The sequence below is a fragment of the Prionailurus viverrinus genome, chromosome A3 (assembly GCF_022837055.1).
Source record: "Prionailurus viverrinus isolate Anna chromosome A3, UM_Priviv_1.0, whole genome shotgun sequence".
Taxonomy (NCBI): domain Eukaryota; kingdom Metazoa; phylum Chordata; class Mammalia; order Carnivora; family Felidae; genus Prionailurus; species Prionailurus viverrinus.
In genome coordinates this window covers 86,900,386-87,011,011 of record NC_062563.1, presented here as the reverse complement: position 1 = coordinate 87,011,011, position 110,626 = coordinate 86,900,386, and the positions used below count along the sequence as shown (strand labels likewise).

Here is a 110,626-nt window from a genome sequence, read left to right as displayed (position 1 = left end):
TGCTCGGTGTCCAAACCCACACCTAACGCAGGCCTGCAGCCCCACCCACCCTCTTGGACACTTCTCTGGGCCATAGAAACCACAAAGGTTATTGTGTCTGTGGCTTCAATCTGTCCAACAATAGGTGTGTTGTTTCTGGTCCAGAAACCAGTACTGTGCTTACCTTCTAGAGCAGTGGCTCTCAAATTTTAGCGGAAGGTCGTATTAAAACAGAGACTGGACCCCACCTCCAGAGACTGTGATTCAGTGGGTTTATGGCGTGGGCTGCTAATTTGCATTTCCAATGTGTTCCCATCTGTTGTTGCCCACCCCCCCCCACCCCCCCCCCCGGTCTACATCTTGAGAACCGTTGTCCTGGAGAAAGTGAAATACTCAAGTTCTGGAAGAGTAGTTAATAGGCTTTTGCACTTGGCTCTGGAAGCTAGTCAAATACTCATGTTTATAAAGCAAAGGGCAGCGCTGCAGGAGGTGAGTCCTGTGGGGACTGGTCCAAGATGAGTGGGTCTATAAGCCCAGCCTAACAGAAGGATAAGAGAACCAACCAGAGCTCCAAGGGAGAAGAGCAGGCATCTCGCTGAAGGTGACAACTCTTTCGAGGGGATGCTCCGGGGAGTCTTTTTACGCAGTCATCGAGCTGGGACTCGAGGGTGAGCAGGATTCTACTAATGGCAATGGGCAGGTTTACGGTTGGAGAGCAGCATTGCGGTGCACGCATCCTTCGGCAGAAGCTCCCATCAAGAAGAAAAAGCCAAGCGCTGCTGCGCGCATGTGTGCTGAGTCGTGCCTTACCTAGGGCGCCTGCGCAAGCGTCTCCGGGGCTTCTCCCAGCCCTGGTCCAGGCTTACTGTGTAGGTGGGCAATGGTTGCCGGGAGCCGGGAGCAAGGTTCCCGCCCCACCCGCAGCAGCACCGCCCGCCGCCGGCAGGGTACGCTCTCCACGGAGCCTGTCCCGCTCCTGGCCGGCCTGCGCCTGCGCGGGGCTTCCGCCAGTCGGCGAAGCGGTGAGAGCTGCTCCACTTGCTGCGCACTGGGACTAAGATGGCAGCGGCGGCCCGGCTGCGTTGGGGAGCTGCGGCTGCAGCCGCAAGGCTGTGTAGGCGGTAGGTGACGAGCCAGGAGCTCCGCACAGGCGTGCCGCCGGGCTTAGTTAACCAGCAGAGTGGCCGCTGCCCCCGCAGCGGGGTGGGCAGAAGTGCCCCTGACCGAGCTTTCGGGTGCGCCCCGTCGCTTCAGTTGGGGGTCTCGCCCCGAGGTGGGCGCCTATCGGTGAGGCGGCGCTGCGCCCTCAATTCGGGCGGGATCTGCGGCGCCCGGTCCCAGGCGCTGAGATCCGGCGCCTGAATCCCTGCGGTGGGGAGGCCCGCAGAGACTGGCTGCAGAGACCCCACGGAGGAGATATTTTAAAAATCAGTGTGGTCCCCTCCAGCCTTTCCATCATGTGCAGTCCCTCTGCTTTTTAAACACAAATCAAAATATCTACAGAATGGGAGAAAATACCTCAATTCCTCATTTTCTCAGCAGGCCCAGAAAAGGGGACGTGACCTGTATGAGGTCATATAGCTTCTAAGTGATGGAACTCTGATGAGAATCTAGACCCCTGGATTTCCCCCCTATCACCTAGAGCCACTCTGTTGCCTTGTTTTTTCCCCTTTTGTGCAACCCGCCTTTGAGTTTGGCCTCCCAGTGACATCTGTCAACGTTGGTTAGACGAAAAGGGTTGATAACTTAAGTAGGTGTCCTGATTTTGCCACTGGAACAAAAGGACAAAAGGGCCTACAGGGTTTCACCCAGTGGATGTTAGGGATTTTAGTGCTAACGATGTCCTTGAAATTTAAAAGCATTAAGTTTGCTGAAAGATTTGTTAGTCACCTACTATCCCCTTGTGCTGTTTTGGTAGATGTCTTACTGGAAGAATTTAACTTACCTTTACTATTTTTTTTTAAGTTTATTTATTTAGAGAGAGAGAGATTGAGAGAGTGAATATATGAGCAGGGGAGGGACAGAGAGAGGGAGAGAGAATCCCAGGCAGGCTTCATGCTGCCAGTGCAGAGGCTGGCACTGGGCTCCATCTCCTGAACCTTGAGATCATGACCTGAGCCCAAATCAAGAGTAGTTGGTGGCTCAACCGACTGAGCCACCGAGGCCCCCCCTCTCCTTTACTATTTGTCACTTTAAACCCATCTGTGTCACAGTATCCATCCATTCTGTTGCCTTTTCTGTGGGCCTAAGGGATAAGAATACCGGTCTTCAGTGTGTATTCCCATATTCCAGCATAGTCAAGATTTAGGTAGTGAGCTATGGATAAAAATGTTTTCACCCCAAGCCTTAAACCTCATTCAGTAATTAATTGAGCACCTATCACGTAATAATAGTGGTAGCCAACATTTACTGAACTCTAACTACAAGGCTAGGCACTGATGTATGCACTTTACATGGATTATCTGGATCCTTTTATGGCTCAGTCTTTGAGGTAGCTGTGAATATTTCATTTTAGAAATGAAGAACTGAGGCCATCCATCATGCTTGCTGCTGAGGGGCACAGAAATGGAGACACCCCTTCCCTTAATGAGTTTGCAGATAAAAATAATCAGAAAAAATACTTTTAAGTGATCATGTATATATTTAAAATTCTTTAGCAACTGCTGTGAAATGAAAACTGTGAAGAAAGCAATAGTATTCTTTAAAAAAATTTTTTTTTAATGTTTATTCATTTCTGAGAGACAGAGTACAAGTGGGGGAGGGGCAGAGACAGAGGGAGACACAGAATCTGAAGCAGGCTCCAGGCTCTGAGCTGTCAGCACAGAGCCTGATGTGGGGCTTGAACCCACAGATTGCAAGATCATGACCTGAGCCCAAGTCGGATGCTTAACCAACTGAGCCACCCAGGCATCCTGATAGCAATAGTATTCTAAAGTAAACTGGATTTTAAAGTAACTTGCATCAGATTTCTAAAAATTTTTACTGAAGTTTTTTTTTTTTCCTTTTTTGGTAATATTTGTTTTCCCTTCTCCCTTCATTTTTAATTTGTTAAAACCATGAAAAAATAACCAATTGGTACTTCTGTATCACAGAGAAATAACCAAAGTTACAAACACTGGCTTAAGAGGTTTCCAGTCTAAAAGCATATATATAGGGGAGCCTGGGTGGCTCAGTGTGTTAAGCGTCCGACTCTTGATTTTGGCTCAGGTCATGATCTCACAGTTTGTGGGATCGAGCCCCACATCGGGCTCCATGATGAAAGTTGGAGCCTGCTTTGGATTCTCTCCCTCTCTCTCTCTCTCTCTTTCAAAATAAATAGATAAACTTAAAAAAAAATAAAAGCATATATGGATTATTACCTTCTTTAGCGGTTTGGAGAATAGTACACTTTGTTAGACTTTTTGAAGTATTGAGATACCTTTCAGAACAGGTAGTATTGGTTCTCTCCAGGAAAGCATGATGGTAGAGACAGAAAAGGGAGGGAGACTTCAAAGTATTTACTTTTGTTCCCTTTGAATTTTGAACCGTGTGACTCTATCACCTAGTTTTTTTAAAGTTTGAAAAGAAGGAAAAAAGCAATTGGTAGTTCTTTGCATCCTTCATGCATAGCTAAGAGTCTGGGAATCCAGGTTATAAATCACAAATGTAGTTGCATTTCTGTTTCTTACATTGGATATTGCACAATCCTGTGTACACTCAGTTATCAAGACTATAAATTTCCATTTGAGCTCATGTTTTTAAATTGTTTGCAGATATTGCTTGCCTAAAGAAGGGGAAATAATGTGGATGGAGAATGAAAATTCAGCTTTGTTGTTATTTTCATTTTTTATATATATATGTGTGTGTGTATAAGAAGTAGAAACTGAGCTTAAAAGATTATCTCTTGAAATGTCATTTTTGTTTGTTTTTAAATGTAGATTCTGTCCTATGATGAATCTGTATACCATGACAAAACAGCCTCTGCATCAGTTTGTACAAAGACCACTTTTCCCACTGCCTGCAACCTTATGTAACACAGGTAAAATTTCATCTCTTTAAAACAAATTATGTTTCAGAAACTAATGAAACTATGCTCAAAATTTTGTGGATCATAAAAGACGAGAGTTTGTAAATTTCCTATTCAGATGCACAAAAGAACATGGCGTTTTTTTGTATCATAACTTCATGCTTGACTGTTACAGGTATGCTTGGCATTAGATTTCAAGAATCCTGAGCACAGTGTCCAATAGATCTATGAAATCTCGGTATCTTGTGTAACACATCTTCTGGAACATTGTTCAGGAAATGATTTCTGAAATGAAAATATAAAAAGAAGTTACAAATGGGTTTGTTTAAAAAACTTGTATGTATTTTAAGCTCCTACCCTTCTTATTTTGACAAGAATGCATCTAAAATCAGTAAATTTCTAGCTTTCATCGAGGCTTCAGGAAATAGTACTTTCGATGTAATTTTTCTTTTTTTGCATCCAAATCAATTAACTATGGCTTTCTTGATAATTTTGTTGATGTTACATGCTTTTTTTTTTATTTTATTTTTGTTAATATTGGAAATAATGAAGACAGAATTTGAAAATTATTGAACTGTGACCAGTGTCATGTGGTTAGGGAACCTTGGGAGCTGTCTCTGTGTGTCTGTGTAAATCTGTGCCTTTGTGTACTTATGGAGCTATAAGAGTTTGGATTTAGCTCTTGGGCCCTCTCCCATTTCTATCACTGCCTTGAACACCTTGTGGCTGTACTCTGGCAGGTGGCTGACTCTGGCTAACCATATGATATAGATCTGGGTAGATAAGAGACCTTACGTCCCCTGTATATTGGGGCAAGAAGAGGAGAACCTTGCATGTCTCCTTGAATCACAGAATGAAAATATAGGCATAAATAGTAACTCAGCATGTTAAGCTACTTTAATTGGACTTTTAAATTTTGTAGGGTGGAATTATGTGGTCCTCATGCTTTTCAAATTGGAAACCCACTGATCATAGTCTTTGATACTAACTTTAAGCACCATACATCTATAGTTTTGGAAGAGCTTCTGCCTACCTATTACCTATTAGACCAAGCATAATAGGAAAATTATTTTAGATCAGTCTATTTTGTTGGAACCCTTATGACACATTCAGGGGTATCTTTCTGGATGATGGACCTGGGTGTCATTTCTGAAATACCAAATTAAATCCAGTTTAGACTATAATTGGAATGATTTTGTTAATACCTAGTCAAATTCCTATTTTGAAATAGCTTTGCTCATTGTCAAGAGAGAAAGCTTATGTTGTGTTATCATATATTTTCTACTTCAAAAAGTGTATGTAGATTATGCTGTCTTAAATTTTTTTTTACATTTATACTTTTTTAAAGTTTTTATGTTTTTAGTAATCTCTACACCCAACATGGGGGTTGAATGACCCTCAGATCAAGAGTGGCATGCTCTTCTGACTGAGCCAGCCAGGCGCCCCATGTTTACAGTTATTACCTTCAAGTATTTCTAAAAACCTTTCTTACTGCATGTATAGTTGTACACAAATGGACTGAGTAGAAAAATGCCATGGGGTGCCTGGGTGGCTCAGTTGGTTGAGCATTCAACTCTTGATTTCAGCTCAGATCATGATCCCAGGGTCGTGGGATCGAGCCCCACGTCGGACTCTGAGCTGAGTGTAGAGCCTGCTTGATTCTCTATCTCTCTCTTTTCTTCTGCCCCTCTCCCCCACTTGTGTACTCTTTCTTTCTCTCTCTCAAATAAAAGCTTTTAAAAGAAAGAAAGAAAGATGCCAGATTCAATTCTTTAAATATTGTGGTACAGTGTTTAATGTGTGCAGAGATTTTGGTTACCAATAAATTATTAAGAAAGGCCTTACCAAATGATTGGTCATAACCAAGGTTAAAAGAAGCTTGTTGTCTTTATATTTATAGAAATTGGTGATAGTCCTTTCTTTCTTTATTTTTTAATGTCTGTTTACTTTTGAGAGAGAGACAGAGCATGAGTGGGGGAGAGGCAGAGAGCAAGACACACACACAGAATCTGAAGCAGGTTCCAGGCTGTCAGCACAGAGTCCGACGTGGGGTTCGAACTCATAAACTGCAAGATCATGACCTGGACCGAAGACCGATGCTTCACCGACTGAGCCACCCAGGCGCCCCGGCAGTCCTTTCTTTAATGTTCCATCTGAAAAATTGTTCCCAAGTCACACAGATTTTCAGAGGAATTTATTGGTTGGATGTATAAGTATTTTATATCAAGTATTTGGACTTTGGGGCACCTGGGTAGTTCATTTGGTGGAGCGTCTGACTCTTGATTTCAGTTTGGTCATGATCCCAGGGTCATAGAATTGAGCCCTGAGTCAGGCTCCTTGCTGAGCGTGGAGCCTGCTTGAGAGTCTCTCTCCCTCTCTCTTTATCTCTCTTTCTCTCCCCCTCTCCCTCCACTCCTCTCACCTGCATTCACTCACTCTTTCTCTGAAATAAAAAAAAAAAAGAAAGAAAAAAGTATTTGGACCATGAGGTTATCATTTTATTTTATTTTTGTTGTTTTTAATTTAAACATTTATTTTAAATTTATTTTTAAATTTTTATTATTTTTAATTTATTTTTACTTATTTTTTTATTTGAGAGAGAGCACGAGCAGAGGAGGGGTGGGGGGTAGAGAGAGAGAGAAAGAGAGAGTGGGGCTGGACCCCACAACCTGGGACCAAGACCTGAGACGAAATCAAGAGTTGGATGCTCAACCGACTCAGTCACCCAAGGTGCTCCTGAGATTATCATTTAAAATTTTTCTCTTTTTTTAGGATTTGCCCGGTTACCAAGTCATCAAGTGATATCTTTACAGGACAGTGACTTAAAATGTATGGGAGTTTTAGTTTCAGTTTCTCCTTCACCAAGGAAATGACACAATGTTAGTTAGGTGGCTGCTTGGCTGCGGGGCAAAAACCACTCTCAGCTGTCAAATTAGAATCTTCTCTTATAATGAGTAAAAAAAGCACTTCCATACCAATCATATATTTTGCCAAATTTCATTTCTTTCTAATTTACTTTTTATTTTATTTTTTATTTTAGCACGTGAGTGGAGGAGGAGGCAGAGGGAGAGAGAGAGAATCTTAAGCAGGCTCCACACTCAGCTCAGAGCCCTACCAGGGGCTCATTCTCACCACTGTGAGATCGTGCCCTGAGCTGAAATCAGGAGTCAGACACTTAACCGACTGAGTCACCCAGGCACCCCTCTCTTTCTCATTTAAATTTTTTTTTTTTTCAACGTTTTTTATTTATTTATTTTGGGACAGAGAGAGACAGAGCATGAACGGGGGAGGGGCAGAGAGAGAGGGAGACACAGAATCGGAAACAGGCTCCAGGCTCCGAGCCATCAGCCCAGAGCCCGACGCGGGGCTCGAACTCACGGAGCGCGAGATCGTGACCTGGCTGAAGTCGGACGCTTAACCGACTGCGCCACCCAGGCGCCCCGTCTCTTTCTCATTTAAAATAAAACCGGGAGTGCCTGGGTGGCTCAGTTGGTTAAGCGTCCAACTTCCGCTCAGGTCATGATCCCACAGTTCATGGGTTCAAGCCCCACATCGGGCTCTGTGCTGACAATGTGGATGGAGCCTGCTTGGGGTCCTTTCTGTTTCTCCCTGATTCAAGCTTTCTCTCTCTCTCAAAATAAGTAAATAAACTTAAAAAAAAATTAAAACTGTTGCTTTTTGATATTTTACTGCTTTTCCTTAGACGTATGATACGAGGATTATGACAGGATAGGAAGACTGATCTTAAATGTATTTTCCTCTGAATGCTTGACACTAAGTGTGGAGTGGCAGTATGTATAGTGGTCAAGCAAGTCCATGGTAGGAGATTGGTGGGGCTTGAATCCTGTCTCTGTCTCTTGATTAGCTGAGTGACTTTGAGCTTTAGTTTCCTTATTTATAAAATAGGATAAAAACGGTGTTTCCTTGAGAGAATGGAAGGATTAAATTATGTAATTCACAGAGAGTGCTTAGCATCGTGGCCCAGCACATGATAACTATTAAATAAATTAATCTATTTCAGTACTGCTCTAAGATGAGAATTGTTTTGGTTGGAAGGTTTATTTTCATAATAAATAATCAGGACCTGTTTAGTAGTTTTAAGACTATTAAAACCCCAGTACTATCTTTTGTCCTACAAGCTATTATCATAATAGCAAGGTAGGAGAGTGAAGGTTCTGTTCATTTTTTACTCCTTTAATGAATTCATTCTTAATTCCTTCTTGGCCCTAGAAGAAGCAAAGAAGAACCTGTAAAGATAAGTTAAAAATATCCCAGAAAGTAATTCACGTAGATTTCCACTTTCATGATAATTTATAATGTCACTGACTATACCATTGGGCAAATTACTTAACTGTAAGTTTCAGTTTCTTCATTTGTAATATGGGAATACAGTAAAACCTTGGATTGTGAGTAACTTGTTCGGTGAGTGTTCTGCAAGGCAAGCAAACATTTCTAACAAATTTTAACTTGATAAACGATCGATGTCTTGCAATATGAGTAGTACATGACACCAGACGTCACATGATCACAACTGAGCCAGTAGTTCTCTCTCTCTCTCTCACTGCGGGATTGTGAGTGATCATCTCCCATGCTCAGTCTCAGGCCGTGGTGTTTGGCAGAAATCAGTGATTTTTCAGAACGTTGGGAGGGGCCCACAGCTGGCACTAGTGTATTTTTTGTCGCTTCAAAGCACCTGGGGACAGTCCTTTGCTTTTCCATACAAGAGTAAGCTTAGGAATGCTTCGCTTCATTCTAGGTCAGGCTGCCTGCAGATATAGACCTTTCCTCAGCTGCTTTATTGCCAGTTACATTAAATACAGTATATGACAAAATTTATTAATACTGTACTGTAGTCAACATCTGTGTGAGCATATACATTGGCCCCCAGGCAGAAAAAGATTCCATTCAGCCAGTAGACAGCTCAATGATTCTGTTAGTGATAGTGAAAGTCATTCTATACAATAACCTTCCTCCCTCACACCAGCCACGAAGGTTTTCAAAGGTAAGTGCAGGTTAATTTGTTTATTTTTTCCTTATATTTTGTGTTTTCTGTATTATTTTGTATTATATTACAGTATTATAATCATTTTTATATGAATATTTTTTTGGTTGTGGAACGAATCATCTGAGTTTCCATTATTTCTTATGGGGAAATTTGCTTTGATGTACAAGCATGCTTCCAGAATGAATTATGCTTGCAAACCAAGGTTTTACTGTAATAGGGGTTCTTCATAGTATTATTAAAGGCTTAAATATATATAAAACACTCAGCTCTGTCTCTGGCATGTAGTAAGTACATACACAATAAATATTAGTTACTATTATAAATTTGTCTTTAAAAGAATGGTAACCTGTAACTTCTGGGTTGGCTCAGTCAGTTGAGCATCTGACTTTTGATTTCAGCTCAGGTCATGATCTCATGGTTTCTGGAGTTGAGCTCCACATTGGGTCCACAGTCCAGCTAGAGATTCCTCTCCCTCTCTCTCTGCCCTTCCCCACCTTATGCACACACATGCACATGCGTGTGCTCTCTCTCAAAATAAATATGTAAACATTTTTTAAAGAAATAAAAGAATGGAGGGGTGCCTGGGTGGCTCAGTTGGTTGAGCGTCCGACTTCGGCTCAGGTCACGATCTCACAGCTCATGGGTTCGAGCCCCACATCGGGCTCTGTGCTGACAGCTCGGAGCCTGGAGCTTGCTTCAGATTCTGCGCCTCCCTCTCTCCCTGCCCCAACCCACTCTCATTCTGTCTCTCTCAAAAATAAATAAACATTAAAAAAAATAATAATAAAATAAAAGAATGGAAGCACTTTGGAAAGAAAAGAATTAACATTTTATTGTCTTTAATATCATGGTGATGATGATTTATGATTACGATAGCCATTAGTACTAAGTCAACAAATAAAATACATTTAAGACTCTGGAATGATGATATGCCTTCCTCGTTAAAAGTAGGATACTGCTGGGATGCCTGGGTGGCTCAGTTGGTTAAGTGGCCAACTTCGGCTCAGGTCATGATCTCACTGTTTGTGGGTTCAAGCCCTGCGTTGGGTTGTGTGCTGACAGTTCAGAGCTTGGAGCCTGCTTCAGATTCTGTGTCTCTCTCTCTGCCTCTCCCCTGCTCGTGCGCTCTCTCTCTCTCTCTCTCTCTCTCTCTCTCTCTCTCTCTGTGTCTCTCAAAAAATGAATAAGCATTAAAAAAAATTTTTTTTAAAGTAGGATATTGGTAGAAAGTGTTGAGTAACAAAACTAAATAATCAGTATTAATATAAAATTCAGTGCAATTATCCTATATTGATAAAGTTCATTGTTGTCTTTAAAAATTATTTTGGCTTCTTGGGCAATAAAGCCTTATTTTCTTTGCTTTAAAAAAATTTTTTTTTAATGTTTATTTTTGAGAGAGAAAGACAGGGTACAGGTGGGGGAGGGGGCAGAGAGAAAGGGAGACACAGAATCTGAAGCAGGTTCTAGATTCTGAGCTGTCAGTGCAGAGCCTGACGCAGGGCTGGAACCCATGAACCGTGAGATCATGACCTGAGCCAAAGCCAGACGCTTAACCAATTGAGCCACTGAGGGGCCCCAAATAATCAGTATAAATATAAAATTCAATGCATTTATCCTGTATTGATAAAGTTCATTGTTGTCTTTAAAAATTATTTCATCAGCTTGGACAATAAAGCTTTCTTTTCTTTTTTTTACTTCTTTTGATTCTTTGAAAATGAGCACTTCATAGTCCATAAACTTAACTACCGTTTTTTTCTGGAATAACATTCTTTCTTCTTTTTTCTCTTTTAGTGAGATACATGTTTATTCAAACACAAGATACCCCAAATCCCAACAGTTTAAAATTTATTCCAGGAAAACCAGTTCTTGAGACAAGGACCATGGATTTTCCCACACCAGCTGCAGCATTTCGCTCCCCTCTGGCTAGGTATATTGCTATTTCTTATTTGCTTTTACCAAGAAACATAACTGACTTTGGGGGTGAAGCAGCCTCATTTAGTAATTGCATTTTTATGTGTACTGCACTGTTTTCAACGTAAAGAATGCTTTATTTTCTTTTCAGGTAAGAGATAAAGGAAAATAATAGTTGATATTAGGGAACCCTTGAAAAGTGATGTATTTGAGAGATCTATATCATGGCTAAATAAGAATTTGTATTTTTACTTAAAAAATTTATTAAAATGATAATATAAATTTCCATTCCGAATATTTAAAACTGTTTATAAAAAAACAGTGAAAACTTGTTCATTTTTTTCCCTAAGGATAGCTTAATTTTTAGATATTTCAAAATGAAATAGTTTCTAAAATATTCCATTCAGAACTGTAAATAATAATAGTTATCAGGTTTGCCATGATTTTTTAAAGACCAGTCATTGGGAGACCATTTTAAAATTCACTAGAGGGGCGCCTGGGTGGCTCATTTGGTTAAGTGGCTGACTTCGGCTCAGGTCATGATTTCACGGTTTGTGAGTTTGAGTCCATCAAGCTGTCTGCTGTCAGCACAGAGCTCACCTCAGATCCTCTGTCCCCTCTCTCTCTCTGGCCTCCCCCACAGTCTGTCTGTCTGTCTGTCTCTCTCTCAAAATAAAAAAATAAGCATTAAAAAAAATAAAATTCACTAGATTAAGACAAGTTAAATGTATGTCAGATGAAGGACAAACAATAAAATTATTAGAATGAACCTCTTTTTAATAATAGCTAGAGACATTATAATAAGAAATATTATAGTCCTGAGGTGCCTGGGTGGCTCAGTCAGTTAAGCATCTGATTGATTTCAGCTCAGGTCATGATCTCACGATTCCTGGGATCAAGCCCTGTGTCAGGCTCTGCACTGATAGCACAGAGACTGCTTGGGATTCTCTCTCTCCCTCTCTCTGTCTGCTCCTCTCCCAATTGTGTACGTGCACTCTCTCTCTTTCTCTCTCTCTCTCTAAATAAATAAACCTAAAAAAATATTAGAGTCCACATCAATTAAAATTTTTGGTAATGTAAGTCTGATACTGATTGCCAGGGATATTTGGAAAGTAAAGCTTAGATTAACTACTTCTGTACACACAGCTGTTTTATATGTCTTATTTATGGGAACCAGAAATATGCTTATCTCAGGTGTTTTTTTTTTAATTTCTCATTAATAAAAATGCACATTTCATTTGACCTACAGATGCCACTTATTACAATATATCTTAGAACATTTGTTTTTCATACTTTTTGATGCAGGTGACACTAAGAAACATTTTATATTACAACCCAGTACATATATACACATGTATTTAGATAGATTCTAAATACATGTTACTACATTTTTCAATGGGACACAGGTATTCAATGGGACAATTTTCATCCTGACAGTGTGTAATACATTCTTATTTCTTTTCTTGTTCTCTTTATTCTATTCTGTTGTATTAAAGTCCCGTTCAATACCTAATTGATTTCACAAGTTACTAGCGGGGTTGAAAACCACTTTAGACAACATCCACATATGTACACAAGGTGATACAAGGATGTTCCTTTCCTTACAGCCTTGTTGGTAATGGTAACCTGTTGGAAACAACCTAAATATTCATCAATAGGAAGAGTTCAGTAAACTTTGTTCATGCATAGTCTGCAGATAATTAAAAAAGATGAGGAGAACCCTCATTTACTATCACAGACTGGCCTCTAAGACACACAGTTAAGTGAAGAAGGCATGTTGCAGAACAGTGAGTACAGGGCACCTGGGTGGCTCAGTTGGTTAAGTGTCCTACTTCGGCTCAGGTCATGATCTCACAGTTTGTGAGTTCAAGCCCTGCATCGGGCTCTGTGCTGATGCTCAGAGCCTGGAGCCTGCTTCAGATTCTGTTTCTTCCTCTCCCTTTTCCTCCACTCACACTGTCTCTCTCTCTCAAAAATAAATAAACATTAAAAAAAAAAAACAGTGAGTACAATATGATTATTATGTATATAAAGCTAAAAAACACAAAACAAAAATATAGTAACATAAAGGTCTAGAAGAATGTACCCCCAACTGGTAACAGTGAACTTGGGGGAGGGGTTGGTCAAGAGTCATTTTCACTTTATATAAATAGTTTGAAATGTTTGCATCAAGAATGAATTCATGTATTTTTGTATTTAGGAAGAATATAAAAGTAAGAAGACTCTGTTCACTTACAGATAAGTTGGAGATTATTTCTGTCAGATGTTCAGTTGGCAAAAGCCCTTTTCAAATTAGTAGCTCATTTCCTGGATTCACAGAATTTATTATCTTCAGTCAAGCAAAACTAATCTCGTTTTTGTTGTTTTAACAGAGAATGTTTTTGCTGTAGGCTAGAATGTAAGCTTCCTGAAAAACCGAGACCAGTTTGTCTTGCTCATCATTGTATCTCTGGTGTTTAGCACAGTGTCAGATATTTAGCAAGTTTCCAAATATTTGTTGAATGAGTAACTGAATGAATGAGTAAATGATAGTGTATCTTACTTCAGAGAGGCATCTGAATTGTTTCTCACTATCCTTATGGACACGACAACGAAATGTAAGTCGAGTGTAAATCTGTCTCTAGAGACATGTAAGAGGATCCTTAGTATCTGTAGTATTTCTGTGGTTGCCATGTTTATTCAATAATTCTCTTTGTCAGCAGCATTAATAATGATAAAATTTTCAATTTTCAGGTGGGAGGAATTGTTTGTATGTTACATGGCAAAATTCAGAGGAATTTTTAAGAAGTTTCACTAGGCTAAAATGATAGGGTAAAGCAAGTAAGGTAAAATCTAACAGGAACAAATGTTAAGCCTTGTTATTTAAATTTTTTAAATGAATAGCACAATTACAGGATGGAAGAATCTGACCTTTCAGTTATTTCTGTTGGATATGATGCAGTACTCAAAAAAGTCAAACATTAACAGAGTCCTAGGGTCCAGCTCAAGAGAGGTAACAGTCTTTGTGCTCTGAATAAGTCAGACTACGTTTGGGATATGTGTTCAGTTCTGGGTGTCATATCTTGGACATTGTAGGAGTTGGAATTGTCCTAAGGAAAGTAACCCAAATGGCAAAGCATGTTTAGTCTATTTGAAACACCTTTCCAGCTTTTTCTTTCTTTAGGGACAGAACCTATGAACTCTTGCCTACAGCAGTTCCCCTGACTGACATGGCCCAAAGATTGGGTTGATTTTTCGCACCGTCCTTTCATTTGAAAAAAAAAAGCTTTGCTAACAGTGCAGATGTACAGAGCCAATCAGAGGACCTACTTATAGGTCTGTGCTTGGGTTTATTGGATCATACTATGCAACCAAATATCTTGTAACTTCTTATAAATTTAATGTTGAATGGTTGTGTAGAGGACCTGGGTGACATCATTTCAGACAAATCCCTAAATAATTTAAAAATAGTAATTCCAGGGAGCGCCCGGATGGCTCAGTCGGTCAAGTGTCCAACTCTTGATTTTGGCTCAGTCATAATCTCACAGTTCGAGAGCTCTACCCCTGCATCGGGTTCTGTGCTGACAGCGGGAACCTACTTGGGATTCTCTGTCTCCCTCTCTCTCTGCCTTTCCCTCCTGTGTGCATATGTGCTTGCTTGTTCTCTCTCTTGAAAATAAATAAACGTCAAAAAAAAAAAATAGTAATTCCAGTAACACTCTTTCAATGATAGACAAAGAAAAGGTAAACTGTAACCTTTTTTGAAGTATATCAGCTTTTATTCCTAAAAGGGGATAAGGGAAAAAGGAAATCGCTCTGGAGTGTATACTAGGTATGTATGGTACATATATCAGTGATGCGGGAAGGAAGGTGCATTTCAAAATCCCGTAGGGGCTTTTCAAATTATAATCCTCCCTTCCTCCTATCTTAGAGGATTTTAAAAATTAGTTTTATTGAGGTATAATTTATATGAAATGAAATTCACCAATTTTAAGTGTACAGTCCAGAGTTTTGTTAAATATATATAATTGTATAACTACCACTAAAATAAAAACATAGGGACATTTTTTTTTTAATTTTTTTTTCAACGTTTATTTATTTTTGGGACAGAGAGAGACAGAGCATGAACGGGGGAGGGGCAGAGAGAGAGGGAGACACAGAATCAGAAACAGGCTCCAGGCTCTGAGCCATCAGCCCAGAGCCTGACGCGGGGCTCGAACTCCCAGACCGCGAGATCGTGACCCGGCTGAAGTCGGACGCTTAACCGACTGCGCCACCCAGGCGCCCCGGGACATTTTTATCACTGCAGAAATCCCTCATTTCTATTTGCACTAATTCTTCTTGTTTCATTTTCATACCCTGGTAACTATTTTGTTTCATGGCAATGCATTGCAGCTTTGCTGAGATATAATTGATGTAAAACATTGTGTAAATTTAAGGTATACAGTGTGCTGACTTGATATACATGTGTATTGCAGAATGCTTACCGCAATAAAGTTAGTTCACACATCTGTCACCCTGGTAACTGTTGATCTTCTTTCTGCCACCAGTTTTACCTTTTCTAGAGTTTCATATAAATGGCACCATATAGTCTTTTGTGTTTGACTTCTTCCCTTCCTTCCTTCCTTCCTTCCTTCCTTCCTTCCCCATTTATTTTATTTACATATCTTTTTAAGTTTATTTATTTATTTTGAGAGACAAAGAGTACAAGTGGGGACAGAGTGGAGAAAGGGAGGGGGAGAGAGAGAGAGGGAGAGAGAATCTCAACCAGGTTCCATACCATTAGCGTGGAGCCCGATGTTGGGCTCAAACTCACGAACCATGAGACCATGAGCCAATGTCAGATGCTTAACCAGTTGAGCCACCCAGGCAGCCCTGGCTTCTTTTCATTTAGCATAATGCTTTTGAGAGTCCTCTTTGTTTTTGCATGTGCCAGTAGTCTATTCTTTTTTATTGCTGGGTAGTACTGCATTGTACAGGTACACACAGTCTGTTTAGTTATTCACTAATTGATGGATGTGTCCAGATATTTTTTTGGCTTTTATAAATAAAGCTGTTATAAAGGTCCATGTACACATCTTTGTGGAACATGTTTTCATTTCTCTTAGGTAAATACCTAAGAGTAATTGCTAGATCAGAGGGTAAGAGGATGAAACAAGATTAGCCATGAATTGATAATTGTTGGTTGTGAATTGTTCATGCTGGTGATGGGTATGTAAATGCTTTTACTTTTCTCTCCACCTTTATGTTTAAACTTTTCTATAATAAAGCATTTTATTATCTCTTATTTTTTATTATTCACAGGCAGTTATTTAGGATTGAAGGAGTAAAAAGTGTCTTTTTTGGACCAGATTTCATCACTGTTACAAAGGTAAACATAGGATTATATAAAATAAGATGTGAAGTTCTTTTAGTTTTTTCCGAGTCCAACATTCCTTTCCGAATTTCCTTTCTTAATGTATTTTATGCATATCGGTACCAAAAATCTCAAGTTAAATTTACTTCTCGCATTTCTCAAGTTAATTATTAAGTAGAATTTTCAAGTTGAAATTATCCAAATCCCTTGTTTTTCAAAAGAGAAAAACTTTAGCTTCAGATGGTTAAATGCAGCATCCAGGATTATATATCTACCCTACAGCAGGACCAGGACTCAACCTGGGCAGAACTAGAATTTAGGCTCCAATTATTATTTTTTTACTAATCCTTTTTTATTTCATAATTGAAATTTTATTGGTGGCTTTGATATTTTTACTAGTTCTTAATTTAAAATGAGAGAGTAAAAAGAAACAAATAATCAAACTATATGTTTCTATATTTGACCAACAGCATGAATATGTCTCCATTCAAAATGGGCTCTTTTCATCATGGCATCTCCCACATTATACATCCTGCTGTAATACGAGCAGTGCACTGTGTAGTTCTGTAGCACTTGGTTAACCTCTAAGTGTCAAAAACAATATGTAAATATGCTACCCAATCCAACAGCTGAAGTGGTATCTGCTAGAAGAGGTGGTTTCATTTTTAAGTCTACTAGATTAGTGAGAAATGAATTGTTTAAATTTGAACTATGTATACTTTTAGATCTGTTCGTTGATATGTATACACTGAACTTAATCACTTTTCAGTATCTTGTCAAAATCGAAAGTTTCCATTTAACTCTTCTTAAGCAATTTGAAAGGATTGCTCTGAGTTCTTGATGCACGGATCGGACTGATAACAGTGGACCGGTTTAGTGACATGGTACAAATAGTCCAGCATTCTCTTGTAGCTCTTTATGTGTGGAGGAGAATTAGGGTTTTCCTCCGTGGTGGCAATCCCAATTTCCATAGTTCTTGCAGATATCCTGATTGTAAAATGTTTTCCCCTGTTGTTGAAAGTGTTAGTGGCCCTACATTCTCAGAAAGTCCTTTCTTGACCATATTAGTTGAAGTGGCCATCTGTCCAGGAGCTCATTACCCTGTTTATTGTCTTCGTTGTACTTGTCACTTAGTCACTTTCTTTCTCGGTTAATTTTATTACCTGTCTTTCCTGTACTGGAATGTAAACTCCTTAAAGAAAGAGATTGTCCATCTTGTTAAATTCACCTGGAACAATGCCTGGCACATAGTATGCACTTTGAGAAATTTCTGTAGAACGAAACAATGATGTAAGATTTCGTAGATTAAATTTTCAGGTTTCTGTCAAAAGGATTGTGGTGTGTAAATCTGTGTTGACTGATCCCATGTCTTTACCAGTTTAGAGACATCTGGCCTATCTTTACTATTCTTTAATTTGCTTTCTTTGGTATTTTTTAAGGGTCGGGGGAGGACCAGCTTTTGTTTAATATTTCCAACGTGTCTGGTATGGCATTTACATAGCAGAAGTGCTTTATATATATTATCTAATTTAATTCTTACAACTAGGTATTCTTGTCTTCATTTTATAAATGGCAAATTATGTATTTATTTTAACAAGTTTTTTTTAGTCCTATTATATACAGGCCATGGCATATAGAAATTTTTTTAGATGAAAACATGTGATTATGTCTTTCAGAGTTGTTTTTTTTCTTTGATTTGATTTTGGTAAGTCATCTTTTATTTCCTTTTTTGTTTATAATTTAGTTACTCTTTTTGGAATTTCTCTGGCTCCACTATTTTTCCTTAAGTGAAATGATATAACTAATAAATAATCTAAGTTAGGGCATATATTGATATTTAATAGGTAGAGTAGTACATTTGTTTTCTTTCAGTTACCTTCCTCATTATAGACTATCTCATCTACTTGATAACTTTGGCTATTGCCCATTTCCCTGTATTTAAAGTGAATCATTCATTCCTTTAAAAAAATTTTTTTTTAATGCTTATTAAAAAATGCTTATTAGGGAGACACGGAATCCGAAGCAGGTTCCAGGCTCTGAGCTGTCAGCACAGAGCCTGACATGGGGTCAAACCCGTGAACCGTGAGATCATGACCTGAGCTGAAGTTGGATGCTTAACTGACTAAGCCACCCAGGCGCCCCTGAATCATTCATTTCTTTAGCAGAGTAAAGTTAGTTTTCTATTCTTCCATCCTTTGAAATAACTTTGATACTTTCAGTATTTTTTTTTTTTTTAAGTAAGCTCTATGCCCAACATGGGGCTTGAACTCATGACCCCAGGATCAAGAATCACATATTCTACTAACTGAGCCAGCTAGGTGCCTCTTATTTTTTTCTAAATAAATAAACTGCTTTTTTTTTCCCCCATGTAGACAACTTCAGAATAGTTTTTTTTTATTATCAATATTTCCCTATTCAGTAGAGCCTATTATTTATTTTTATTTGAAATTTTTTTTAAATGTTTATTTATTTTTGGGAGAGAGTGAGAAAGAGAAAGGGAGCATGTGTAAGCAGAGGAGGGGCAGAGAGAAAGGGGGACAGAGGATCTGAAGCAGGCTCTGTGCTGATAGCAGACAGCCTGATGTGGGGCTTGAACTCATGAACTGCGAGATTGTGACCTGAGCTGAGGTGGACGCTTATCTGACTGAGACACCTAGTTGCCCCTAGAGCCCACTATTTGATGAAGATTTTGAGGTAGCCCTCTGATCCATCTTCCAAATAATTTATTAAAATGTTACCTAGAACTATTTCCCATTCCCAATCACTAAGGCAACTCACTAGTTTTGTTCTATATCCACAGCAGTGTGCATTTATCTTGTCTTCTGTGTACTGTCTCTAAGTTGGTTCTTCGTCCATGACAAAAATTGCCCCTTTTATGCATGTAGACTCATTTTTAATAGTATTTAAGGATAGGCACTAGCTGATAATCTCCTGAGAATCTAAATGGATTGCATCTAATACTTTTTCCTCCTAAAGAGCTCCCCTTTAAAAAACTAAAATAAAACATGCTCTCTTTCTCTTTTCAGATGTTTGTACTATTTAGGTATTTAATAATCCCATCCTTTTTTTTTTTTTAAGTTTATTCATTTTTGAGAGAGAGAGAGAGAGAAAGAAAGAATGCAGGTGCAAATGGAGTAGGGACAGAGAGAGAGGAGAAAGAGAATCCCAACCAGGCTCCATGCTGTCAGAGCAGAGCCCAGCATAGGGCTCGGGGCTCCATCTCATGAACCATGAGATCATGACCTGAACCCAAATCAAGAGTTGGACACTTAACTGAGTCACCCAGGTGCCCCATAATCCTTTTTTTTTAGATGTTTATTTATTTTTGAGAGAGAAAGAGTGCAAGTCGGAGAGGGGCAGAGAGAGGAGACATAATCCGAAACAGGCTCCAGGCTCTGAGCTGTCAGCACCGAGCCTGTTGTGGGGCTTGAACTCATGAACTGTGAGATCATGACGTGAGCCGAAGTCGGACACTCAACCGACTGAGCCACCCAAGTGCCCCAATCCTGCCTTTTTTTAATGGAATCAAGTAGTTGACCTGACAGGTCACATAATTAAGTATTCTTTCTTAAGGATGCCAGGCTTGTTGGAGGTCCACAAGCCCTCTAGCACAACAGCCATAGATAAGACACCATATTATATGTTTTGCTTCTACAGTTGTGTCATTGGATTTCTTCTACTCTTGAGTAAGATAGTAAGTTGAATTCTTTGAATACTTGGGGGTTATCTTGTATATTTGGTCAAGTAACTGTATCCTATTTTCTTTAAAAGAATGGAAATCTCTTTATCATTCTCTCTAAACACAGAATTCATGCAGTATTTTAACTCTCTTCACCACATGAAAAAATATCTTTTATCCCCTATACAAGACATGGTATATCCAGCGCACTTAACACAAGTTTGATGAATGAATGAATAAATGCGTGAGGAATGTTCTAAGATTATATCTTCTAAAAGTCATTATAAACCAGATCTATTAAGAACTGGAATTAACATGTGTTCTCCAGAAATAAGTGCTATTACATAGTATAGGATATATATAGGAAACGATTCTTAAAAGATTCAGGGTGTTATTCTGTATTAGTCTTTGCTTTTGATTAGAAATACAGCATTTTCCTTTAAATATTTACAGGAAAGTGAAGAGTTAGACTGGAATTTACTGAAACCAGATATTTATGCAACAATCATGGATTTCTTTGCTTCTGGCTTACCCTTAGTTACTGAGGAAACATCTTCAGGAGAAGCAGGTAATATGTTGGATAATTAATATTTATTTTCATTTTCTAAAAAAAGTTTCTACTTTCCTCACATTTGTCTTGATTTCAAAAGTCATGAGAATACTAGGACGCCTGGGTGGCTTAGTTGGTTAAACGTCTGACTTCAGCTTGGGTCATGATCTCTGATGGTTCATGAGTTTGAGCCCCACATCGGGCTCTGTGCTGACAGCTCAGAGCCTGGAGCCTGCTTTGGATTCTGTGTTTCTGTCTCTCTGCCTCTCGCTTGCTCACACTCTGTCTCTCTCTTTCTCTCAAAAATAAATAAACATTAAAAAAAAGTAGTCACGAGAATACAGATTTTTATCATTGTACCATATTTAACTCTGGAACCAATACCAGATGGAACAGAACTTCACATATACTAGTTTCATCCATTATTTTTGAAAACTTGTGTATAAATTGATTATCTAAAACTAAATTTTTCAATTATAAAAATTTTCAAACATACAGAAAATAATACAATGTATATCAATTTTCTCTCTTTTCAGATTTCATAGATGTTAGTTTTTTGTCACAATTGCTATATACCCATTTTTAAGTAAAACATTAAAGACAGAACCAAAATTCCACAACCCGCATCCCTTCCCCTTTCTACTTCCAGAGATTTGTGTAAACTTGGTTTGTTTTTTAAACTTTTACACACATAAAAGTCTCTGCAGGGAATATATAGTATTGGTTTTTGTTCTTAAACTTTAAATAATGTATATTATATGCAATTAGCCTTTTTTCACTGAGCATATTTTGAAATACATCCATTTTGAAAAAATGTAGTTCTAGTTTATTTAAGTACTAGATAGTATTCTATTATATGAATAAACTACACTTAATTTGTTCCTTATGGTCAAGTGAATTATTTATGCTAATTTCTATTACAAACATTGCTGCAGTGGGCAACCTTGTAACAAGTCTGTGCATATGTGAAAAGTTTTGTTATGGGGCGCCTGGGTGGCGCAGTCGGTTAAGCGTCCGACTTCAGCCAGGTCACCATCTCGCGGTCCATGAGTTCGAGCCCCGCGTCGGGCTCTGGGCTGATGGCTCAGAGCCTGGAGCCTGTTTCTGATTCTGTGTCTCCCTCTCTCTCTGCCCCTCCCCTGTTCATGCTCTGTCTCTCTCTGTCCCAAAAATAAATAAACGTTGAAAAAAAAAATTGAAAAAAAAAAAAAAAAGAAAAGTTTTGTTATAATATATTCCTCAAACCAGAATTGCTGTATTATAAATTATTTTAATTTATATGCTAATTAGCAGTATATAAGAATTTAAACTCACATCTTTATCATCACTTAGTGTCTTTTTTTTTTTTTAAATCAGTATGTTAAGTGTAAATGATATCCTGTTTTAGTTGCAGTTTCTTGATCAGCACTGAGCCTGAAGGTTTTCATATGTTTACTGGCCGTTATTTTTCTTGTCAGTAAATTTCCTGTTCATAATCTTTTCCCATTGTTTAAAAATTAAGTTGTCTCTTTTGTGTTGATTTTAGCAGGTTTTTGAAAAATATTCTGGGTGTTTGTCCTTTGTTAGGTATATTCATTGCAAATAATCTCCCTAACTGTTCCTCACCTACTCACTGTGTTTAGGAATTTTGTCATTTAGAAATTTTTCTTTTTCCTTTTTTTTTGAAAGACAGAACATTTCATGAATTTGCATGTGATCTTTGCTCAGAGTCCATGTTAATCTTCTCTGTTTCATTCCAGTGTTAGTATTTGTGCTGTTGAAGCAAGCACAGAAGTTTTTCTTTTTAATATAGTCACATATATTCATCTTTTTCTTTGTGGTTTGTGCTTTTTGTACCTTTTGAATAAGTTAATTTTGTGGAAAGCACTTGGAAGAGTAAGTGCACATGGAGCTTAATAAGTAATAGCTGTGGTTATTGCAATTTGTTGATGAAATTTTTCCTTTCTCTAGTATCACAAAGATACTGTCATGTGTGTGTTTACATACATATATATGTACACACACAAATATTTGTATAGCCACTTTTAGATGAACACTTCCACTTCTAGATATATACCCGAAATGAATCTTATAAATGTACATAAAACAGTACGTGAAGCATGTTCATTGAAATATTTAAAAAATATATCAGCAATTAAAAGGAATGAACTAGATTGGGAGATACAATGTGAAAAGATATAAAAGAGAATACTAATTGAAAAAGGAAAATCAAAAGATATGCTTATTTACAGGTTCTTACATATGTACCATTTATGCAAACTTCAAATAATGCATGAAACAGCTATAGGTGTTCTTGGTGGATATGTATGTAAAATTGATAGAGTGTTTGTAGAGCCACTTGATCACAGCTCCCCAAATTGAAAAATACACAAGTGTTGACTCAAATATCCCACCACTAGGAATTTATCTCATAGAAACATTTGCAAAAGTACACTGATCATTCTTTACACCGGAGTGTATGCTACAGATTGTTAGAAATAGTAGCAAACTGGAAACAACTGAAATAACCAAGAAATTAGCTAAATGAAAAGAAATCTATACAATTACTGTGTAGCTATTTTAAAAATTGAGATATATCGGGGTGCCTGGGTGGCTCAGCCGGTTAAGTGTCTGACTTCACCTCAGATCATGATCTCACAGTCCATGAGTTCAAGCCCCTCGTCAGGCTCTGTGCCAACAGCTCAGAGCCTGGAGCCTGCTTTGGATCCTGTGTTTCCCTCTCTGTATGCCCCTCCCCCACTCGCACTCTGTCTCTCTAAAAATAACATAAAAATAAATTTTAAATTTAAGGCTTATGTATATATGCTGATATGGAACTGTAGGCTATATTAGATAGAAAAAAGGTATAGAATGGTATGTGTAGTGGGATCTCATCTGTAAATTTGTACATGTAAATTTAATGTAATGTACTAGAAAGATACACACTAAACTATGGTAGTGGTTGTTTATGGAAGTGACAGTGGGGAATGGAATTTAGGTTTTGACAAAAGAGAATTTTAACTTTATTATATTTCATTTCTTTTACTAAAAAAAGATTTAAGGGGCACCTGGGTGGCCTAGTCAGTTAAGTATGTGACTCTTGATTTCGGCTCAGGTCTTGATCTCATGGTTCATGAGTTTGAGCCCTCATAGGGCTCTGCGCTGACAGCAGAGCCTGCTTCGGATTCTCTCTTCCTTTCTCTCTCTACCCTTTCTCTACTTGGTCGCTCTCTCTCTCAAAAATAAATAAATAAACTTAAAAAGCAAAGAACATAAAAAAAAGAGATTTAAAGTTGGGGCTCACTTGGTTAAGCGTCCAACTCTTGATCTCTGCTCAGGTCATGATCTCATGGTTCATGAGATTGAGCTCCAAGTCAGGCTCTGTGCTGACAGCCTGCTTGGGATTCTCTCTCTTCCCCTCTCTCTGCCCGTTTCCCATGTGTGCAGGTGTGTGCATACACTGTTTCTCTCAAGATAAGTAAATAAACTTTAAAAAAAGATGCAAAGTTAATATAATTTAATATTGATAATTATTACTTACATTGGTGTCAGAATTCCAGTGTATATTGTAGTATAATTTGAATTATCTGTATTTTTAGTTTTCCTAAAGGTAAATTTCTCAGAAAAATTTTATTTATTTATTATTTTCAAAAAATTGTTTTTTAACCCTTAAAAAGGCATTGGCTAAGATTGGTATATAACCTTATGAAGTAAAAGAAAAACAAAAATGACCCAAAATGAAAAAACTGATTTTTTTTTATTCAATTTGTAGCACATTTTGAAATTTCCACAAAGCTTACATCTATATTTAGTGTCATTGTCATCTTAAAAACCACTGAATTTGGGGCGCCTGGGTGGCGCAGTCGGTTAAGCGTCCGACTTCAGCCAGGTCACGATCTTGCGGTCCGTGAGTTCGAGCCCCGCGTCGGGCTCTGGGCTGATGGCTCAGAGCCTGGAGCCTGTTTCTGATTCTGTGTCTCCCTCTCTCTCTGCCCCTCCCCCGTTCATGCTCTGTCTCTCTCTGTCCCAAAAATAAATAAACGTTGAAAAAAAAAAAAAGAAAACCACTGAATTTAAAAATTAAAAATGTAACTTAACTAATGAAGTAGGTGTGCTTTTGTGTCTCAAAGTTTCCATCAGAATCCAGGCAGTCTTTTTTTCTGTGCCGTTTTTCAATCCTTGAAGATGATGAAAGTTTACAAATGTATTAACTAAAAAAAATTCAAACCCTAAACATCATTAGTAGGTCAAGTTATATCAGTTACTCACCTGTATTGCCATGTGTCAAGTTGACCAGTGCTCCTTAATTTTTCTTCAGAGAATCAAATGAATGATCTTTTCATCTCCCCAACCATCATTTCCATTTTTCTTGTATCACCACACCAAGTTACATGTTCTGTGCTTTTATTTTTTAATGAGACATTAAGTTAAAATCATCCTGTTTTGATACTTGTATTTGCATGGATATAAAATTTCTACTGTTAATATATTTTATTTGTAATCATTTCTAGGATCTGAAGAAGATGATGAAGTTGTGGCAATGATTAAGGAACTGTTAGATACCAGAATACGGTATGTGCTCATCTTTCTGCCTGAAATCAAATATACTGCAGAGGCAATGTTCATAATAGCAGTTTACTTTTAGTTGTCCATGAGGGAAAAAAAACAAAACTCTAATAAGTACAAGTAAATGTAAACCACAATCAATAACCCTGGCAGTTGAATTTAAAGTCTGTACATTGTATCTGTTCACTCAAAATGTTAAAACAGTCTGTCTAAACATAACAAAGGACTTTATTGTTCACAGTCACCATCTAGGTTTGATTTGTTGTAATACCAAATTTCTTAAAATGAAAAAATGAGTTAAACAGTGTTCGGGAAGATTGTGAAAAGGGAAGTACTTTTTTCAAGCTGTTGCCCATAAAGAGTAAATTTCAATGAGTGGAGAACCGCAGGCTTACCCTTTTGCTTGTAGCAGAGCAGTGGTCCCGGTGAGAACTCCCAGAAAAGCTAGATAAAATGCAATAACTTTTTTTTCGTTTGAAAACAGTAGAGAGCTGCCGAAGCACACAAGATCCTAGAGAGAAGGGAAGCTCATTAAGGCTTCCCGTGGGACATTTTGCTGATTTTTGGTGTGAGGCTAGAGCATGAGAAGCTGGGCAGAGGGCAACTATATGGCCATTTCTACTACATCTGAATGTATGTGCATTCCTGACCCAGCAATTCCATGCTCAGGTATATGCCCAGCAATCATATATATGTATAGCAAAACACATCTGCAACAATCTGTAAAAGCCAAAACCTGATTTAGCCCAGAAGTCCGTCAGCAATAGCAGGGATAAATTCTGGCATTTTCACTTAATGGAATACTATGTGATGATGTGGAAGAATCTCATAAAGAGTAAAATAAGCCAAATACAAAAAAGTAAATACTGTGTGTTTTTTAAATAGAATTTATATTCCTAAATTATAAAGTTAAAAAACAGGCAGAATTAAACAATGGTGATAACAATTAGGAAATGGTTACCTTTGGTTGCGAAGACATACAAAGGGGACTTCTGGGGTGCTAAAATTGTGTCTTGGCCTGGGACAAATGTGTGTTCACACTGTGAAAATTCATTTAATTGGTCATACATGGTTTATGCATTTTTCTGCATTAATGTTATATTTTGATACTTAGTTTACCTGGAAAAAAAAAGCCAGCTTGTGTCATGTCAGTCTGCTTCTGTTCATTCAAAAGAAATGAATGAGTATATCTTAAGTAATCCCTGTAATTATTAGGAAATTTGAGATCTTAAATGCCTGAAAAGATTATTAACAAGCAAGATTAAAATATAATAAGTGGAAAATGTTTGAATGAATTTTGGCATTTTATCCAAAAGTAAAAAGAGAGTTACCAATGAGACTAACTACAGTTCTCATTCTATTGTATAGGTAGCTCTAACTTTGTGAATGTTACCAGTATACCATCTAAGCCCTGAGTTGTTTTAAATTTTTTTGATGGATACATCAGTTCTCTTACATACATCACAAATATTCCGTGACCGCAGGCCAACTGTGCAGGAAGATGGAGGAGATGTTATCTATAAAGGCTTTGAAGATGGCATTGTACAGCTCAAACTCCAAGGTTCTTGTACCAGCTGCCCCAGTTCAATGATTACTCTGAAAAATGGAATTCAGAACATGCTGCAGTTTTATATTCCAGAAGTAGAGGGTGTAGAACAGGTATGCCAATATTATATGACAGTTGAGATTCAATGCCTGCCATTTCCTCTTTGAAGGCCTTATCGGTCCTCTTGGAATTAAGCTCTGCTTTGGTCCAAAGCCTCTTTCAGTGTGTCTGTTTCAGAGTTATGTTTATGGGTAAGTTCCTTGAGAGACTTGTAATTGTATCCAGGTCTTTGTATTCCTCTGCAACACTTAGCCCTGGGTGTTATGCACGTTGTATACATTGTTTGTATTAAATAAGTATTTGGAAATATTTTTCCACATTTAGGAATGTTCTGCCTAAAATAGGAAGTGATTGACAAATTTCTCTGAATTGAGTATTGCTGAGATTGATTATAAAATATCAGTTCCTTGGATGTAATTTTTACTCAACCCAAAAGAAAAACTATAAGAGAATTATTTTTCCATGATAGTGTCGGATCAGAACCAGATTCTTCTAGATTTAAAGAAACAAAAAACTGGGGCACCTGGCTGGCCCAGTTGGTTAAGTGTCCAACTTCAGCTCATCATGATCTCACAGTTCGTGAGTTTGAGCCCCACATCGGGCTCTCTGCTGTCAGCACAGAGCCCACTTCAGATCCTGTCTACCCCCTTCTCTCTGCCCCTCCTGTGTGCATGCGCTCGCTCTCCCTCTCTCAAAAATAAACATTAAAAGAAAAAAAAGAAAGAGAAAAACTTATTTTTGTTCCATTATCTTCTCTGTGCCTTACGTGCCTTTTTAAAGAATTGGATTATTTGACACTTTGGTGGATTGACAAAGGAACATTTTTGTTCACTTGTCCAGGATGGGGTAATGAATTGGTAGTTAGATTACAAACTTGAATTGGTGTTTAATTATAGTAGGTGTGTTGAAGACAAAAAAATGTTCCTTAGGTTTATATAACTCTTTTCTTCTTCAAAGGAGTTGGTCTTTATTTTCTGAGTAATATGTTAATCCATGAAAAGATGTTAATCTTTTCATTTTTTAAATCAGGTGTTTGTTAGTATTCTTCTGATATTTTAACTTCATAGAAATAAATGTCTTCATATTTTTCTAAGGTTTAAAATGAATTTTTATCTGAGTAAGACCAAAGTAATTGATTGCTAGTATGATCTTTTATTTCTTTACTTTTTTAGAGATTCATTTTTCTAATATATCTTTTTATAATAACAGTTTGGTGTGGCTGCCCAGAATATATTTAAGTAAATAGAATACTGTTGGGAAGAACAAACGAACACACAAACATACAGTCCATTACATTAGTCTTGTGGCTAGGAAATCCCATTTAGTTAATCACGATAGTCAGTGTCCAGCTCAGACTCTGCTACTGAAAGATTTTTGGGGGGACAAGCAAAAGAGACCACTACTTAATTAATTTGTTAATATTAAATTTGCTTTTGTCTTGTTACGATTCCAGGTTATAAGACAAACCTTTTGCTTTGGGGACTATTGATAGATTTGTTGTTAATGGATTGACATGTGTTATTATAGAGTAGAGTATTTCAGGTAAGCAAGTAAGAGTAAAAATCGGGAAAATAGCAATTTCTAATCCTTTTCTTAATTCTTAAATTCTCTTTGTTTTGTTTGTTTGTTTTTGTTTTTTGTTTTAGGTTATGGATGATGAATCTGATGAAAAAGAAGCAAACTCACCTTGAAATAATTAGAGTTTTCTTTGGGCCCAGCAGTTGGACTTCTTGATAATATATACCAAGCTTTTATTATTAATCTGCTAAGGAACTTGAGGATTAATAAAATATGCCCTTTTTTCAGAGACTGATGTATAAATATTGCATGTTTGCTTTACCTCATATGAGTTATTTATAACATCCTGAATCATCTTCTGTACACGTGGATTTTATCCAGGGATATTTTAATGTTTGTTCTTCATTTCTCATGGCTCCTTCTTTGCATAATGTGTGAAGTAGTTCATTTTCCCCCATTTAATTCATTTACTTTTTTTTATACAGAAGTAAATAAGGAGAATGCTTTTAAAAATATTCTAAAATGGGTTAGCTTTTTGTGTAATGCTTGAAACTATCTTTACTGAATTAAAAAAAAATGGTATTTGGCTAGTAGCTCCCAATGTACATAGGACATGACTTCTCACTAAAAGACCAAAACAAACAAACAAACATAATGCTGAAAACTGATAACCCAGTTCTAGAATATACACAGAATTTCCATTGACATAAGGCTGAATTGAGGAAAAACTGCCTTATGTTCAGCCTTTATTTTATAAAGCACAGTCTGTGGAAAAAAAGGTGAGAAACTGCTTTGGTCCTTCTTCCACTGGCTTCTCCTGACTCCTGACTGTGCCATGCAAGAAATTTAGACAGTTATCTTTTTACCATAGAGGTAGCCAAAGTAGTAAATTACCCTTCTCTCTCGTTTTTTGTAACAATTCAAGAGACAATAGTTCACAGACATTATCAGGATAGGAAAAAGGGAAATAACAGTGGTACCTTATATTTCTGGAATTCTGGTCTCCAAAAGTAGGATAGGAAGCTAGGGATGGAAACAGGAAGAACTCCAGCGTTTGTGAATGCTGGAATAAGGGTTGTATTTTTGTCCTTTGGTTCGTAGAACCAGACAGTGGGGTTGGAGAATTTGTTCCCTGAGCTAGTATAAATGAATTTAGGTCAGACTCTGGTGATTGCTTTGTAGACTAGACACGTTAACATGCCCTTTAGAAGCTACAGGAAATGGAGACTGTGGAGAAGATGCAGCTAATGATGAGTCTTGGGTATGGCCATGAAATAGGTGGCAGAGGTGGGGGGTGGTGAGTTAGATTATTGGAGGAGAAGAAATCATGGAACTGAGAGGCCAAGATACTGGGAAGATTTTCTGCAAAAGGGAGCAGCCATGGGGAACAAGGAGGAAAAGTGGGGGGAAGAATATTCTAGGCATACAGAGCAGTGTAAACAGAATCTGGCAGCTGTGAAATGTTTTTGGGAACTGCAAGAAGCTAAGTATGGCCTGAGTGCTTACCTGGAAATGGTACAGAAGCAGGCAGTGTGTGGAGAGTGCTGCCTGGTTGCCTACGGGCATATACCCCTGCTTCTTACTGAGAGAGACCCTCCCAATTATCATTAAATTGTGATGTGACCAGGGAAGGTAGGTCCCACCTCAGGGGATAAATTATAAGTAATCTAAACCAGCCATTTTAACTCCTTTTCTCTTTGCCAGTCATTAGTCTAGGTGTGGACATATGACACAGCTCTCACCAAGGAGCTGGAAGAGGGTCTAATGGCGTGTTTAAAAAAATTTTTTTAATGTTTATTTATTTTTTAGAGAGAGAGAGAGAGTGTCAGAATGTGAGTGGGGGAGGGGAAGAGAGAGAGGGAGACACAGAATCTGAAGCAGGCTCCAGGCTCCCAGCTGTCAGCACAGAGCCTGATGTGGGGCTCGAAAGCACAAACCGTGAGATCATGACCTGAGCTGAAGTCGGATGCTTCACCGACTGAGCCACCCAGGCGCCCCTAATGGCATGTTTTTAAAAGATTTTCTTCCCCGATTAAAGAGATAGTTAATTTACGTAAAGAAGACTGTTTCCCCATCAATTACTTCCTTTCCTGCTTGATATACTGTAGAATGAAGACTCGATATCTGAAGCTTTGACAGTCAACTTGGAATCATGAAAAGCCGGTCCACTGAGAATGGCAAAGAGGAGGGAAAAGAGGCCTGGATCCTTGAGGACATTATTGACCTTTGAGCTAGCCTGGGAACCACCCATTTTCAGAGTATCCTGTGAGATAAGAAGTTTCTTGTTATTAACAGCTACTGTTGTTAGGTATTCTGTCACTTGAGGCTGACTGCCTTCTAACAAAGAACCTTGGTAAAACATGGAGGACTTTGTACATAATTTTACTGCTTTATTTTTTGGCAGATAGTGCCAAATACCAACCTTAAAACAAATTGGGGCACGTGGGTGGTTCAGTCGGCTAAGTGTCTAACTTCGGCTGAGGTCACGATACCGGGGTTCTTGGGTTTGAGCCCCGCATCGGAGCCTAGAGCCTGCTTCAGATTCTGTGTCTCCTTCTTTCTCTGCCCCTCCCCCACTTGTGCACACATGCACATACTCCCCCCTCTCAAAAATAAACATTAAAAAAGAAAATAAATTATTTTTAAATTGAGCCACATTTTTAATCAAAGATTAATGTAGAAGGTATGGTTTAATCAGGTAAAAGCTTTTATTTTGGATGTTTAAGTTACACTTAATATTCTCCTAAATAGTCCCAAAGAAAGGAAGTAATAATCACCATTAGTTGTATTTGGTGAACACAAAAATTAATCCCCCCAAATGTAGAAAATCTTGCAATAATTATTGAAAACACTTTACAAATATGGAACATTTCAATAGGTATTTGAAACTAAGATCATTGGCTAAGAGTCAGCCAAGCACTTGGAGAATTTTTCGCTAATGAAAATTAGGATGGGGCCCCTATCCAGAATGACAAGGAACAAAATATTTAAAAATAGCAAACTTTCATTGGCATTCACTATGTGACAAACACTATTCTAAGCACCTTACATTTATGAAATCATTTAATCCTATGAGATCGGTAACTATAATTGTCCCCATGAGGCACAGGGAGAAGTACATTTTTCATTGCCATACAACTTCAGTGGAAAAAGCCAGGAACATGAACCCTGGCATTCTGGCTGCAGAGCCTATGTGCATTGCTGCTATACTATTTTGCCTTAAGGGGATTGGACCCACATACCCCTCCTGAGTATTCCTACCTGAGAGAGGAGAGAGCATTCCTTGTCTTCATAGCCGCTGCTTTTTAGTGGGCCAAGTCTTTTCTATCTTTTATTTGCTCCTGACCCTGAGCGGGCCAAAGTGGTGGTATGTGCGTGTATGTCCTTTTTGTCTTGTTTTTTGGTTTTTGTTTTCCTTTTCCCAGCAATATGAAGCTAGCTGCTCTTCAGTCCAGTGGGAATTTACATCCCTTTGGGAAAAACCAGCTTTATACTTACATTTCCCCACATCAGAGTTATCTGTGGAACTCCACAGGGTGCTTGCAGGCTCTGCACAAGTGCCTTTGTGTCCCCTGAAAGAAACTAGAAAATATATATATATTTTTTTCTGTCACCTTACGTTTTTAGTGCTCTTTCAGCTCTAGGCACCTCCCTGAATGGTCTGCTTCCATTCCAGCTCTGATCACTTCCTACAGAACAGAAATAGTACGTAAGACTAGTTAATCTCATAGTTCCCCATTTGTGGACAATTTTTTGGCAGTAGAAGGAGTTTCCTTCTAGCAGAGCTAGAAAGCTCTGCCCTAGGTTCCGCCTACCAGCAAAATTTGGAGGCACCCCAGAGAGGAATAGAGGGGAGTATACTAGTTCTAGTTGGAGTCCGCATCTTTTATTCCTAAACCTGAGGTTTCCTAGCAGAGCAGTCAAGGCTGTGTTCATCTGCTATAGTGGGCATCTTTTGTTTGTGTCTTCCAGGTGTCCCTTCTTCATTTTCTTAGCAACACCTTCCCCTTTCCTTTAAGGAAAAGGAGTCTATGCGGTGCTGATAGGACTGTCTGATCACAGCGTCCTACCCTCTGCCACAGGAGTGAGTGGGGTAGAGGAGTCTGTACTGGACTGATTAGAATCCTTGCCTAGAATATGAAAAGGGAGGATGGAGGAATAGCCTCTCTCCCCTTGGGCTGTAAGCTGTTAACATGTGATTCCAGAGTTGTTTGCGGGTCATTTCCCTGTACATAAGGTCAGGGAGAGAATCAAAGAGAGTTCTGACAACACTGTTTTTGTCTCTGGATATAGGTGTGCCTGAAGCTGTATCCCTGTCCTTTCCAATGACATTAGCCAATAAATCCCCTCTTCACCTACCTGGAGGGGATTTCTGTTATTTGTCATTGAGAGGTATCCTTTAGAAATTAAAAGTACATATATTCAGCCTTGAGGAAATCAGTAAGATCAACTTTAAGTCGATGTATTAGGGTTTTCCGGAGAAACAAAACAAATTGTATGTATGAAGGTATGTATCTCTATCCATCTATCTATCTATCTATCTATCTATCTATCTATCTATCTATCTTTATTTCAAGGAATTGGCTCATGTAATTATGGAGGCTGGCAAGTCTGAAATTTTCAAGGTGGGCTGTCAGGCTGGAGACCAGGGAAGAGCCAGTGTTGTAGTTCAAGTTCAAAGGCTATCTGCTGGCTAATTCCTTCTTATCCAAGGGAGGTCAGTCTTTTGTTCTATTCAACTGATTGGATGAGGCGCACCTACATTATAAAGAGCAATCTGCTTTACTCAAAGTCTACTGATTTAAAGCTTTTTTTGTTTTTGTTTTTGTTTATTTTGAGAGAAAGTGTGAGAAAATGTGCCTGAGTGGGGGAGGGGCAGAGAGAGAGAGGGAGAGAGAGAATCCTAGCATACTCTGCACTGTTGGCATGGAGCCTGATGAAGGGCTTGAACCCATAAACTGCAAGATCATGACCTGAGCTGAAATCAAGAACCAGACGCCCAACCGACTGAGCCACCCAGATGCCCCCAAGGTCCACTGATGTAAATATTAATCTCATCCAAAAGCACCCTCACATAAACATCCAGAATAGTGTTTGACCAAATATCTGGGCATTGTGGCTCAGCCAAGTTGATACATAAAATTAACCATTACAATGGATAAAGTTTGCTTTCATTACCAACTTATTTCTGATTCCTTCTTCCATATCTTAGCCCCCTCTCTCCACACTATCATACTCAATTCCACATGCCCTTATGTTGTCCCTTTCTTGCCCAGTGTCATGAACCAAGGTGATCTGTCCACATCTGACCTCTTACTGATTTCAGAATCAACTTCACCCTCATCAAAACTCTCATTTCCTTAGTGACCTTTTCATACCTGATATCCAAATGAAAACTAATTCTATAGGTAGTGTCACTGTAAAGTGTTACTAGATGATAATGACATAATGTATATCTCCTGGGGAAAGGGGAGGTGCTCTGCATTAAATATAGAAGTACAGATAGTTTAAGCAAGGTGATAGGTAAGGAGCAGAGGTAATTCTGGATGAGGGAACTTTTTGGTGCCCTTAAGACCCCATTTTGTGACTATCTAGTTCTCTATAGTCATTCCCTAACTATTTAACATCTGGTTTCCTTTTTCTCTCTCTCTTTTTTTTTTTTTTTGGTAGTTTTATGGTTTTATATGACATGCACATAAGCTGTCTGTTCCTTTTCTTCTCTGCGCAGCCTGGCATTGGGATTGGTGATCCTGATGGCCAGCTGGGCTGCTCTTTCCACAATGCTTTGTGGTTCTTGGAGGAGACATTGTGAAATCCCTGCACAGTGAGATTTGTTGCACATCAGCAGCACTTCAAGCTCCTTGACGTTGACCAGGAACTTCCGGAGGCAGCATGTGCTTTGTCTTCTTGTTGCTCCCGGAACCAATGTTGGGCATCAAGATCTGGCCCTTGAGTCTTCTGCGCACTCTATTGTCAGTGCCTCTGGGTTTCCGCTAGTTGTGCTTAATTTTGATATATCAGTCTAACTGGTGCTGAATGAACTTCTTGGTCCTCTTTTTAACAATTTGGGCTTCACCAGAGGTCTGAGGATGGCCATGATGCTGAGTAGGAGATGGTTGCCACTTCCACAGGAAGTGCTAAGGAAAAGAAGAGCTGGTCTCCTTTATAATGCTTCCTTTCAAAAAGGAGCAAATGCAAAGATGGAGGAGAATCATAGGCCTTTTTTAGGGAACTTCGGTAGACCTGGACCATAAGACACTTGACTAGAGGGGTGGGAAACGATGCTGATCAAACTGGCAGGAATGAAGTCCTGAGTGACTATGTGTGTGTACGTAGGGGTCTGGACTTAATCTTGCAGGTGGAGGATACCCACAGAACTTGAAGCATGGAGAAACAGAATCAGATTTGTGTTTTTGAAAGGTCACTTTGGTGTGAAGGTATGTATGATGAATTGGGATGATGGTGGAACTAAAGGGGTTCACTTAAGAGGTCTTTCTGAGGCCTTGACTGCTGCTTTTTGTTCTTGTGTACATTTCTTCCATCTCATAGGTGTTAGTGATTTCACCTGTTTCTTTTTCCTTGGATACCACCATCTTCTCTGAACACTGGGGTACATTTCTCCACTAAAAATCAGGACATTTGTGTCCCTGTTCCCCACATTCTTGTCTTGCACAGGACTTTCTTTTTATTTTATTTATTTATTTATTTTTTTATTTAAAAAAATTTTTTTTAACGTTTATTTATTTTTGAGACAGAGAGAGACAGAGCATGAACGGGGGAGGGACAGAGAGAGAGGGAGACACAGAATCGGAAGCAGGCTCCAGGCTCTGAACCATCAGCCCAGAGCCCGACGCGGGTCTCGAACTCATGGATCGCGAGATCGTGACCTGAGCTGAAGTCGGCTGCTTAACCGACTGCGCCACCCAGGCGCCCCCAGGCCTTTCTTTTTAAATTGAGATATAACAGACATATTAGTTTCAAGTATACAACAGAATGATTTGATATGTGTATATATTGCAAAACATTGCCACAGTAAGTATTCTTAACACCCGTCACCAAACACAGTTATAATTTTTTTCCTATGAGGCAAGCTTTTTAAAAATTTTTTTAATGTTTATTTTTGAGAGCAATCAAGAGAGAGAGAGAAAGAGAGAGACAAAGCGTGAGCAGGGGAGGGGCAGAGAGAGATGGAAACACAGAATCTGAAGCAGCTCCAGGCTCTGAGCTGTCAGCACAGAGCCCAACGCTGGGCTTGAACTACAAACCTTGAGGTCATGACCTGAGATGAAGTTGGACGCTTAACTGACTGAGCCACCCAGGTGTCCCCCTGTGATGTAGACTTTTAAGATCTACTGTCTTAGCAACTCTCAAATATACAATACAGTATTATTCAGTATAGTTGTCATCCTGTACATTATAACTGGAAGTTTGTATCTAGGACTTTTAAATTTTAATAATTTATTGCTGTTCATTATTGGAATTCAGATAAGGGAAACAAAATCCACAAACATGGGGGCATTTAAAAATCTTATAAAGTATTTTATTATTTAAAAAACAATTGTTTTAATGTTTATTTTTGAGAGACCAAGACAGAGATTGAGCATGGGAGGAACAGAGAGAGGAGACACATTCTGAAGCAGGCTCCAGGCTCTGAGCTGTCAGCACAGAGCCTGACATGGGGCTCGAAACCACAAACTGTGAGATCATGACCTGAGCCAAAGTCAGATGCTTAACTCCCTGAGACACCCAGGCACCCCTTATAAGGCTATTTTAATTATGGTTTTCCATTTCTTTAGAAATGGCAGCTGGAAGCCATGATGGCCTTCTGCTCATCAGGCTGTAGTGCATGGAGGAGACCAAGAGCCATCAGGTTTAACAGGACAAATCTGTGAACAGGGAAACGGACTTACATAAAGAGATGATGCATGACACCCTCCTTACCATTCCTGTTTTTTTTTTTTTAAAGTACAGTTTAGAATTTTTGATGAGGAGAGAGAATCAATATCTTCAGATGTTTGAATTAGACCCAGATGTTCCCTTTCCTTCACAGATCATTTATTTTCTTCTCCAGCCCCTAGTCCCAAAGGTCCAGCTAAGGCAAAGCTCTATAGAGATGGGGGTCAGACAAACAGAGTTCTTTCACATTAGTGTCTTGAATGGAGGGAGCATAGTTATAAAGGGCTCTTTGTTGCATTGGGTTAGGAAAATATTGGCTTTCAAAGTTTCTCTCAACCTCCTTCTTGCCATACAGCCTGATGGGCAGAAGGCCATCAAGGCTTCCAGTTGCCTTTTATAAAGAAATGGAGAACCAACAGTATTATTAACTATAGTCACCAAGGAGTCAAAGTATGATTCCAGTGTCTGAACAACACCTTTCTGCACTGCTACCAAACCTGCTGATGCCACAAAGAAAGTGCTGGCAGTACCACCACAGTTCTCATGTTCAAACTAGGATACTATTGAACCTCTTGCTTTTCTCGTTTGTTACCTTGACTCCTTGGTAATATCACTGTGGTCTTACTAGAAACTCTTGGATGAAGGTTCTGAGGCTAAGATGTACATTTGCAGTGTTTTACCTCTTGAAGTAAGAAATGTGTTGTCTGTTAACAAGCAGCTGTTTTTTTAAACTTTGGGGTCATTTAAGGACCTGTTTAAGGGCCTGAAATGTTAAAGGGTTCTTAGGTGATAAATACTTTGATTAGTGAAATGTTACATTTTTCAGCCTCTCCTTGAGGCAACTAATAAAAAGGCATTTTTTTCCCTCTAAGAAAATCTGAAAAGTCCTTTGTTCACTTGATCATATAACCAACCATAGGAAGTCAATTCTGCTAAGAAATATGGCTTTTTTTTTCACTCATTGAAAAACATGTTTTTAAAGATTTTTTTAATTCTTTTTTTAAATTTATTTTTTTAAATTAAAGTTAGTTAGCATAAAGTGCAACAATGATTTCAGGAGTAGATTCCTTAATGCCTTTTACTCATTTACCCCTCCCCCTCCCCCAACCCCTCCAGTAACCCTGTTTGTTCTTGATATTTAAGAGTCTCTTATGTTTTGTCCCACTCCCTGTTTTTATATTATTTATGTTTCCCTTCCCTTATGTTCATCTGTTTTGTATCTTAAAGTCCTCATATGAGTGAAGTCATATGATATTTGTCTTTCTCTGACTAATTTCACTTAACATAATACCCTCTAGTTCCATCCACGTAGTTGCAAATGGCAGGATTTCATCCTTTTTGATTGCCGAGTAATACTCCATTGTAGATATATACCACATCTTCTTTATCCATTCATCCATCGATGGACATTTGGGCTCTTTCCATACTTTGAAAGCACTATTGTTGATAGTGCTGCTGTAAACATGGGGGTGCATGTGCCCCTTCAAAACATCACACCTGCATCCCTTGGATAAATACCTAGTAGTGCAATGGCTGGGTTGTAGGGTAGTTCTATTTTTAATTTTTTGAGGAAACTCCATACTGTTTTCCAGAGTGGCTGCACCAGTTTGCATTCCACCAGCAGTGCAAAAGAGATCTTCTTTCTCCACATCCTCACCAACATCTGTTGTTGCCTGAGTTGTTAATGTTAGTCATTCTGACAGGTGTGAGGTGTGTGGTTTTGATTTGTATTTCCCTGATGGTGAGTGATGTTGAGCATTTTTTCATGTGTCTATTAGCCATCTGGTTGTCTTCTTTGGAGAAGTGTCTATTCATGTCTTTTGCCCATTTTTTCACTGGATTATTTGTTTTTTGGGTATTGAGTTTGATAAGCTCTTTATAGATTTTGGGTACTAACCCTCTATCCGATATGTCATTTGCAAATATCTTCTCCCATTCTGTCAGCTGCCTTTTAGTTTTTCTGTTTCCTTTGCTGTGCGGAAGCTTTTTATTTTGATGAGGTCCCAGTAGTTCATTTTTGCTTTTGTTTCCCTTGCCTCTGGAGATGTGTTGAGTAAGAAGTTGCTATAGCCAAGGTCAAAGAGGTTTTTGCCTGCTTTCTCCTTGAGGATTTTGATGGCTTCTTGTCTTACATTTAGGTCTTTCATCCATTTTGAGTTTATTTTTGTGTAAGGTGTAGAAAGTGATCCAGATTCATTTTTCTGCGTGTCACTGTCCAGTTTTCCCAGCACTACTTGCTGAAGAGACTGTCTTTATTCCCTTGTATATTCTTTCCTGCTTTGTTAAAGATTAGTTGGCCATAAGTTTGTGTGTCCATTTCTGGGTTCTCTATTCTGTTCCATTGATCTGAGTGTCTGTTTTTGTGCCATACCATACTGTCTTGATGATTACAGCTTTGTAATACAGCTTGAAGTCCGAAAGATTTTATTTTTTTTAAGTAATCTCTTCTCCCAACATGGGACTCAAACCCACAGCCCCAACGTCAAGAGTCTCATGCTCCACAGACTGAGCCAGCCAGGAGCCCCCAAAACATTTTTGATCTATTATTTTGTGCTAGGGTTTATACTAGGTGTTGGATATGCAAAAGCTTGGTCTAGCCTCAAGAAAATTAGCCCAGTAGGGAAATACACAAGAAATAAAATGTCAGTAGTATATTGATTTTAAGGGAGCAGGTCAGAGAATGAGAGAGGTTAATACACGTCCTTAAATGTGTCTGAGGAGACAAGATAGATTTTCCCCAAGAAGTAGTAGCATTTAAGTAGAGATGGGGTGGGGATTCCACAAAGAGAAACCGATGTGTACAAAATATTTGAGAATGCTGGCCCAGTTGGGAAACTGAGTAGCATTGTTGGAATGTAAAGTGCTGGGAGGTGGGGTAGAAAGACAGGAAATGTGAGGTAAGGCCAGCTATCTGGGGTCACAAGTCCATGCCGTGTTCTGTATGCCAGTCAAGTTTTTATTTGATTCCAATCTAGAGCCATTAATAGTTATGATAACCATCTACATTTGACTAAAGATACCATTTAAATCTTCCTAGAGCAAATGCTTGAGTAATATATTCTCAAAAACATCATCTCTCTCTGATTAAGTCTGTCTTGGCAGGACCGGTGCATTAATTCACAGAATTAATCGTCAGTGAGTCAAATGTAAGGCTGTCAAATCTAAGCAATTACTAGTCTTCTCAGGTGGGCCATCAGAAGTCTGGGCCATCAGAGTTTCATAAGTCCAGGAGCAGTGTTGTATCGTTTTGCCTTACATTTCCCCACCCTACCCCCTCTGCAAAAAAACTGGGGGTTAGGGAGGCAATGGATGGGGGTGAGGATAGGGTGAGGAGGGCGTTTAGAGGCCAAGCATATTACATAGAGCTTAAGTAGGTAACTGAATTGCCTGTCACCCGAAAGACTGGCCGAACCTGAATGGCGCTTTGCATCAAGAATTTTGATACCTTTCCTCCCTACTTCGCTCAATTTTCTTTGCAATTTTTCTGCAGCCTTATGTTCCTTTTCCATCCTGACTTGTTTATTTGTCCCTCAGGATCCCTTTTTTCAGGCCTCCCGCTTTCTTCCTCCTTTTTCCGCCGCTTCGTGGGGTGCCGGAGCCTGGGGCCTTGGGCTGCATTGGGCGCGCGCTCCAAGGCTATTTGCTTTGCTAACAATTCCATCCTGTTTCCTTAACGCCCGTCTTTCCCTGCCAGCCACCGAGTTTCTGCCTCCCCCACAGCGTGGTTCCTCCAGCTGCTCGCCTGGGGGCCAGGCGGCTCTAGGAACTCCGAGCGGATGCGGCCGCTGGCTGGTGCCACGTCTTCGCCGCCAGCAGGCCAGCGCCTGCGTGGGCTCGGGGGCGGGGCGGGGCGGCGCGGGGAGGCGGGAGCTGCGCGTGAGCGGCGCGGACGCGGCCCAATGGGATTCGCGGGAGGAGGCGGCGGCGGCGCGGTGCGCGCCGAGGGGCGGGGCCCGTCGGCAGTTGCTGGCGAGCCCGGGAGGCCGAGAAGGCTGTCGTTGCCTCGGCCGTCGCATCCCCGAGGGAGTCGTGTTCGCGTGCCCCCGACCCCCAAGCTCGCCGATCGCCCCCGAGGCTCCCGTGTACGCTCCTGACCTCGCCAGCCGCTCGCCGCTCGCCTGCGGACCGTGCCTTCTGCATCATGTGCGGTAAGGGGGCTGCGGGCGGGGGGCGTGTTGCGGGGCGGTGCTGGGGTGCGGTGCGGGCGCAGCCGAGGCCGGAGGCGCTGGCGGGAGCCGGAGTGGGGAGGGTGTGAAGTCTGGGTGCTGGGTGCGGAGGCCGGCCTGTGCGAGCGGGGGTGGGGGTGGTGGACCTAGTAGGGCACCTGAGAGGAGGGCGGGCCCTAGAGGGGATCTGGGGGGCCAAAGGGGCCGGTTTTGCGCGGAGAAGCGAAACAGAAGGTAGATAAATGTCTTGGAAAAGGAGAGAGGGCAGAGGGAACTGAAGTGTGGAGGGGTTTGCCTTCAAAAGAGTCCATCAGGTGAGTGAGGCAACCTGTGGAACATCAGGTGAGATCTCTCGAACTTATCTTGCATTCTTCTAGGATTTATCTTTTAAATACATTTATTTTTAGTTGCTTTCTTTCGGGCAGGCCCAGTAGAAGACAGAACTATATATAGCTAGAGCTACGACAATGGCATTATAATACACAGTCTTACTTCCTGCTACCCCCTGTCTGAACAGAAACCATTGCTAATCAATAAGTTGGTGAATGGGCTTAGACCTAATCCTCTAGTGGAAGAGACCTGAAAGTGACCGTAACATGCTTTATCACGTGCATTTGCACCCATTTAAAACACTTACCTATGAACAGTGTTGGTGCACATTTAATAAATGTTTCATCAAGAGCAGTTAAAACATAGGTCCTTTTATGCTATGTTTTGAGACTTAGTAGTTTTAATGTTACCTAAAACTGGTAGTAAAGGGAACTGTCACAATTATATCTGAAATGATTGATAAGCACTAAAATAGGTATTAACTTGGCCATTGTCAGTAAAAATAATTGTATTCTTACCTCTTTCATTGAAATTTACAACTAACCTTATCCCTGGAAGAAGGAGTGCTTTTTTAAGAAGGGAAGTAGGATTGTAATAGAATTGAAGCTATCTGGGAAACTTATTCTTTATAGCCTTTTGGAAGAATACCCTAGAGGAGGTAGCTTGTACTCATTAGTTTATATTTTTCCTGTATTTAACTTTATACTAATTGCAGCTTCTGAAAATAAGGAGCAGGTTTGGGGTAGATTTAAAAAAACCCTCAAAAACAGAAACATCTATAAATAGCTTCTGAAATTATTGGATTGGAGCCGACTTTACAATCATGTATACTTTTGTTATGTCTGATTAGTAGAGTGGCTTTGAAAAACACATTAGTTTGTAGTTGTGAAGTAGTGAATTTGCAAAACTGGTTAATCCCCAAGATGACTTTTCCTGAATGATGAGGTGTGAGCCTAGTTAAGTACCAGGCTTTCTGCTTGCAGGTCATCTTGTTCCAGGAAAAAAGGGAGTCCATAAAAGAAAAAGTCAGATTTGCTTTAGAAAGGTTCAGATAAGGGTGAGGCTGTGGGGGTGGAGACTAGATAAGTAAGAGTTTTCACACAGCCAACATCCCCATTCCATAGAGTTTTACTGCTGAGGAAACCGATGGGTTGTAAAGAAGTAGTATTTGGGGGGATGGGTGGGAGGGGAAAGTGGGTGATTGGCATTGAGGAGGGCACCTGTTGGGATGCCCCAATTGGTTTATTGTATGGAAACAAATTTGACAAATTTCATATTAAAACAAACAAAAGTATTATTTGAAGCATTTCTAAGGTCCTGCTTGTAACCCAGAACAGAGTTTTGCATGATTCTAGGAACGAGGTTCAAAATGTATTTCCTTTTTAATGTAAATTCTAAACTGAACTGTTAAGACATGGTCTTTATTTTCTTCCTGCATCTCAATCATCGAAATAAAATTTCTAGATGGAAGAAGTGAGTGGGAATGAAATTAGATGGGAAAATTTAGAAGTTTCTTTTTTCCATTTTATTTTAATTCCAGTACAGTTAATATATAGTATTATATTAGTTCCAGCTGTACGATATAGTGATTCAACAATTCCATACATCACCCAGTGCTCATCACAGACGGGTACCCTCCTTAATCTCCAGTACCTATTTTACCCATCCCCCCACTCATAGTTTTACCTTCTGATTACCTGCTGCCTAGTTTTCCCAAAAGATTATTTTGTTTCAACACTGTAAAATGTTGACACAGAAGAATGAAGATTTTGTGATACGCTTTTTCCAATCAGATGTACTGATAAGACTGTCATAATGTTTACCAGCTTGTGTTGGGATGTTAATAGTGTTGCTCAGGAAAAAAAAGATTCTATGGTCAAGTAAATTAGGTAAGCAATAGATTAAACAGTGTTGAACTGGCTGTTTTTATTGGAGAGTTTCTTGGAAACTTTAGTGGGCTAATAAGTGTTGTGAATCTCCTAGAGAATAGTGTGCCTATTTTCCAAATTTATTTTATCTTCTTATTCTTGGTTCTTGGAATACATTTTGTCCTTTTTTATTTGTACTACCTTTTGTTTTTGTGAGAGATGGAAAGTCACTTAAGCTACCCCTAACTTTTAGCAGATTTGCTGTTGTTTTTTATAAATGTAGGGTAATACTGTTCTTTTTTTTTCTTTTTTAAAAAAAGTTTTTGGGGCGCCTGGGTGGCGCAGTCGGTTAAGCGTCCGACTTCAGCCAGGTCACGATCTCGCGGTCCGTGAGTTCGAGCCCCGCGTCGGGCTCTGGGCTAATGGCTCAGAGCCTGGAGCCTGTTTCTGATTCTGTGTCTCCCTCTCTCTCTACCCCTCCCCTGTTCATGCTCTGTCTCTCTCTGTCCCAAAAATAAATAAAACGTTGGAAAAAAAAAGTTTTTAATACATTTTTTAAAATGTTTATTTATTTTGAGAACAAGAGTGAAGGGGAGGGGCAGAGAGAGACTCCCAAGCAGGCTCCATGCTGTCAGTGCAGAGCCCAGCGTGGGCTCAATCTTACCTTTCATGAGATCATGACCCGAGCTGAAATCAAGAGTCTGATGCTTAACTGACTGAACCACCCAGGTGCCTGATTTTTTTATTAATAAAAACTGCATTTCTTTCTTTCTTTTTTTTAATGTTTATTTTTTGAGGGAGAGAGAGATAGAATGTGAGCAGAGGAGGGGCAGAGAGAGGGAGAGACACAGAATCCGAAGCAGGCTCCAGGCTCTGAGCTGTCAGCACAGAGCCCGATGTGGGTCTTGAACGCACGAACCATGAGATCATGACCTGAGCTGAAGATGGAAGCTCAACCAATTGAGCCACCCAGGCGCCCCTCAAAACTGCATTTCTTAATTTAGTTTTCTGACTCTCTTTGTTCCTTTAGCGCTTTCAAAACAGTATTCTCCTCAGTAAGGAAAGCATGCTTGATCTAGTCACTGACACAGCACACATGGAATCACCACAGTCTCCGCTGACATGTTTTTTTCATTTTAGACAATCTCTAAGAACTATAGGTCTCACAGCACAGACTCCTCAAAGTTGGCCTTGGCACACACCACATGTGGATTTTGGGGCTTTTCCAACCTCCTTGGTATAAAGGTAAACAGTTATATTACCAGGGGTTTGGGATAGCCTAGCATTGTTAGAGGCTGTGTTATAGAATAGCCTGTAGTTTTGTGTCAAAGGCAGGACCATTCTGAATACCTCTAGACATTGTCCCTGGAAGAGCAGGAATACCCCTCTGATCCAGTGGTGTATATAAATGGAATTTTGTAAATGAGGCCCTATTTAGATGCAGTAAGGGAGCTTATAATTTAAATCCTTGGGGCGCCTGGCTGGCTCAGTTGGTAGAGCATATAACTTTTGATCTCAGGGTTATGAGTTCGAGGCCCACATTGGGTATAGAGGTTACCTAAAAAATACCTTAGAAAGAAATAAAAGTATCCTCCTTAAAAAGATTTTTGTAATTGGGGTGCTTGCGTGGCTCAGTTGGTTAAGCGTCTGACTCTTTGTATTGGCTCAGCTCATGATCTCACAGTTCATGAGATTGGGCTCTGCACTGACAGCGAGGAGCCTGCTTGGGATTCTTTTTCCCCTTTATGTGCGTACATGCTCTCTTGCTCTCCCCCCCCCCCCCGCCATAAACATTAAAAAAAAGATTTTTGCATTTATACTAAAAGCTTTGGAGTTATTGAGGGATGCTGAGACTGGCCGCTAGGGTAAATCATAGAACCAGTACTATTAATATATTCTTAGAAATTATACTGGATATAAAGTAGTTGTGAAAGAAAATGATTAATTGCTTAGTATTTCCTCAGTTGTGTTCTCTGGGAGGGAGAAGTTAATAGGTGCTGGTTATGAGCAATAGAAGGTGGGAGAGTTTTATAATACAAGTGTGGGAAATTCGGCTTTTGGAGAGTCACAATTAGCAAGATTAAAGTTTCTAGAAAGTTCTAGAAATAAACCTGTTAACTTGAACCCAGTATTTCTTAAACCTTTAATTATGGAACATTTCTTTCACTTTGTCCCTATTTAGCATCCTGCAAAATGGTGTTCTCTTTCTGTGGTTTGGGGATTTTTGACTGTACGTTTCAAGTACCTAGAAAGCATTAGAAGATATTTAAAGTGATGGCTTTATACTTGGTGCTTTTCCCTTCAGAGAGATGACTAAAATAAGGGAATTGCCTTCAAGGAATTGCTGTTGGATTGGAAGAAACAGTGAATACACCAGTGCAATACAAGGAATGCAACAGGTGTGGATGATACCAGGCATTTTTTGTTCATCATTCATTACCATGTTATAGACTACGAGTGGAATGAATAGAAATTCAGAGACTAGTTAGGCCAAGAATGTTTCAGGTAATGGGGCAGTACTCTTTTTTTTTTTTTTTTTTTAAGTAATCTCTGTATCCAATGTGGGGCTCCAATTTACAATCCTCAAATCAAGAGTCACATGCCCTATCGACTGAGGCAGCCAGGCACCACAGGAGCAGTACTCTTATGTTGAGGAATAGTGCCAGCTGGTAGACTGTGAGAGATCTCATTGATGGCATTTACCCAACAGTGAATGGAGTCAGAAATAGGTTGAGAACTGTTGCCATGGGGTTTGAAAGAAGAAATAAAAATTCTAGTAAAAAGGGCCAAAAACCATATTTAGAGGCTGAAGAGTTCCAAAGTAGTGTATTGACTTGGACAGAGTCTGCAAAACAAGAAGAATGTCATTCATGTTTGATATTACAGAGAGAAATTGTATTTGGCTCTAAAGAAATTATTAGAAAACTTGCATGTATGAAGGCAGAGGGATCTGAGTTTGTATTGAGGAGGAGGGAGTATTGTGGAACTGAGGCCCCCTGATAGAGTTGAAGAGTTGATTTCTAGAGCAGTGGTTCTTGACCTGTAAACTGTGAAGTTATTACAGGGTGTTCACTGCTTAATTCATACTTTAAGCCTTTTCTATAAAATTGTACAAAAGATGTTCTACATCATTGGATAATAAAAATTCAACCCACTATTATGTAGGGTCCTCAAAATATTTTGATGTTAATAAAAAGTTCTGTATGTAGAAAGTTGAGGAATCGCTTATCAAGAGTTATAACAGGTAGGAGAAACTGGCTTTCAGGGAGTAGTATGTGAAATGTTTCTCTATTTTGAGCTCATATAGAGGAATAAGGCACCTTGGAGTGGGTTTGCCATGAGGGGGGACCTGTGCCTGGGAAAGTGAAGATGTTGCAGCCGTGTCTGATGAGCTCTTGCTGGTCCTTGAAAACCCAGGGGAGGGTGTGGATCTCTCTCTAACCAAACTGTATCCATATCCCTAGTAAGTCGATAAGGTGAACAGCTTCTAGCGTGTCAGAACAATGTAGGAAAGATAAGAGAGTATATACTGTTAAGATGAAGATGAAAGCTTCAATTCTGTAGGTGAGGATCTACTAAAAATTGAGGAAGAAAGCGGGAAGAGAAATGGGGATAGGAGAATAGTCTAGATTCTAAGCTTTAGGATAATATCTGGAGAAGTTTGAAAGTTGGACCAGCAGTGAATTAACAGGGTTGGCCAGCAGTTGGGAGGGCCCCTACAGAAGTGGGCCTGAAATGGATGGACCTGAAGTGGATGAACTCTGCTGTAGGCCTGCTCGGGGACTCCGGAGTTAGAACACAGTGGGCCCAGAGGGGCTGGTTGTCAGGATGATGAAAAATTGTGGTCTGATGGGATTGGTTAGACAGAAGCGGGAGGGATGGAATGTTGGACGGTTTGCGGGCAGGAAGTGCGTGCTTTTTTTCCAGAAAGATGATGCCATAGGTAGGCTGTGAGGGAGTGTGTAATTAGAGATGTCAGGGTTTAAACAGTGCTTTGAGTTCCAGAGTGTTAAATGTGTAAGAGAGAAGTGTTACACAGAGCTCCTTCCAGCGGCAGCGTGTATTTACAACAAAGCTGGGGACACTTGAACCAGCATTTTTGTAAATAGGGAAAAGATTTTAAACACTTAAAAAGCACTACTAATTGAAATTCCTCATTTTGTCACTCTATATGTTACAATTTTTTCTTGGTGTTTTCAGGATTGTAGAAAATGTTATCGCAAATATTTCCTCTTTTAAAGGACTCTTACCTGTAGAGTGTGCCTCTGTGATTATAGTGCTGAATATGTTTTATGACAAGCACCAAGTTGATGTGTATGTTTAATTGCAGCATTATTTGTAACTGAAGAATCAGAAAAACCTCAACCAGGAGGGAAATGATTAGGTAAAATAAATCTATTAGGGAGTAGTGTGCAGCCATTAAATAGAATAGGGTAGATGGGTATATACTGACATAAGGGGCGCCTGGGTGGCGCAGTCGGTTAAGCGTCCGACTTCAGCCAGGTCACGATCTCGCGGTCCGTGGGTTCGAGCCCCGCGTCAGGCTCTGGGCTGATGGCTCGGAGCCTGGAGCCTGTTTCTGATTCTGTGTCTCCCTCTCTCTCTGCCCCTCCCCCGTTCATGCTCTGTCTCTCTCTGTCCCAAAAATAAATAAAAAAACGTTGAAAAAAAAAAACATTAAAAAAAAAAAAAGATAGCCAACATCCTAAGTAAAAGAAACAGTATATATAGAGTCGTCACATTTATGTGTTAAAGAAGTGCCCTTTAAAGCTATGTACATCTAGTTTTATATATGTATAGCTAAAGGACTGTACATACACAGAGGTTCATAGCTGAAGGTTTCAGACAGTTTGTATGGGATTAACAGTGGATAGCTCCCTTGTATGGATATACACAATTTATCCTGTAGCATTTGTGTACTTTGAATCTTTAATGATGATTATGAATGGATTATAACTTTCAAAATGAAAGTTAAGTGGCATCGCAGATGGATTTTGATACAGAAAGTATAAAATTTAGAGAATGAATTTGAACACTTATCACTGGTAAATTATACTGTCTGAAGTCTCAAAATATTGAAGGTGTCAAGGGAAAAAACATGTAAAAGTACTCTCATTTATAAGAACATAAATTCAGCCAGCCATAGGAACTTCAATAATTTAATTAGTCAACTAAGTTGCATTCAGTTTTCATTTCAGTACCGTTTAACAGCCTTTCAACCAAGTGTGTCTGTGACCCAGGTTGCATCTGAATATTTTGTTAAGCAGGGTGCTCATTAGTACTTTTATGTCATTGACTTTAAGTTGCAATTTTCCAAGAATGATCCCTGTAGGTGCAAGCATCCACTTCATTTAGGGGGATATTTATTTCAAGAATATTCCATTAATAAATAAGAAAACTTATACTTGGGAAGCACATGGTGATAATAGGAGAGGAAAATCTGTGCTCCATAAAACTAGTGTGTGTGGTATTGAAGCAGTTACCAAAGAGTAGTGGAGAGCTGATTTTTAGGCTTTTAGTAGTTAATCTAAAGTAGAACTGTTTGTGGGAGGTTTGAGAAGACAAATCAAAGACCTGAAATGGGGCTCATTCTAGTGATTTCTATGCAAATAAGCACCATTTTGAGTTATGAATGCCTCCCTTGCGAACGTGTCCTGTATGCCTGATTGACTGGTTATTTGCCATTATATTTTCCCAGCTACCCCATGAGTACACATAACCCACCAATGCCAGCAGGTGCACTTGTCTTGGGCCAGGAGTCCTGGCGAGGGGCTGGTCTGTAAAATTGACAGGTTCAGTCTCTTTTGTCTCTCATTTCTCTAAGCACGGATGACTTAGATTAATCCCCTCCCCTCTGTGTTTTCTTTTTCCAGCTCTGTTACTTTGATCTTAGAAAACTTTTCTACATACGTTGTCCTTTTCTTCCTTTCAATTCCTGCCTGGTTATGTATGGAGAAATGTTGCTCTGACTTCTTCCTCTATGCCTCGTCTTCTTTTCTTTGTTCCAAAAGTGAGCCCCAAAATGACAGTGATAATTACCGATAATAGTAGTGCTTCCTCTCAAGGAAAAAGCAGGTTTTGAATTGGAACACGATATGTAGTATTTTATTGAATTTAAGATGCCACTGATTGGGAAGTGCTCCATTATTATATAGATCACGAAGAAAGAGAATAGGAATGTCTTAAAATCAGTGCTGTCAATATCTAAAGCCCTGAAAAGTATTCTGAAGATGCTCTCAGAATATGATAGGCTAGATGATCTGATTGTCTTTACTAGTGACAATCTTAACATCACTAATAAGGGACCTACGGACAGTATAAAATACGTACATTGTGAGTAATTCTTGCCCTCAAATTTTAACCTAACTCAATCAAGTCTTTAGATCTGTCTCCCAATCTACAGGAACTACAAGGAGTAGAGGAATTGGTTAGATTCTTTCTAGCTTAAGCAATTAGACACAGCCAGAAGGTGAGACATTCAACAAGAAAATTGGCCTCAGCTTGCCAGTAAGTTGGTGTCTGGGGGGAAGACAGGGCAGTAGGGGAGACCATTCTGGATTCAGAGAGACTTTCGAGACAGAACAATCAAATATGAGATGTGGTTGGCATTCCTCATGCTGCTGTTTTTAAAATGTGGACTTCTGGTGCGCCTGGGTGGCTCAGTCGGTTGAGTGTCGGACTTTGACTCGGGACATGATCTCACGGGTTCATGCGTTCGAGCACCGCATCAGGCTCTGTGCTGATAGCTCAGAGCCTGGAGCCTGCTTCAGATTCTGTCTCCCTCTCTCTCTGCCCCTCCCCCACTCATGCTCTGTCTCTCAGAAAAGAATAAATGGGGGCCCCTGGGTGGCCAGTTGGATAAGTGGTTGACTTTTGGTTTTGGCTCAGGTCATGACCTCATGGTTTGTGAGTTCAGGCCCCGAGTTGGGCTCTGCGCTCACGGTGCAAAACCTGCTTCAGATCCTCTGTCTCCCTCTTTCTGGCCCTGTCCTGCTCATGTGCTTGCTCTCTCTCTCTCTCTGTCTCTCTCAAATAAACATTAAAATTTTTTTTAAAAAGTGAATAAACATATTAAAATTAAAAAACAAATTTTAATGTGTATTTATTTTTAAGAGTGAGAGAGACAGCATGAGCAGGGGAAGGGCAGAGAGGGAGGGAGACACAGAATCCGAAGCAGGCTCCAAGCTCCGAGCTGTCAGCACAGAGCCCGACGCAGGGCTCAAACTCATGAGATGATGACCTGAGCCGGAGTCGGATGCCTAACTGACTGAGCCACCCAGATGCCCCTAAAGAATTGTTTTTAATGTAGACTTCCTTTACCTATGTTCTACTGCTTGTTTTCTTTTCTGGTTCAGTTCGCATTGTACTAGTCCTTTTTATTCTAATTTTGTTTTTTCCAAATAAGTACTCCTTTTTTTGTGAATTCTCAGTAGGTGTTAACATGTACCGTAATAGTTGTTTATCTTTGGTAGTATCTGGTGAACAAAAGATTCCAGCCATTTTCCCTTAAGGAAATATCTTAGTCCATTTTTCCCTATTATTAAATTATTTAGGTTTTATTTTTCACATCTTTGATATTTATAAGTTGTTTATTGTTACTGATATTGATACCAGGATCATTGGCTATAAGAAAAATTATTCCATCTATATAGTTTTGTAGGGTCCATGTGTTGCTTAAAATATTTCAGAAAATGTTTTAAACAATGCTTAATATATAGGACATAAACCACAAATTTGTTGATTGATTAATCTAAAAAATTTTTTTAAGTTTATTTATTTATTTTTGAGAGAGAGTGTGAGCAGGGGAGGGGCAGAGAGAGAGGGAGAGAGAGGGGGAATCGCAAGCAGGCTCTGCATTGTCAGGACAGAGCCCGATGCGGGGCTCGAGCTCCCAAACGTTGAGATCATGACCTAAGCCAAAGTCAGACATTCAACCAGCTGAGCCACCCAGGCGCCCCTGATTGGTTCATTTTTTTAAGTTAAATTTTACCTGACAAAGTGGCAGTGATGGAAGATATGTGACTAGCTTTATAAGCTTTGCAAAAACTAAACATTTATTTGCTTTAGTCTTTTATATTAATGAGAAATACCCCTTTATAAATGTTTCACCACCTTTCAATAATTTGAAGTGAGAATTTTTCTTTTTTTCTTTCTTTGTTTCTTTGTTTCTTATTTCTTTATTTCTTATTTATTTTAAAGTTTAGAGAGAGAGTGCATGTGCACTGGGGAGGGGCAGAGAGAGGGAGAGAGAGAATCCCAAGCAGGCTCCACCCTGTCAGCACAGAGACTGATGGGGTTGGAACCCACAAACCGTGAGATCGTGACCTGAGCCAAAATCAAGAATTGGACGCTTAACCAACTGAGCCACCCATGTGCCTCTCTTTTTTAAAGATGACTCTAGCTTCATATTTCTGCACATCTTAGACATAATTATGCAGATGAAGATTTTGTCATAATTGTGTCAATTTTGTTTCATTAGTCAAATTTCTTATTAAATATTTGTTCATTTGCAGGTATATTTGCTTACTTAAACTACCATGTTCCTCGCACAAGACGAGAAATCTTGGAGACCCTAATCAAAGGCCTTCAGAGACTGGAGTACAGAGGCTATGATTCTGCTGGTATTTCCTTTTAAAAAAATATTATAGGTTCTACATGATTCTTGAATCTATATAAAGAGGTTTTGTTTGTTGCCTAGATTCTTTAGTAATGTTTATTTTTGAGTAAGCATAAAAAGAATTTTTATCTTTTATTATGTTCAAAGGGTTTATTCATGTAATTTCAACAGTATTACCATTTATATTACTTCTTATGGATATCTTCCTTTGTTGAGAATGTTAGTATAAAAACATAAATCACCTGAGGCATGTTCATGGTAGAGCAAAGTTCTTGAAGGCCTTATTTTATAAATTATCTTTTTTCTTTCTTGTAACTTTAATTTCTTTTTCTCTAAGGATTCCCTGCTCTTGGCATATAAACTTGCCTGAGATTCTTCCACCTTAAATAAATGGCAAAGCAAATAAAAATACCTTTTTGTCAGCTTAATGGTGTATTCTAGCTCCTTTCCTTAACCATGTTAGGGGTCCCCAAGACCACCTCCCAAGGAGGACTCAGTATATAGTTGTACTCATGACTAGGATTTATTCCAGCAAGAGAATCCAGAGCAAAATCAGCAAGGAGAAAAGACACATGGGGTGAAGTCTGGAGGATATGAGGCACAACTTCTGAGCGTTCTCTCCTGTTGGAGTCACACATTGTGCACTTAATTCAGCCAGCTGTGACAACGTTGTGAAATGTGTATCGCTGAAACCACTCAGTGCCCAAGCTTTTATTTGAGGCTGTTTGCATAGATCCCATCTGCCTAACACGTACCACAATTCTAGACTCCCAGAGTGGAAGCAGATGTTCAGTATAAGCCACATTGTTTGCAGTTAATAAGGTGCAGTAAACCATTCTTTATCAGTTAGGTAACCCTCCTGAAATCCCAGGTTCCCAGATGCCAGCCAAGGGCCAACTTTGCAGGCAGACCTTTCTAAGGAAAGCGGTGTCAGGCTTGCTATGTTAAGCCTTTTCTGTACCTTTGACATTGCCGAATGTAATGGGCACTTACTTTCCATAACTTCCTCAGTTAATAGAAAGTGAATTCCTCCTTTGTTCATAAAATTCTCTCCTTCCTTAGCTTTTGGATAACACATATTCTCTTCTTAATATGCTGGTTCTTTTGTTTGCTTTGAGGGCTACTTTTCTTCCACCTTTGCTTAAATATTAATGTTCCTTAAGATTGTTTCCCACGCCCATTTTTCTTACTTTGTATCGTCATGGGTGAGCTCTGACTTCATCAGCCTCCAATATGTTGATGATGAATAACCCACATGTATTTCCCAAGCTGCAGACATGTATTTCCAGTTGCCTCTTAGAATTTTCTTCCTGGATAAACCATATTATAAACTTTGCATGCCCAGAAGTGAAATGAACATACTCCCCATGCTGTTCTTTCTGTATTCCTTTTATCAGCAATCATTCAACAAGTCCTGTGAGCCTGGAAGGTATCCCAGACCCAGCCTGCCTTCTCACATTGCATCCAGCCAGTTCTACCCTCAGTATCACTGATCTCTGTGTTCATCACCACTGTTTGGTTCAGGGCCTCCTCACTTTTGCTTTCCTGTAGCTATCATCTTCTAACAGCTGTTCCTCCCTTTCAGTCTACTCCGTTTCCAAAGAGAGTCTTCTAAACATTTTTGGTTTCTCTACTTAAAACTACTCCATGCTTTTTTAGTACCTTTGGGTAACTTTTTCAAATTCTTTAGAAACTTAAAAGTAGAATTTCGAGGAATGTGTTCCCTGATTGTCCTTGTGTATTTTGCTTCTGAGGTAGGTGCCGATCTTCTGGGTTTCTCCATGGTGCTCAGGGTGCCACCCAAACTATAGTGCTTTTTTTTTTTTCCCCCAATCTGTGGTACTTGTATCATATAATCCAAACCCACACTGTATTGTAATGATTTGTTCCCTCTCTTCTGAGTAGACCCATTAGAAATTTGAAGATAAAAATGGAATTAATTTCATTTTTGCTTCTAGCAGCTATCATGTTTCTTGACATATAATAGGTTTTCAGTAAATGTGAATTGATGAACAAATGAATTAATTAGATGAAAAAATAATTTGTAATTAAAAGTTGTGACTCATGATGATAATCTAAGTTTCTAAATCTAGCGTTTCTGCCTCTCGATGATTTAGGTGTGGGAGTTGATGGAGGCAATGACAAGGATTGGGAAGCCAATGCCTGCAAGATCCAGCTCATTAAGAAGAAAGGGAAAGTTAAGGCACTGGATGAAGAAGTTCACAGTAATGTACTTAGTTTGAATTTTGTCCCCTCTCCCCTCCCTTTGTTTCCTTCTCCCTCTCCTAACAAATTCCCTTTCCATATTTGGAGTTCATTTAAGAAAAGTGATGTTTAAAGTGGAAGGAAGGGAAGAAAAGTAGTTTTGTTATTATCTCTGCTAGTGTGCAGTATACCTTAGCTTCAAAAATGACCATATTAACTAGGGGAGGAAATTAGCTAGGTACATTGTGTTCACAGCAAACTCAGTACCCAAAAATGAAGGAACCACCATCCCTGAGGAAGGCCTTTCATAGGGCAAAGGTATTTTTAGTGGTGCACTTATTCTAGTGTCTTCACTTTGGAGTACATGCCTAGTTTGGACATATAGTCAGTCTGGATGTTGCCCTTTTTAGTAGGTCTGCTATAATTAGGTAACTATCATGTTTTCTTTCAGATTTTCTTACTTCCCTGGTATAAAGTAGTTGCCCAGAGATACATGCTGCATTAAAGAGGATATACTTCTCAATATGTAGTTCATAACATTATGCTTAAACATTTTAATTTTTCACAGGAAACTTCAAAACAAAACAAAAGCTTTGAAGTAAATTGGAAAAAAAAAAAAACATTAAAAAAAATCTTCCACCAACCCTAGGAAGCAGTAGGTTTTTTATGTACCTGCTCAAATGGATGTCATGATAAAGGAGTGCAGGTAGAAGAGGAGAATGATAGACTTAGTCACTTTTTTTTCCACATAAGCCAAACATTTAGCCTTGTAGTACTTGTTTAACAAGTTAGATCAATACTTACGTTGCATGTATTGTGGGTAAGATTAGTTTAGGGATGAGGCAGGCACCCAAATAACTATACTTCAAAAACTGTAGTATAATTATTCGGTCTACTGTGTGTACCTGTATACCAGGCTGATTATATAGTTTCCATAGGAGAGAACAAACAAATTGCTTAAGGATTCAGGGGAGAGCTAGGTCCCACTTGAAGTTGGGCACTGTTGGAGAGACTTGGGATGTATAAGGAATGCCTACTGATTCTATGTGAGCAAAGAGGGTGAGAAGGGAGGACCTTCTGAATAGAAGAGCGTCGGCAAAGATAAGAAATAGACAAGCCAAATTTGATGGAATGGTCCTTTCACTCTACATTATAGGTAGTTGAGTGTGGGAGGCTGGAAGGCAGATTGTGACCAGAATCACCATTTTTGTATAACAGCATATTGAGACTTGCCACCTCCTGAAGGAAAGTCAGAAAGAGAGTGGAGGATTGGGAACTTGCAGACATTGCTGGTGAATTTGTAACTGATAAATCACTTTGGAGAGGAAGCTGGCAGTATCTAAATGGAGATGCCTATACTCTGTGACCAAGTGCTTCCATTCTTGGGCGTATACTTGAAACTCTATGGATAAGGAGTTAGGACAAGATTCATTGCAGCAAAATGGAGAAACAACCTAAATGTCTACCAGTAAGACAACAGGAGACTAAGTTGTATGTGGTATAGTGAATGAACACATGTAGCTTTTGAAAGGAGTATACTGGATCTGGTTCTGCATATGGGAACATGGATAGGTTGTGGGAACCTAATGTTGAGTGAAAAAATGAAAAAAGCATCCTTAGAGATGTGTAAAGTTAGTACCATTTAAAAAACAAAAGAATACTATCATTTGTGGACACATGTTACTGTCTCTATTAGATGTACAAAGGCACAGGTGGAGAAGTGCTCCATTAACCTGAGAATTCCCTGGGGAGGAATGGGATGGGGCCAGGGCGTAAAGGAGGCACCAATTGCATTTTTTATGTTTTAGATCTTAAAAAAATCTAGAGCACAAATGGTTAGACGTTAACATTTGTTAACTATGGGGGTGGGTATTTGGATGTTTATGGTATTCACCTTGTTACTTGTAGCAAGTTTCAGTTTTTGACCCGTTAAGACAAAAGAGAAAGGAAGTCATTTCAGAAAAGGCCATTAGATTGGTTATCAGTAACTTCTGACTTCAATAGTAATAGATAACATTTATTATTGGTGTGTCCCAGACATTCCACTGAGTGCCTTACTAGTGCTTAGTATAACCCATGAAGTAGGTAAAACTATCATCTTCATTTTGTAGATGAGGAAATTGAAACACAGGAGTAAGTACTGTCATAGAGAGTAGGTGCTGTCATTAGATGGTGTCGATAGTAAAGGCAGTGAGATTTGGTGGCAAAAGAAGGCTGTTATTCTAGGACGTGATAAAAATTTAAGGTTGTTTTACATTTTACATCATGAGATGTAAAGCACGAATGGCTATATGTTAACATTTGTTATCTCTGGATGTCATCCAGACTTGGGTTCCAATCCTGTTTCTGCTTCCTATTAGCTATGACCTAGGGCAGGTTCTCTGTCCTCTTAGAGCCTCAGTTTCTTTATAAAATGGGGACAGTAGTACCTAATAGAGCATTGTGAGGATTCAGTAACAAAATAAATACTTCTTGAGTGCTTACTATATTCTAGCCGTTGTGCTAGGTCTTGATGACACAGTAGAGAACAAGATAGGCAGACTCCTTGGCTCAGTGGGACTTAACTGTCTAGTGAGATGGCCAGACAACAAACAAATATATAATGTTAGGTAGTGATAGGTACTGTGAGAAGAAAATATAGTAGAGGTGACATTTGAGCAGAGACCACATTATTTTCTGAAGGCGGGAGATTTTAGGCAGAAGGAACACCAAGTGCAAAGACTCAATGTGGGCTGAAAGTCAGTGGGCTAGCCAGTGAGGGGGAGAGTGGCACGAGATGAGCTGGAGAGGTGACTGAGGGCTAGGTCATATGGGGTCTTAAGAATGATGGATTTTACTACATATGCCATGGGAAACCATCAGAAAATTTTGCATAGGGGATTGACATGATTTAACGGGGTCACTTTGGTTAGTGTGCAGACTAGATTGTACAAAGGAAAATTGGACATCGGGAGACCAGTTAGAATTCTGTTGAAGGAGTTTGGTGGTTGCTTGGGTCATATTGATAGGGATAGAGTGATGAGAAGTTGTTAGTATCTAGCATCAAGTAAGTTCTCAGTAAATGGTAGCTGTTGTTATTTGTAAAAGATGTATTGAGAGCTTTGATGTGTAATTGTCGAGGGGTGGAGAGAATGAGAATGTAAAGGTAAGTAGGGGCCAGATGGTGAAGGGCGTTGTATCCCATGGAAAGGTACTGGGACTTTATCTTGTGAGAAAATGGCTCTCTGGTTCCATGTTAAATTTGAGGATCTTTTTATAAATCCCTGTGACCAGGTTTAAGATGATTGAAATGGATAGCTAGGGATGCAGACCACTTTTTAAGCAATGGAAATCAAGGATTTTAAGCATTGTTTCCTGATCAGATTTGTGTTTTAAAAGGACTCCTGATTAGCCAGTATAAAAACCACAAAGACTGCTAAAGTAAAATGCATGACTTTTCTATTTGAGACTTCTGAGCAGTTTGCTCTTCTTTTTAAAAAAAAAAATTTTTTTTAGTGTGTATTTTTGAGAGAGTGAGAGAGAGACTGAGCATGAGCGGGGGAGGGGCAGAGAGAGAGAGGGAGACACAGAATTCAAAGCAGGCTCCAGGTTCTGAGCTGTCAGCACAGAGCCTGACATGGGGCTCTAACTCACAAACCGTGATACCATGACCTGAGCCAAAGTTGGATGCTTAACTGACTGAGCCACCCAGCCGCCCCAATGTTTCTTTGTTTTTGAGAGATAGAGAGGGAGGGAGAGAGTGAGTGCACAAGCAGGGGAAGGGCAGAGAGAGGGAGAAACAGAATCTGAAGCAGGCTCCAGGCTTCAGCTGTCAGCACAGAGCCCAAGCAGGGCTCAAAGCCACAGACTTCGAGATCATGACCTGAGCTGAAGTTAGATGCTTAACCAACTGAGCCACCCAGGTGTCCTGTAATAATTATGTTTAAATATAGTTTCTAGCATTATCTCTACAGCATGATTTAATATTGGAATTTTTCATTTTATATTCTTCAGAGCAACAGGATATGGATTTGGATATAGAATTTGATGTACACCTTGGAATAGCTCATACCCGTTGGGCAACACATGGAGAACCCAATCCTGTCAATAGCCATCCCCAGCGCTCTGATAAAAATAATGGTATGAACACATTCTGCATGCTTTGGAATGATTACAGAGGGATGGCTAATGGGAGAATGAAGACTCTTATGTTTTCATTATTTTAATTTTTTTTTAATCTGGAAAGTTTCGGACATAATCAGAAGTAGACGGTATGTAGAACCTGATGTATCTGTTACCCAGCTTTAACATTTATCAATACAAAATCAGTTCTATTTCTCTATATTCCTCCACTCAGATTATTTTGGAAGTTCTCCCTTTCTCTCCCTTTCCCTTGCAGTTTACTGTGTTGTTTGTCCTGTAGAGTTTCCTGCAGTCTAGATCTTGCTATTTGAATGCATCCCATGGTGTCATTTAACATGTTTCTCTGCCCCTTCTATTTACTATAAATTGGTATGGTATTGATTTACGTGTGGAGGTATATAACGTTTAGGCATTTTTCTCTTCGTATTAGTGGCCATAGATCATTGCCAACATTAATTATTTCTTTAGGGATTTGTAAAATGGTGATAGTCAAATACTGTCATTCATTTTTCACTTATCTCAAATACTTCTATAAAAAGAAACTTCTCCATATCAACTGCTTAGTTACCCAGAGTTACAGATTATATACGAGAGACAGGATAAATATTTGATATTTTCACTTTACCATTTTTCAAAGATGAAGTGGTTCTCATGTTCTAAGATAAATGAGTTTCTTTTTATTATTATAAACTCAGATTTAAAATATTGCATTTTTTAAAAACACGGAAGTAATAATGTATATTGATGTACAAATTTTCCCATCTTTGGCCTTTGGAGCTAATTTAGGTTGGTTCCTGAGTCCTTTTGACATGACACCAGTAGGCTTAACAGTCTTTGTTTTTTTCTGGTAGGTTGAGATGTTTCAGGTTCATCTAATTTTGCCCCAGACTTGGAATCAGCCATTTCTCTAAGGACCCTTAGTTCCTTTTAGTGGAAATGGTATATAAAGACTAGAAACCAGGTGCTTATTAGAAGTGCTCATGCACCTAGGCCTTTTAGGTGGACATAGCTCTGTGGGTGGGTGCGTGCATGTAGAAGTTTAAAGATAAAACACGGCATAATATTACACTAACACTTCCCATTCACATCCAGCGCTGGAAGGGCTTTACTTGACCTCCTTGCTCTGATAGATTTCTTTCCGATCACACCTAAAAACTCCATTCTTAACACCTGCAACATAACTTATTTGATTTATTATGTCATCTACATACAATGGAATCCTAATACCAACACCATAAGTATGTTTACTGTTCTTTGTTAATTTTTTGTTAGTATTTTTGTCCTTAGAGTGTATCTCTTTAGAAATATATAATCAAATTACTGTGTTTTCGAGTCACTTGGAATAATTCTCTGTGGTCGTGGTATAATCAGATACATTATGTTGATATGTTTTATTTTAATTTTTAGGTATTGACCATCTTTAAAAATTAATTTTATTTCGAACTATGTGCTTAATTCTGAAGTCATATCAATAAAATAAGTCATATTAAAAGAAGTCTAATTTGTATGCTATTTCCTCATCCTTATTCCTTATCTGTAGATAACCATTTAACACATTTTTTAGTCCTTAAGAAAAATTTTTTTTAATGTTTATTTTATTTCTGAGAGAGAGAGAGGGAGAGAGAGCATGAGCAGGGGAGGGGCAGAGAGAGAGGGAGACACAGAATCCGAAGCAGGCTCTAGACTCCAGGCTCCAAGCTGTCAGCACAGAGCCCAAGGCCGGGCTTGAGCTTTAGGGCTTTGTATCTAGCAGTCAGCTGTTTATGATTCTGTGTTCCAGCAATAAAATGTTTTTCTTAGATTTATTTTTGTAGTATCATTTGATGGTATCTTTTTTCACTTAAAAATCTAGTGAAAAATGTATTATTTGATTTGTAATTAATTTAATTCAAGCTCATTTAATATCAGCCCCAAATGTCAGATCTTTAAGTATATTTAAAAACATTTTGATAATTTAGTATTCTAATTTTACAATTGTTTTTTGTTTTAAGTAGCCTCCATGCCCAATTTGGAGCTTGAACTCATGACCCTGAGGTCAAGAGTCACATGCTCTAGCAATGAGCCAGCCAGATGCCCCAGTATTCTAATTTTAAAGAATAATTTTTAAGAATTTGAAATAAAAATCCATATTAGTGGTCTTTACATACACTGTTGAGGGCTATAAATATTGCCAACTCCTCTAATCAAGAAGATGAAAATTATCCTGCCACATATGTATTTGATCTTGGAATGCTGTTTTAACATTTATTTATCTGACATTTTAAGAATTGTCTGGATCTCAGACAATAGTCTGAGTGAAATAGTGAAAAATACTATAGATCTAGGTAGCTGATCTTTCTTTTTTCTTTTTTAATTAAACATTTTTATTTTGAGAGAGAGAGAGAGAGAGAGAGGAGCATGTGCCAGGGAGAGGGGCAGATTGGGGGAGTATGGGGAAGAATGAATCCCAGGCAGGCTCAGTGATCAGGATAGCTGGTTTTTCTTATTCTTTAACTTCAGTTCTTAGGCTCATTTAATGTAAATCAGGTAATTGTTTTAGTTTGAAAGTCTTTCTCTTTAAATTTAGGAATTTTTTATGCAGAGGAATGAATGAACAAAGAAGCGAAAATAATAGTTGTATTGGTCACCTTTTTGTTTTGCAAATGAAGAAACCCCAGTAAATTTACCCCTTTCTTAGGGTGGGATTAGATTAGTAGTTTAGCCACAAATGAAATTGATGTCTCTAGACCCCAGTTTATTATATTCTATACTGGATAGTCTGTATCCACTTCTCTAGCACAGTGTGCTTCCACTAAACCACGTAAATAATGCTGCTGATCTACTCAAGGATAATCTGATAATGAAAAGTAGAAGATACTTGATTACACCTGGAATTCTAGCATGTGGCTTGATAGTTGTGGCTGTTGATAGTGTTTACTAGACCTGTAATTTTTTATCATCAATACTTTTTATCTCTTTTAGAATTTATTGTTATTCACAATGGAATTATCACCAACTACAAAGACTTGAAAAAGTTTTTGGTAAGTAAAGTAACTTGAAAAGACACCAGGCTTTGAGAGCAGTGAGTTTATTTGTTGGGGTTGCAGCAGCACCATCTTGGTATGATCAAGTAATTCCCAAGATGGCTACAAGGGTTTGGTGGCTTACTGGACTTTTCTTTGTGATAGTGGAATATTTTTGTTTCTTATGTGAATGACAAATAATTACTTTACAAATAATTACTTTAAAAATAATTATTTTATTTTTTAATTTTTTTTCAGTGTTTATTTTAGAGAGAGAGAGAGAGAGGGAGAGAGACAGAGCACGAGAGACAGGGGAAGGGGCAGAGAGAGAGAGACACAGAATGTGAAGCAGGCTCCAGGTTTTGAGTTGTCAGCACAGAGCCCGACGCAGGGCTCAGACTCACAAACTGTAAGATCATGACCTGAACCGAAGTCAGATGCTTAACCGACTGAGCTACCCAAGAGCCCCATTGTTTGGCATTTTTAAAAGCTTCAGGGTATATAAGAAGAATTAGGACAGATTAAATGAAGGTTCTATGCCCTAAATAGCCATGTACTGTATAATATTGTTCATGATGATGACCTTCATGAGTGCCTCTTGGGGCTGTCCAGTTGAACTTTTCTGCAGTGTTAGAAGCCTGTATCTGAGCTATCCAATGTAGTAGCCACTGTCCACATGTGGTTATTGAGCTGGTATGACTGAAGATCCAAATTTAAAATGTTACTTCATTTTAATCAGTTAAAAAAATTTTTTTTAATGTTTATTTTTGAGGGAGGGAGAGAGAGAGAGAGAGCGAGGGAGGGAGGGAGGGGTAGAGAGGGAGACAGAGTATCCGAGGACAGTTCTGAGCTGTCAGCTCAGAGCCCTACATGGGGCTGGAACCCATGAACTGTGAGGTCATGACCTGAGCCAAAGTCAGAAGCTCAGTTGACTGAGCCACCATGCACCCCTCATTTTAATTAGTTTAAATTTAAATAGCCACATATAGCTAATGGCTATTGTATTGGATAGTGTGGTATCATTACCCAAGAAAGAATCATTATAGTCATTATGGAATTACTGTTTTGTGGGTGTTATATATTCCAAAATATTTTAATTATTTAAAATTTAATTATATAAAATAAAAGTTATTATTTAAAATTATTTAATTATTTAAAATCTCGGGGCGCCTGGGTGGCTCAGTCAGTTAAGCGTCCGACTTCCCCTCAGGTCATGATCTCGCAGTCCGTGAGTTCGAGCCCCGCGTCAGGCTCTGGGCTGATGGCTCAGAGCCTGGAGCCTGCTTCCGATTCTGTGTCTCCCTCTCTCTCTGCCCCTCCCCCATTCATGCTCTGTCTCTCTCTGTCTCTTTTTTTTTTTTTTTTTTTTAATTTTTTTTTTCAACGTTTATTTTTTATTTTTGGGACAGAGAGAGACAGAGCATGAACGGGGGAGGGGCAGAGAGAGAGGGAGACACAGAATCGGAAACAGGCTCCAGGCTCTGAGCCATCATCAGCCCAGAGCCCGACGCGGGGCTCGAAACAGGCTCCAGGCTCTGAGCCATCACCCCAGAGCCCGACGCGGGGCTCGAACTCACGGACGGCGAGATCGTGACCTGGCTGAAGTCGGACGCTTAACCGACTGCGCCACCCAGGCGCCCCTCTCTCTGTCTCAAAAATAAATAAACGTTAAAAAAAAAATTAAAAAAAAAAAATCTCAAAAATTATTTTGAGAGAGCAGGAGCAGGGGGAGAGAGAAAATCGAAAGAGAATCTGACAGTGTGGAGCCTGATGTGGGGCTCAGTCTCATGAACCGTGAGATCACGACCTGAGTCGAAATCAAGAGTCGGAAGCTTAACTGGCCACCTGGGTGCCCCTATAATTTTCTTAATTTATATGTGGCATATATAAGTATATATAATTAAAAGCACATATTCAGTTGCACAAAATACTTCACTATTTTGGGTTTGCTATACTTAGATGGTGACCTTCATTTTGAACAATGGATAATGGGAAATGGTGGTCAAAAAATATTAGAAGTTGGTTAGTGAAATTTTTGAGGAAAAAAATTCTGTAGAAAAGATTTGGATATCGTGAACATTTTCTTAAATGTGTCAATTTTTTTCCTTTCTAATTACAGGAAAGCAAAGGCTATGATTTTGAATCTGAAACAGACACAGAGACAATTGCCAAGCTTGTTAAGTACATGTATGACAACCGGGAAAGTCAAGACATCAGTTTTACTACGTTGGTGGAGAGAGTTATCCAACAATTGGTATTAAACCACACTTTTTTCTTTAAGATGGCTTTAACTATAATCCCTAGATCAAGAGTCGTATGCTCTACAGACTGATCCAGTGAGGTGCTCCTAAACTATAAGTTTTAAGTTTTTTAAAAAATGTATTTGTTTATTTATTTTGAGAGAGCGAGGAGAGAGAGAGTAAGCTCAGGAGAGGGACAGAGGGAGAGGGAAGAGAATCCCAAGCAGGCTCTGTGCTATGAACACAAAGCCCAATGCGGGGCTCTATCTCAACAAACGGTGAGGTCATGACCTGAGCCAAAATCAAGAGTTGGACGCCCCTAAACCATGCTTTTTAAGATTATCACCAGCATTATCACAAACTCTTAAGATAAGCAGGAACTGTGCTAATTTCTTAAGTATTTTTGGCTTTTATTTCCCATATATATATTACTATTCAACTTGAGAATGTTTTTTGTTTTTTTTTTAAAGTTTATTTATTTTGAGAGAGAGAGAGAGGCACAGAGAGAATGGAGACAGAGAATCCCAAGCAGGTTCCACTGTCATCGCAGAGCCCAACATGGGGCTTGATCTCAACGAACCATGAGATCATGTCCTGAGCCGAGATCAAAAGTCAGACACTTAACTGACTGAGCCACCGAAGGTGCTCTTCAACTTGAATAATTTCGAGGGACTCTGACTGACCACTCCCTTCCCACACACTTAAAACTCTACTTTTTCAGTAGTCTGTGTCATGAGAATTAAAAATAATGCAAAATCAAAGAGTTTTTCTAAAAACACACGAACCCATAGATACCACACACAAACATGTACACAATAGATGCATTCAGGGGTTCATCACTTTCTTCCTACTCACTCAAATGTTCTTCTCAGTCAGTAACTTAGCACAAGGGTAGCTTCAGTGAAATGCACACTCTGTTCTGGTATAATGTCTGCATGTCTCTGAGCCAGTATAGTCAATTCTGTGTTTTTCCTTATGGGGATTTTTCCTTGGCCTTGTAACACTATAGAAAAGTATTTCCCAGCTTAAGAAAAAAAAAAAAAATGGCATTCTTTTTGATCCCGTCTCAGTTGTCCTAGTTAAAGATTAAGGATATCAGAGACCCACAAAAATCCAAAGGCATAGGGATTACTGTCCTCCCCACTCATAACTCTAGCTTTCTCATTTAAAAGCCCTTCACTTTTCTCTGAAGGTCCAGCCCTCACTTCCTCCTTCTACCCAAATCTTATGATGTCTGCAACAAAAGGAGGAGTCAGGAAGATGGAGAAAATAGAGGCTTGTTCCTTCTCTTTACTCAAGACAGAGTACTGTGCCTTTCCAGCCTTTTCTTGTTTCTATTCATTATATAACCCAGTTTGTGTTCTGTGGTGGTCCCTTATCTCTCCTACCTCCTGTTCCTTCTTTATTCACTCCTGAATTCCTTAGGTCCTGTCCCTGAGGAGATTGGATTGAGGGAGTGGTATGGTGTGCATGTTAATGATTGTGGTTGTGTATATTTTTATCTCTAGTAACAAGGTCAACAAGCATGGAGGTTAACAGTGGTATAAAATCACTGGACCAGAGAATGTTTTTGGATATTGAGCTAGGGGTCTTTTCTAATTCTCTCCTCTTTGCACTCTAACATCCGAGATAGGATGTATCTATTGAAAAGTGTTGGCAGTGTGTTAAAATAGTGTTTTAAGTAATAGTCTGTTTTGGAGCTACTATCTACTGAGTGTATTTCAAGAGTGGGCTTGGTTAAAAAGTGTCTTGGATACACCAAGGCTCAGGAATGAGTGTCTACCTAAAATTTAGACTTGTTTTTAACTTTAAAAAGAGCAGCATGTGAACAAAAAATTTCTGTGCTGAAGCCAGTATGTTTTAGGCATTTCACATATTGGTAATTGATTGTAATAAATATCGCTAATTATTTTTTTTCTTTATAGGAAGGTGCTTTTGCACTGGTATTTAAAAGTGTTCATTTTCCTGGCCAAGCAGTTGGCACGAGGTACATGCAGATTTAATAATGACTAATGATTGTATGCATTTTGAAACATTTGAATTATAAGTGTATTCTCTGTACATGACGGTTAACCTTTACTGTAAAGACTTGCCCTTTCCTAGATCTGCATGCCATATGTCGATGTTTATTTTCATATGCCCTTCCTTATCCATTTTTCACCACTCTTCCATTTCACAGAACCCCTTCACAAAGCAAATATATTTTGGCATTTTTAACTGGCCTTTTGTCTCTAGTGGGACACTGTGGTTACTTTGTGAATTTGGATATTGAATATTCTCTAATTTCAGGCCCCCAACTTTAACTTTCCCTATTTTTTGGAAGCATACATCCTAAACAGATTCCTAGAGAATTGTACTATCACTACTTTTGTCAGGATATTTAGGCCTGATCATGATGTTCTTTTTAGAACAGTGAGAAGCCCTAATATTTGCAAATTCTGTTTATGCTGTGCTTTTGTTATACCTGAAGTCGAGCCTGGAGGCATAGTTTAAACATTACTTGAAGAATGTTGGCTCATTAAAATTTGTATCACTGCATTATTTATGAAAATGGCTTAATTCTGTCTTAATTTTGCACCAACAGACGAGGTAGCCCTCTCTTGATTGGTGTACGAAGTGAACATAAACTCTCTACTGATCACATTCCGATTCTCTACAGAACAGGTAAAAATTAATCTTACATAATGCCATGAGGAAACTGTATAAATTGAGTGTAGTAGATATAAAGAATTGTTTCCATTAAATTGAAATGAATGCCTCTTTGGTTAGATCCACACATATGTATATGTAGTTCTGTCTAGACATGAAAAGGATTTGTTGTTGTAATTTCTCTGACGAGTAGAATTTTTTTCTGTTGTATATCCTTAGCTAGGACTCAGATTGGATCAAAATTCTCACGGTGGGGATCACAGAGAGAAAGAGGTGGGAAATGCACTCTGCATGGATGGGGAGGAATCTTACCCTCTTTTGTTCATTCTTTACTAATTCTTTGTTCTTGGAGTGAATGAATGTGCTGGGCCTCTAAAAATGTGCTTTTTTTAATGGGGAAACATATTTTGACATTTTTCTAATTTGCAGAGTATATTTTGTCTGTCTGCTTTTGGCATTTAGAAAACTGCTTTTAATAATTTGTTTCTTTAAAATTTCTGAGATTGAAATTATAAAATTTATTTTTTTGTTTTAAGTTGAAATCATGTAAGATACATTATTATAAGTAAGATGCTTACATTGAGAAAAGAGCATTGTGTGTTAGGCTATTGTAGATTGAATTCAGTGGTAGTTATTTGAATACTGTATCCTAACTTCTCATAAAATTATGTTTAAATGGTCTTTATTTTATGCATGACACTTTACTTTTAGATTTATATTCAACATCTTGATTGCTTTGTTTGAAATTGGAGTCTTTTTTATTGTTTATGTTTGAAGTTTATTATTTTTTTATAGGACTTTCAGCCATACAAACTATGGATCATTTTATTGATATAATTAGACCCCCAAAATGGCATGCTCTTTTCATTTACTTGTTAATAGCTTTCCATGTAAAAGATAGGGAGTGGTAAATTCGGAAAATTGAAACCCATATTATTAATGTATAATTCTTGGTTTCTTGAAAAAAAATAGCAAAGGACTCTAAACCTCTTCATCTTTAGATAGTGGCTGCTTTAGCTTTTTTATCTAAAGCAGAAAGTTACTTCCTTAAATAGCCTTCGACCTTGAAATGGTAGGATTTCTTCTTACATTCTCCTCCCTCTCCTTCCCTTTTCGGAAGAAAAACTAGTTTACCAATGAGGGTATAGAATTTTGGATCCAGAGTTGCAGATTTCTGTTAATAATCCTGCTCCTGTATACATTACCTTTGTGTTATTATCTTGCACATTTTCTTAGACTGCTTTTAGAAATAACGGGAAAACATTGGCTAAGGTCTTAAGAAGTTAGATGAGAAACTTATCATGAGACATTGTATTTAAGATCAGGCATTGTATTTTAGTGACCTTTATTTCTCTGGTTACTAGTATGTAGATAACGTGTGGCTCAGCAAGGTTTCATTTAAAGAGTTTAGCCCTTATTGAAGAGGCTGTGTAAAGGGGAGAACACGGGATGGCTTTTAGGCTTTTGCTATTTTCTCCAGGTGTAACGATGGACAAAATAAAGGGAATGGTCATAATTGTGTGCCACTCAAATCAGATGAGATAATTATATGGCAAAACATTTTATAGATTGTAACAGTTGTATAGGTATCAAGTGGTAAATGTTTTTTTCATTTAAATAGGCAATGCTATCTTAAATCCTTCTAAATAATATAATTAAATATGCCTTGTCACTCAAAGAATGACATTTGGAGAAGGAGTATAGTGAAACTTGATGCCTTTAGGGCATTTTATAACCAAAACTGGTTGTATTTATTTTGAAAATGTAGGTGCTGGGCTATCCTTCTGTGTGTTTTTTGATTCACTTTTTTTACACCAGTAAAATTCATTCTTTTTGATGTGCAGTTTCATGAGTTTTGTCAAGTGCCAATGGTTGTATAACCACCACAACCAAAGTGTAGAGCAATCCTGTCCTGTGAAAGTTCCCTCCAGCTGTAGCTCAGTAGCCAGCCCTTCCTTGTTCCCATTCCCAGCCCTTGGCAAACACCAATCTGCTTTACCCTTCTGTAGCATTACTTTTTCTAGGATGTCACCTTACACGTATTTTTTAAAGTGTAATATCTTTTTCCTGTTGAATTTGGATGGAAAGGGCTGTTTTATTTTCACGTCTGAAACACACCAAATAAGCATGGATTGTGGAGAACTTTGGGTGTACATTTTTACAAAATTTTTTTTAAGTTTATTTTTTGAGAGAGAACACGAGTTGGGGAGAGGCAGAGAGAGAGGGAGAGAAAGAATCTCAAGCAGGCTCCATGCTGCCAGTGCAGAGCCTGATGTGGGGCTTGAACCCACGAAACCACAAGATCATGACCTGAGCCGAAACCAAGAGTTGGATGCTTAACTGACTGAACACCCAGGCACTCCTGGATGTGCATTTCTAAGAATAATTATAAGCAAGTCTTTTATAGACATGCATTTTAGACGACAGACACAATATGAATTTTTGCAGGTATATTTATAGTGTCCTCTGGCCGTTGTGTCCGTAGGTTATAAGGTCTGGTATGTCCTGATCTCAGGTAAAGGTGCTTTTTTTGTCTCTCTGACATTAATATAGATTTTAATTTATGTGATTTTTAAAAAAAGTCTTTCTAATGTGTCAGACTTCACTTTGCTTTCCAGTTTTGACTTTAGTTGCGAATGGGCAAAAAGGAAAAAAAATTCATTCACGACTTGACATGTTAAGTAGAGATGCCATAATTCTAAAGTTCTAGATTTAAAAGGATATTCTTGCAGGCAGCTAGTCTCTCCTTTGCTGTCCTGCCCACTGGTCCTTTTTAGTGTATTCAATAAACTTGTATCTCTTAAAAAAAAGTATATTATTATTGCAGAAGGATCGTATTTTATCCTGACTTACAAGAAATGTAAGAAAATCCAATTTTAAGAAAGAAGAGATTCTGGTTTTATAATATTTCCAGTCCTTAGCAGTAGGTGCTATGTATGGTATACCATGGTTAGAGAGTTTTAAGTATCTTTGTTTTAAAATCAGAATTAGTGTAGACTGCAACCTGATTTGTTATGCTGACTTTTAAAACCTAGAGAAGTTTTGTTATCAGATAGTAAAAATTAGTGTGCCACTAGTCTTCACTTTATTTTTCATTGCATAATTTTGACATTTTTAATGTAATTTTTATGATAAGTTTAGGTACACAAACTTACATGTATTCTGTCAAGTTATGTATAAGGTTAAATTAAGATTAGGCCTATATATACTTTTGATTAAAAAAAAAGAGTTAGTGATATTAGTGAATTATTTGCCCTTTACCTGGAAAAGAAACAGTTAAAACATTTGTAATGTAACACTTATCTGCCACGCTCTCTTTGATAGTTGCTATTTCACTCTACACTTTTTGTCTGTTCTTGTTGGCTTATTGCATGGAAATAAGGTGACCTACCTAGCATTTTTAAATTGCTGAAATTATTTTGTGTTGCTATGTTTTTTTGTTGATTTTGAAGAAAATTATGTGTATTTCTATATTGGCCATGATCTACATGTTTGCTGATTGTGTTACCTCTGTGCTCTAGGGAAGGACAAGAAAGGAAGCTGTAATCTCTCTCGTGTGGACAGCACAACTTGCCTTTTCCCTGTTGAAGAAAAAGCAGTGGAATATTACTTTGCATCTGATGCAAGGTGAACTTCCTTCCTTGATTCAGAGAATCTTAGCAAAACTTTTCATGTTACAGAAACCAGAAGCCATTTTGTATATATCTCGTTATGCTGTGTAAGAGAATTTTGTCAATTAGGGAAATATAGGTGCCCTTTTTAGAAATGGGCATCCTAAGAAAATTTTTTCTCTCAATTCAAAGCATGTAGGTCAGTTTTCCAAGAAAAGATAACAGTACTTGAGACTTGTTCTAGCATATTAACTGATATCTTGTATATTTTTCGTCTTCTTTTTGGAGCCTTAGCCAGGTCTTACAGGGAGGAGAGATTTTAGGTTGGAATTTAGAATAGAATGGGTTAGTGTCCCACCAGTTACAGTATAGTTGCTAAACTGCTGTAGTTTTAGTCCAATAAGGACACTCACCTTTTTAATTCAGAAGTAATACAGATTGTAATCACTTTTATAAAAGAAATAGTACTAGACTAAGACATTTTGAGTGAAAAATACTGTGGGATGCTTAGATGCATTTATAAACGGAATACCAATAGTGATGAGGATAAAGCAGAATTGTTCACATTGCCAACAAGTATTTGGAGTCATTTGTTGTGCCCTAAGGGGATCTAACGATGAGATAGGTCGCAGGTTAGATCATGCCGGGAATGCATTGTCTCAGTGGGGGAACAAGGTTCACCGTTGCCTAATTTTTGCAGGTGGTTAGTTAGTGCTGGGATGCTTCATTGTTGTCATTAAGTAGGTTGGTCAGACTTGACAGTTATGGCTTAAACTAGAAATTGCAGAAGCTTATCCTTTTGTCGTTCGCTCAGACACTCCTATTGAACACTCTGAGCAAAGCCATGTGGTAGGCTTAGGAGATAATGGTGAGTAAAAATAAAAATATACTTGTCCCATGGGTGCCTGGCTGGCTCATTCGGTGGAGCATTCGACTCCGGATTTCGGGTTTGTGAATTTGAGTCCTATGTTGGGTGTGGAGATATTCAAAAAATAAAAGAAAATAAAAATAAATAAATAAAATAATCCTTAAACACATACACACACACACACACACACACACACACACACAACTTGTCCTTAAGGAGCTCTTTCTTATTGGAGGAGACAAATTTTAATCAGTCACACAAGTGTAGAATTCCACCTGTGACAAGAGCTACAGAATGCCTATACCAGGGTGACTTACACTCCTATGAGTAAATTTCTGTAAGGGAATGACACTTGAGAGATAAAAACATATTAGCAGTCGATTAGGTGAAGAGGTGAGGTAGAGGGAAGAACATTCACTTTCTGTGAATTGATCAGTATGTGAGAACTCAGGATGGGTAGCCAGCAGTGGCTGGCATAGAAAGAGGAAGTTTGGTGGGAGTGGAGGCTGGAGAAGAAAGTGGGGTCATGCTTTGTGCTTTGTGGTTTTCTGAAGAGCCAAAGGGAAGCCATCAAGTGTTTTGTTGGGAGAACAAACAAAAAAGGGAGAAATCTTGGTTGGAGTTGCCTTTTGACATTCATTTTGGCAGAAATGGAAAACAGATGGAGGGAGATTAGAGGGCATGTGGTTGGATAAGTTAGCAGGTTCCTATGGTGGTCTAGCCAAGAGCTGATGGTAGCTTGAACTGGTTTGTGGTGGTGGACATAGAAGCTTTGAAAAATATTTAGGAGTTAAAATTGGAGGATTTGGTGATAGAATGAGGAAGAAATAGCCATGCTTTCTGATCTGATCTAATTTAATTTGGTTTAGGGTGTTGCACAGAGATCCTTTTATTCATTGTCCCTAGTTAACTGCCCACTGCCCTGTAGGGAATGGCCTTGGTAACCAGAAAGTTAACAGAGATACTCCAGGATGATAGGTTTGTATTTTAACCATGGTTTCTGTGTCTTGATGATAGTTTTATTTGTAATAATAATCCTTGATTGTTGATTGTATTATCTCCTTGAACATTTTATAGTGCTGTCATAGAACATACCAATCGCGTCATCTTTCTTGAAGACGATGATGTTGCAGCGGTGGTGGACGGCCGTCTTTCTATCCATCGAATTAAACGAACTGCAGGAGATCACCCTGGACGAGCTGTGCAAACCCTCCAGATGGAACTCCAGCAGATCATGAAGGGTGAAAGTTTTTGTCGTGTTATAGCTTGGTGTTCTTAATGGGAAGGAGACACGGTGTTGACTGAAACCTTCCACATGATGAGTGAGGGGATAACACCAGGGAAAGGGATGTTTCTTTGGAAAATTATCTGCTGGTCTTAAAGTAGTTGTCCTTCAAACTAATTCATGGTTTGTTGTTTTTGATGTTAAAAACACGGATTGGTCATTGAAATGGTTCTTGATATTTTTAAGATACTTCATAAGCATAGTTTGTGTTCTGTTCTTTATTCCTCTCTTATTCTCTCTGTGCTTCAGTTTTCTCTTTTACAGAAGGAGGAAAATAGGACCTACCTTGTTAAGGTTGTTTTGAGGATTAGTTTATGTAAAGCCTTCAGAATAGTGCCTGACATGCTTAGTGAGCCCTACGTACTGTTTGCTCTTGTTAACTGTTAATGATTATTGCCATCGTGGTTTTTATTCTCCTCCTTTGTCATGGGGTCGAGGTGGGATAAATGCTAACGTTTATTGCCTAACTGCTATATGTCGGGTCTTTCCTATATTAATCCACATGACAATGCTGTGAAGTAGTTGCTGTTCTTACTTTATAAAGAATTTCCCCAGAGCCATTTAGGTGGTAAAGGATAGAACCATGATTTAAACCTAGATCTGACTCTAAAACTTAAGCTTCCCACTCCCTGTTTTGCTCTCACTGCATATTTTAGGTATGAAGTTAATAAAGTGAGTTTTCCTCCTTACTTGCTTATTTTTCTTCACATAGGGTAAAATGTCATATGTGAATATTGTACTCTAATGCATGAGCCCTCTTTTCATTTACTAAGATGATGTTACAGGAGGCAGACTTTTAGTTGTGTACAAATTTGTTATTTTAATGATGTAATTTATATTACTTTAGGCAACTTCAGTTCATTTATGCAGAAGGAAATTTTTGAGCAGCCAGAGTCCGTCGTAAACACGATGAGAGGAAGAGTCAACTTTGACGACTATACTGGTAACTACATGCGAGTTATTATTTCGGAGTCTTCTGTGGGGCTTGACATTGGCAGCCTGAAAGTTCATTGTCCTTTATAGCTTTATAGAAAACTGTGACTACAGCCATCAGTGGAGTCCAATCATCCTTCAAAAGTCCTTCAGTGTATTATTCCACTGATAGGAGATATACCTAGAATAGTCAGATTCATAGAGACAGGTGGTAGGTTAGTGGTTACCAGGGGCAGGGAGAGTGGACAAAGAGGGAGTTGTTACTTAATGCGTACAGAGTTCCAGTTTGGGAAGATGAAAAAGTTCTGGAGATGGATGGCGGTGATGGTTGCACAACAGTGTGAATGTGCTTAATGCCTCTAAACTGAATCCTTAAAAAATGTTAAAATGTTAAATTTATGTTCTGTGTGTTTTACCACAATAAAACAGGGGAGATAATAACTAATGGTTGCCAGAGGCTGAGGGGAGGGGGTGGAGAATGACTGCTAATGGGGATGGGGTTTGGGGCAGGTGATGAAATGTTCTAAAATTAGGTAGTGGTGATGGTTGCACAACTGGGAATATACTAAAACCCACTATTTGTATACTTTAAAAGGGAGATATTATGGTATGTGACATCTCAATAAGGTGGTTATAAAAAATGTAAAAACAAATGGCTGGAAAGTCACATTTGAAAGTTGTCAGTTAAAAGAGTATTAGGGTGAATTTCCTGCGGGGGGGTGGGGAGGGGGAGTCCTCTAGTGTATAATTAAAAACATTGAACTTCCTTCCACTTCAGAAAACCTTTAATGGGCACTTGCCATATACCAAGGACTGTTCTGGGCACTGGTTCTCCTCTCGTTGGGAAGCTTACATGTATGTGCTCAGCCTAGATTTTCTCTTACCAGTTTCTAGATGAGTGAAGGTGTGAACTTCCTCACAGGTTTTCCGGGTGTCTGCTTAATGCCTTTTGAGAAAACCTGTACCTTCCTGCCTGTTTAAGATAGAGCTGAGAGTGCCACTCTGGTGGTCGTATTTCTGGACACTCTGTCTGGACCTTGTGTCACACGAGTGTGCACACCTTGCATAGATGAGTTTGAGATGGACTCTCTGTGGTCAGAAGATAAACTATTTATTGTGAAATCACATTTTTGGAACACTGCTCGTTCATCATGACAGTTTAGTAAACAGTTTAACAAGCCAACTGGGCTAAGCTTCTTAGCATTAATTAGTTTTTGAGAAATAATAGCTAGTGTGCAAAAGATCTGTTCCCAAATCCGTGTGTCATATGGACGGTATTAAGTGTCTTCTTTATGCTGTGTCCTGTTAATTGATTGAATTCTCTGAGTAAATGCTGTCTCTGTATTTTTTTATTTTTTTATTTTTTTATTTTTTCTGAGCAGCGTCAGACTTTCTCAACAGGAGAGATTTGTTGAAGCTGAATTATAAACTCAACATCTGTGTTCAGGACACCATGCTGAACATAACAGGGACTATAGGGAAATTATTTCTAATATGGTCTCCTCTTCGAGGTTTTTATAAATCTAGAAGCGGAGTGAATATATTAGTATTTAAAGAAAGGTAAATAGGATACCTGGCATTAGAAACAAAGTTTAATGTTGAATTAGGAGTAGAGAATGAATCAGTCTGTGGCTAGGGGCTTTGGGGCCAGGGAAGGCCTCATGAAGCAGGCAGGCACGAGTTTGAAAGATCTGAAAGGTTTAAATAGGTGGAGATGACGTGGGAGCCTTGCAGTTGGAAAGAACAGCATTAGCTGAAGGGGAGATAGTGGAAAACCATCAGCAAGCTGTTGGCGGAATAACGTGTAGTCCAGTTGTCCACATCTAACACTTGAAGCAGAGTGCAGAGTAAGGAACATTAAGTCCGGGAAAGAAGGTGGGAGGAGCTGCCAAGGGGGGCCTGGAATGCTCTAAAGTGGGAGGTGCAGGGGGACCGCTTCGTGTAGAAGTTGTAGAGCTAGCAGGAGGCTTAGAAACCAGGGTGATAGAGCTTCACTGGATTGAACTGGGTACCAGTCTGCAGTGTGCACTGGAGGGACGAGAGGCCGAAAAGCAGTCACCAGTTCAGGTGTTGTTCCATCCAGGGTGAAGCGAGGGGAAGGAGAGGGGAGCAACGGGAGCTGCGTCTGCCAGCGTGGGGCTGTTAAAGGTGGTTGCACTGGAAGGACTGGGAGTGTCGCAGTAAGGACCGCCTTATGGTATTTATGGAAGGAAGATCGGGGAAAAGATTTAATTCATAAAGGAAGACAGTGAGATAAACTTTGAGAAGTTCATGATTTTATTTATTTATTTATTTTTAAACGTTTATTTATTTTTGAGACCGAGAGAGACAGAGCATGAACGGGGGAGGGGCAGAGAGAGAGGGAGACACAGAATCGGAAACAGGCTCCAGGCTCTGAGCTGTCAGCACAGAGCCCGACCCGGGGCTCGAACTCACGGACCGCGAGATCGTGACCCGGGCTGAAGTAGGACGCTTAACTGACTGAGCCACCCAGGCGCCCCTAAGAAGTTCATGATTTTAAAAAGCACTCTTCTCAATGTTATGTTCCTCATAAAAGTTCTGTAATACAAACAGGATAGCTGTTAACTTTTTTTTTTATCAAGGCAAGGAAATTGAGGCTCTGTCAGTTTGAGTGTCTTGCCAAAGGTCAGATTGCTGGTCCCTTTTGGAGCCAGACTAGGGTTCGGTGTCCAGTGGTGATCTTGAAATGCTCCATCCCTGCTCCGGTCCTCCGGGCACTCTTATTGCTTCTAGTAGCATGGCCTACCTTATCAGAATTAGGCTTCTCTCGAAAGCATCATCCATTCGGACCTTGACCTCAAACCTCCCTCAGCCAGCAGGGAATTTGCTAGTTTTTAGGGAACGAGTTGTCAGGCAGCTGATCTTACCATCTTATTTCCCTATCATTGGTCATCTGGAATACAAGTCTCCCTGGTAGTCTCTCTGCTTTTATACTGAGTCATCTTCACACTGTTGCCGTTGGATGACCTGAACACAACCTCTTGATATTGTGCTTTCTTCCCAGACCTTTCCAATACATGCCGAGGTCTGTGGAAGAATTCTGCAGGCAGAGGTGCACGAACCTTTGTCTAGTGCAGAAGCCACAAGGAGGTCAGTCTGGCTGCAGCGGCCAGGGTGGGAGGGAAAGTACTAGGAGATGAGGTCAGAGTTAAGCAGGAGACGGGACATGTGGGCACTTGAAGCCATAATAAGGAGTTTAGATTTTATTCCAAGTTACTTGGGAAGCTGCTGAAGCTTTTTGTGGTTTTATTTTATTTTCCAATTTGCTGATTTTTTTTTAAATGGAGAAATATAATACACCCTCTCAGTACTGAAATTTAAAAAGGAGAACATAAAGTTATTCAGAGAAATAAAAAGCAAAACATATGCCTTCGTTTTACATTATGTCCAAGTAAGGTAGAAAAAAGTGTGCAGAAAAAAGTGTCAGACGCAGAGAATGCTGCCCGGTGGTGTGCAGGTCTGTCTTCTCAGCCATCCCCTGAACTGCCCTGAACTCTGGTAGCCACAGTATCTTGGGTAGCAAATTCACTTGGTGGGTGCTCAGGAAATATTAGTTGAATAATGGAATGGACGTTGAATGAAAATTTCTCATAGGTAGAAAAGTAGCTTTTCGTTGAAGTATTTCTAACACAAGAAGCCCTTAGAAGAACACATAAATAGCTATAGAGACAGAAAGAGGACAGACTCATTGGAAGGTTTTGAGATCACTTTATGGTTTTAAAGAATCACTCTACAAGGTGGTTTTATTCTGTGTGTGGAGAACAGGCTCTGGGAGGTGGGGTAGAAGAGAGAGTAGTTAGGAAAGCGTTGTTCTTGTCTGGGGCAGAGATGTTAGACCACATGATGGTATTAGAGGCTCCTTTTGAAGGTGTGCTCACAGGACCTGCTGGGGATGGATGTGAGGATGGATAGGGGCAGTCGAGGGGCACTGCCATTGGGTGCTTGGGGGTGGCATTTACTGAGATGGGAAGGACTGAAAGGAGAGGGTTTTATATTGTGTTCAGTGCACTGTTCTGGGTGGGAGCACTGTTTGTGTGGGAAACTAATGTAACTAAGTGTTTTCCCAGGTAGCTTAAAGAGATAAAAGTAGATATAATAAAATTCACCATTTTTGGTGTATAATTCTGAGTTTTGACAAACTTCCGCAACATGATCGTAACCATAACCTCTACAGCCATCTAGATGAAGCACGGTTCCATCACCTTAGAAACCTTCTCATGCCTCTTTGTGGCCAGCTCCTTCCCCACCCCAGCCATCACCATCTAGCAGTCTCGTCTGTGTCCTGTGGTTTTTGCCTTTGAGAGAAATTTTAATCTGAAGAGAGGAATGGAAAAATGACCAAACAGGGTAGAGTGTGATAAAACCAGAAGTGTGTGGGATCCTGGAGGGGTAAGGTTAGTTATAAGTTTGTGGGAGACAGTTAAGTTGTGACCTATTTAATTTCATTTTAAAAACCATACAGAACTGTGCTTCCTAAGAGGAGTGAAAATTCTTTAAAATCGTAGTGTTGTTCCCAGATTGGCTGTGGACACTCATGATAAGTGATTACTTATTTCAATATGGTTCTTTCCTAAATAATTATATACACAAACTTTCATTTCAGTGAATTTGGGCGGTTTGAAGGATCACATTAAGGAGATCCAGAGGTGTCGGCGTTTGATTCTTATTGCTTGTGGGACAAGTTATCATGCTGGTGTAGCAGTAAGTGGATTCTTAAGATTTTCACTGTTTGATGTTGGATATTAAAAGGTATCTGTAACACACCATGTAAAATTATGCTTTGTTATATTATATTGTCAAGACCAAAATCAGGAGGCATTTGGGGCAGAAATGTTAACAGCTGCTTGGAATTATTTATCAACGGAAGATTTGCTTTAGAAAGGTCCTTAGATATCCAGGTAGACCACCTGCAGTGACTTCATGGAAGGCCAAGGGTCGGAAAGGTTTTCTGTAAGAAAAACTTCTGTAGGAGCAGTCGTTAGGTTTTGCTTATTATTATTTTCTTGACTCAGACAGATGGCTGGTAATGTGTTGAGCCTCAACAGGATCTTACTTGGTAGGCACATTTCTGCAAACAAAGAAAGTCTTCTTTTTGTCAGACTTTGTTCTTTAATTACTTTGGAAGGTAAATTTTTAAAAAATTTTACTTAGAAAATGCATTCCAGTTCTATTCAGAAATAATTGACATACATCATTGTATAAGTTCAAGATGTATAGCATGATGGTTCGACTTAGGTATATTTTGAAATGATTACCACAGAAGGTTCAGTTAGCATCCATCTTCTCATAGAGATACCATAAGAAAAGAATATAGAAAGAGATTTTTCTCTGTGCTGAGAACTCTTAGGATTTACTCTCTTAACAGCTTTCCTGTATATCCTGTACAGCAGTGTTTCTTGTAGTCATCATGTTGTACATTACATCATTAGTGCTTTTTTTTGCCAGTACAAAACTGGCAGTTTGTACCTTTTACCATCTTCTTCCAGTTCCCCCTCTCCGCACCCCCACCTCTGGTAACCACAGGTCTGATCCTTTTTTTTTTTTTAATGAATTTATTTTTCTTATTCATTTTCTTATTTATTTTAGATTCCACATATAAGTAAATCATACAGTATTTGTTTTTCTTTGCGATACTTATTTCACTTAGCGTAATGCCTGCAGGGTGCATCCATGTTGTCACAAGTGGTAGGATTTCCTCGTTTTTCATAGCTGAATAGTATTGCTGTTTGTGTGTTGTGTGTGTGTGTGTACCAGAACTTCTTTATCCATTCAATAATTGATGGACACTTAGGTTGTTTCCATGTCTTGGCTGTTGTAAATAATGTTGCTGTGAACAGGGGGGGTGCAGATATCCTTTCAAGTTAATGTTTTCCTTACCTTTGGATATATTCCCAGAAGTGGAATTACTGGATCATATGGTAGTTCTATTTTTCCCTCTTTGAGGATCATCCATAGTGTTTTCCATGGTGGCTGTACCAGTTTACAATCCCACCAACAATGTACAAGGGGGAAAATGTCTGTTCAGGTCCTTTGCCCATTTTTTAATTGGGTTATTTAATTTTTTTGCAGTTGAGTTTTATGAGTTCTTTATATGTTTTAGATATTAGTCCCTTTCACATACCTGGTGTGCAAATATTTTTTTCTCATTCTGTAGTGTACTTTTCACTTTGTTGATGGTTTCTTTTGCCATGCAGAAGCTTTTTGGTTGGATATAATCCCACTTGTTTACTTTTTAATTAGCTTTTATGTGGTGTAGGTGTCATATCCAAGAAATCATCACCAAGACTCATGTCAAGGAACTTTGTTCCTGTGTTTTTTTCTTGGAAGTTCATGGTTTCAGGCCTTACGTTGAATCTTTAATTCATTTTGAGTTAATTTTTGGGAAGCTGAAATTCTGTATCCAAGATGTGTGTTGGTTGTCCATGCAGAAGCATAGGAATATAATGGTCTTTTAGTCCAGTAAATCAGATCCATGTGTAGTTTTCTTATGAAGAGACCATTTATAATACTGTTGATGTCTTATCATGCTGTTGATGTCAACTCCCATAAGTATAGAAGACCCTTACTCAGTTTCTGCTTCTAGGATTGATCGTGAAGTTTATGACGTAGTAGTTTTTTATTTGCTGGGTCGTAAGTATTTATATCTGTATTTGTGGGAGCCAGTCATTTAACTAGTGATAGAAATTAGATGATTGTCTAGCCCTTGCATCTCAGTTCTCTTACCCACCCACTCCCAAATCACATGGTCTAAAAAAAGGAAAGTCTAGGCAGTATTCAAGGGGAGAGTCCTAAGAAAGTGTTTGTTTTGATCATGGAAATAAAAGAATGAGTTAAAGACATGAGTGTAAATGAAGGGCTTGGGCAGTTCACTCGTGGCTTAGATCTATTGTTACTGAGTAAGCCCTTTATTCAGAAGTAAAAAAATTTGATTAAATGTTTCATCTAATGCTAGACGTGAATTTTAGGGCAGAAATGTTATGCTATGTTAGAATTCTCTAATTATGAAATTTGAAAAAATGTAAGGTTTGTTTTGTTTTGTTTTTTGATAGATACTGAAACTACTGTAGTTAACAAACATTAGAAGTCCCTTTGTGGTTTGTCATACAAAATAGTGTCATTAATTCTGTTCTATCTAGTTTTTTGGTTTTGTGTGGTTTTTGGTGGAGTCTAAAATGAATGACACATACGCATAGCTGCTTTTTTATGTATGTAATGTGTATCCTGAACAATAACAATCAACTAAAATCATTCTAAGTATAGTTTGCTTTTCAAAATGTTAATTGTCACTGGGTTTTTACAGTGACATGCAGTCAGTGGAATTTATAACAGTAAATTAGTCTCTTAGGATGAAAATACGTCATTCTGTCTATTTATAAAGAGTTGCTTCCACTGAAAGAAAAAGACATGTATTAGCACAGATATATATATCTTGAGATTACTTTTGTGGGATATATTTTAAAATATCTGGTAAGTTGCCAGATTTGTATCTTTTTTTTATTTTGGAGAATATAATTCCAATATAAATATTATATTGTGAGGGGGAGGTTTGATTTCTGTTTGAGGGAAAACATTTAGCATTTAGGGTCAGTAACTTTGTGTATAATTAGTAAGTAAAATACATCAATGGAAAAGGTTAGTTAAAAATAAGATTTTATCTTTGAAAACTTTCTGTATGTCTTCAAATGTGATATGTGTATCACATACAGATACACATAATATCTGTATGTGATATTATAACATTGTTAAAAAGTGCCAAACCAAAGATAGAACAAAACTATTTAGTTTACTTTTTTTTTAAGTTTCTTTCTTTCTTTCTGAGAAAGAGCAAGTGGGTGCTTGAGAGCAGGGGCAGAGAGATAATCCCAAGCAGGCAGAGCTCGTACCCCTTAGTCTGCCCTTGTGGAAAAGAAAGTTAAAGGGCTGAGGCACCCTGGTGGCTCAGTGGGTGAGGTGGCTCAGGAGGTGAGGTGTTTGATAGTCTATTTTTGATTTCGGCTCATGTCGTGATTATGAGATTGAGCCCCATGTCTGGGCTCTGCACTTACAGTGCGGAGCCTGCTGAAGATTGTCTCTCTCCCACTTCTTCTGCCCCTCCCCTGCTCATGCTCTCTCTCTCTCTCTCTCAAAAAAAAAAAAAAAAAAAAAAAAAAATTAAAGGGCTATGAAGTGAGGAAACCTTTACAGTTGTTTCACTACTGTGAAGGAGAAATGCACTGGTGGGGCAAGAGATGGGGGAGGGGGTGCTTGCGTAAAGAAGCAGGTGGTCTCCGCAACAACCAAATGTATGCATCTGTAGGGCCTAAAAATTTTGCTGCCTAAAAGTTTATTTTTTTCTGTTGTTTTACATTTTCTGATGATGAGAGTAAAAGGAATTGAATTAGAGTAGAAATTAGCTATACATTAACTAGAATTTAAATAAAAATTTGAAAAGAAAAGAAAGAGAAATTAGTAAAAGAAATGTTATGATATTCTTTGAATAGAAGCACACTGCCCCCTACTTCCCTACTTCACCCTCCATGCTGCAAAGTTTGGAAATAGTAAGCTTTCTTAAACAAGATTTCTAAAATGTATTGATTTTTTTGGAAAATGGTACTCTTTGTGGATACATAGTATTTTTGAAGTGTTTAATTTTTCACGGGGTGTTTATATATCTGTGGCTATCTCGTTTGAAATAGGAATTGTCATTAAAAAATTAGGAATTAGGAAGTTAGAGATAACATTCAAGCTAACTCAGAACAGTGCTTTTTCTACCTTCAAAACATTTTATATGTGTGGGTGTGTTTGCTTATAAGAATATATGCATTGCTAACTGTCTAAAGAGACTTGTACTAAATGTTAACAGTGCTTGTTTGCTGGCAAACAATGCTTGTTGTATCATTTTTATGAGAAGTATACATTGAATCCAAGGAAGTCCAGTGAGCAAGAGTATTTGAAGTAAGGTCATATGACCAGGTCATCTTTTCCTTGCAGACACGTCAAGTTCTCGAAGAGCTGACTGAGTTGCCTGTTATGGTGGAGCTTGCCAGTGATTTCCTGGATAGAAACACACCAGTTTTTCGAGATGATGTTTGCTTTTTCATTAGTCAGTCAGGTATGCTAATTTTAAAAACTTGAAGGAAAGGAAAGTCATTCTTGCTCATGATCATAGCATATCTTGGCAGAAACTGCTATTTGAAGATAAATAGGTATTACAGATGACTTGACAAGTCCAGATTTATTTTGATATTACATAATTGTTTATGAATTTGTAAAATTAACACATTTTACTCTCAAGGAGCTGAATTTTCAAAGACAAAGTAGGAAAGGAGATCCTAAAAAGTAGGAAGCTTTTATCAAAAGTTTGGCAAACTTATTATTTTAAGTGCATGTTTTAAATTTTACTTAAATGATATTCTTGAAAGTAGAGTCAGTTTTTTGTTTTTGCATCTAAGAAACAGGGTCTGCTGATTGCTCTGTGTGTTACTTTTGTCTTCCTTCTTACACAGGTGAGACAGCAGACACCCTGATGGGTCTTCGGTACTGTAAGGAGAGAGGAGCTTTAACTGTGGGGATCACAAACACGGTGGGCAGTTCCATATCAAGGGAGACAGACTGTGGAGTTCACATAAATGCCGGGCCCGAGATTGGCGTGGCCAGCACAAAAGTAAGTCTTGACTTTGTTCTCATGATTATCTAATCATAGTTGTGGTGGAGCACACTAATCTGTATTAGAAAATAACAAATTAGAAAAATAACAAATTTAGAAGCATCCAGTTTTTTTTTTTTTTTTTAAACATCCAGTTCAATTCTAATAGTTTTTGACATTTTGACAATAGTTTATTGACATATGTTATTTGCACACTTATAGTTTCTAATAAATATGACAAAATGTACATGTTACCTTTGAAAGTTTGTAAGGGAGGTACACCTTTGGTATAAAATTTGCCTATTTAAAAAAAAAATGAATATCCTATGACAGTATCTATTCCACTTTGGATACTACATCTGTGGAGACTTAAACACTTTTTTTTAGGGCCTTAGACTACTTTGCTCTTTGAAATGGGGATATATGTAAATTTAGTATTAGTAATAAAAATAGGAATCTTAGATATATAAATGCAAAAGATATTCTCTTTGCACAAATGTATTACTCTTTATGATTTTAGCATTTCTGTTTTTCTGCTTAAGTGTACTATTTCTTGCTGATTGTTTAATAAGATACTTAGGTATCAGTGAATTTGATTCTAATTAAAGGTGTGTAGAAGAAGATGTTAACATGTGCGTAGCTACATTTGAATTTTTTTATTAGAAAAAAATTTTTTTAATGTTTATTTTTGAGAGAGAGAGTGTGAGTGGTGGGGGATGGGCAGAGAGAGAGGGAGACACAGAGTCTGAAGCAGGCTCCAGGCTCCGAGCTGTTAGCACAGAGCCCAACGCAGGGCTTGAACTCACCAACAGTGAGATCATGACCTGAGCCAAAGTTGGATGCCCAACCAACTGAGCCACCCAGGCGCCCCTGAATTTTTTAAAGAAACTCAGAAGTTTTGGGGGGAAGGAGAAATTTGTGATTCTTCTGTAAAAACTCTGAGTGAAGTTTTTTGTTTCTTGGTTACTTTGATGTTGCTAACACTATAATTTGCAGAAAGCTGAAACCTGAATTTTCTCCATGTGGTAATTAAAACATGTACGATGTTTGTGCTTGGGTTTCCATTCTGTGCCTGAATAAATAACCAGCCGCCCTCAGCAGCAGCATACAGAGTTTTGGAACAGTGTCCAGACAGACAGCTTTGATCAGGGATTGGCATTCCAAGGCCCCTTTATTCACAACACATGGCGAAACAAGGGCTTCACCGTGGGATATGTGGGATATGGGGTCACACCACTGAATGGACGCTATTGACTTCCTTTTTATTAAAATCTTTCTTGAACTGTGAGCTGCCAGGGGAAGTACAATTTTTTTGATTTCTAATTCTGTTTCTCACAGAAACTTTAATTTTTCTCAACATTTTATTACGATATTTTCAAACACACAGCAGAGTTAAAGGAATTTTATGTTAACACCCATATACCTATCACTTAGATTCTACCATTAACCTTTTCTTCTATAGCTTTATTGAGGTATAAATTTCACACCATAACATTCACTGATTTTCGGTGTATAGTGTTAGTAAATTTGTGTAACTGTCACTACAGACCTGTTTTAGAAGACTTACTTGAAAAAAAGTTCCTTTGTGCCTATTTCCAGTTAACCCCTACTCCCGCCTCTTAGCCTCAGCCTGAGGTAGCTATAATTGCTTTCTCTTGCTATACTATGTCATTTTCTAGAAATTTCTTATAAATGGGATTGTATAATGCATGCCTTTTGTGTCTGGCTTCTTCCACTTAACAGGACGTTTTTGAGATTTTTTCATGTTGTTATTTCTAGCAGTAGTTCTCTTTTTTGCAGGTCCTTTTAAAAAATCTTTTTATTGGGGCGCCTGGGTGGCGCAGTCGGTTAAGCGTCCGACTTCAGCCAGGTCATGATCTCGCGGTCCGTGAGTTCGAGCCCCGCGTCGGGCTCTGGGCTGATGGCTCAGAGCCTGGAGCCTGTTTCCGATTCTGTGTCTCCCTCTCTCTCTGCCCCTCCCCCGTTCATGCTCTGTCTCTCTCTGTCCCAAAAATAAATAAACGTTCAAAAAAAAAAAATTAAAAAAAAAAAAAAAAATCTTTTTATTTTGGGATAACTATAGGTTTATAGGAAGTTGCAAAGATAGTACAGAGAAGTCCATGTACTTTTCACCCAGTTTCTCCAATGGTTACATCTTATGGAAGAAAATAAGCATCTTTTCATAGTAGATATTTTAATTAATTTCTTTTAAAAAATGAGTTCCTTAAAATTCTTAGTAAGCCTAGCAGTTTAGTCTTTCTTTAATTTTTCTTGGATTCTTTAAGTTTTCTTGGATTCTGAATTTTGTTTTCTTCAATTGCTTTAGACATTCTAGGCTCGGAGTTGTACAAGTTTTGCAGTTTTTAGTAATAGGCTGTTTCTGAATGGCAAATATGTTTACATGTTAATAGGTGATCAAAAAAGTTTATTATTGGTCCTAATCCCTGGCCCCGTGATGGAGCTAGCACAAGAATTCTATAATCTTGATTACAAATCCCCAACTTTGCCTAAAAAACTGTCAGGGCTAGAGAGAGGGTAAGTTTCTCATAATTTCAGATCATAGACAGTTTGTGTTTCTGTAGGAATTGATGGGCATAAATATGCACGTTTAGCAATTTTTGTATGTTATTGCAGGTGTTTAAAATTTAACCACAGTACTGACTTTTGTTGAATTTTAAAAATAAACCGATAATAACTTTTTGGCCTAATAAAAAGTAAAACCAAGTTTAAAAGTTCAGAGTCAACATTTTCCTGGTAAATTCTTTCAAACTTCAGTAAGTTCTAAGTGTGAGGTGTAATTTGCTTTCCTCATAATTTGTTTTCTGGTATATATTGATGAAATGAAAAGCATGAAATTATAAATTAAGCTGTAATAAGAATGCAATGGAAAAATATGTGCGTTATTCTATTCTAGGTTAAAGTTATTCTATTTAATATTTATATTTAAAAACCAGTGTTGAGATGTCTTAAGTCCAAATAAGGAAATGTTACTATGTAAAATAACATTTTTACTCAGGTAAAAACCATCTGATTGGTTTGAATTGGAAACAGTTTAGGGATCCCGTGGGTCCCAGATACTGGGTCTCTCCCCCTGTCCTGATCATATGTTTTGTGATTAATTGGTTTATTGAAAAATAACTGTCAGCAGGAAAAGGTAGACTGGAAGGGACTGGAGTTTAAGAATACAGATGTGCTCAGTAGCCTGGAGGCAAGGGGCTGTGAATCCACTTCAGTGCTGTGGGAGGGGGGCGGGAGGAATCACAGCCTACTGGTAGGACACATGGGAACACAGGGACAGGTAGCTGTGAAGGAATTGTATGAGCAGCTAGCAGCTGGGAGGTCCAGCAAGGGACAATAGGGAGTCTCATTTAACTACTGGGAAGGTAAGGAGCATTAGCAGACTGTGATTTTTATTATACAGAAGGCTCATTATCCACATTATGACAGGAAAATATTCACTAATGAAGTGATTCCTTATCCAGAGAAGAGTAGTAGAAATTCAGCCTATAATCTACAAAAAAAAAAAAAAAAAATCGGAATAGATTTCTTAATGTTAAAATTATATATAGCACTGTAGCTGACCACACCGCAATATTCCTAGTAATTTAATAATAAAATATAAGGGGGCACTTGGGTGGCTCAGTTGGTTGAGTGTCCGACTCTTGATTTGGGCTCAGGTCATGATTCCAGGGTTGTGGGATAGAGTCGCGTACTAGGATCCTTGCTGAGTGTGGAGCCTGCTTAAGATTCTCTCTCCTGAGGCTCCTGGGTGGCTCAGTCAATTAAGCGTCTGACTTCAGCTCAGGTCATGATTTCATGGTTCGTGAGTTCAAGCACTGCATCAGACTCTCTGCCGTCAACTCAGAGCCCACTTTGGATCTTCTGTCTCCCTCTGTCTCTGCCCCTCCCTTGCTTGCTTGCTCTCTCTCAAAAATAAACATTAAAAAAAAGATTCCTTCTGTCCTTCTCCTTCATGTGTGCGTGCTCTGTCTCTCTCTCTCTCTTTCAAAGTAAATAAATAAATAAGAACCTCAAATGCCTGAAATATAAAATATAGTTTCTCTAAATGACTAGTGAGTTAAAAAGGTCCCAAAACTGCTGTTAAAAAGGCTTCATGCAAAAATAATGACAATGAACAAACATGGTTCAAAATTTAGAAAGTGCGGCCAAAATGATAATTAGAAGTAACTTCATAGCATTAAATGCTTTACTAAAAAAGAAAAAGGAAACCCAAAATAGCAGGAGACAAATAATAGAGAAAAATGAATGAAACAAGGTTCTCCTTATTTCCAATCGACAGGACAGACTACCTGCAGAGCTTAAGAATACCAAGTAAAAGATTTCTTAGAATGAAGAAGAATTCATACAAAGTGCTTTATATAAAATATATACAAGATATTTTCCTATAAATTGACAGTGGCTACTTAGAAAAGATTTGAGGGGTGTGTTTGGAGGAGGGATTCTGTTTTCAATAGCTATAAAAATACTTACAACTCTACCAAGCACTGTCTAAGATGCTCCCTAATAAATACTTATTGAGTAAATGAAAACTGTAACTTTACGGACTTTTACATTTTTAGCACAAATTGATGAAAATGCCGTGTTTCTGGATGGGAAGATTGTTTTGTAAACAACTGACAGATCTGTGGGACAGAATCAGTTCTGCAACATAACTAGTATGCCGTGAGAACTGAGGCTACAGGAAATGTCATGAGCCAGTAGAGAAGGGTGGGCTGAAATGGAGGGAAAATTGGCTATTTGTAAGAAGAAAACACAAGTTAACACCTTGCACTAAAATAAATTTCAGATGGACTGAAAGGAAAAAAAAAATAAATAAAAAGGGACAACGAAAACAACAGAATTAAGAAAATTAATAGTACTTAACTGATGCTGGAATGGAAGGACTAAGCCTAACAGTACTACTTAAAAGTTTAAAAAAATAAAACTTCTAAGTTAATAAACACCATTATAAAAAAGGTTTACCCCAAACTGGGAAAAAAGTATTTGAAACATAACAATAAAGACCTTAAGACCAACTAAAAAAAAAACAAAACAGAACTCCCACACCCCAAGTGCAGAAACAAGTGAAGAACAATGAAGTTAAGTCTTCAAAGAGAAAACATAAATGGCCAATGAACATGAAAACAATCTTAACTTGTCAGATTCAGGATATTTGTGATAAGGTAGTATTGAGAGGCCATTACCTAGCAGGCAAATGGTAAACATATGCATCTGTGCATCTCTCACATTCTCATACAGCTAATGGGAATGAAAATAGTCTTGGTAGTTGACAGAAAGCTTGCTTTATTTATTTATTTATTTATTTATTTACTTATTTATTTATTTACTTACTTACTTACTTACTTATTTATTTATTCAGTTAGTTAGTTAGTTAGTTAGTTAGTTAGTTTTGAGCACAGAGCCCCTGATGCAGGGCTCACATCCTATGGACCGTGAGATCATGACCTGAGTTGAAATCAAGAGTTGGATGCTTAACTAACTGAGCCACCCAGGTGCCCCATAGTTGACTGCAGGTTTTAAACATTCACCATTTTATGGCCTAGGAAAATAAATGTCTTTTAGTTCAAACTTTTATGAGTAAAAGTTTGTTTTGAGCCTGTGTGTCAGCTGTTATTCTGAGTGCTTTACACTGGTCTCGTTTCATTCTCATGATAACGTTGAAAATGTCCCTTTGACAGGTGGGCCATCTGGGGCCTAAAGAGATGGAAAGCTGCTCAAGTTTCAAAACTGCCTCACACGGTAGTAAACAAGAAAGAAGGCACTCTTCCTTGGGAAAGTGCTTGTGATTTAATGGAGAATAAGAGCAAGTTATAAAATTATACCTACTAATTAAGTTTAACTTTTATTTTTAAATTTTTAAAATATTTATTTATTTTTGAGAGAGAGAGAGACAGAGAGGAAGCAGGGGAGGGGCAGAGAGAGGGAGACACAGAATCTGAAGCAGGCTCCAGACTCTGAGCTGTGAGCTGTCAGCAGAGTCTGAGGCGGGGCTTGAACCCACAGACCTCCAGATCATGACATGAGCTGAAGCCAGACACCTAAGCGACTGAGCCACTCAGGTGCCCCCCCTTTTTAAAAAAAATTTTTAATGTTTATTTTTGAGAGAGAAGTTTCTTAACCATTTAAAGAAAAGAAAGGCAGTGAAGATTAGAAGGCAATATTCACAAATGTTATTAATACCATTATTAAAATGTAATTATTTCTAAGATTGAGGATTATTCTTATTTCCACCTACCTTTCTACAGTTGAAGCTAAAAATTTTTTTTAGCCAAACTGGAGATGGAGATGGGGGAAGGTGGCAGTGAGCAACAAGTATATTGGCAAAGGTTAAAAAATCCAAGAACAATTTTTATTTTACTTATTATTATTTAACAAAAATTTTAATGTTCATTTTTGAGAGAGAGAGAGTGAGAGAATGAACAGGGGAGGGTCAGAGAGAGAGGGAGACAGAATCTCAAGCAGGCTGCAGGCTTTGAGTTCTCAGCAGAGAGCCCGATGCGGGGTTCAAACTTATGGATGGCGAGATCATGACCTGAGCTGAAGTCAGACACTTAACTGACTGAGCCACCCAGGCACCCCTCAAAGAACAATTTTTTAAAAATCCAGCCAAACCAATGTAAGTACCTCAGGGATTCTTCAGTGAGTGCCTTGCTTTTGACTTCTATCAAAAACTTAAATTGGTCGTGCACGTGCAGAGTTACTCTCTGCTCGCTTTTCTTTTCTAGTGCATTAGAAGGAATTTCTGTTTTTGTCTTTGGAAATAAAAGTTAGGTCATTTGTTCAAATTCAGAAAGGGAGAATAGTGATAGATTTCTCAAGTACTGGTTCAGTTCGCTGTTACTAATGCTATTTTAAAAAATGGGCAATACATATTTGTAAAACTAATGGGAGGAAAGTCTTTATTTTCATCGTTTTACATTAAAAATTCCAAGTTCTTAAAATGCAACTGCAGCTAATTGTGCTTTTTTGCGTTGTTCCAGGCTTACACCAGCCAGTTTGTGTCCCTTGTGATGTTTGCCCTCATGATGTGTGATGACAGGATCTCCATGCAAGAGAGACGCAAAGAGATCATGCTTGGATTGAAGCGGCTGCCTGGTACGAAGATCCTCACACAGTACATTTTTGTTGTCCGAGGAAGTAGCTAACAGGCGAAGTTCTCTTCTTGTCCTTGACGCTGTGGTTTATAACTATTTAGTCAAAAAGATCTTTTTTGCCTAGTATTTAAAAACCCCTCACTGAGGTCACAGAAGATAGAAGCACTGGTCTTTTGTTGGTTGCTACCAGTATATTATTGTTACTATATCAGTCAGTTTATTGTCCTTCTTTCATAGACTTTGTTAATATTCTTAACAGATTTGATCAAGGAAGTATTGAGCATGGATGATGAAATTCAGAAACTGGCAACGGAACTTTATCATCAGAAGTCAGTCTTGATAATGGGACGTGGCTATCATTATGCTACTTGTCTTGAAGGGGCACTAGTAAGTCTTCTCACTTGTAATTTCAGTCTGTTGGACATGAGGACCTGGCACGTAGCCATAATTTTTAAATGGAATGAAATAGGTGGAACTTTTGAAAATGCCTTTGTTTTTATGTGCTCTGATTTGTTATCTTGAGAAAGGGTAACAGAATACTTAATTCAAAAGTGAAAATCAAGAAAAGTACATTTTAGTGTGGTAATTTGGGTTTAGCAAGTAACTTGGTTAATTTGTTGTCCAAATATGAATAAATAAAAGATTGAATTTTTTCTAGGTGTGAGATTTAATTGAGGTCAAGCATGAGGCAAGTAGAGAACAGCCACCGAGTAATATGAATATATTCATGGTCACCTAAAATCTTCAAAAAGTTTTTGTGGTTTTAACACTTGTAGTTACTTGTTGAGAGTTTAGAAATAATGATCTATTAACCTGTATTTACAGGTCAGTGGTCCTTTAATACTTCTGGATAAATAGTGACTTCAGACACCAGATGTTTTATGTAATACTTACTTAAGAATGGGTTTTTGAAAAACAGACTGAAGACTAATCTAGTTCTTTCCTGTTAGAAAATCAAAGAAATCACTTATATGCACTCTGAAGGCATCCTTGCTGGTGAATTGAAACATGGCCCTCTGGCTTTGGTGGATAAGTTGATGCCTGTCATCATGATTATCATGAGAGATCACACTTACGCCAAGTGTCAGAATGCTCTTCAGCAGGTGGTTGCAAGGCAGGTGAGTTAGGGGCTGCTGTGAGGGGACCTGGGGTTCTCTAAGAGTTGGGTCACTAAAGCTTATTTGAATTTTATGACATTTAAAGTGATAATCCAGTGCCCGGTAGGAGGCTTAGAAAACATGTTTAAGTTTACATGTGAAGAATCGGAGATGCTGAAGAGTTTTGACGGGACCCGGCTCCTACATCTCATAATTAGCAGAGCCAAGACCAAAACTGAGGTCTAGTCTCCAGATCTTGTCCTATTTATTAGTGTATGCTGCTCCCTCTTAAGTTAATATTCTTAAAAGTATATTTCAGGAGGAACTAGGTTTTACATTAATATTACAGGTGCTGTGCTTAACAGTTTTCTTCAGATCATTTGGCTTTTATATAAAGCCTCAAAGATATTACTATCTGGGCACAATGTAGTGGTCATGAAATTGAGCTTCGAGGGCAGGCAGACTTGGATTCAAGTACTGAGCCGGGTATTTCTCATTTCTGTGAGTTTAAACCCATTACTGAATCCCACAAATTTTCCATTTCCTTGGCTATAAGTGAGATCAATCTGATTCACCACGTGAGATTGTGAGTCAGTGAGGCCACATGCAGATGCGCAGTGCAAAATTCACGTCCAACAGCCCTGCCTTTGCTTACCAGTGATGGTGCATCTGTGTGTGTGTGTTTCTTTCCCAGGGACGCCCAGTGGTGATATGTGATAAGGAAGATACCGAGACCATTAAGAACACTAACAGAACAATCAAGGTGCCCCACTCCGTGGACTGCTTGCAAGGCATTCTCAGTGTGATCCCCTTACAGTTGCTGGCTTTCCACCTTGCTGTGCTGAGAGGCTATGATGTACGTGATGGGCCCCTGCAGAAGTCTTGGACTTTTTTTTTTTTTTTTTTTTACCCAGTTCACTTTGAGAGTTTTCCTTTAAAATTTTTAGCAATAGCATTTGAGAAATCCTTCAGATATTTATCTGTCACCTGTTACAGTGGCATGGCCCGATTTGTAAGTTACATCATAACCTTTTCTTACATACAGAACCTGAAGGAACCTTGGACCCTAACTCCGAGATTAGAGATGACCTCCTTGGGGAACACCTCTGTGTTTCCTGTTTCTTTTGGGGTAGCTCTTGGCAGTTCTTGTTTGGAACGCCCCCACGCACCACAGGACTTAGCATTCCTGGCCTCGCAGTCACTCTGACAATCGAACATCCCACTCTTCCACACTTCCAGTGTCCCCTGAGAGGGCTGCCACCTTTATGGAGGACTGTAGGAGTACTTCCTGTGCTGAACCTGCTCCTTCAGGATCCTTTTTCCTCTTTTCGAGACTTTTGAAATGCATTATTTGATTGTATTTTCCCATTTTAGTTCTTTGTAGTGTGTAACTAACATGGTTAATGAACATGTTTTCTGGTTTTATATACAAAAATAATTTGCTTAGAGTAACTGCTCCTCTCCCCCCGGTCTGTACAATATTCAAATAATGCTCTTTTTTTTGCAGGTCGATTTCCCCCGGAACCTTGCCAAATCTGTAACTGTAGAATAAGGAGCATCTGCAACTCTGGGCGATTGAGCAACACAAGACACCTTTTGTATTTAACACCTTGATTTAAAATAGCACCCCTCGAAGCCTTTTTTAGTAAATCCTTATTTATATATCGGTTATAATTACTCCACTCAAGTTGTGATTTTTGTGAAATTACCTCATATTTTTCCAGTAATTTGTGGGGGAGTTTAAATAATGGAATTTATATTGGAATTGTTATCACAAAGAGATTTAGCTCTCATTTTCTTTAAAGGATGCTGGATGTTGGATTTCTGGGTCCTCCACTTCAGCCTGGGAGGACTGTGTTTTTAGAATAATTGGCCTTTGTTTTACCGAGCTTCTATTCATTCAGCTCAAAGAAAGTGTAGTACATTTACTTGGATATCTGAAGCCAGCAGCAATGTATGCTAATACTTGGACATTTAATTAAGGTCTTGCTAAGTTTACGTGTAAAGAGAAGATGCTGTGATTTGTTTTGAAGTTTGTGTTTTGGTTTTAAATCAAACTGTAGAACTTAAAAAGTGAAAGCTTTTCTTGGTGGAATTTCTTGGTGGGATTTCTATGTAAGTTACATTAACCTGAGTCTCTCAGACCTGTTGCTTGTTAGGTGGAAGTTGAGTTCACTTAGGAAGCTAGAGTGTAGTGCATTGGTTTTTCTCCAGTTCTTAACAGCAAGTTATTTGCACAATCTCATAGCACAAACTTTTAAATTTGAGCTGCTTTAGACAACTGACAACATGGTGTTCAGTGTGAAGATGGGGGACATACAGATGGGGTGTCCTACTCCTGGTTTTTCCATGTTCTAAAACTGGTTTCTATTTTCTAATATCTGTAGTTTTTTTGTTTTGTTTTGTTTAATGACTGCTGAATGACTTAGTTTGTCTTATTCTTTGAAATTACCACACAAAGTTGTTACTAAATGTCTGAGATTAAATCAGTATTGATATATGTAGATTTCTCTTTAATTTTGCCCTGAGGAAAATTGTCTTGTAGTGAATTTTAGCTTTTTACTGCCTTGTTGCATAAACTAGTACCTTTGCGCCAGGTGGAAGTTCTCTGTAGTTTGGAAGATTTGCAAGTTTTTTGACTAATCACTTGACTCTAAGTGTGTATGCTGGGCTAGGCTCCGAGAAAGCCGTATGCTTTACACTGAGACTAGTGAAGGATTGCATCAAATATAATGTTACTTCCTAGGTATTTTTCTCTATTATCTGTGTTTTACTCCTGAAATATATTTAGGAATGAAGAAGATATGAATAAATAAAGTGAAATCGAGGTGCCTTCAGCTGGTTTACATCGGAAATGGAAATTAACAATTTAGATTAAAATAGAGTAGAATATTGGTTTGACACCCAAAATGTCTTGAGTAATAATTTCCCCATGGGTTTTTTTTGCCAAATCTTGGGGGTTATAGGGCAGTGTGTCTGTGTTTTGGTGAAGTCCTTCTCTTTTTAAAGTTTTCACTTTTAAATTGTAAAGATACATAGCATAATTATTTAAGTAAATTCAGCCTTTTTCTTTTTTCTGTTGTTTGAATTTCTTGATGAGGTTAAGATTGTCTAAAAGCAATTGCTACAAGTGCAGCACAGAGTTCTGCTTGTGTATTAGGGTTAGAAAAAATACTTTGCATATTTTGAGGTACTTTGGAAGGACTGTCATAGATGGAGACTAGAAACCTGATTGTTTCTGAAAATAAAGGTTACTATTTACATCTTATATATAGCTACTATGGCTATATCTATGTATTTTAAATGTTTCTGAGATTATTTTGTTTGGGCTTGCTGATTTTAGTATATGTTTAGAGTCATTTCTTCTGTTTGTTAAATTATGCATTTTATGTTTCTGATTTGTATGGATTTGGCATTTCCTAATGGCCTAAAAAGTTTGAATCAGCATCCTAAGTGAACAAATATGTGAAATCAATCATTAGTTTTCAGTTTCTCTGTTTTTCTCTTCTATGGCTGTCTGTCTGTCTGTCTGTCTGTCTGTCTCTCTCTCTCTCTCTCACACACACACACACACACACACACACACACACACTTCAAGCTAGGATATGTTCTGAATTGAATATCAAAAGCTGATATTAAAGAACAAAGAAGTGGTATTTTCCAAATAAACATGGTTTCTCTTCATCCCTCCTTGCTTCTCATTTTATTTAATGTAGTGATTTTTAAATGCTTTTACACATTAATTGTGAACACAAATACTGTAATGAGGCAAATCACTAACAAGTACACATGCCCAATTAAAACCAATGTAATCTAGGATAAGAAAACCTGATTTTTCAAGAAAGATATTCTACAAAAGGAGTCCTTTATATAAAAAGTTCTTTCTTGTAGCACATTTAAAGTTTAAATTCATTCATATGTAACTTAGAGTTTCTTACCTCAGCCATGAGCCCTTTTTAGGCTGGGGTCGTATGTAACCTCTAACACGTGGCCCAGTAAATGATTGTTACTCTGCAGTCAGTCAGCTTTTCTATCTCTTTTAAATTACCTATGCCATAGATATAAATGATAAGAGGAAAATTAATGTTAACTGTTTTTAGTTTGCTATATGTCAGCATCCTATTACGGGCAAGTCAGTGTGCAAGAAACTGAAAAGGATATCTTGTTTAAAGTAAAGTCTGCTTGTCACCAGGCCGTCTTATCACCGGTGAAGATTAAGATGATTGCAAGGCACAGGGTGAGAGAGTGGAAAAATGGAGGTGAGCTGGGTTGTTAAATGTTGTTAGCAGATTTGTTCACTTAGACAGTGGTCCAAGTTTAGGGGCGTATTATGTTCAAAAGAGGTTATTAAAATGCATTTTGTAGAGTTAGCTATTATCACGGCCTGGTTAGACCATATATCTGTGGTACTCCAAGGAACAGCAAAGGCGAAATGCAGGTAAAAAGCAAGCAAGCATAGATAGCACTCAAGGGGAGGTGACACAGGGTGGAGTGCAGATGGGGCTGGGGGTTAAGAGAGCTAACACAAATTGTCTGTCTTACGTTTTGTGGAAAGTTGTTTTTAAGATGGTAGTGTCTTATCCTTCTGAATACAGGTGTCTTGGCCTAAGCTAATAATGAGGACAGGGGGAAAGGAGCCCCCTGCCCCCACCCCCCCTTTAAAGCTCCTTGGTGATGTTCATTTGGCGCTTATTAAAACCTTCAAAGAAGGAAGACCAGCTGAAGTATTTGCTTTAACAAACATTTTAAGAAGTCTTTTGGAGTCAGTGTTTTATCTTAAAAAAAATTAGGATATACTGTAGCAATAAAAGGGAAAGACTAATGTTAACTATTTATTGTATATTACAATTTAAGTGATTTTTCTAAAAGCACAATGTCATTGGAAAGTGTTTATTGAAAAAGAAATCATAGCTCGCATAGAATTTGTGAAGGCCAAAGAAATGGAAGGAAATGGTAAAGGAAGATATTTTAGCCTTATATCCACAAGTTTAGTGGATTTTGTATACCAGACCACCGGATAGAGTGTCTTATCCATGAAAACATATTTCAGATTACTTTTTTTAACCTCAAGTTTAGAAATACTAACACATGAGTTTTTCTCACAATAGTTAAGGATAGTTAAAACATCAGTATTTCCCTAGCTTGATGAATTTAACCTTATCTTCAGATCTATGACATGACAACCAATAGGACTGATAACATTAGCTTTGAACCAGTCATTTCCAGGGTTAAAATGAACATCATAGTTAACTAGCAAGACTGTAAAGTTATGCTGTATTAACTTATAAGTCTGTAATAGCTTGATAATCAATATTATGGAATCTACCATAAATAATGGCTAATGAGAACATTTTAGGAAATTCTTGAATTACCTTTCTTACGGTACTCAGAATGAATATGGGAATGATCCTGTTAGCTTTTTAAAATGTTCTGCGGCTATTTTGTTTTCGCTTCAATAAAACTTTTCATATTTGTGTAAGTTATACTTTTTGTGAGCTGGAGATTTTAGAATCCTTGCTTTGTTTCAGTTTTCTGTTCTTTTAAGACAAATGTTTAGTTTCCTGAGCCAGTTGGTCATTTCTTCTTCATGTCTTGTAAGTCCAAGAACTCTAACAGTGAACTGTGAATAAGTTACCAAAACTTAGTGAGAATTACATTTTGAAGCAATTTGCCAATATTTGAAGTGTGTACATGTTGGTAGATGTGTTAAAGATTGTATTGCACTAAGAGTGTAGCCAGTGTTTAGTTGTTAGTATACTTCTCTAATGCTAGAAGTTAATCCGTTACTGTTGCTTTTTAAAAGAAGAGATGATTGCATAAATGTAATCAAAAGTTACATGTCTCCACTTCAACTTGCCAATTGTTTTAGAAAGAATCATTAGATAAAGCAAAGGCTCTATTTTTTCTGATGTCATACTCCATAGATACTGTACCTTCTCAAGTGTTTTGAATTTTTTTGTAAGAATGTGTTTCTAGCGGATTTCTGGTGTATACAGTGATCGACACTTTGCTTAAGTGATAGTTGCAAAAGAAGGATATTTAAAATGGGTGAGTAGCAAGACAGCCTGTCCTCTAAATCTAAAGTTCTGAAGTATCTGGCAATCTGTTAATTATAGAACAAAGCTTCCTTTTACAGGATCCTTTTATAAACAGCAAGCTAAAATCTCTATCCCTGGTGCTTACAGCACTCGCTGTGTTCTGCAGGAGACAGAGTTCTGCCAGGGTGGTTTGAATGAATAGCTGTGCTGTTTTGCCTTCCCATAGAACTGAGCCTGGTCTCTCAGCTCTGTCTCCGTGTTGCTCTACAGCAAAGCCTGGGGCTGCCACACAGCACGGATCACTTTTTCCATGGGCCACGTTTTGGCATAAAATCCAGCTTTACTTTTATTAAATGGTTATCTTTAAATTCACCTCAATTGGCTATCAGTAAGTATTTACCGAGTACTTAGTAAAGGCCAAGAAATAATTTCCCTAAAAATTTAGAGGCCAGTTTGTCATTGGGAGTGGCATTTAAGAAAAAGGGATTCTTTCAGTTTTTTGGATGAGGAAAGAAGTAAGGGTTAAGTCTCCCTCACTGATCTCTGTACGTAAATAGTTCTTCCTTTTAAAAAAAAAATGGTGTAGGCACTTTATTAGCTTAAACATCCTGGAGCTATAAACTAATCTTGTAATAATATACAGACAGATTGCCAGGTTACAGGTTATTTAACCAGCTGATCTGTTCCCCAGAAGTATGCGTGTAATCAGAAAAATTCATTGTTCTTTTTTTTTGGTTAGCATGTGTACAAGAGATTATTTCTAAGATTGAAAGGCCATGTTTTTGAACTTCATATTATTAATGTGATTTGTTCGCTGAAATTCCAAGGTTCACTTATTGTGTTTTCTCAAATGTATTTCTCCTAATGCTGTTATGTAGCCATATGTACCTTTTCGTATTTCAAAAGATTTTTGAAAATGAAGTCTGGATGTGCAGTTGAAAATATGGAATAAAAAATGGAGCTTGTAAACAATTAGAGAAATGCTTTTTGGATAGAATTGTAGTTATTTCCTTCCACCCACTTATCAGTCTACCTTGGTTTGTATAAGATTAAAAAGGCTGTTTATACTTATTAAGATGAAAGCTCTTGACATGTTTTCATATGCTTTTAATTTCTGCAGTATAAAGAGTGATTTAGAGGCATCCAGCAGTTTAAAAATAGAGCCTAATAAGGTATATCCTGGAACTCACAGCTATTGCATACCTTGGGGATCTTTAGAAGTTAATTTTTGCCTCTGTCACTCAGCTTTGTATGTTCTGGAATGGAGATAAATATGGTAAGGTCTTAGAAGGAGAATTGCCAGACTTCCCAAAGCCCGTGATAGAAGTACTCATTGAGAATTCTGGATTTATTACAAGTAGAAGGCAAATGACCTCGTACTTCTTAACTAATCTATTCTCTCTCTTTTTTTTATGTTTATTTATTTTGAGAGAGAGAGAGGGTGAGGGTGAGAAGGTGCACGTGAGTGGGAGAGGGGCAGGGAGAGGGAGAGAGAGAATCTCAAGCAGGCTCTGTGCTGTCCGTATGGAGCCCCACATGGGGTTCAAACTCACAGGCCGTGAGATCATGACCTGAGCCAAAATCCAGAGTCGGATGTGTAACCAACTGAGCCACGCAGGTGCCCCTAATACATTCTTAATATGTGAGACCCAAAGGTTGATACCCATTAGTTTTGGGTTGTCCTATAACATCCTGGTTGCAAAGGTCTAGATGTGTCAGGGTCACTACAGTTTGTTTCTGCCAACAAGCCCTTTCAGGTGACACTCCTGTCTTCATGTTGTCCTCACTGATGCCAGTGTGGCAGCATCAGTCACGGATGTTCTACTATGGCAAGTGCAATGTGGGATGGACTCATTAGAAAGCTTGGTCTTCAAACAGTGCCCCTAATGAGATGGAAAATACCTGAGACAAGGCTTTTAGTTCCTGGCCAAGGGAAATAGCAGTAAATTCAAGTTCCTGTTAGACTTGAATGTAGTTAACCAGTTTGGTTCATGGGGGCTTTTTGCCCCCATACTTTGTATGTAGAATTATTTTGAAATGTTGAGCACATTTGCCTTGAATTCCATCTCTTGCTTCCTAATTTTGTATTTATCCTTTGAATAAAAGGTAAACCCAAAATTGAATTTACTTTTGCTGCTGTGTAGAAACCTAGGAACTGTGGGAAATCCTTGTAAGATTTTCATCTTATGTTCTTGGTTATTAACTTGGACCCATGTATTGTTACTAAAGTTCAAAGTGTTTCTTTGAAAGAAACAAATTAATTTTAAAACTTCTTCATATGTACGGTTTTTGCATGTATGTATGTGTGTGGGGGTTTTTGTTTGTTTTTTTTTTTTTTTTTGATGTTTTAAGTGAAGTGGAAAAATACCCTGGCTTCTTAATGCAGAATTGATTTTACTGATACAACATTAATAACTTAAGTACTTTGAGTTATTTTCTCAGCAGAGACCTATTTGTGTAAATTTGTGTGCGAATGCCTGGTTCCAGGAGTAAAGCATGGAGTCTGGAGTTCCCCAGAACAGACAAAAGCTAGTTGACTTGTAGACATACTGGTCTCCTCCACTTGGCCTTCCCAAAAGGTGATGTTCCTATGTTATTGGTCCTCACTCAGTTCCTTTGGGCTCAACATTGCTGAAACTAAGGAAAGGCAGCTCGGGGAATGTTGATATCCTATCAGAAGACAAGGCTGATTTTTAAGTTATTTTTATTTTATTTTTTTCAATTTATTTTTGAGACAGAGACAGAGCATGAACAGGGGAGGGGCAGAGAGAGAGGGAGACACAGAATCCAAAGCAGGCTCCAGGCTCTGAGCTGTCAGCACAGAGCCCGACACGGGGCTCAAACTCACGGACTGTGAGATCATGACCTGAGCGGAAGTTGGACGCTTAACTGACTGAGCAACCCAGGCTCCCCTAAGTTATTTTTTAAATTAAAGAATCTGTTACGGCTTGACTTAGGCCCAAACAGGATGCTTCAAAACTTGGATCGTTATTTAAATGGATAACCCTTCACAAAAAGTAACAGCCAGCTCTTGCTTTTCCATTCTTACCTTGAGCTGCCTAGCATCCTGGTGGGTCTACTAGGCACACACACCATATGAGAAGGTCCTGTGGACACATGGGCTCTGCTTACACGATATTTGTGTTTCTCATTGCCTAAGCACAATGACTTTGCTATAGCAGTGGCTTAATAAACCACTTGCTGACCTTAAGTTACACTCTAAATAGCATTTTAATTTATTTTCTTTCAGTGCTTTTATTTGCTGAGTTAGAGTTTGGTCAAGAAGTCATAAATCACTACTGACTGGCATTTCCAGTGGGAAAGGATTTAATATGGGGAATTGGGGCTGACACAGCCATGAGGAGGCCTCGGGAAGGGGGAATGAGGCCCCTGTGCAATCTGCCCGTGTAGGAATTGCAAGGAGCCACAACTGTTGGAAGGTCTTGTGGCACCAGGGTGGGTGACTGCCAGAAAGATGCATGGAAGCTGTTGGCAGACCCCACATTAGCTGTCTGATGCCCATTAACCTGTGTGCAGTTTACCGCTGGAGAATACTTATTTCTACTTTCCTGTTCCAGATTGTGTGCAAATGGCTCTCATTGGTGAAATCTAATTGGATCTCTGTGGATAGGTATACAGTAGAAAGGAGAACTTAGAACGGTGGGCTGGCGCAAGATACTCAACAGACATTGTCCAGCGCAGTTCACCCTTGTGTCCATATTTAAATTTCCAAGGAGGATCAAAAAGGATATGATTCTGGTTGATATGTTGCAAGAATCCCTGTTGAAATAAAGACCCACCCTCTTCCCAAGAAGAGGAGATAAATTTCACAGATTTCTCTCTATGTGTTGTCCGTTTCTCTCCCTTAGTCACAATCCCCCTTAGTATAAAAGTCATATATTCTTAAGTGGAGTACTTAGAAGGGGGAGGGGCCAAGTTAATTATATAAACGTATACATATCAGGGAAAGAACGTGCACTGCTACTTAAGCCCTCATTTGTACAACTAGTCAAGAGTCCATAGTTTACTTAAATACATACGCGTACATGCACATACCAATACATTTTCTCTTCCATTGCCCATTTTGTGTTTCCTTTGGCCTCCACAAGCACCCAGGTAGTGGTGCTTCTCTGCCAGAACTTTTTGCTTCTCTCTCTTGTAGCTAAGGTTGGGACCCTACCTTCTCTATTCTTGTATATAAACTGCAGGCCCATATATGTAGAGAGGTGGCAGCAGGAGTTTCTGGCAATATTGAGACTAGATAACAGGAAATTCCTGGGATAGAGAAGTTAATGTTGGATGGGAATGCAGAAGAAAACAATCTCTTATCAAGAAAAAGGTTCTCAGAAGCAAAAGGTAAGAAAGCACTAGGAAGAGAAGTGACAAGTATGGAAGCTGGTGGCAATTCTGGGGGGGGGTGGGGGCATCTGTTCCTCTCCTGGAGGCTAGATCTTTTCAATTCCAGTGGGCTGCCCATGGCGGGCAGGAGACAAAGCCACAGTCTAGAGAAAGGTGGGAAGTCAGCAGAATGGAAAACATTCTTGGCAAAAGAGTAACCCAGGAAATATGTCAGAGAGGGTTAGGACAAGGGAAAGGGCAGGCCTCAGCCTTGGTTGTGGTGGATCGGGGATAAATCTCCCACGGGAATTCCTTACCACAGCTAGAATCATACAGGTTTTGTGCAGACATTTGCCCTACCTGTTTGTCCTAAAAAAGCCTCAACCTGAGAGGTTATTTTACAGTGATCCTGAGTTGATGGAGCCTCCAGGCACCTGGCAGAAGCCAACCCAAATCTTTTTCTGGAGCAGGGAACTTTCAATATAAGCCTCAAAGCACTTTCCAAAAAAACAAGCTCAGAGTCCCAAATCACAGACATGCTATCGTAAGTGAGAGGAAAAAAAAAGGCAAATGACAGAATCAAATTTGTAAAGGCGTTTTAAGTGGGAGGAAGAATTGATGCAGAAGCTGTGAGGCGTTTTGACTGCAGGGGCAGCGACTGTAACGATGCAGCCACCAGCCACTGAAGGGGCGAGACATGGATGCTCTGTGGTCTCCAGAGGGCATGTGGCCCTACCAACACCTTGAATTCAACTCAGTGATGCTGAGTTTGGACTTCCGGTCTCCAGAACTGTTAAGAGAGTAAATCTGTTATTTTAAATCTTCACATTTGTGGTAACTTGTTACAGTAGCCACAAGCAAATGGATTCAGAGAACTTGCGTTCTCTTTTGTTGTATTTATTCCGAGTAATTTTTGTTGTCCTTGTAAATGGTATTTAAAAGTTTTTTTACAAAGACATAAATTTATATTTTCTAACAATTTGTTGCTGGTATAGAGAATACAATGGGGGTTCCTGGGTGGCTCAATAGGTTGAGCATCTGACTTTGGCTCAGGTCATGATCTCACAGCTTACGAGTTTGAGCCTGGCCTCGGGTTCTGTGCTGACAGCTCAGAGCCTGAAGCCTGCTTCCAATTCTTTTTCTTTTTTTTTTTTTTAATGTTTATTTTAGAGAGAGAGAGAGAGAGAGAGAGTGAGCATGAGTGGGGGAAGGGCAGAGAGAGAGGGAGACACAGAATCTGAAATAGGCCCCAGGCTCTGAGCTTTCAGCACAGAGCCCGAGGCGGGGCTCGAACTCACTGGACAGTGAGATCATGACCTGAGCTGAAGTTGGAGGTTCAACTGACTGAGCCACCCAGGCGCCCCCCGCCTACTTACAATTCTGTGTCTCCCTCTTTTTCTGCCCCTCCCCCGCTCATACTCTGTCTCTCTCTCCTTCAAAAATAAACATTAAAAAAAAAAGTAAATACAATGAAATTCTCTATGTTGACTTTTGTTCACTGCAACTTTGCTAAATTGATTTATTAACTCTAGTGGATATTTTCTATGTGCACTATTCTCTTACCCATGAATAATACCAGGTTTGTTTCTTCCCAACTAATCCTTACACATTAAAAAAAAAAAAAAAAATTGCCTTAACTCTGCTGCCTGGGGCATCCAGTACAATTTGAATAAAAATGGTAATGGAAACTTCCTTCAAAATAACTCTGCCTATCTCCCTAGAAGAGTCCTTTGTGCCTGATTATAGTTAATCCACTGACTTTCGAATTTCAACTATATGCTTAGAAATTCTTTTTGTTATTTCTCAACTTTGGTCACTATTTTCTCTCCCTTGAAGCTATTTTGAACCTTGTCTTTTACTTCTTTAAATATGATATGCAGACTTATCTTTTTAAGTCTATACCTGATATTTCCAATATCTGGATTGCCCGTTGTTTCTGCTGATGTTCACTCCTGGTGCCTTGTTTCTTTGTGTGCTTTTTCGTTTTAGCCGTGAGTTCCTCAGAGAATTACTTTTGGGAATTCTTTGAGGCCTAGGTTGAAGGGGCTTCTTTCTTCAGAGAAGGTCTGCATTTATTTCTGTGAGGTGCCTAGGAATTAACCAGTCCAGGATTGCTTTCTACATTCATGGTTTGAGATTTTGTGCCATTAGGTGATGTGAACTTGGGGCTTAAAGCCTTACAACTCTAACTCCTAAAGGACCTGATTGGTATTCTGGTCATCACTGTTTCCCAGGAGAGCACAATTTTGCAAAAAGAGACTACCACGTCTCCCTTAGACACAATGTCTCCTGTTCGGCCTTGGGAAAGTAGCTCTCAAATTTTAACATGTCCGAAGAGCCCATTAAAAGATGCAGATTCTTAGGTCAATACCTGAGATTATGATTCAGCGGGTGGAGTTGTGGCCCAGGAATATGCATTTTTAATAATCATCAAAGATGATCTGTGTGTAGGTGGCAAAAGTCCACACACTGTAAGAAACAGTCTTTAGTCTTTAGATCTCGTAGCTTCATTGGGTTCATTGTGGTGAGACGGCAAAAGGCAAGCTGAGGACAAAGCACAATACACCACAACACCCCCCCTTGGGTGGGATATGTGTGACATTCCTCAGGCACTCCTGACTCCCCAACAACAAAGGGAAAAACAAATGGTTAACTGATAGAGATCACAGTTTTGCAGGACATGAATCTCCATCAACTTGGAACTATCTTAACGATTTACAAGAAAAAAGCAATCTCCAGCAATCTATAGACTCAATTTCCTGGGACCCTAACGTCACTCTCTCCTCTCTCCTCCGTAGGTTAGAACATCATATATAATCAGTCACTCCTCACAATCCCAGGGCAGCTCTTTCTGCCCATGGGTCCTGTCCCCGTGCTGTAATAAAAACAACCTTTTTGCACTGAAGATGTCTCAAGAATTCTCTTGGCCAATGGCTCCTGAGCCCCACTTCAAACCACATCAATTGTACAACCTCGTGGCTCTCTGTCTCCCTGGAGGGGAAAACATTCATTACATCGGTTCAATAGCTTCTTATCTCTTTATATTCATGGACCCACCTACTTAAGTCTATTGTTTGGACCATGGTAAAGGAAGGAGCACTAACTATGTGCCCTGCAGATATGACTCTGAGTGAAATAGAGCAAAAATACCTTGCATACTGTGGTGCTGTGATTTATAATAAATACATATTTGGTTGTCCAGTTTCTTGCACAGAGTTCCTAAAATTCCAGGAATTTCCTAAGTGAGAAATGTCCTAAAGTTTATCTCTTTTGTTAAATGTCCTCTGTTATGTTATTGAGGTGACGTGGAAAGCCCCTGGGTCACCTAAGGATGGGGGCTTGTTGCCAGGGGAAACAATCATGTGATTAGATGACTGGAACTTTCAGTTCCACCCCTTGATTTCCAGAGAGGAGAGAGGGGCTGGAGGCAGAATCAGTCAAAATGGCTAGTGAATTACTCATGCCTATGCGATGAAGCCTCCATAAGACACAAAAGGATGTGGTTTGGAGATCTTCGAGGTTGGCGAACACACGGAGGTACAGCAAGAGCGGTGTGTCCGGACAGGGCAGGGCAGCTGTGTGCCCCTTCCTACATACCTTGCCCTATGTACAGGTATCACATCATCTGGCTATTGATTCATATCCTTTAATATCCTTTCTAATAAACCAGTTATGTAGTGAGTATATGGGTTTCCTGAGTTCTGTGAGCTGCTGTAGCAAATCAATTAAACCCAAGGAAGGGGTCGTGGGAACCTCTGATTTATAGCCAGTCTTGTTGGAAGTGTGGATGACAGCCTGGGCATGCAATTGGCACCTGGAGTGAGGTTAGTCCCGGTGGAATCTGATGCTATCTCTGGGTAGACAGCGTCAGAACTGAGTTAATTGCTTGGTGGTGATGTGGAAATGTTGGGAGTTTGGGCCCGACAGCTGAGAAAGAATTCTTGCTGAGAAGGCCATGCTTGCACGTTGGCTTGCCTTGCTGAGAAGGCTGTGTAAGAACCCACCGTTTTTAACCCATGAAAAACACTGGAAAAGTTTTACAAGGTGAAATTACCCAATTTTGTAATTTAAGTAGTCAGTAGAGGACATTGACAGGAAACAGTAAAGATAGAAATCCATCGTGGTCTAGGCAATATTCCCACACATGTCTGTACAACCAACTTCCTAGGAAATGGTCCTGGTTGGGAATTGGTCAGCTCTGAGTGGAGGCCCCTGGGACCAGAAGCGGCTAGACCAGAGATGTGGAGGGGCTCACATTAGACCAATGAGGAGGAAAACTTTTTTTTTTTTTTTAACATTTATTTATTTTTGAGAGAGAGAGAGAGAGAGAGAGAGAGAGAGAGAGAGACAGAGCACGAGCGGGGGAGGGGCAGAGAGAGAGGGAGACACAGAATCCGAAGCAGGCTCCAGGCTCTGAGCTGTCAGCCCAGAGCCCGACGCGGGGCTCAAATTCACGAACCACAAGATCATGACCTGAGCTGAAGTCAGACGCTCAACCGACTGAGCCACCCAGGCAACCCTCATACGGGAGTCTTAAGATTGGCAGCCATCCTTGTGACTTTGGTGGCTGTCCTGTGACCGAGACTGACCACTTTTTGTATAAGGACAGAAACAAAGAGAGGCATCAAGTTTCTGGGTCTTATTACCATTCCGGCCAGGGTACTAATTTCCAGCCAAAAAGCAGGCTTTCTCCTCCCCACAGAGTAGCCATGGGTTAGAGGACTGCAGCCTGAGCAAACGACGTGAGAGTGTTCCAAAAAGACCATACTCCCTGAAATGAAAGTAAAGAGAGAGGAGAGGAAATACTCACCAAATTTGCACCAAGGCTCAAAGCCCAGACAAGAAGACTCAAAGCCCCACATAAGACACCGAAATGACGAGGTCTGAAGTGTTGGGATTTGGAACCAATGGCCAAGAAAGAATTGAAACATCTTCGGTACAAAAAGGGTGGTTTTATTGAAGCACAGGGACAGGACCCATGGGCAGAAAGAGCTGCCCTGGGATTGTGATGAGTGACTGATTACATACTTGGGAACTGGGGGAAGTAAAGATAAGGGGAAGTTCCCGAAAGGATATACTAAAGAAGACTCCGAACCCTGGAGGCCTAGCAATTGTCAAGCTCAGGTTGTTTTTCCCTCTAGCAAAGCATTAACATCAAGACAGTTGGGAGTCCCTGGAAGAAGGTCATATTCTGCCCACCTCAAGTATCTGTCAGTGGGCTGCAAGTTATAAGGAAATTTAATTTTATCTACATTTCCTATTGCCTTTGTTCCCCCCAGCAGTGGTGTGGGAATTGGTATCGATATTTACACTTTGAAGAAAGTAATGATGGAAAAGGCCTGATTGATGCAGAAATTTGTGTACCTTCTCTTCCTGCTCCTTGGTTGGGGCTAGAACTAAGCAGAGGCATCATTTTCTCGGTGTGAAGCTTGGACTGAAACACACCAGGGGAAGCCAATTTGCCCTTCTCTAAAAGTCATTTTTGGCTCCCACCTACCCTGGGTTGAGTTGGAAATGTGTGAATTGAAGCCTGAGTTGAGAATGAACTGGGGCCTTCAAGCTCTTAAACACTTGTTACTCGAGAGAATGTGTAAGAAAGGACTTTTAATCCTGTACTATGTGTAACATATGTAATACATGTAGCATATGGAAGGTAAAACTTACCAGAAATGTGAATGGGAAGTAGGTAATCGAGAGAGGAGAAACTATGTATTCTCTATCACATTCAGAACTCTAAAAATTAAGCAAAAACTATAGCAAGACAAGAAAAGAAAAAAACCCCGGAATTTGACCAAACTTAATAAATGACTTTAACTCAATTTATTGCAACATCACTATGTCCGTGCAGGTCTGGTTTCCCTGGTATCTTGAGGAGAACATTTTGGGTAAAAGCCATACCCGATGCTCAGCCATAAATCTCATGCTTGAAAATGATAAAGTTCTTGATTCCAGTTAATTTTTTTTCTTTCTCTTATATTATTCATGCTCCTGTCCTTTTGGAATTGGAATGCAGAATGCAATGTGGCAAATGTGAAGAAGTGGGAAAAGCTGTTGGAAAATGATCTGATGTCAATTTATTGTTCTCTTCGGAGTAGAGCCATCCTTTCCCCAGTGCTTGAGCCTGGATCTTCTGCCTCAGGCGGCGGACGAGAAGGCGGCTGTCACTGCTGCATTCCTAATGGCCTCTCTTGTTAGGTGGATCAGGGATCCCCACATGGGTCAGATGTGTTTGGACTGGAGAATGGGTGGGCTGGGTCCCCCAGAAGCCTATTCGGGTGAGGCCCTGTGGATCAGACAGGATGACTTTGAGCTTAGCTGCCGGAGAAGAGCCAGGTGCCCCCACGTGGGCCAGCCCTTGGATGTGTGGCTGGGTTCTTTGGAAGGCAGGGGCATCTTCTGCTAAAAATGTCAACAAGACGATAAGACAGTGAGCACAGCAGCCTGGTTTGGGGTGCATTAATTGAGAAGAACACAATGGAAAATAGGGGATTCTCCCCAGATTCACCACACATCACCAAGTGGCCTGATTTTCGGGCAGAGTATAGAGGTGTTGGGGGAGCTCTGTGGGTGGGCACCACCACAGAGAGAGGTTGCACCGCACAGTCAAGCAGTGGCTTTGTTCAAGGGCCTCATGGAAGTACACCTCTTACTCAGGAACAGTACCTTGGAGGCCAAAGCCCTCTGTGAGCAGGTGGGAGAAAAACCCAGAGCAAATGTGGGTTACTGCTGGCCGTATGTTAAGGTTATTTCATTGGCCCAGCAGGCCTGTGGGGCCCAAGGAAACTTGGGTTGCATAAAAAAGGAAAAGCATACTGTAGTTGGCAAACAAAATGTGTCTTTGTGTGTGAGAGTGTGTGTGTGTGAGAAATGAGCTTTCATTTAGAAGCTTTGGCAGTGGTTTCAGCCAGTTCCCCAGCACTTTTAAAATGATATTTTCTGAGCCTGGAAACCAAGCAGGCAGATCATGGAATTTTGGCCGGAGATGTTTTTAAAAAATGTAGGCTAGCAGTGAAAAAGGAGGCGGGATTTTGGTGGGGAGGCCTTTATGGGCTGCAGAGCAAACCAAGCAGGGTTACCATGGTGGTGCTTCTACTGTTTATATAAACAAAGGTTTTTCCTGACAAACATACTTCATGTTTAATAATCCTCAATCCACAGGGGCCTCTGCTCTTTGTGTGTAGCTAGTTCATGCCATTTGGACTTGGGTAGAATTTCATTATTGTGTGTGTGTGTGTGTGTGTGTGTGTGTGTGTGTGTGTGTGTGTGTTTTCCAGGCACCCAATACACTTCAAAATTAAGTGTGGAGTTCCGATATCTGAAGTGCAAGGGTGGGAGGGGTTTAGTGATTGGAAGAGAGACTAACCTGCCAGATGAAAGCGTAAAACCAGACCTTTTGTGATCTAAAGTCTATTGGATCAGCCTACACCGACAATTCAGAAGCACAGACTTGTACTCCAACTACCTAATTTTTCTGTCGCTCTTAAGAGCACTGGGGTCCTCCCAATCAATCACGCTTCATATTGCCATTGCCTGAGATGTCGCCCTCTTGTTGGCCCATATCCAATCATTTGTGAAGTCTCTGCAAGCTCTCATATCGCAAGAGGACTCGTTTGGTTAGGAGTAAAGAAAAATCCTACTCTCTTGCACTGAAGCACAAAAGTGGATTTACTGGAGCATGTCACTGGAAAGGCAGGATGGATCTAGTGGGCTTCAGGAACTGCTGGATCCAGCTTGCATGCTCCTATCTGGAGAGGGTCCCAGATTCTGGCACATCTGATATCGTTTGCTCCCCACAGTCTCCAGGAAGACAGTCCTAGAAACTTAAGGCCTGAGAAAGGAAACTTATAGAGTGCTTTCAGGCATCCTTTTTCCAAGGAACATGGAGTGATCAGGAATCTCCACAAGCTTGGGTAAAGCTGTTTGTATTTTTCTCCCTCCTGAATATCTGGACACATCTCTAGACCTGTGTAGAGGCTCAGCAGCCTGTGGGGGGCTCTTCAGTTGTTGCCTCATCACTGCCTTCTGGGGTCTCCAAGACCAGCAGGGAGCACTGAGGGGCCATGTTCAACTATGGGCACCAGACTTCCCTACTGATGCCCTTCCACCATTTCCCTGATGAATAAACTGGTTCTATTCCGAGGGTGGCAAAGTGCACGATGTATATATGCATGGCACCAGGATTCCAGTGATCAAGATGAAACCTGACTGTGTCCCCTGGGTATCCTCAGGAGCAGCTAATCTGGGGTCCATCCATTAGCTTTATTTCTTCAACTTCAGGGTCCCTTACAACTATAGGACCTCAGTGTCTACCACCACCCCCAAATGACACAGGCATTTCTGAAAGTTCTCAGGAGTTTTACTCATGTGTTTGGGAACAAATCCATCCATGTCTTCCGCCAGATCTGGGTTGGATGTCTGCCACACCTATTGCGCCCTCTCCTCAGGGCCACGCCTGGCTTCATGAGCACCTCCCTGGTCACCCCACCGTTCCAGATCCTCGATGTACTACAGGGCTCAGCGTCTGGGGTGGGTGGGGCTGAAACAACACCATGATGTCCACTCTGTCATCTTTTGCTCTACTGTCTCCTTTTCAAGTTCCTTTTCCAGGTATCTCCATTTCCCTCTCCCCATATGAACACCACAGGCCCTACTATTCCAGGCTTCTGTCCTCACTACCTGCCATTTTAACAGGTGACCAGCCAGGCACAGAAAGACCTCCAGAATCACAAAGTCGGTTGGTGACCACTAGGGCTGGTAATCCAGATGTCCTCATTCTCTGCTTTTCCCCTTTATAACCAATTAGCACTTTCTCAGTAAAAAATAGTATTCGAGAGCACTGTTGGTTTAAAATATTAAAATTTTAAAAAAGGTACCTTGCCAATATAGCAAGGGTTTTAGTTTTGGTATTCTAATTTGAGACCCATGGGAGGCAGTGGAATAATACTGACTGGCTAATTGCATGAGGGTCCTAAGGGAAGTCACTTAAGGTGAGGGGGAAAGGACAACTTTTGAGTAAGGCTGAGTTCAGGGGGCACAGAGCACCAGAGCTTTATCCCTGAGGGCCTCCTCCAGCGGCCATGTTGAAGGTCAGAGCTGAGTACTGGGAATAGAGGGAGACCAATGGACAGAGAAAGGGTCAGCTTATGTCGCAAGGTGGCCCAGACTCCCTGGGGTATGTTGAACTAATTGTTGGAACCTGTCGCGGTCTACAGTAGCCACAATTCTGCAGGTGGGGTTGAACCAGAAAAAAGCTATTTTGTGTTGTTATTGTGCCCCTCTTGTACCCCCGCGCCCCAGGAAGGTGTGACTGGCTGGAAGCACTGGCTTGCTCAGGAGGACAAAATAAACCTGGGGGAAACCCGAGTGGTGCCCAGGAAGAAGACAGTCGCCATGACGGCCAGGGGCCACCAGGGGGCACTGCCTCCCCAAGCCTGTCTCAGCGCAAGCGGGCAAAGTACCGCGGAGTCGGGACGAAGGAGACAAACGCAGTCACCAGGCAAGGCCCTTTCTCCGTCTTCTTGTCCTTTTCTTCCCCGCCGGGCGCACCGCGCCGGCCGTAAGGGGGCGCGGAACCTCAGGGCCGCCTTGGGGAGCCGCGCGCGCTGCGGGCCTGGCCGGGGCGCCCTCCGAGCCCTCGCGGCCCCTACCTCCCCCAGCTCCCTGCGCTCACGCACCGTGGCCTCCCTCCGATCCTCCCGGGAAACTGGGGAGCGACCGCCAGGCGTCAGGCACTTCTTAGGCCCCGCGGGCGCCGGCCGTCCCGGATTTCGGTTCTGGAGGGGAGGGGCAGAGGTCGTTCGCGACTGTCCCGCGCTGCCGCCGCCTCCACCTGTGTCTGGAGCCCCGGACGCACCCGGTCGACCGGATGGTGCTTCAGTCAGCCCAGACCTGCCTCTGGGAGGAAGGCTGACCGGGCCTCCCGCCGGGCCACATCTGTCTCCGGCACCCCCGGGTGTGGCCGGGATAACGGGGACTGTGACCCGAGCGACAGAAGCTGCAGGGGCGCGCAGTGACCACAAGGGGGCGTGTGGAGACTCCAAAAGGGCAATGGTCGCTGGTACCAGAGTGGTTCTTTGAGGCCCCAGTCGGCCACAGTGACCGGGCAAGCACGGTATCGCTTTGGACCAGCTCCTTCCCCGCTGCTCGCTCGGAAAATCCCCAAGAGTGCTCTGAACACAAGAGATGAATATTCCCCTGTAAAATGAGGCCATCCTGCCTCCCATCCAGGGTCAGGGCAGGGGTAAACGAGCTGGTGTCAGGGCACCGGCCCCTAGACTGAAAACTTTCTCTCTGCCCTTTTAGATTTCTGTGGTTTCTTGCTAACCCCCTTGACTGGATGCAGCAAATGGCTGTTGCCTGGGACAGCTGGGCCTGGAGTCCTGGCTTCCTGCCGAAAAGGGAGCAGCGGAGAATTGGGCTCTGGCTTCCGGCTGGGCTGGTGGATGACCCCTCAGGTGCGTGCCTTA

At 39.5% G+C, this 110,626-nt stretch overlaps 3 protein-coding genes and 1 non-coding gene across 7 annotated transcripts; 2 read left to right on the top strand and 2 right to left on the bottom strand.

The window, feature by feature from the left end:
* Window positions 1–389: 389 nt before the first annotated feature.
* Window positions 390–28,425, top strand: NFU1 (NFU1 iron-sulfur cluster scaffold). Of its 3 annotated transcripts, none has more exons than XM_047854196.1 (8): window positions 390–647; window positions 3,897–3,997; window positions 10,782–10,917; window positions 16,185–16,251; window positions 20,369–20,483; window positions 24,956–25,016; window positions 26,495–26,669; window positions 28,263–28,425. In XM_047854196.1, the coding sequence occupies exons 1-8, from the start codon at window positions 601–603 to the stop codon at window positions 28,305–28,307; spliced, it is 747 nt and encodes a 248-aa protein (XP_047710152.1). In that variant the 5' UTR covers window positions 390–600; the 3' UTR covers window positions 28,308–28,425. The 3 variants fall into 3 exon arrangements, with proteins under 3 accessions (XP_047710152.1, XP_047710151.1, XP_047710153.1); XM_047854195.1 differs by lacking the exon at window positions 390–647 and adding an exon at window positions 841–1,100; XM_047854197.1 differs by lacking the exon at window positions 390–647 and adding an exon at window positions 1,663–1,729.
* On the bottom strand, window positions 22,128–22,234 carry LOC125163122 (U6 spliceosomal RNA). Its single transcript, XR_007151291.1, has one exon. It is a non-coding gene; the product is annotated as a U6 spliceosomal RNA (small nuclear RNA).
* An 11,561-nt stretch (window positions 28,426–39,986) lies between the features above and the next one.
* On the top strand, window positions 39,987–96,794 carry GFPT1 (glutamine--fructose-6-phosphate transaminase 1). Of its 2 annotated transcripts, XM_047852592.1 has the most exons (19): window positions 39,987–40,178; window positions 50,908–51,015; window positions 53,129–53,236; window positions 57,210–57,335; window positions 60,300–60,358; window positions 62,460–62,594; window positions 64,506–64,567; window positions 65,165–65,244; window positions 68,751–68,856; window positions 70,786–70,949; window positions 71,841–71,936; window positions 76,551–76,648; window positions 80,918–81,038; window positions 81,433–81,590; window positions 88,574–88,688; window positions 88,947–89,074; window positions 89,638–89,805; window positions 90,479–90,640; window positions 91,292–96,794. In XM_047852592.1, the coding sequence occupies exons 1-19, from the start codon at window positions 40,172–40,174 to the stop codon at window positions 91,334–91,336; spliced, it is 2,046 nt and encodes a 681-aa protein (XP_047708548.1). In that variant the 5' UTR covers window positions 39,987–40,171; the 3' UTR covers window positions 91,337–96,794. The 2 variants fall into 2 exon arrangements, with proteins under 2 accessions (XP_047708548.1, XP_047708550.1); XM_047852594.1 differs by lacking the exons at window positions 80,918–81,038; window positions 81,433–81,590.
* A 9,231-nt stretch (window positions 96,795–106,025) lies between these two features.
* Window positions 106,026–110,371, bottom strand: LOC125162945 (translation initiation factor IF-2-like). Its single transcript, XM_047854450.1, has 2 exons — window positions 109,835–110,371; window positions 106,026–106,559 (listed from the first exon to the last, which is right to left on the bottom strand). Exons 1-2 carry the CDS (start codon window positions 110,369–110,371, stop codon window positions 106,428–106,430), a joined length of 669 nt encoding a protein of 222 aa, XP_047710406.1. The 3' UTR covers window positions 106,026–106,427.
* Between the last annotated feature and the right edge of the window lie 255 nt (window positions 110,372–110,626).

Excerpts from the sequence above, each read along its gene's own strand:
- LOC125162945 (XM_047854450.1), bottom strand. The coding sequence starts at position 110,371 with ATGGCCTCATTTTACAGGGGAATATTCATCTCTTGTGTTCAGAGCACT. Across the intron at positions 106,560-109,834 it reads AGGATCGGAGGGAGGCCACG|CAGAAGATGCCCCTGCCTTC; the intron begins GTGCGTGAGCGC and ends TGACATTTTTAG.
- GFPT1 (XM_047852592.1), top strand. Across the intron at positions 76,649-80,917 it reads GTTATCATGCTGGTGTAGCA|ACACGTCAAGTTCTCGAAGA; the intron begins GTAAGTGGATTC and ends TTTTCCTTGCAG. Across the intron at positions 89,075-89,637 it reads CTTGTCTTGAAGGGGCACTA|AAAATCAAAGAAATCACTTA; the intron begins GTAAGTCTTCTC and ends CTTTCCTGTTAG.
- NFU1 (XM_047854195.1), top strand. The coding sequence starts at position 1,039 with ATGGCAGCGGCGGCCCGGCTGCGTTGGGGAGCTGCGGCTGCAGCCGCA. Across the intron at positions 3,998-10,781 it reads TGCAACCTTATGTAACACAG|TGAGATACATGTTTATTCAA; the intron begins GTAAAATTTCAT and ends TTTCTCTTTTAG. Across the intron at positions 20,484-24,955 it reads AACATCTTCAGGAGAAGCAG|GATCTGAAGAAGATGATGAA; the intron begins GTAATATGTTGG and ends AATCATTTCTAG.